At 36.7% G+C, this 144,179-nt stretch overlaps 2 protein-coding genes across 2 annotated transcripts in view; one reads left to right on the top strand and one right to left on the bottom strand.

Annotated features, from left to right (window-relative positions):
• The window catches only part of CCDC178 (coiled-coil domain containing 178), a 221,866-nt gene extending 202,896 nt beyond the window's left edge, over positions 1 to 18,970 (bottom strand). Inside the window, exon 1 of the mRNA XM_062568544.1 lies at positions 18,709 to 18,970. Coding sequence (XP_062424528.1) covers positions 18,709 to 18,970 — 262 coding nt within the window. The remainder of the gene's footprint in view (positions 1 to 18,708) is intronic.
• A 22,271-nt stretch (positions 18,971 to 41,241) lies between these two features.
• Positions 41,242 to 142,687, top strand: ASXL3 (ASXL transcriptional regulator 3). Its single transcript, XM_062570412.1, has 13 exons — positions 41,242 to 41,300; positions 43,261 to 43,343; positions 44,933 to 44,935; positions 71,567 to 71,675; positions 73,023 to 73,134; positions 82,666 to 82,787; positions 95,419 to 95,536; positions 96,443 to 96,562; positions 100,553 to 100,716; positions 127,574 to 127,670; positions 128,126 to 128,231; positions 133,182 to 135,132; positions 138,058 to 142,687. The coding sequence occupies exons 2-13, from the start codon at positions 43,288 to 43,290 to the stop codon at positions 141,721 to 141,723; spliced, it is 6,624 nt and encodes a 2,207-aa protein (XP_062426396.1). The 5' UTR covers positions 41,242 to 41,300; positions 43,261 to 43,287; the 3' UTR covers positions 141,724 to 142,687.
• The last annotated feature ends 1,492 nt before the right edge of the window (positions 142,688 to 144,179 follow it).

Genomic DNA, 144,179 nt, shown 5'->3' with positions numbered 1-144,179 from the left:
ATTTTAATAATACAGTATTGTCTTATGTGGGAAAACAGAAACTACATCCCAGATTCACTTCACAATTTCTGCTTTCAACAAATCAAGCAGTGCAAAATTAATTATATTTAGCACAATGAGATACTCATTCTGCAACTTTGAGAAACTCCTAGCATTATGGAGAAATGTTTAAGCTGTTCTTGTATCATGCTTACAGCCCATTAAGTAATAATTAGGATGGGGGAAGCCAAGTGTATTGCAGGATCTAGCACTGCTGCCCCATCCCCAGTTGTTGCAATTATGTTTTAAGGCAAAGTATGAATTAAACCCTAAAGCAGCTGTATTGTTGGGAGGAGCACTTAACAGCAAAAGTGTTTATGTAAGTTCATGGAAGGATGTAAAAGACAGATTTTTGGTGGTAATTTATGTTGGAATCTTATAAACTATTTCTTCAAAGGTATTTGCAGTTTTATAATATATTCTGTAATGGTTTGGATTACATTAACAAAACAAACAAAAAGACCAGTTAAATGCAATCAAAACAAGCCAGTTTAGATAATTACTCAACAACAATGAAGACCTTAGTATGAAGATGGGGGAGGAAGGGAGAAGATTCCCAGCAAATAATGGATTTGGTTTTTATTATGGTCTCAAAAATGCTCAAGTATTTGAGTCAGATTTGTTGAGGCTTAGTTTCTTAAAGGCATCCTCATGGGCTTGAAAATGTGAATCTGAGTCCCGCAAGGTAGAAGAAAATACTATATGTGGGTTTCTCAGGTCTGCTTTGGCTGCTTCATTGCTGGGTTACTAAATAGGAACAGTTTTGTGGATATGGATGTCTGTATGCTTTGCTTTTCTTTCAAGTGCCTGAAAATAAAAATGTCATTACAGAACAAATGGTATGTCTAATTTTGCATAAAACTTTTAGTGTGTATGTGAAAAACACGTTTGGTTCTTTATGATTCCTTCCCACTACACATATTTCTCACTTTGATTGTGAAGGCAAATATTCAATTATTCATGCAAATTTCAAAAAAAAAAAAAAAAAAAAAAAAAATTAGGACAGATTGCACTTATGACAATGCTAGTATTCCTTTATTCCAGAAATCAAAATACTGTGCTTAGAGATGGTGCCTTGGCTGCCTAAACCTATACCTGCATAAGAAAGGTATCACAACCTCTCACAAAATGCAACAGTTCATATGCTGAAATCGAGGTACTGTGACCAACAGAACTTTGTTCAAAGAGGCATTTCTGCACTTTACTCATATACCTCTTTCTACATAACCAATTTTTGTTGGTTTCTGAAAGTCTAAAAGCAATTGTCAGTAAAAGAGTAGAATTACTCACTTTAGCCTAGTTGGTTAGTAGTGAAAAACTGAAAAAGATCTTATCTGGGATCAAAATACATGGTATGGTGGGACAGACATTGTCTACCCACAAGCAGATGCAAATTGTAGTGATGGAGATGTGAATAGCTCCCAAGCTGCTGCCTTGAATTTAAAAAGAAAAGTTACTCACTTAGATCAGAGCAGAAAAACAAGAAGTGGCATGTGAAGGTAATGCCTACAAACACATGCTACAGGCATAATCTACAGAAAGTAATTTAAAATAGACAGTAGCAACCAAGGCATTAATAATAGATATGGAAATGCATCACTGTATGGCAGGGAAATAATACTGTTTATAAAGCTACGGTTGACTTTGTATTCATTTAAAGGTAAGTTATAGATTGGAAAATTCTATACCTAGGACTTAGAAATGACAGAAAAATCAATTTTAGGAAAATAAACAAAGACAAAACATTGATTTAAGCCAGCGGAGTACTTGGATCTTTGTTTCTTCTCAAGAAATACATCTTTGTAGAGGAAATATTAAGATAGGTGTCTGTATTTTTACATAATCCAGAAATGAATACATTAATATATGACTGTCAACACTCATAACCAGATATTGCCCATTAGCAAAATCACTACAAGTTGCCGTTCCATTGACTTAGTGTCATTTGCTTGCATTTTTAAAAGAATTCTTACTTCACAACAATGTAATATTATGAACCAGTATCCAGAATGGCATTCTGAAGAAAAAAAAAAAAAAAAGAAAAAGAAAAACTTTCAGTGGCTTTAGCTCATGGTAATATATGAATTTATATAGCTGCAGCCCCACATTCACATACACTCACATGCAGAAAAAAATACATATTCTTTAAATAAGTTTTTCACCTAAGAGACTTTATGAAAATTAATACAGAAAAGCATACATATTCTTTCCTATTTGCTTCACAATTGAAAAATAACACTTGATTGTGCATTTTGATCTTAAACCTATTTTACCATATACAGAGCGTTGCCAGACACATTTATGAAAGAGTTTCCCTGCTTGGTTGTTAAATGCTGGTGCTACCTAACTCAGCTGACTGAAGTTTTTCAGATGAGAGTTATTTGTGAGAAGAGTTTTGTTCACAGTTTTGGGAGGGTTTTTGTTCACAGGATTTTTTTCCTCAACAGAAAATATTATTCATATTTAACATAAGTCTACAAATATTTCCATCCTTGGAAATATCCAAAACTAAACCAGATATGACTGTAAGTAACCTGGTATAACTTTGAAGTTGGCCCTGCTTTGAGCAGTCAGGTTTCCTCCAGAGATCTTCTGTGACTGAAATTATTCTATGATTGTATGATTCATTCGATCTTTCATTCATTCATTTTTACACACTAGGGAAATAAACAAACACAAATAAAACAATAAACAATCCCTACTTCTCTTTTTCAGTTTGGAAGTGTCTTCTTTTATCTGTTCCATTGGCAGTTTCTTTAAAAATGCTTAAAATCCTATTTTGTCCTTTTTACTTTTGAAAAGGAAAACGTCTTAGAAATTTCATGAAAAATTCGAAAATTACAAAAATAGTGCTATCTTAAATTCTATTATATGAAAACAATTTTAAATGTTTAGACAAAAGACATAGCTTGGACCACTTTGATATTCATTATTTAATTTTCTGTCTCCCATAACAGCAACATTTTTCCCTGAGACCATTTCCGTGTATAAGCTCTCCTGTCAGGTGGTACTGAATCAGGACAGGCTTCAGAATATATCTTAGATGGCCACTACAGAATATAATAGTAATATCAGTATAAAACAGTAAAGTAACTTGAGACCCTGTTTCTTTTTTTATATATATACAACTTATAGTAAACAACACAATGAGAAAAACATTCAATGTAAATACCTTCCAAAGTGTACTCCTGGCAATAAAAACTATGTAATATTTTGGAATCTGTCTACAAGTTGAAATCTTGCCAAGAATTCTTTCATCTTACATCTCATGTATGACAATCAATAATATTTTTTCTTCTTTATCATTTAGCTGAAATTAAATTTCAGGAAAATATTTAGATAGAAAGAAAAGTGTCTTCATGAAATTCTTCAGTCATTTTAAAACTGCAATTGCTATATTCAAACATTCATCTTCCTTATTTGAACTGTCATTCAAAAAATCTGTCACAGAAGGTCTAAGGTCTTACAATTGCCTGATTTTGATCGGCTTTCAGACAGAAAGCAGATCAAGGATCCTACGCATTATTGCCTTGTGAGAAAGCAGTTGTCTTTTCTAACTATCAGCAGCTTTCCCAATGGTACAAAGACTTAAATCATATGAGTAGCAATGGTGACAGAGGTTCTCACAGCAGTAATGTTCTTATGCTCTTGATTATACCTTATAGATCAAACTCTTATTAAAATAGCCCTCACAGGAAAAGCACGGAGAAATTTAATAAATTTTTTTGACTATCAGAGATCTCTATTATGAATCTAATGAAATTTTAATCTAGTTAACATGTTATATAAGTCTAAAATACATGTAATTTGATAAAGTTTGTTTTAGCTGGAAAAAGTGGCATTCTTATTTCTCATCATTATTGCAATTGATTTTATTGAACAAGAAAATTACATTTTTCTATTGGCAGTATAGTTTCATAGAACAGTATCTGGTGAGAGCATAAAACTAAATAATGTGTATTTACCAGTTTTCATGAAATCATTCTAATGGTTTTCATTACAGAGAAATAGCAGCAGAGTTTTCTTCAATTTATTTTGTCTGTTATGCACATGAATGATTTTACCCACTATCTGATTTGCTTTGGAAAAGTATGTATAGTAAAAGAGCAAAAGAGAAAGGAAAAAATGGATTCCCTAATCATGTTGGTCTGTGTCAACACATAAACTATCATTGCTTTTAGTACTTGCTAAACTTTTTAAATACATTCAGAAGTCAGAGCAGATGTTTATTTTGAAGGTGAAAATGAAGCCATGTGGACTTGCCAAGAAATAACGTACTACATTTTAAAGAGATGTTTTATTTCTTTGGAGTGATTAAAAATGGACTTACTAGTTTACACTTATATTTGGATAAAGTACTAGTGTTGTTTTCAGTATCCACATATTTCAACCAGATTTCTGTATAAAAAGGTTTTGTTGCAAGATCCTGGTAGGACCTCTGAGTTAAGAAAACACTATAGCAAAAGCAGGTTAAATAAAAGCAGTTGTAAGGAAGTTGAATAAACTAGAACTAACTGGTATAATATTTGGAATTTTCAGAGAGTGCTAACATTACTTGGACTTTGACAGTGGAAATATTTTCTAGAAGCTCTTCAGTGGTCTGCCTAGAATTTTAACCAAATTAAGATTTAATAGTTTATCATTTGGATTTTTACCTACAGCTGTTGAGGCTGAGGAAGCTGGAGGGATTCTAAAGAATCAACCTGCAGGAGGCACAGCAGAGTCTTGGGAAGAGATTCTTGACTGATGAATGAGTTATGTGAAATAAAATCTAAAAATACATGCAGCTAGAGTCTGAAATGTCTATTTTAAACAAAATGTAAATATTTAGGGGGGAAATGTAATTCTGGATCAGAATATGCAAACACAATGTTGATATTTCCAGTGAAATAAGTATTTAGAATATATATTCTATCCAACTGCGAGATGTTCCTTTAATAAAGTCAATTATTTCTTGTTGATGATGTGGACCTCTTTTGCTTCAACAACACAATGATGTGATATTTTCAGAAAACAAAAATATTCCATTTCAAGTTTATCTTTTCATTTCTGTGAACTGCTCTTCTATAATGACTTCATAACATACAAAAACTAAATCTAAACAGAATGATGTTTGTTGTTACGGGAGTATTCAGTGAAGAAATATATCCACATCTTCATTTGTAGGGCTCACAATTTATTAGCAACATTTGTTCTGCAGTCTGTTTCTTAAAAAAGCAAGTGTTCCCATAATAACACAGTCTCTGGTAATTTTTAGAGCTGTTATATATATGCAAATAATCTAAACATTTACTGGTACAGGAACTTATATATCTTTATAATATCAAGAATTATATATTTGATGCATTGTGTACAGACATGTTTCTGTACTTGGTATTTCTCTATATATTTCTGTTACATTTAAATAATGAACATGCTCCTAGATATGAGAGCTTCTTTTATGACTTTCTACAAGGAAATTTCTGACCAGAGATAAGAAATATATATAATTCCTACCAGGTAAAAATTATGTTAAATAATTACACTAAAATTATTCAAAACTCTCTACTCTGCCACTCTGGATTTAATACCCATTCTCTTATCAAGTGGTATCTAATTATGACAATAGTCTGCCTCTGATTTTTTTTATAATTTTCCTCTGGGCTGAGACAGTCATATTATTTTGATAAAAATCAAAATATTTTTTCTCTTTTGCTCTTAATTCTGGGAATTACTATGACAGATACATTTTAGCAATACTCAAGATTTTAAAATGCTCTAATGTTATTGAAATATTTTTGTTAATCACAGAAAGTGATCCAGCTTTCATTTGTGATGAAAGAAAAATGTGTACTACACAAAAATAATTAAAGGTGTCAGTGCTTATCTGCATCTGATCTGCATATTTCAACGGTATCATCACTAAGTAGTAATTTCATAATTAATACTTAATTTGAATGAGAAATTAGTTTAAATAAATTACCAATGGTCCCTTAAAGAAAAATTGTCAATTTAAACAAAAGAAAATTTGTCAATTAACTTACTGCTTTCAATAAACCTAAAAGTGATATTTTATTTCTATTTTCAGCTACTCAGTTCAGAGCACCTGATAAATCTTTTGATTTTTAATGAATTTTTTTAAAAGAGCTGTTTTCACAAATAACCATGTCACTCCTGATGGAATACTGTTTTTGGATGATGATGAATGAAAACATGCATCTAAATTTATAACAAAATCTTACATGTGTTGACATGCCTTTGTTGTACTTTTACTTGTTAATAATGCTGCTCCTAGCAAATTCTAAGGTTCATGGAATAGTAGCCATGTGCTATGGAAACATGAATTTCAAAAGGTTGTGTAAGATTAATGTTCAAAGGTTATATAGTGGGTGCTAGAAAAAATCCTCACCCCATGAAGTCAACAGCAAAATTTCCATTCATTTTCTTCCCTTGAATCTAATTCTCCATTCTTTAATTTCTGTTAACATCAGTTGAAAGTTCTGTGTTGTTCTTTGAAGTATTTTGTCTCTCTTTCCAATATAAATGACACTTTCTCCTTTAGATTAAATCACTTTAAAAATACAAGAATAATTATTAAAAACACTGAGGAAATAAATATGTACCTTTGTGCAGTTCTCTTAACTGAGTTATTTTTAAATCTGAGAATATTTTGTTAAGTAAGATTAGATGTTTGTATAAAGTCTGAGTAAGAAATTGAGGAATTATTTCCACATATGTATAACGCTAACTACCATCCACTTCCTGAAATAAAGCATTTCATGTATGTATCAACTGAATTCTTCAGTGGTTTAAGCAGAGTTAGATAATGATTCAGTACAAATTATCATTCACAGTCTCATGGATGAGGGTGAAACAGAGGGTGAAATTGCAGAATTCCTTTGTTACTAACAATATTTCTATTCTTATGATCTCATGGAGAGAACATATTCTCTCTCTGCAAAACATATGAATTGCAACAACACTGTCAATATGTATAGGATGAGCACAAATCACAAACTTAAGGAAGAGCCATATCCCAGATATGGTCATAATTATTCCATAAATTGCTACAAGACACTATAAATAGTAATGACTTTCATTCCTTAGTTACAAAAATGTAACACATTATCTGAATTATTTATTTGGAAGAAGAACGTATCACTTTCCCAATAAAATGCCAGAGAACTGTTTGAAGTATAAATATCATCGGCACATGAAATACAAACTGTTCCAAATCTCAACATTTTTACATTTTCAATCAATCAGTTATGGAGCATGGAAGAAATATACTCTGTGGATTATAGAACTCTGGAAAGCTACTGAAATTTGGCCTTTAGGAAAAAGGTCAAAACTTACAAGTTTCAGATGGAATAATATTCTGAAAGCTGAAATTCCCTAATGTGGAAGATGGAACACTACTGCCAGTGTTCAAAGAATACTTACAATTTGAATTTTAAAATAACATGCCACAAAAAAATGGAAAGATAGCTGAAATAGTCAATGCATCATATTTTGTGGTATATTTTTATGACCCTCCTCTTAGTTTCTGATCACAAAGATTATTTAATTTGGCAAGTGTCTTCTTACCTTTTCTCTTTCACTGTTGATACAAAAAAAAAAAATTCTCTCTGTGTAGCTGAAGTGCTTATATTTAGTTGGGGACAAAATGAACAGTGTGAATAACACACCAGTGTTTTCTACCTCTCCCTGAAATCACATAAAAATAATGTAGACTCATTCACTACCTCTATGCTTTGAAATCAGCTTGTGTGGTCTTAATATTATAAAGCCAAATATAGTATTTATATAAGTAGGGCAAACCATGTTGGCTCCACAGCTTCTGGTAATGAAAGTATGACTAAATTTATGGCTGAATTGCTCTTCAGTATCCACATTTTGACCAGTAATACCTTCTTGAAGTGTAATTTTCTTTAAGTTAAAACTGCTCAACTTGGTTTGAATTTAAATCTTTTGACTATATTTAACAATGTTTGGTTTGGTGGTTTTCAGTCACAACATCGTAACAGTTGAGAAGATGGGAGTTTGAGGGGGCCTATGAAACTAAATGGTGCTGTGACAATTTACTGTTCTTATATTCTCAAATCCCTCAGAAAACAGCATTATTTTAAAAAATGAAATCCAGCCATACAGTTAATATTTCTTTTTTAAAAATGAAGAGAAAGATCATTGTCATGTACTGTCACTAGTATTTACTGTTATGTTTGCATCTGTGCTGAAGATTCCTTTGTACAAAAATGCTGAATTCAGTCAGTTTTGCATTGTAATAAAATTATTGCTGGTGATATCTTTGTGATACTCCAGTTGTGTAAAACATCTGGATAACCACTCTCGCTGGCCAGCTGACAGCTTTCTCCCACTCAGTCACTGACACAGTGGACTATCTCATGCCACATTTTAACATTCAGCTTTCTCTAGGTATCTATATGGAAGAAAGGTGAGGTTTACGCTGGAAAAAATGTATTTTTCAAATATCATAGAACTCCCATTTATCTTAACACATATACAAATATATGCAAGTTCTTTTGTATGATGGCCTCAAAGATGAAGACCAGGATCCCATTTTATCTGATGAGGTACACATACCGAGAGATTCTCAGTGCCTGTTCTGACAAACTTTCCATTTGAATAAACAAGGAAGACAAATGGACGAAGAGATGAAATATTAATATCTGTAGTCAGAGGTGGGGAACTGTGCTAAAGGAAAAAAAAAAAAAGACTTCAAGGGATTCAAACAGGGAGCAGAGCTAGGATTAAAGTCTAGGGTTTCTGTGATAGCGCACTGTCTCAGTTAGAAAATTATACTTCTTCTATGGCTCATGAGATTCCACATATAATTTTTTACAACCAAATCTGGTTTGCAATCCTGACTGCAGCAACCACAGTTTTTCTTGTTTAACCATCCTCCATTTATTTTGGAACTTGAAACTCTTGTTCCAATCTCTTCCCCACAGAGGAAATGCCAAACGAGAAAGTCCTTTAATAATGTATGGATAACCACAAGAGTAAAGCTAGAGTAATTTTAACTGAAATTTGATCTTGTCAAAGAAAATAAATCCATTTAGCTATCTTGCTCACTGTTTTAAAAGTATAACTACATTACATTAAGTAAATAAGAAAATTCTTTCCAATTTTTTCAAGAGCAGGGATGGAGTACAATGTATACACTAAGCACCTTGTTAAATTCTCTGATTACAGCTAGACTGTTTTCTTTCTGTGTATTTATATATGTTACAACACACCTAACCAGAAGTCTAGTGCTTATTATCTTGAAGGTAGTTTTAGGTACTTTGCCTGGCCACTCATAGAAGGCATGCACGGAAACAGTGCAGGAAGAAGCATGCAGAGAATATTCATTAAAATAGGCAGACTCCAGGCACATTTCCAGACAAGAAAAGTCTTGAACAGAGCTTTGGGGTTTGTGATTTTGGATTAAGGTATTTCTGCCTGAGTCTAATTCAGGCATTGTAGTCTTTTTTGGCCTTTAAGCAGGAGAAATTTTTCTCATGATTACCGCATGGATGCATAAAATGAATCCTGCATGTAAATGTTTACAGAACTGGTCTTCAAAACAGTTACTTAATTAAAGAGACAGCATTGCATAAGTTTCAATGACTGTAGTCTGCTGATTTGGAAAACTTATAATGAACATTTTTTCTTTGAAATTACAAGGATACATTTAATTATAGGCCATACATACCTAGGACTGGATGCAGTTGCAATATATACAGTTGGCCTGCTTAGTGAGTACTGAATCATCTGAACAAAAACAGGAATCTCTATCAGGTAGTAGATTAAAAACATATCTTCTTATTTGTGCTATAGGATTCTGTTGCACAATAGCTAACCTAGACTGCTGTGCAGCACGCCATGTAAATGACGTATAGGCTGTGAGCTGGTCCCTTGCTCAATGGCAAATTTCCATCTAAGAATGTAGGCAGCATCTGTACTGTTTTGTTAAAAAAGTTTTATGCTGTGCCTTTTGCTGCTGGGCTGTAACAATCATATTCATCTACCTGAAATATCTTTATATCTGGATTGGAATAAGTGATGTCTTCTCTTCCACAATATCTATTAATATGGAATATTGTCTTATGCTGTGAAAAACTGACTATTATGCACTCCTCATACTGGTTACCTTGTTTTTCATAAATTAACAATTTAGACATTTTAAATCAAATCAAGAAAGGCATTTTCTGCACTTTGTACAAAACGGATTATTTTTGCTTTCTTCTCCCACATGTACATAAATGGCTGGCCTTGATGCAGGATAGATGCTGCGTGTGCAGCATATTATTCTTTTGCAAGCATTTCCAGTAATTACGTACAACTTTTTTCTTTCCTTTTTCATAAATTCTAGCATGACGAATGCTGAAAATAATGAGATTATTTTAATTGTCTTTTAAATGCAAATTGAGTGGACCAATCTAATCAGCTATAAAAGCATTTGATCAGAAGTGATATTCTCTTGTTAATAATGTATTAGATTCTTTCACTTCCCAAAATAACTTCCTTATAAGCCTTTCCCTCTCCTCATTGTTGAGTATAACCTAAAAGCCAGCTAGGTAAAGTGATTGATCTAAAAAGCTCATAGTCCACAAACCTTTATTGCATATTGCACACTTACAATCTGCCTAGTAACCTTTTCTTCCTGTCCCTGCACTAGTGTCAGGCTCTAAAAGCGGAAGTCATCTGCTACGCAAATCCTTAAATTTTCCAAATTAGCCTCTTTGTAAATTGTCATAATTTAGTGAAAGTGTTTTCAATCCATAAACATCACAACAGCCATATAAAGCCCAATGTAGTTATGTAGCTCCCTTGTAGTTCTGACAATGAACCTTAGTGGGTTATAATTTTCTGGAAGAATGCATAAAATCATCTGATTATGTGTTTAATTCATTTTTTGAAATATTTTTTTAAAACATAACTTTCTTTGTCCAGAATTTGAGAATTTATAAGCTCACATTTTTAAGAGAATATTGTAAAAGAGTAGAGAGAGATTAGGAGATTCAAAAATAAATTTCCATTAATTATCTCTATACTTTTCTACAAGGTCTGTTAGGAATACAGGATAACTGCTACACTCTGGGTTTTTTTTAGTAATAATTTGTAAAAAAATAGATCCAGACACAACAGATATGCATCTCCTCCATGGGCTCTTTGCAGTCCAGCCAAATATTTTCCAGCATAAGTACTATCTGCTGCCATGCTGGAAATCTGCTTCTGCTAATGTTTTAGCATTTTCTTAACAAAACTATTCTCCTGAACTTAAGAGGAATACTCATACATTTTAAATTGAAAAAGTTTAGATCTGAGAATAGTAAGGGCTTCAGACTTCAGCTTGCTTTAAATTTCAAACTGTTATGGGGCCAATACATCCCAATTAAACTGTGATGTGCCATATGGTTTTGCAGCCTATAACAAGCACAGAGAGCTGTATATACACAACAGAAATTAAAGTTTTAAGTCTTCACTATAGTGGGAAATTGTTCCTTATTAAAAAGTGGTAAAAAAAATATTTTCTTTATCTCTAAAGGGTCTAAGAATAAGTGATCTATGATCTGTGGTTGAATAGCTGGACCACAAATTGATGGCTCAAAGGAATGGGATAATGGGCATAATGGGAGTAATGGGAACTTATGGGCATAAGTTTATCTGAGAGATATAGCAGAGGGTAGCTGAGGACAAAAAGGCAGGAAGACAACTAAGGAAAGTAAGCATTAAAGCTCTGACTAAAATTTTTAGCCTCGTTGTTCTGATTAGTATGTTTTTAGTGAAGACTCTCGGTTTTTGCATGATACTCTTAGAGTATTTAAATATATGATTTTACAGTTTTAAAAGGTATATAACCATCACATGTGCATAATTTTATCTCAAATATATAAATTCTTTTTGTTATGATGCCTATAGAACAATGCTGAATGTGGTAACCACACCACAAATACTCTACCAAAGGGACTCTATCAGTCTCTGCCTCAAGTTTATAATCCACATTTTATACTCATAAAAAGAAAATATTGTCATTCCAATAACTACTTTATTTGGCCTTTGTTTGGCTTTTATAATGCTTAAATTCAATTAGCTAATATATTATAAATTAAACTATTCTGATAAGCAATTATGTAAAATGGCACTGAATTTGCATGCATTTCCTTGAGTGCAGTCTCTTGCAGGGTGTCAAGCATAAGTAGATTAATCTGCTAAGTTTAGGAGAAAAATCTTTACTGTTTCTGCAGAATCAGCACAACTCAAATAGAGAAAACTAATATAATACATCTAAAACAGAATCATTTATTGATTTCTAATAATGCCCAAGTTTTATATATTCTGTGGTATCACTGAGGTTTGATTCCATGGCCGTAAGGGAGCAGCAAAGGAAAAAAACCCCACCAACATGTCTGCAGCAAGCCTCGACTAAACACACAAAGAGAGATCCCCAGACTGAATTTTCTCTTCTTTTTGCATCAGCGCATCTGAGAAATGCCCTCTGCTGTTTTTCACCAATACTGCATTTTGTGAGTCTGTGTTGTAATGTGGTATCATTAATAAACTAACATTTTGTTATCAATGTGCTATTTTTTTATTTTTGCCTAACAGTTTCTAAGGCATGCAGATAGTTATCTGGAGCTAGTAGGACGCTGACCAGACTGTCTTGTGCCATTGTCTTGTAATGTGGAGAAGGGGAGGTAATCTTTTACGAGGAAATAATTGAAAATATTTTTACATTGCTCTTGGCAAGCAAGTGCAAGCAGGTAAGAAGCATTCTGTACTTATCCAAAAGATAAGTCCTTCTCCCCAACAATCTTGAGAGACAACATATATTCTGACTCCCCTTTTCATAGGATTCCAGAGTTTTGCACTTACAAAGCCAGATTTGAACTGCAGATCCTTAGTAAAAAATGATCTGTATTATTTTTCTTTCTGTTGAACTGCTTGCTTTATATCTGATTGTGCTACTACTTCAGGTTTACATCTCTTCAACCTAGCAACATTTAACTTAGTGTAGTTTTGATTACATGGTACATTACTCCTTAAATTTGTAATCAGTCCATAGACAAGGTTTTCCAAGTTTATCCTTCCAGGTTAGCTGCAAAGTCTTTTTCAAAACTCTATTGAACATTGTTCATTGGCTTGATGGTAACTCAATAATGACCTTTTATATGCATTTCCCTTTGTCAGAAAAACTTCACAGAACCTAATTCTTCCAGCTCTCACTCTTGGTTGAAAACAGACAAGAAAATGATCATAGTAGCAGATGTCACACAATGTAAATGCTGTGTTTGGTCATTTTGTGATATCATCTATCAAGAAAGGTATGGGACAGGCTGTAATGGTAGTGTGTGAGTCACTTGTCTTAATTCTGATGAGTGACATGAGATTTTATGGACGCTTCAGACATTCATATCCAGTTCTGGCCACCAATACTTGTTCTGTAATTGTTGGTTTGTACTGACCATCTCCTTATCATAACCTACCATGAGCAAGATGTATAATTTTTGCTTGTAATTAACTCCTCTGGAGTTGTATCTTGGCAACTCCTAAAAAACTCCATACACCTTGATGTGACATTTTATCACATACTTATCTTGTAGGTGACATTTATTTTGTTGACTAAAATGTGGTTTTAGAATAGCGTCAGTGTATTTGGAATTTCTGGATCACCTTCTAGAGAAGATATATAATTGCTGTTAAATTGGATACTACAAGCAAACAGCTTCAATTTTTTTCTCTTGTAATTGCAGCAACCATATTTCTAATATGTGCAGCAAATTCCTTCTAATCAACTAGATAAGCATCCGAAAAAGAGCAGATGAGATAAACTATCAGCTGCTATGCTTTCGATTTAACTAAACTGTGTCATACAAAAAAGATAGTAATCTTGCTAGCCATCTAGTTCCTGCTCCTGAGTCTTTCTGTTGTTAAAAGAACCACCAAAGAGGTGTAATTTGTATGCAGTTCAAACGTAATGCCTCAGCAGTAGGTTCTCTACTTTTCTGTAGCATTCACTTTCTAACATTTTTCTGGTATCTTATGAACTGTTCTTGGTAGGAATTGCCCTCACAGATTGGTGTAGGAGTGGCTCCACACTCATACTATGAACAAGTGATAGCCAACAAGACTTAGGTGAAGTACTGCCTGGAAGATGGTTTGACTGAAATTACGACTGATTGATAGACTAGTTAAACTGGGGATATTGCTGTGCATATACTGAAAGGTATAGCAGGCTAGCTATAACTGGATTTATTAGATCAGCTGCAATGCCAGGAAATATCTGAGTGTTTATCTGTCTTCCAGAGGGCTAGAGGGGAATAAAATACTTGCCCTAGGCTTATAGTAGTTGGCCATCCCTGTGCTGAGACAAAAAAATAATGACAATTGTAAACACTGAAGCCAACAGTTTAAAATACTGGCTATATAAAGTCAAATATTTAATTGTTCAAGAATTAGCTGCAGTAACTTATGTCCAGGATAAATTTTAAGTTTAACAAAATAGTAGAACAGTTCTACAACTAATGCATAGCTAGGAATAGACAATGTATGCCTTGATTTGAGACCTAAAAAAGAAAATCATTACTATAATTCCTGATATCTACTACACGTACTACAAGTTTTTTTTCAGCCTCAACTGAGAGATGACATCCCTAAGAAAAACTAGTCTGTGCATCTGATTTGGTATTCTGCAAAATTCAGCTTCAGCCCTCCTGTACAGACATGTAGAAGTACACCCTGTAGTATTTCTTTGTGAGGTTCAGGAGTCTTTCCAAATACAACAACATATCCAGATAATATTAGATTCTAGGCTCATTATTAAGAATTATTGTCATATTTGAAAAGCTCTGGATGTTGATTCAAGTCCATATGGCACATGATTAAAAGAGAAAAGTCCATTAAGGGTAATAAATACTGTGAAACTCATACTGTCTGAAAAATTAGTAATATGCATTATTTAAATCAAGAGTAGAAAACATACTGCAAATACTATGTTTACATACAAATATACATTTCTGTAAATGGATGGCTGTCTGTCACAATGTCATTAAGTTCACAAAAAAACAAACATTTCAGCTTTCTTTTTGTCAGTACTGTGGTAAAACTAATTCAGAAAATGCAGTGTTTTCATTAATAGCATTCTGAGCTAGGTTTATTTTTGTTGTTTTTTAAATCTTATGTCTCAGTCTCCCTCACTGAATTGTGATATATGAAATATAACTTCCATTGTAATGGTGGCACATTAGATTAAACTTTAATTTCTGTAAATACTCTTTTGTGAAACTGGAATTTGCATTGTACCACTGTTTGGTTGTATTGAAGCAATGCATCCAATATATGTTTGCACATTCAGTGCAGTTTAGAGATTTCTGCTTAACAGGAATATTACTATGCACAATAAAGAATTTGGCAGTAGGCATCTAGAAATTGTATTTATAGGCAGGAATCAACATGAACAAAGTTGTTTTTCAGGTGGTTCATTAAATACATCAAGTGTCAAACTTCTAAGGGTACATATATTCACTGGGTATGAAACTCAGAAGTTGTTGTCCAGCATTATTTTAGAAGCCTATGGCCATTCTTCTGATTTGACAAAAGATAACATGACACAAATGCATCTATATCTGTTTCTATTTATGGTCAAACAGTAATATCTGGCACTATACCTTCACATTAATATTGTTCAAGTAGAATATTATCATATATTTTAATATAACATCTTTATGCAGTTTTTCATAAATTTGCATTTGCTGGTTATCCAATGTGAATTACGAAGTGGTGTGAAGGTAGTAGTAGCATATATATATGTATATATATATACACACACACACACACACACATTTATATATATATATACACACACACAGAGGTATATATACTATATATATTTTTTACATATATATATGTGTATGCACACACACACATGCAGTTCCCTGAAATCATGACTCTGAGATGCAAACATTGTAATGTTGTATGCTGAGCTTTTAGCCATGCTTCCAGATGCAATTTGAATAGAGTGTGCAAGCTTTTCATTCTCAGTTTTGCTATTGTCAATTTGGTTAGAGTAACAATGGTCCTGCAATGTCAAGTCCTAATCATGCAACGAATACTAATCAATAGGAAATGTTTTCTTCTGTAAGCCAAATTTGACCGCCTTCTGCTGTGCTTCTAGACTTACACATGATCATCAACTTCCTTAAAGCAGCAACATACTGGTCTGTTGATTTACCTGGTTTCTGTGTATGCTGTCATTGTTTATAGGATTCAGCTACAACATTTATTGAAGAAAATTATTTCATTTCAAGAGCACAGCTTCATTTTTTTATCTTGAGGAAAAGTGAGCAGAATGCACATTGGCTCTCTGCTCTGACATAGTAAAGAGCAGAGATGGTTTTGTTTCTTCAGCAAGGTCAGAGCCATTAACTGCAAGCATATAACTTCCAACCCTTTGCATCTGAACAAGGAACTTAGGAGCATATGCACTTTGTCAGAATGATGCAGATGAACTCAATGGTAGCACTTGTCTAGTTTCTGCAGTAGTTGAACAGAAAGGCTATAACACTGAAAAGATTATTCCATGTATCCATAGAAATATTAGATGAAAGCATGACTACAACAGGCAATAGTACTATGCAACAAACCAATCAAAAATAATTAGCCCAGACTTAGGGGGTCCCTGACTTTCCCTTTGTCTGAGCAATGTCCTCTTCTGTCCAACACCAACCCTGCAACACCAAAATTCTCCTGAAGTAATGGAAATTCAATTCATGTTATGCATATGGTGTAGTTTGTTCTGCCACAGGATTATCATCTAACTGTGAACAGACAGGGAACTAGTGCGGAACATTTCTTTAAGTCTGAAAACAACCTGAAACATTTACTTGTGACAGAGGTGACTGATAAACTTCTCTATGTATTTTTAGTTGTGTTGCAGTTTCAATACTGAAAACCATGATGTTGTTTCAAAGGCAGGCTTTAATTAACTACTTAATTACTAAAAATTTAGGTTGTTACCATGGGGGATGAGATGGGAATGAAATGTAAAACTAGGAAGTTACTGAGGGAGAGGAAATGCAAAAGAAAGAAAAAGGAAGTAGGAAAGAGGCATAAAAAGCAGAAAACAAAGAAAAAGAAACAAAACATAGACTTAAAAGTTATACTAACAGCAAGCATTTCCTTCCTGAAAGTGACAAAAAGGTATTAAGTAAGTTACAAATAAAGTCTAGGAACATGTACCTGTTCCTACAACTGAATGATTTAAGACATTTTTATACTGCCTAACTCTGTTGAATGCGAAATATTCCAGTTTCTACAGCCTTCTCCTTGGGAAGATTTTGAGGCATATTCAGAATTCTTTGGTTAATTCTGAGGAAAAAGTAAGCAAGCAAGCAACACAATCAGGAGTCCAAATTGAATTTCAAAGCAGCTGCTTCAATAGCAACTCTGTTTCATTAAAGATTTTATTTTCGTTTAAGTAGAAACGAATTATCAAGTCTGGAAAGGTGTCGTTATGAAGAACTATCTTCCCTGTATCATATCCAATTATAATATAAAGATCAGGAATAGGACATGTCTTCAGTTGGAACGCTGTATACCATGTGAGTGCTTTTCTGAATGTTTTGAGAGAGTGCTATCAGGTAGCCACTTCCACCTCATCTAATGCTACCTCATGTACTTTTCTAGATAAAACAGCCTTAGAATAGCAATAGTTGGGAGTGATTTTTCTTCTGGTGAATTGTATGCTTCTGGGTTTTAATACGCAGTTTTTACTGTTATCAAAATCAAGAAGGCAAGGCAGAACATTGGTGTTACTAGGAGAGGGAAGAAGGAGGTAGCAGGGACAGAAAAGATGGATACACACAACCTGAATAATTTCAAACTCATTTCAGTCTAAACAAAAAAGCCAAAAATATTTCAATAGTATTCCAAAAATACTTCAGTATTTGGGGAGTAAATAGGGGAGAAAACTCATATCAAAATATCCCATAAATCAAAAAGGTGTATTAAATCCATAGCTTTACATTTCATAGATATCTTAATCCTGAGTTATCAAATAAAACAAAATATCCTTCAGCAAGCTTATGAATCTAACATATCAGCTGCTTTGACTTTGTTTACACTGGAACAAAGGGAGTTTTCTCCTACTCTGACAAGAAAACAAGTTGCAGATACGGATCTTTCTGAACTGACAGCAATTTGGTTGGGGCTCGGTTTGTCAAATTTTGGGTTGTCACTTGGGAGTGAAAATTCAGATGCTTCCCTGCGTTCAGTGTGGAATTGTTGAGACATAAGTAAATCCTGTGGTGACAGAAGGACAAGTCGTCTCAGAGCCGTCTCCACACACATGCACTAGTGCAGCTAACCGGCTGCCGGCACCGCTCACGGATTAGCGATCCTGTTTTGTTTCAGAGGTGACTGGACTGCTTGTTTCCCTCCAAGGCCTGGGGTAATTTGAACTGAACTGCTAGTAAACGCCAACATGGAGACTACAAACACCGCTCAAGTGGAGTCACTCGAGGGCCAAGCCCTATTTTAAGCTAGGTTTAACACTTTCAGAGCGACCAGCCGAAAGGGGAAAGAAATGCGCTGTAGCTGAGGAGGGGGGAAGGGGCTGCAGTTCAAACAGCGGCGCCGGGTGAGGCGCAGCGCTATGAATAACGATTCAAACCGCCGGCGCCGCACCGACCCTGCCCGCCACAGCCCCGCCGCCCGCGCAGACGCCCCTCGCGCCACGCCGCGCTGCACCACGGGAGCCGTAGTCGGGCCCCGGCCGGCGGCCCCCTCCCCACTTCCCCCAGCGCGGGTGAAGCGCGGCGCCGCGGCTGCTCTCGCGAGGTTTGGCGGAGGGCGCGCGCCCGGGCGGCTTCCTCGCGAGGGCGGACGCCGCCGCCGCCGCCGCCGCGGGGATGTTTGGTGCGGTCGCCATTCCCCCGCGTGACGTCATCGTGCATTGTTGTGAGCGTAGCGGAGCATCCCTCAAGCTGTCAGCTGTGCCGCCGCCGCTGCGGGGAGCCGAGCCGGCCCGGCCCCCTCTTTCCTCCTCCTCCTCCTCCTCCTCTTGCCGCTCCTCCTTCTCCGCCTCCTCCTTCCCCCGCCCCTCCCGCCCCGGGGGCTCCAGCGCTCGGTGTCACCGTATCATTGTCCGTGCGGAACACCTCCGGGCCCCCCGGCCCCCCCGCGCGCGCCCCGGTCCGCCCTTCCCCCCGCCCCCCCCCAGAACCACCTCAATGAGATGCAAACATGAAAGACAAGAGGAAGAAGAAGGACCGCACCTGGGCCGAGGCTGCCCGCCTGGTAGGTGCTGCGGCAGCTTTGTATGTGTGTGCGTCGCGCGCGTCCCGCCGCCGCCGCCCCTGCCCGCCGCCAGCCCCGCGCGCAGCCCGCGGCTTTGTTGTTGGCAGTTGGGGCCGTTGGAGGGAGCGTTCGGGGCGTGTGTGTGTGGGGGGGGGGAGAGTGTGAGCGTGTGTGTGAGTGTGTATGGAGGGGGGCTCGCCCCCTCCCTGCAGTGCCGGGGCAGCCCGCTCCGGACGCGTGTGTGTGAGACGAGCGAGCGGTGCGATCGGCCCCTCTGCCCTCCTCCCGTCCCCGGCTGGAGAGGAGGAATAGCTGCATCCCTTCTTCGGTGTATGTGTGAGGAAATGCCTACTCTTTTATTCGTTTGCCTGTGTGTGTGTGTACGTGTGTGTGTGTGTGTGTGTGTGTAAATACTCAGGGATTGTTTCTATCTGAGTTCATGCATCACATATCCCAAGAAAGTCCATTCTTTTAATTACATAGAAAAGTGAGATATCTGAGGATATCCCTAACGTCCCTTTAGTGTGGACAGGAAGACTGGGGTGAGGGAGAAGGACATTAGCGAAAACTATCTTGGGATTCCCGTTCACCCTCTCTGCATACCCCACCGAGCAGGGAAATATCCAGGGTAATCGATCCTGTTTCTCAAAAGGCTCTCTCGCTCTAGGGACCTACTCTGTTCCCATTTCATTTGGAAACTGTCTCCCCTTTCCTACTGTATCTGTTTCCATGATTCCGTATTATCATCTGCTAAGTGTAATAGAACGTATTGTTTATGTTGCATTTCAGTTTCAGACTATCTATGGGTTCTCTCTTTTCTAGGAATTTTCCAATAAATTGTCTATATATACACAGTACAGCATGTATAGTTGTACAGTTTCGTATGTGTGTCTTCTGCAAAGTTGGGTCTGGTTTAGCTTCAGTTGATGCATTTATATAGAAAGAATACAAAGCTAGAAAGATACGCTATTGCGTATCTTTCTGTTGCTTTTCTTTTTTTTTTTATCCACATCAACTTTAATTTTGTCTGTTCTTTGATACAGACTTAATTGCTTAAGTAACATGTCTCTCATAATGACATCAATTTTTGATATACTGATGGTGTTATTACTTGTTAAGTTGTGAAGCACATTTCTTGTAAAAATGTTTTTTTACCCTGAGGTATGAATTCCTAGATAGGAAGTTCAGCCTTTCTTTAATGTGTAAGTAATTATAAAGTATTAGACGGATACTACCTATAGATGTCTCTGTCAGCTGTACCTAGATATTTTCATATGTTTGGTTAGTGCTAGATTCTGATAACGTTTGCTGTACATCCTACAAAATCTTACAGTAATTCAGCTTTGATGAGGATGTTCTGATATGGATATGTTGATATTTGTATAAAAAAGCCCTTTACTCAGAAAATGAAATGGTGCCACATTCTCACAGTGTCACTACTATCTTTTATTTTTCATAATTCTAACAAAAGTTACGTGCACTAAAACACTCACCTTTGCCAAAATAATGATGATAGTGAGTGTTATTACAGTGCTTGCTTCTTCATGCTTTAAACTGGCAAGATGTATTCGAAAGTCTATAAAATACACTAAGTGCTATTCTAACTTTACTCTTTCAAGTGATTGCTGCAGTTGCCACAATAATCTGTCTTTTGTTTGACAAATGCACATAAAAGAATTTTAATGTGTATCTATTAAAATCATTATTTCCATGTGGAAAAGTTTAAAAGCCTCTGGAGAACAAAGGCTGAACCACTGCTGAGGAGAAGGACTAAGACTTTCTTTTATTTTCATGATGTCATATCACCCCACACTCCCCCCACCACCACCGTGAATGGTCTTGATTTGCTAAAATCCAGTAAAATGATACATTGCTGTATATAAGGATCAGAGATGCACAGAGTCTACAGTGTGGTATTTTGTCTAGCCTGTCAGCATTGCCAAGTTACGGAGAACCTTGTCCCAAGTCTGTTTCTTAGGTTAATGATACATATTACAGCTTAGACCAGCTACAGTTTTGCACAGGGCTTTTGCTAGTGTAGTGATTCATGTTTGCAAAATGTGCTGAAGGATTGAAGCAAAAATTGCCAATCCTTATGGTGTTTTATATTAGGACCTTGATGGTTCATTATGACTTTGTTTTTCTGGGGATATATCAATAATGTATTACTGCAAGGTTTGATTAAATCAATTTCTTTCCAACGACAAGTAAACAATAAAGTGATTGATACATACTTACAAAAAAACGACTCATAAGTTACCTAGATCAATATGTTGTAAAACTGTATATTACTGAATTGTTTTTAGGAACAAGAGGTAGAATTAATATACACAGCAAATGTATGGATATTTATGTGTTAAATTTTCTACAAAAGACCTTACATTACAAGAGTGTTGGCCTTTCAAAAAGAAGTACTTAAAAGTTATAAAATGACAAAGTTAACATTGCTGGGCATTGCTTTTTCAAATGAACTCTGTTCTGTTGTGCATGTTCATGTATTACAATCCAGACTGTAAATGGCATTTTTGCATGCTAGTTGCCCTCATACTTCAAGCTCACTCACTAAAGCAGCTGATTTTTCATTTTCTTTGTTCAGTGTGAGGTGCCATACTTCTATTTTCTCTACACCTTTCAAACTCTGTGCTAAAACGTATTTTTCTTTTGTATTTCAGTGGCACATGCATAGCTATTGTTAGCAATACCCAGTAGCTTCCCAAACACAAATGTTTCTATACTTAAAACATGCCAATGAAGTTAAGTATTTTGACCTCTGCTTTACCCATGCGGAGTTGAGGCACAGAAAGATTAAGTACCTTACTCAAAGCTGTACAGGAAATCTGTGGGAGAGGCAGTTATAGTACCAACAGTGTCTCCACAGTAGTTCTGTTTTTTAGTCATAAAATCATCTTCTTTCGATACCTAGATTTTTTTCCTTATTCACTGTATAGTAATTATGAGTGAAATGGATACGGTCATGTCTGTGAAATCTCTCTATATTATCTGTATTGAAATTCATAATGTACCATGTAATAGTTATCATGGATAAAAAAGAAGTACAAAACTGGACTCAAGCCTGAAATCATTACACAGCTCTCGCCATTTCCTACATTCACAAAATAAGAAGCAGAAGTACTTTAGAAAAATATATTACATGATACTCTTAAAATATATTGTAACCTGCAAGTCTAAGTGGTTAGGCTCTAAACTAACAGAGAGGGTCACATACACTATTTCTTGGTGTTTGATTAAAAGATCTTTGAAACTTAGAAATTCCTGCAGTGCACTGGCTTTCAAGATACTGCCTTCATTTTTAAAATGTAAACAGAAAAGGACTTCCATTGTATTCAACTTTTGCTGTAAATAGCATGTGTGTGGTATAGCCAGTAAGACAGGAGCCTTTGGAATGTTCTATATTAGAACTTGCATTTTGTGGAAGAAGTCTCCTGCAGAGAGCAGAATCTTTCTGTGTGCAACACGCTGCCATTTTTTTTCCCCCGCATGTAAGTCTGCTTATCTTAGAGAAAGGCATAACCCAGCTTACAAGCATTCCTGAGAAATGAACGCATGTGCAGAATCAGTGGAATGGTGGCATATCACTGAGTTCATGTTACAGAACCCATTTTGTAGAACACGTATTTTTATGGATGAAATTGCACCCTGTTTTTACAACCTACAAAAGGGCATATCTTTGATGTAGACCCAATAGGAGAACTCACAAGCATTTTGCAGCAGACTACAGCAATGTTTATGTACAACCTGGACATTATCTCCATACTGGTTTTCTGCTGTTTATGTCTGGTGGACTAGAACACTTTTCAAAGAACAATAACAAAAAAAACTTCAAAGGGAAGAGAAAAAACACAATCTTTCCTCTGTCCTTCAGTTGAATCCCATTTGCTGAAACTGTTGTTGTTTTCCGCTCACACATAAAATTGAACAGAAAAGTTAAACACTTGAATAATTTAAGCAGCTTGTGAATTTTGATTCCACTCAGCTGAAAAAGCTTGTATCCCTTTACCTTCTACCTATTCTTAAGCTCGTAAGGACTCTCAGGCAGTTGTTGAAAGTCTTGGAGTACTGAATTCTGTCCTTTACTCATTTCATGCAGTAAGGTACATCAGAAAAGAGATTAAAATAAAATATACTGAGAACAAAGCATGCCCAACATGCCCAAGTATACGCCACCATGCAAGAACTGATAACCATTTGAAGTAGGTAGCAGTGATCCAGCTTGTTGTATCATTGTTTTTGACAGGGTCAAGCATGATCCTTTGATATTTGTCTAGAAAGGTAAAAGAAGCCTGAACAAAATGACTACAGGCTGCTCGCCTAGGGAATGCAGAACTCAGCTTACGTATGAAGCACAGAACATCTGAAAATGAAAGGTGATAGTTATGGTAACCTTTTAAAGGGATTTTTTATGAATAGTCTTCCCTCATTATTGCCCTCTTCACTTTCTTCTAAGTAGTGTTCTAAAATACATTTCAGTTAAGTTACTACCACTTGTTGACAATAAAGGAGAAGAAAATCCCAAGAATGAGAAGAGTAGTGCTTGTGGGATTATTCATTTGTTAGATGCTGCTTCACTTTTCCAATATTCTTGCTTTTTCTCTTCCAAATTTCCTTCTCCAAATTTCATTGTGAAAGGAAGGTTTTGCTTATGTTGCTGAAGACCGTATATGCTTTATGGCGCTATACAGAGCCCTTATGGTTCAGGTGGTGTGTGAACCTTGGGTGAGTAATACTCACACCTTAATTCTTGTATTTCTTACAATAGTCTCTTGTCAGGATCCAACTCTTAATTAAGAGTTGTTCTGCTGCTCTTGTAAACTTTAAGAAAATTATGCCAATTAATTAAGGAAACTAATGCTTAAAAAACATGAAAAAGCAACAAAAACCCATTGCAATTGTTAGCTGGCGTGTTCCTGTTTAATGTGGCTGGCTGTCCAAAAGCTGATTGTTGTTTCATCTGGTCTGCTAAGATAGTGTAGTTGAAATGGATCGTGCAGTGGCATGGAAATATTTTTGCATTACATCTTCATATTTGAAGACCACAAATTAAACCAAAAATTAGAAGAGTAACTTCTGTGTAGCTAGACCATTGATGATAATCCCTTTGACTTTTATCTTAAGTCTTTGCTCTTGTTACTATAAATACGTTTGAAAACATTGTGAAAGAAGCTTCATGTATCTCCAAAAATGGGGGATTTGACATGACTTTGTTTTATAGTATTAAAGATTTCTTTGTGCTGGATTAAGGATTTCTTTGTTGTTGGCTTAACGCAGACCTACTATTATTGCATATTTATTCTGAGTTAATTCTTTTACAGACATGCAGAAACATTGTGGCTTGGGAAATTCTGATGGCCCTTTCCTTTGATCCACAATCAGTGCTACTTTGAAGAGCTATATTTTATTTTGGTTTGCTCTAGGGTTTCCTCCGATTTGTCTTATTCAAAGTATTTTTGCACTTGTTAGACAAGGTCGAACCTGCATTTCTTTCTTTACCTTCTATGGTTTTAAGTGTCAGTATCACATTTTGTTGGTAAGAAGTATTACAGAAATTATTACGATTTTTTTTAAAGGTGACCTACAAACAAAATATAAATTTAATATATTTCAACTCATCCTTGACATTTTTCAAGGGCAGACCGAGAGGAACACAGATTCTAATTCTTACCTTGAGACAGGCCTTTCACCCTTGGCATCACAGACATGTAGGAAGGCAGGAACCCAACCCAAGAACAGGCCCTGTTCTCAGTAATGTCACATTACTTCTCTCAGAGCAGAGTAACATCAGGAGAAAACCTTTATAGGAATGTACATATGAGCATTCTTCAACAATAATACAGTGTTCTAAGTGCCTAAAGGTAGAGTTTAATGCTCACTGACCTAGTGAATGGTTCCAATGGCTCCTAGCTTACCCTTCTCTCTGTAGGAGAAGAACCAATATCTTCCTGCTTTACTTCATGTTTCTGTAGAAATAATCGACCTGTTTTTTAGTTTTTCAGTCAGTTTGCAAGTTCCTTGCACACCAGATATGTTGTTTCATTTGGAACCCATGGAATCAACTGAAATCATTTCCACAAACCACACCCTAGGCCCTATACCCTGCTCACAGCTAGGTTACTTTGCATCTGCTAGCCTTCTTCACCAATACCCTGGATCAAACTGTGTCATTGAAACATCCTAGTCTGGATAGGTAGCTTGCTGTTTTCAAGGGCAAAAGCCAAATTTGCTGTAATTCTGGCAGGAACCTTTGCTTTGTTCTTTATACTGCAGCCTGCAGATTATGGCCACTTTGAGGACCATTCACTGCACTTTTCCTCTTGGCTTTGGAATGGTGTTTTTGAGATGCAGTATGTCTCGAAATGATTTCCGGTTTCCAGGGTATCATGATAATCTTGGCATGCCCAGTAAATAGCTGTAATTAAGCAGTTACCTCCTTTTCCACCATGCATGGTATCAGGACCTGGCAGCAGGTGTGATTAGTGGAAATTATTTCAGCATGATTCCATAGCTTCCAATTGAAAATGGCCAAATCCTCCTTGTGAGGAACTTATGAATGGAAAGAATCAAACATCTTAGCCTTTATTATGGAGCAGTCAGCTTCTCATGGCAAGGCATGCAAGAAAAAAATGAACAGAGCCTGCGCTAAGCAATGCATGCTGGTATAACCCATTTGCTCTTCTTGGCAGTTCAAGTAGCAAATTCCTGTGCTGCTTAAGGACAATGGATTGGCCCTAGATGCCCCTTCTAGTCTCTATCAACTTTGAAATGACATCACTCGCCCTAAAGGAATGCTAATCATTGAAGTACAGGGCCTCTGAGCTGGCTCCTTGTTTGTGAAGTCGTAATAGCCAGTTTCCTGTTGCTGGAGTTATCTTCTTGGCAGGAGATATACCTGTTGGGAATGTAAAAAGGGTAGAGAGGTGCCTTCTTACCTGCAGCTAATCCTAGCTCTGAAGGGATGACCTGTATCTCTTTGCTTACTCTGCTTAAGCAGACCAGTCCTTAAATACAGTAGCTATAGTTACTATAGTACAGTAATTTACTATAGTGATTTAGCACAGACATAATGACATACTATGAGATACCTTAGTTGTCATCTGGCAGTGCATGCCTTCTTCCTAGGTCTTGTTCGGTGTCATTGCATTGGTTGGGGTAGGGGTTGCACTTGGTGTCTGAAGGATAGAAGGCAACATCATTCACTTTGTCCTAAGCAAGTTCTGGTGTTTCGGGCATCGGAACGGGAAGCAAGGGGGCTCTGATGTTATCTGCTCCCATCCATCAAAAGTTAAGCGTTTAACTCTCTTTAACAGCTTAAGCTCAGCATGACGAGATCTCTATAGATTAAGAGATGTCTTTCATGAGATGATGTTTTACATGAGCTTTCTGCAGTATCTGTGGCTCTTCAAAGGTTTTAATCTGTGGTATCTGGCTGTTACAGGATTAGGGTCTCATGCAAGGGACATCCTGTATCTCAGTTGTCTGAATGGAGAAAACCTGTAGTATAGCATTGGGAGTTTAGTTTCTGTCTGACAATGTTTGCCAGCATTGGCAACCACAGTTCATTCTGTGCTCTAGAAGCACCAGAAACATTCACAGCTCTCAGTAGAGGACTTTCCAGGTTATTTCCTAGAAGAGTGGTTATCACATCTGCTTTACATGCTGAAGGTCCTTGGTTCAAACCCCAGTGGAACCAGCACCAGGAAATCTTTGGGAGGTTGGACTAGATGATCTCCGGAGGTCTCTTCCAACCTTACTGATTCTGTGATAGCTTCTGTGATTCTGTTACTAGCCCCCATCTCTGTCTGCTGTGGCCAAACCCTGTGGAACGGTGCCCGTTGGTGAGGGCATGGCCTACAATGGGGCCAATCTTGGCTTTGGGTTAGTTTTAGCTCAGTTGGTTAGAGTGTGGTGCTAATAATGCCAAGGTTGCGGGTTCGATTCCTGTATGGGCCACTCATTTGAGGGTTGGACTAGATGATCTCCAGAGGTCACTTCCAACCTTACCAATTCTGTAATTCTATGATTTCCTGCCTTTACAAAAGGATTCTAGTAAGGCTATCCTTTGTGGAAAGTGGACCTCATTGAAGGCAGCTCAGACTTAGCAAACTATTGAGGAAAAAAATGTATCAAAATATTGCCTGAAAGCAGAAATTAATTTATTTAATAGGCAGACATTACATACTGTATTTTAAAATGGTCTTCCTACATGTCTAGCTTGGTCCAGCTGAGTCTCTGATAATGAGAATCTTCTCACTGCTTGTAAAGGCTCAGCTCTAGAGATCGTTTTCTGGTGGGTGACTGCCATCCTACAGAGGACAGCCTGGCCTACAGGTAGGAACATTCTCTAAAAGTCTGCAACTTCACAAATGTTACTCGACAGACAAGTGTCTTGAGGTAGTAGACGATTTGGAGAACTTAATGTGGAAAGTAATCTCTCTTTCTTCTTGTGATCTTAGTTAAGTACCAGGAATTTGGTGAAGCAGTCATTCTGATTCAGATCTATATTACTATATCCTGGTCAGCTTCTTGTACAAGATTTTATTCCAGTTCAGTTAACTCTTAGCAGCCTGGACTACCTGTCTAACAGTATGAGTAGTGAGTAGTTGAGATCCTTTGTGAAATGTCTATGGAGTATAGTAAACCATTGTCACATCTTCATATTGCATGTGATATTGTTCTTGCCTTCATGACTTGAACTTTCTTTTTATATGATGAGGTCCTACCACTATCACTGTATTGCCAAAGTACATAACTTCATCCTTCAGTAAGTGATAACTTTTTACTTTGATTTTTTTTTGGACCCATCAGTTTAAATAACTAATACTACATCCAGATATTCCAATATTTCTTGTCCATTTTTGGACAAATGTTGGTATTTTTTATGTCTTAAACTTCCCAAACAGTTATCCATGAGCTGCTAGGATGCCTCTTGGTGTTGCTATATCAGAGGCATGCATATTAATATATGACATTGTATGGATGTGATAAATGCTCTTTTTCCTGATGTCCTGCCACTATCACTATGTGCCAATACTTCCTAGCAAGTTTAAGGGTAGAAAATAATAGACGTTTATTAGCAGTTAGTTACTCCTCTGAAAAGTCCTTATACAAATGTGACCTCCTGTCTTCTGGACCAAGATTCTGGCAGCTATCTTAAAATCATGACATTCTGTGATCATGTCAGCTTCTTTTATCTCGTCTGGCAATTCTTTAATCAGGAAATTCTAAATAGATAAGATTAAACAGAAACTCTTTGGAATTTGATGCTTAGAGAAGGGAAAGTGTCTTGTTGATCACAGAAGTGATGACCATAGAAAATGAGGCTGGAAAGGGCTTCAAGAGGTCACTTGGTCTATTTAGAGTTGAAAGTAAATCACATGCCCTAAGTTAGCTTTAGTTTTGTGAAATCAGTAAAATAATTGTTAGCCTTCAGTACCCTTTTTTAGGTTAGGACTCTTTTGGCCTTTGCCAACATCTGGTCTTTTTGTGAAATTTCATGTCCTATTTGTGAAATGGGAGAACTAGGGGAATAAAATAACTATGAAATATTGCCTAGTGGCCATGATTTAGAGTTCAAATGCATCTTTACCTCTTTTTTCTTCTGACAGTGACTAGACAGAAAACCCTAGTTTTCATGTGCAAATATTCATTTAGTGGTGCTCAGTTACTTCTGTAGCCTTTTTGAAGGTTTTTAGGAATTCTAGGCTCCAAACATCTTCGACAGTTTGCTATAGCAATGCTACAGCAGGTTCATTCCTAGAACAATAGGGCTAACGCATTATAATTTCTTTAATAATTTATTTAATTCATACTGCAGATTTTGAAGACATCTTGGTGTCCGGCTGGATGTCTGCAAGCACTCATCTTTTGTTCAAAAAAAAAAAAACAAAGAAAAAAAAACAGAATTGAGGGCTCATCTATGGGACAACCTCAGTAGATCACTGTTGAAATTACTGCAGATAAGTTACTACTGGAGGTATTTTACTGTTTTTCCTTCGCTGGTTTCAAGCTGAACAGTGGCTCCACCAGTGTGTACCTTCCTGAGGATGTCGGGGACTGCTAGGCATTGTCCCTGTACTGAGCTCTCAGGAATCAGCTGACTCACTGCCAATTTTCCCTATCATTTTTGGAATGACAGCTACTCATCTGAGTGAAATGTGTCAATGAAACTGGCCACGTCTTTGTTGTGGAGTAATGTTCCTCTTTGCTGGTAAAAGTCTGTTGGTGAATGCTATGGTTTCTAGAGCATGGGAGCAGCCCCCAGAGAGCAGACCCTGAAAAAAACTGAAATTACTGCTTTAAGCTAGCTAGACCACTCTGCAGTTGTCCTAAGAAGAAGGATCTTTCCTGTCATTTGTGACACTGTTCCAATGACTCAGTCCTACTACGTGGCAGTGATGTTAACACATGCTCTTTTCTGGAGTAGTAGAAGCACTTGGGAACTAGAGTTCCCAAAGTGAGTGAGTTCACAAGATAAATTTGGAGATTTTTTTCAGTCCAGTCTGCAACTTAGAGAGTATACAGCCATGCTGATGATTGTTGAGTAGCCTAAGCACCTCCATAGGTACTTCTCAATACCTGTGCTCTGATCAGCTTTTTGCAGTAAGTGTTTTATGTTCATTGCAGCTATTGTAGGTTGTTAATTTAGCCTCCAGACACACTACAGAACTGTCACATGAGGAGGAGACTGTGGAATTCATACAGGGTTGTCTGGGAAGTGGTTCAACAAAAAAGAGTATAAATATGGGAGACGTGTGGCCAATAATTTGAGTTATTGTATTTTGTGGACTACAGTTTTTTCAACTGGTCTTTGAACTACAGGTTGAAAGCTACAACAGTAGACGGGAAACTAGAAAACATTTCAGATTTTGGAGTAACTGAGTCAAAGCAGTGAGTCAGGATTGTTTTAGTGCCTTTAGCTTATAGGGCCTGTTAAACTATTTTGTAGATTTTAAAATATTTTGTAGATTAACTTCTAATGAAAGAGTTAATGTGTTGCAGAAGAGAACACTTCTGGCTCTATCCATTTGTGGGGTTGCTTTGCAGATGCATTATTTGACATTCCAGCAAAAAATTCTCATTTTACTAATTTCTGAAATCTTTAACACTTCTATTAATTTTTTAAAAAGTAAATATGTGTGGCCAATTTTAACTTTGCTGAATTATGACAGACTTATTTTTGTAGTGAAATTTTAATTTGCTAACTCATTACATTAGTGTCTGAGCTGTATGTGAATGTTTCAAATCAGTTAAATAAAACAATGCTGCTGTCTTCATTCTCAGACAAATTTGCAGTAGTGACTGCCTAGATAAGTGAAGTTGGACTATATGTATAGTGGCTGTGAAATGCTTCCAAAAGAGTTGCAAAGACAGCAAAAGCAAAACAAAACACTATACCTCTTTGCTGTTCTCAACATTCTTAAAGCTGGCATGGCAAGATGCTTCATGTGTTGGTTAAATTTTGGAGTTAATTTTATAAGAAAAGATGGGTGTGGAAGGGAGGGAAGGGATCTGGCGAAAGCACTCAAGATTAATGTTCTGGAAAAATGGTTTTTAAATGATATATGCATATATAGTTATAGATATGATGCTTATTATTGTAAGTAGTTGCATACATTTTCTAGGATTTGTAGAAGAGAATGAAACTGAGTTTTGTTCTGTTGGCCTGCTATGTGCTGAAGAGAGACGTGTGCCTAAGTAATATTGATATAAATCTTGGGGAGAAAGATGTTGGTGCTGCACTGGGAAACAGTGGAGCAGAGACAGATACGCTCACACTGGACAGACTTCCAGGGTGAGGTAGAACAGAAAATATAGTGGAGGGAAATAAAATTTCATGATTGAAAGTGAAAGAAATGAAAAAAAATACTTCTAAATTTTAGGATGAAATTTTATTTTGTTTATTTACTTCTCATTTTGCTACCATTTCAATTAATCAGATAACCTGCTAAAATCCCCAAACTTCACCTTTAATGTTTGGATTCTTCTCAGACTTTGATACTGTAATGATGGCAATGAAACACCAAGATAAAACATTCTGGCTTCTTTCCTCTGTAAAAGATAGAGCCTTTGTCTTGGAAATGAACTACTCTGTTTTTACTATGTTGCAGTCTATCTCAGCCAAAAGGGTATTGTTGAAATTATAGGTAATTCCTTTGAAATAATTGAAAAGAACTATTTGTCTTCTGAACTACTTTCTCATCCATTTGGTAATAGGATCTCCTATTGGAATTTTTAGAGTTAGTTTCAAGTGATCTTGCCCAAGTTATTTTGAGAGCAGCAAATCACATTTATAAATACTTTTCATAGAATTTCCTATTTGCAAAATCTGTCTAACATGATGCTTGAAAATGAGACTGTGATAGTTTTCTTGCTATGAATCTGGACACCTTGGTGTATTTTTGTTTTAACATCAGAGAATGATGTCTGAATCTTCTGTGCATAATTTTGTGTCTTTGGATGAGATTGTTTGGCACAATTAAAAGAATTCAGGAAAATTATGTTCCTGAATTTAGCTGAAAGGCTAATCTCATAACAGACTCGTATTGGTTCAACAGCACAGTTATGGGTTCAGTAACTAAAGTGGAAGCCCAGCTGAGGCAGTGTAAACTTTGCATAAAGCAGTTTTCCTTTTTCTGTTCCTTTATCGCTTGCTATTTTGGGGGAGAGTGGGAGATATAGCTAAAATGTTTGTCATTATCATCTTTTAAAATACATATATAACATTGTGCCTAAAATCATAGACACTGAAGTTATTTGCCAATAATATTTCCTAGGAGCAGACAATTTTTACAGCCACATTTCCTGGGGAATTATGATGTTTGGGAAAGCTCAGATCCTCAGATGTATGCATGTTGGTACTAATAGAAGAGAATAAAACCATGACGGAATACATTATCTAACAGACATGTTTTGCCCTTTCTTGGTGTACTTTTCTTGGGTAGTTTCCTTTGCAATGGAACAGCTGAATATGCTCAATGTAAGTTGGGGGGGGTCTGAGGGTAAGAAATACACTGGCAAATTCAGGATTCTTAAAAATAAAAGTTTGTCTTTGACAGGAAGCCTAGCTTTATGAGAAGTCTCTGTGTTTATATTCCCTCAGAAAATCCTCTATGATTCCTCTCTTCTGATTAATTACTTTGTTGTGATTCAGGAGATAACAGTCGATGTGGTTGCATGGTGTATGGCTGATATTCATTTTCCACTGTCACTTGGTCAGTGCTTGTCTAGGTTGATTTTGGGAGTCAGCCAATCTTGTAACCAAGTCTGTAACTCAGAATAATGTCTTCAAGCAGACTTAGGAATTGGGTGCCTCCACAACAACCAGTGATTATCCAGAGCATCTTCAGATTTTTCTCTCATGGGCAAAGACATATTCTGCACATCTGCACATGGGCAGATGTGATTACAAACTGTGTAGCAATCAGCTTTTTATCTCCTTATCACCTTCAGTTTTGAAGTCACAGTTCATCTTTCCTCTTTATAGGCTGGAGGCACTGTTGAATTGGTCTACATATGCCAAGTAATTGTTCCTGTTGGTTCAGATCTCTAGGGAAGGACCTCAGTGAGGCCCCATTGATTTTTCTCTTGTCCACTTACCATCAGTAAGAAATCTCCTTAGCTATCATGATACTTCTTTCTTGCCGTAACATTACCATGTTCCCTGGCTGGCAAAACTGGTCTCAGTTGCTGATTACATTATATGTGGATTAACAGTCTGAAAAAAAAATAAGCCAATACTTGAGAAGCTTAGATAAAGAAATGCGTCATGGTCAGAACTCTTAATAATGTGTTCAATTTGACATATACCATTGGTAAAGAATTGCTGTTTTTAACAGAAAAAAATTTTGTATGGAAGATTGATTTTCCCACCTTGGCATGATAGTAGTTTCCAGAAAAGGAGAATTTAAGAAAATGAAGACAACTCATTTTCTATTTTAGGGGAAATATAATCCTTTCTCCTTCAACAGAACTTCTGCTTATCATGGTTTCCGTGTTCTCACCTCAGGATAATCTGAAGTGTTTTCTTTCATAAAAATAACATATTATATGTATATTTCCCTAAAAAGATAGAATGTTGAAAGATTATTAATTTACATTCAAGATGGTCAGATTATCTTAAAATACCCTGGGAAAGAAATGATCATGTAGCTTTCTCAAAACTTGAGGAAAACTGCTCCTTCTATCCCATTTTTTAAAATGTATTTATATACAAATGCAATCACAGATAAAAAATTCATTGTGTTTTCTTTCTAATTTTCTCATGTTGTGACAAATGTTTCTTGGAAATAGTTGTTAAATAGTGTATTGTTCAAACCTTTAAACAGATGCTACAAGTATCACTATGAACAACCAATATACACTTTAGTTCTGCAATACATGATGAATTCAGTGGAACAACAGTGGGTGGACTTAGGTGACGAGATGGGGGAAAGGACGGTGCAGAAAGACTGAAGAAGAAGAACTGAACAAATAAATGACATAAAATGCATATGAATTAGTGAACCATAAAATATTCTCCTATTTTTGAAAAGCTTAGATGAGTAATTGTCAACTGTGCCATCTGTAAGTAAGGTGGGCTTCCAAACTCGTGGCAATTAAAACTGCTTAGCATCCCACTCTTGCCCTATATTTTATTCTGTGTACAGTCGGTACTGAAGACTAATCTCTTATGACATTAATCGTCTCATGAGGAGAGACAGAATAAATCACAGTAGCCCTTCCTCTCTTCACTCATGAAGATAAATGCCATAACATGATGGCTGATCTTTGTTATGACACTAACCATTATATATTTAACAAAGATAGCAAAATCCCACTGACAGCTAACAAAAGAATTCTCTCTTTACATGTTCTATGAGGAGGCTGTATTTACTTTGTTCAAAAACATGACTTACTATATCTGCTCCCAAAGCGTTTTAAGCAGCAGATTTGGATTGTGCCAGTACACAGTGATGTCATGATTCAGTCTAATGAAAACTGATGTGAAATCATTTTGTAAGTTTTAGGGGCGGGGAAAAAATAAACTGTAATATGCAAAGACTCTGCTCTTTTGTAATGCCAGCTCTGGTAAGAAAGAATAACTTCTCCTATTTGGAAAAAACAAAAAAAAAAAAAACAAAAAACAAAGCTTTCATCACTTTTTCTTTGGTGGAGCTTTTCTGTTTGTCAAGTAGGTTCTGATACAGGTGAACTTAAGGAATTGCGAATGGCTCTTTATTGTGCCTGTGATTGCAAAGGACATTTGTTTCCATTTGTTTATCCATTTATCCTTTGTTCTACACCTCTTGGGAATTTCTTTGCAGTTTTGCCATGCATGAGACACATTCTGTTCTTTCTTTCTTAGTTCTTTCTTAGTAATTTTCTGCATCTCTCTGTACTTATTAATCTGAAGGGAGCAATGCTCTGTATCATCCTGTGGATGAAAAAGGGAACAAACAATGGAGTTTTGAAGTTTACGGATTATCCTTGTGAGGTTAAGAGAATCAATGCTACTTTAATTGGCTTTCTATCTAAGCATCAAAATGTCCCGTAAGTTTCATGAAGTAATTTTAACACTTAACATTTTATTTGTATATTTGTTATCATTAACAATGTATTAGTAACATGGATATAAATGCTTCTTTGTTGGTTAAATGCTGCATCATGCTGCATTAATAGAGTCAGTGGCAATGGCAGCATGAAACCTGTCTTATCATTTTAGTAAGTGACTACTATCTGGATGAAATACTTAAAGAAAATGGCCAAACCTGATATGTAAGAATGGAGTGCATATGGAGCTGGAGCATATATTTGAAATACTTTATTTGAGGTCTGTTATGCATTTAGATTTTGGGGATGGGTGCTTTTTCTTTTCATCTTGGAAATCTTAGGTCTATATCTTTAGGACACTGTCTAACAAGATAAGCTGTGGTAGTAGAGTAATGGCAAGAAAACCGGCATAACTGTCTCCTCTTGTTAAATCGACTATGTTCAGAGAGTAGCCAGTAGGAATTTTATTTCTCACATTAGAAGTAACCCTTACACATTACATTTGCCTGAAGAAATCAAGCGTCAAAGGCTTTTAAAACAAACACATACTCATTCTCTTTATTGATTTTATGGGAAGTCTTCTGCTTCATATTTTTTTTGATTTTACTATGCTGAAACATCAGTTATATAGCAACCCTTTACAGTTTCAGAAAAAAATCTATATCAGCTTGCATTAGAGAAAACAGCCTATATGAAGGTGAATATGTTTGGGGTTCTTCTTAGTGTTTTCTTTTCTTGTTCCTTGGGTAGTGATGAATGAATTCACATTGTTGGTAGTTCTTTCCTCTGCTATCTGTAGTATAAAGGCAGCTGACAGAGCACTCATATTCCATTCCACTCCATTAGTCCCAGTCACCTCCACCCAGTCACCCATGGCCTCTCATCATTTTGTACAGGGGTAAGTGTCAAAGAGGAATTTTTATCCCAGAAGGAATTAGAGGCATTTCAGGATCATGACCTGTTTGATCACTGAATCAGTGCAGATTTCAGTAATATTTTGGGTTGACGGAGCTCCATTTTGCAACTGGCCCCTTCTCTGTAATAATGACTCATAGCTGTAAACAGCTTTGACCCATAATTTTCAGCTCACTGCACTGATAGAGTGATTGAAACTTTTACCCTGATCTTCTAAACCAAATCAGTAGAGCTCACGGTCTACAAGCCTCAGGAGGCTCACAATACTATTTGTTTGTCCTATCAGTACCTAAGAGCCACGGTGTGCTGCTAGCTGGCCATTCAACATCCATAGAGCTCTTGACCACCTAGGCAATAGTTGGGTGCCTGTGTGTGGATTTTGGGAACCTGCAAAAATGAACTGCACCTGTATCATTGTGCTAATGTATCTGGAGGTAGAAGATTTAGAAATGTGCTCAGAGAGTGTATTGCGATGAGGAAGAAAGAAGATAGGTGCATCAGTATGGATGTAGAAATATGACAATTAAGGGTATTGCAGTAAAGATGTGGGTACTCAAGATGAGAGCATCACCATGAGAGTTGGGGAAGACTTGAGAATATGAGAGGTGATGGGGTATTGCAGTAGAAGGTAAGGAGAGATACAGCTTGCGTGGTTCAGCTGAAGTCTTTAGTGGCTGAGCTGCACTGTCAGAATTGTACAGTCATACTGAGAGCCTGGATGCGCCATCACTTGACCTGAAGTCACTGTTAGTTAATTCTGCTAACAATAGCGAAACCCATACCGGGGCAGAAAGATTGACATCCTACTCATTGGGATGTCCATCTTCGACCCTGATCTTACACAGAGATCTGATCAGATGAGCCTGATGAGTATGCAGAATCCTATTACAGTTGTTGAGGTGTTTGAGGATCTGTGCTGACAGATCCCTAAGTGGAAGTTCCTGGCTGCTCAGACTGATTAATTAGTAAGGATAAAAATATGAAGTTTTCCTTTTGTTTCAGTATAGTAGACCAGATCAATAGGCTGTTATTAGGAGTCAGTTGTTTAGGATTGAAAACTTTACTCTGTGTTTTCTAGCATGGCTGAATCTACTAGCAACAGCAAGATAGGTCTTTGCTGTCAGACTTTATGCTTTTTAAAGGAATAGCACAAGTGCAGGTTTAATTTTAGCTCAATGGTAATCCAATTTCTTTTGAATTCAAAATGTCAAGTGTGCAGTTTATTTGGAATTTTCAAAGCACCACTGCTGCCCTGCTATCAGGTTAAAGTACAACATTATAAAATATAACAATAACAATAATAATAATATAGGTCCAGACATCCCAGAACAAGCATCAAACTCGCTAGTCAAAGCAATGAAATGAACAAACATATCATTTGGCTTCTTTCTCATCTTTCCTTTCATCCAATATTTTAGAAAATGATTATGCCTTACATATTTGACAGGTTAGCAAAGCTAAGCAGTTTCAGACCAACTTGAAAACAAATTTTGGAGTAGAAATCTTCTTGCAGGAAACACTCTCCCAGATTCCTTCTAGTTCTTGCTAAAGGAACTGCAGTTAAAATGTTTTTGTGTTTTTGACTAGAAGAGGGTTGGGGGAAAAATTGGATCTTGGGTAAACATACTTTAAGCCATTTGAGCTTTATAGGTCAATGGCATTATCTCTGAACCTAATAATGCATGGATCAGTAAACATGCACATACTTGATGTTAAAACTTCCTTTAAAGTATTCTTGCAGTTTTACGTATTTTTATATGTTGTTTTCTTGTTTATGTCACATCTTTGTTCCTTTTCTTGCTTGATTTTGCTTTTCTTTCTCATCTAGAATGATGCATGAATTACAAAGGAGAATTCATATTATAGAGCATATCATGAAAACCATCTCTTACAGAATGCATCTCCTTTCACTCGAAATTTTATAACCTTCTTATTGTAATTGCAATTGCTTATGTAGAAAAGTCCAACCTGGAGAATTATTACTCCCATTTTAGTATCTTTCAATGTTTTTAGCATCTGGAACCAAGCTTTACCTTTCTTCCAATCACTATCAGCAAGAACTCCAGGAATCCCTATTTGAGAACTTCTGTTAAAATAGCTTTTAGTGTATCTTCGCTGTTATTTTCATCCCTCTTTTCTCTTTTTCATATAGTGTATACCCTCTCCTCTTTCTTCTTGTTTTTTTTCTCCTATTCATCCATCTCTATCTGCTTCCTTTCTTCTCCCACTCCATACTCTACCCTACCCTCTCCTCTGCTAACGCATTTACCCATCTTCCTTCACACAAAAGGCTTTGAACTTTTACCAGACAGCCGATAATTCTCCAAGGCCTAAAGCCGTTAATCAAAAATGAGTACAAAAGATTTGAGTGGGGTATTTTCCCACAATAGAAGTCAGTCCTCCTGTTAACCTCACACAAGCAGCTAGAAAAGACAATGCTGGATTTATTCCAGAATGCTGTTCTTGCACCCTGTTTGGGATTCCGTTTTTCAATTCATTAACTTACTAAAGGTTGACTAGAAAATATCATATATTTTCTGCTTAGGAAAAGAAAGAAAGTTGCTTTTCTGTTCTTTTATTCACCCTGCCCTCTTTGGGTAGTAAAGGATGCCTGTTGTGCAGTTCAGCTTGATCCTTGTGTTTTGGCTGTTGAGTGGGAGAGCTGGCAATAACTGTACTGTTCCTCTTCCTCCTCCTGAATTATTTAAATAACCTTCTAAACGAAAATTTCTCCAGTCTGAGAGTGGTGACTCATCTTACAGTTTGACCAAGCAAAAATGATAAAAACAGACCTGATATTTTGTCAGGTACCTGACCTTCAGATCCTTGCAAGCCACTTACAGAAATGGTAGAAAGGCTCAGACCAGTCGCAGCTTACTCTACTTTGGCAGGACAGTCAGCATTAACAAGGCCACGAGACTGATCTGCCCACTGATTTTGGATGACAGCACTGTATCAGTTCACACTTGGCTCTTGATGAAAGGACTCATTTTTGTCAACATAATAACTGATAGCTATAGGAATAGCGGCTGCTTCTCTGGCAAAGCTTCCCACTTTCTGCAGCACAATATTTACAAGTGGCAAGGCTGATTTTCTAGTTTGTGTTGCATCATGTTGTCCCTCTACTTTTGTTCCCTCTAGCGGCTGAAGTGCAAATGGTAGAGCAGGTCTGATCCAGTGATAAGCAATCCTATATATAAATGAAATTAATCATTTATCCATTACAGAATCACAGAATGGTTGAGGTTGGAAGGGACCTCTGCAGATGGTCTAGTCCAACTCCTCTGCCCAAGCAGGGTCACCTAGAGCATATTGTACATGATTGTACCAGGCAGGTTTTGAATATCTCCAGAGAAGGAGATTCCACAACCTCTCTGGGCAACCTGTTCCTATGCTCTGTCACTCTCACAGTAAAGTTTTTTCTTATATTGAGGTGGAAAATACTCCTTTGTTTCAGTTTGTGCCTATTGCCTCTTGTCCTGTTGCTGGGCACCATTGAAAAGAGTCCGGCCCCAACTTCTTGACACCCTCCCTTTAGGTATTTATAGACATTGGTAAGATCCCCTCAAAGTCTTCTCTTCTTTAGGCTAAACAGGCCCAGCTCTCGGATTACTTAGAGGTTCTCTTCTGATTTATAGGCCAGCTGGGCGTTCTAGGTTTCTCTTAGGCAGAGCTGCGAGTCCTGCCTGGACTCCAGAATTCTCCTGTTAGCTGTTCACTGGGAGATATTTTTTTTCCCAGTGTTGTATCTGTTCTGTTGAGCACTGTAGATGCACATAGTGACAGAGACACTGCTGAGAGAAGGAATTTTGATTGCTTCTTGTCACATAACTGACAGGACTTTCCCATTAAACCTAGGAATTCACATGTTTGTAGGATTTGTGCAGGTATTTAATCTCTTAAGTTGGGGGTTGATGTCTGCTGGTGATGTAACCATAACTGTTTCTCAGGCTACTACCATTTGCTAATAGGTTTGCTTTCCACTGCTTGTCCTTGCTAGGTTCAGAATTTTCTTGTCTTTGAGTTTTTAACCTAGGTTTGAATGAATGCCAAGAAAATGTTCAGTGCAGTGGCTACTTCAGTTATCTTCTGGATTTCCTGATGGATGTCAAATCATTTGTCCCAGTTAGTGGCTGTCCCTTTTTATGGCTGTGGCTAAATGGCATGAATAAATAGAGCATATTTGATCCTCAGTGACAGAGGTTCCAGTCAGTGCAACCAATTCTTCTGCCACTGTGCTCCTTAACAAAATGCATTGAAACAATCATACTCTTTATAACAGTTACTTTGGCTTGTTTTAATTTCAGCATTTTTAGTCACTGCCCGTACAAGATTGAGTGTTGGTAGATGGTGTGGGAGGAAGGGAAAGGACATTTAAAACAGATAAAGACTTCTTCCTTTAATCAGCATTACTTTTTATGACCAAGAAGTCTATGACTTCATTATGCTACTGCATTTTACTATTTTATTTGCTTTGTGGGACAGTTAGTAGTTCAGTTTGATTTTCTAATATTGTTTTTAAAAGACTTAGAAGGAGAAAAGTTATTGTGGCTTTTTAATGGTGTTAATGATAAGATGTCAAGGCAAGAGACACTAGCATAATTATCAGTTCATTATATCCTTTAGCTCACAGACTCTAAATATTACTGTTTTCCATAGTTCGGGGGAAAAAATGATGGATTTGTCAGTAGAATATTTTTCTGAGAAATTATTAGTTCAGTAAAGTCTTTTTGGGGGGTGAGAACGGGAAGGGGGTGGCCGGAGGGGCAGAAAAAAGTTCTGACTAAAGTTCCCTATTAAATTAATCTTCATTTTGATAAAGAAAATTAAATCAGAGATATGATAACATTGTTTTCAAATTAAGTAGTGTTTGAGTTGCAGAATTATGCTTTTCAGTTAGAGTATGAAACAGTTCTTCAAACAACAGGCCTCTGTTTAAGGGGTTAGATGGACAGAAGTACAGTTGTAGGGTATATGAACTGCAGCCCACGCTACATGTCTAGCAGTAAAACCAATCCACACAGCGGGCAATTGTTTACTCCAGCACTTTCAGCCCATTTAATGTACTCTGCCTTTCAGTTTGACATTATACCCTGACTATGTTTGCTTCATACTGTGGTATTTAAATTCTGCCTTGTGGGTTTGATTAAACTTTCTGTAGTGGTGTGATGCATCCTGCTCGTTGGTTTCGTTGTTGTTTTGTGAAGATGATCTTCTGTATCCATTCGTGTGGCCACTGTCCCCACAACCAGTTCAGTGCGGCTTCCTCAGCACAAACCACTCTCTCTTCTCCCGCTGTCCAGAGCAGGGTGACTTCTGATGTCTGCGCAGCTTTTCTGTTTCCTCCTCACTATCATCAAACTCACATGGTAATATCTGGCACTTTTACTGACTTTACAGAGTAGGATGTGATGTCGTAGAGAAGGGGACAGGGCTACCCAAATTTTCTCAATTGCAGGGAGGAGCTGCCCAGGTGTGCTGAGGGGCCTGTACTCAGGAAGAGAAACAGGGAATCCTCCACAGTGAGTAACCCCACTTTCAAGTGCACCCAGTTTCCTTCATAGCTGTGTCCAGTACAGTGTAGTTTCCCCTGCTGTCCTTTCCAGTTTTACCCAGTTTGCCCTCTGGAGTCTTCCCAGTTCAGTTCAGTTCCCTTTTCCTTCCATTTCGGTGGACACTCCTTTCATTTTATTTTGTCTATTTTCTTTGTCATCTTTTCAAAGATTAAGGCTTCCATTTTTGTCTCTTCACAGCATTAATCTTTTCTCATGCTAGTCTTAATCCAGTATCCATTGTCATTTTCCCAATGTGGTTCTATCACTGATACATCATCTCATTTTTCTTCCCTTGCTGTTCAAAGGCCCTTTTCCACTCTGTGCAGTTCCTTCTGTCCTTACTCATCGTCATACTCTTCCCTGCCCATGCTCCTTTCTCCTTTCAAACCACCTTTTGGTTTTCCTTTCCCAACAGGTCTCTTCTGAATCTTGCCTATTTGTGTACATGTGATAAATTCAGTTCAGTTTCCAAACCTTTCTAGTGCAGCCCTCACTTCTGCATTTTCCTTTTGTAGAACTGAAAGATAAAGGGTACAAAGCTCATCTGTAACAGAAGAACCAAAGGATTTGAGAAACTCTGTTTTGAATGAGAAAGGGGAGAAGAGGCAGTCAATCAGAACTGTCCAATGGCAGGAGAGGGCTGAGCTGGACAAGGAATTGGTAGTGAATAGGTAGGCTTTGGCTTTTGGTCAGCTGCTTGAATCACAGCCCTGGTTAGCACCTTTTACAGTTTGGTGATTTGCATGATATGATTTGGTGGTGTCTCTAGTTTCTTGTGGGCAGGTGACCACACAGTAGTACCTACTTTCCCAATTGCCATCAATTGGTAACCACTGGAGAGAAGCTCAGGATTGGATGAGTTTGGAGACCAAACTGATCTGTCATTTGCCCATGGTAGAAATGCAAGTTATTGCTGAAATATGTTGGCAAGACACTGTGGGGAATTTTGCACTGCTGTTGCCTGTGCTGCACTTCTTATTGCTGATTGAAAGGGCTGTCAGTCTGGCACCTTACATGGGCAAAAGAGTGGCTGATTGGGTGACTGCTTAAAACTGATTAGCATAAAAAGGAAGTGGAAAAAGCGGAGAATCCCATACAAGGTGCTTGTAACTGGGAAGAGGAGTTGGGTTAATTTGGGCTCAATTGGAAAAGGCAAAGGAGTGGAAAACTGAGCTGAACTGGAAAAATACACTGCACTTTGAGTCATGTAGCATCTTATGTGCTTCTGTGACTGTTTTGACTACTTAACTTTTCATCTTTTTTAGAAACAAAAAGCATTTAAGATTAAAAACTTCTCTGTGTCAAATCTCACAGTAGCTCCTCCTCTGTGAATGGAAGCTCTTAGACAATTCTGAGGTCATGACAGAACCTAAGTGTAGAATATTCAAATGACCTCAAATAGTTTTAAAGTAATAGAAGAAGAAAGAGAAGACTAGTTGTCTTTTTCTCTTTATCTCTTTTTCTTTTTCTTTTTCTTTTTCTTTTTCTTTTTCTTTTTCTTTTTCTTTTTCTTTTTCTTTTTCTTTTTCTTTTTCTTTTTCTTTTTCTTTTTCTTTTTCTTTTTCTTTTTCTTTTTCTTTTTCTTTTTCTTTTTCTTTTTCTTTTTCTTTTTCTTTTTCTTCCCTTCTGAAAAAAACTGCGTTGCTGTGTCCTAAAATTCATTTCATATTTTAACTCTTTAGTTTATTTGGAACCTGATAAGAATTGTTCCCAGGTATTTTAGCAGATGATGCACACAAGCAGCAAGTAAATCTCATTCTTGCTCCTGGATTGTGTCTGGCCTTCCAACAGACAGAGGACTCCAGTCTCAACACTACAGTTCCCTGCCCTTCACAGATGATTATATAAAAACTGCATGATCACATAACCTTTCAAATTCACAGGACAGCTGTGCCTTGTCTCTTACACATTTATTATTTCTTTTTAGGCATTGGAAAAATACCCCAACTCACCAATGACTGCAAAACAAATATTGGAAGTCATTCAAAAAGAAGGGTTAAAAGAAACAAGGTCAGTGTTTATATATTAATATTTTTCCTATCCCTTTGAAAAACTTCTAGGAATCATGTATAATCTTCAAAAATGTTAAAGTGCTAGTTAATGTCTGAATCCATATCACATTGCACAAGGTGGGAAGTATGGGATTTGTTTGTTTGCTATTGCAAGGTTTTTAAAATACTATATGACTGGCTTAACTTAGTACCTTCCAAAAAGAGCCTGTGGGCCAGCTCCAGTACAATGGCTTTTCTTTAAACAGAATGTGTGATCTGCTCAGACAGCCCAGTGCTGCTTCTCATTTTTGTGTATAGCCCCAAGCTTGCCATCTGGGTTGCTTTTGCCACCGCATACATGGGCAAAGTATGAGATGGAATGAGAAGTCCTGCCTCTCTCGCTTGGGTTTGTGGTCTGGCACTTGAAGTCACTGTTGTCAACCTGCTGATGTTGCCTGTGGTAATGGGGGTTGTGCTGATGAAGAACTGGGGGTAGAAGGAGAGGAGTGTCTGAACTTGGGGACTGTTTGGTGTGGCTGCAGAGGTTGGATCCTGACTTTACTAACTACAGTGTACTTTGGATGTAGCTTTCTACTATAATCATTAAGTCCTTAGAGGATAGGTAGGTTATCCAAAGCCTACTGAAATCAAGAATTGTCTTCCATTGACTCCAGTTGTGATTTTGATCTGATAATTATGGTCCGCTATAGATAGACATGCAGCACCTTGTTTGTCAAAGGTGACTACATGGCAGGTCTTCTAGTGAACTGCAGATGAAAACTTGGACAAGAAATAAAATAAAGTTAAGGAAAAACTAGTTGTTAGGTGGTGGTCTCCTGTAAGATGCAGTTTCTTCTTCTCCAAATGATACAGTAAACATTTTCTGTTCCAATAAATCATTTTAATAAGTGTTGCTGTCTCAAAGCAAACAGAGGGAGACATCTGTTTTTATTTTAGTTATGTTCTTTTAGTTTGGCACGTAAAATCTAGAACAAGGGAACTTTAAAGGCTATTTAGAAAGGTAATAACACATTACGTCTGTTACTTCTGAAATTACTCAAGAGACCCAGAAGTAACCATGGGATATCCTTTTCCTGAATTTACTGCTGTTCTTAAGAAACAGAAATGCTCTGCATGATTATTAGCAGTACACAGCTATGCACTGCTTTGTTGGTAGCCTCTTAACATGCTTGTAATATCTGTATTTTGGTAAAATTGAAAAACAGATGATGTGCAAGAAGAAGATGAATTTGCCACGTTTTACAGATAAAATGTTTTAGTTCCTGTCAAGAAACTGCTAGAAGTAAGTTAGGCAATGACAAAAAAGGGGATGAAAACTTTGAAAACAAATGTCCAAACATCTGGATTATGCTGCAAGGATTTGCATAAAACAAACAAAAAATTGTTTGAAAATCTGCTTTATTAAGATACACTTTCTCACAGCAGTGAATAGATTGCTATTTCTTCTTACGTCTTGTCATATGAGAACACTACATGTGAAAGACTCAGTTCTAATTATGTAGATAATAGCATTTCTTTGTAATATTGAAAATTCTTCTTTGCCTGAACAGTGTGTGAATAAAATTTGATGTGCAAAAGTTAGAAGAGGAAGTGAAGGCAGCTTTTTAATGTGATTTAAATATAGAAAATGGGGAAGCCCTTTCTAATTGCTGCAGAATAAATAATGGAAGAAAGACTTTAAAAGAGACTGAAAGCTAGATCTTCTTTCATTTCTTCAGTAATTCAGAAACTGAGAATGGCAGGCAAACAGGAAAGAAACTCAGATACACTCTAGGGTGGTTTTTATTCATAATGTGGTATGTGCAGGTGTGCATGAATGTGTAGTAGATTGCAGGATGCCGTATGCAGTGTTAAGTTTATAGACAGCTGAAAAGGCATAAAATTTAATGTCTTTCACTCCTTACTTGAAAAATTATATCAAGTTACAGGTTAGATCATCCTCAATTGATTAGCCTAAAAATTATGACTTCCGTAGTTCTAAAGACATAAAATGTTGATTCTTAATTATTTTTAAAAGTATCTGGATTCTCATTTAGCTTGTGATTCCATGTAAAAGTTGTGTTTTCACTGTATTTTAATAGTGATTAGGCACAGACACAAAGTTATCTTAGTACCTATCTTAAAGTAATGTGCTTAAGTAATGTTTTGTTTTCACAGTACTAGGCTAGAATCTTCTGTTTACTTCACTGTTCTCTGCAATTTCTTCCATTAGTCATGATACCTTTGCTGTTACTGAAGATAATTTTTCCTTGTCTCCATGCTACAGCCAGCTAAGATGAACAAGTGTTATAGATATTATGATGTATAGACACTTGGTCATAAGCTCTGGGATGGCACTAGCATATTTCATTCAGATTGAGTTGTGTATTCCCCAAGGCTGGACACGTACCAGCAATATACTGGTACATATGTATCCTTTACTAATTACTTTACACTGGTTACCGTTTTCAGCAGAACCTTGGCAATCCTAAGTGAAGTTCTTCAAAAATTATCCTCTTTACTATTGCATTTACAAATGTACGAGATTAATTGACTTAGTCATTTTTCAAATATATTGCAGCAGTAATTAATAGAAAGCTTTTTGCTGTGGTAATAAATCTGAATGAATAACGTTGTTTTCTTAGCATTCTTATTGTAGTCATCATGGGTAATCTTTAAAAAGATACTACCAGGCTCTTCAGTTTCTTCCCTTGTTTATTTTTGTAATAAAGATAAAAAAATCCCCCCCCTTTTTTTTACTGTTAAGATTGTTAAATGCAATAGGAGGAAAATTCAAAAGTTAAAAAGCAGATATCTGTTCGAAGTCAAAGTAAAAAGCCATTGATACGTCCTGTGAGAGTTTATACAGCTACCCAGATTTATATAATATTTGAGGGATGTACATCTCAGCTTTGTTTCTTAAATATATTTCCTCTGTGATGGTTGGTTGTAAAATGATCAGCATACAGGCAGTTCTTCTCTTGCTGCCTAGAAGGAATAAAAACTTCTAAGGCATTTACTTTTTAAGATGTAGAAAATAGAGAGTTTTATTTGCCCCCAGAATACATTTTATATTTATATTTGTTTTATATCCATGCCTCTGGTGATAGTAAACAGTGCCAGGCTAACAGTCTTGGCACCGAAATTCCCTTAACAAAGGTAAACAGCAGGCAACTGTAGTGCACAGTGCTCCCAATTTTCCTTCCTAGCATCTGTTGTCCTTGTTCTTTTGAAGACAACTCCGTATCCCATCATAAATTTCTACTGACTTTCAACCTGGTGTTTATCCATTTTAGCAAGAGATTTTGGCTATTTTGCAAGTGTGACATAAACTGCTGGTAAGGTTATGATCAACTCTAACCTCAATTTTCCTTTTCTCCTGTACTGCTACCGAGCTGGTCATTCTACATCTTATATTTTTGTGGCTACTTATTCCTGCTAAAGTCTAGAATTTCCCATGTATCTTTAATGAATTATATTCAGGTTTTCTGCAGGCCATTTCTCAAATTTACTAAGATTGTTTTAACCAGTAATCTTGTACTTTGACGTGCAGGTAGCCCATATGAGTTTAGTGTCATCTGCGTATTTGAAATTATTTCCTTTTGCAGTTTTTTATTTCTCTCACTTGCCTTATGAGAGTCCCATGAGAAGCAATGTCTAAAGCCTCACTGAAGCCAGGTTATATTGCTGCCTACTGCTGCTCCCTTATCTAGAGGTTTCAATACCATGTCAAGTATATTTTGGTGGATTTGAAGTAACTTATTTTTCACAGATCTGATAAATTCTAATTTGTTTGTTCCAAAATTTGGGAAAATTGAAATTAAGTTGCTGTGTCTCTATTTCCTTGGACCTGACTTCTTCCATTTTTTAAAGGTAATTTAATTTTCAAGTCTTAATTGCTGCAGTTCTCTATGAATTCTGAAAAAAAGTTGTTAATAATTCTGACACTGGTCTAGTCAGCTCTAAATACCTTAGGGAGAATTTCAATAAACTTAGCTGTTTTGAGAACATTTAACTTACTTAATTACCATCTAACCATTTTTTCCTTGTTTGTCCCCGATATTGGTTTTATTAGCTGTCTAATCAGGCAGTTGAAAATTATCAGAGAGATAAAAATAGGACAGAAGTTAGTAAGAATCTTATGTTTAGATCAGAGAAAATTTGAGTTTAGATATAGTAAGTTTTCAGATACATAAATAAATAAAGGGAATAAATTACCTTGCCTATCTGATAAATCAAGAAATAAGACCTTTAAACTGTAGCAAGGAAAGATCTGGATTAGATAATAAGATTTTTCTAAAGAGGATAATTGAGTACTGTCATAAGCTGTGGAATCTAGATCTCTAGATCACTCTAAGAACAATTTAGACAGACAGCTGTCGTGAACTGTGTAGATTTGGTTGATTCTAGCTTCTCTAGGAGAACGGACTAACAGATCCCTTGACCTTAATTTTCTGTGATATTTTTTAGATCAATTTGCAGTACCTGGGCCATCCATATTTTTTGAGTCTTGGGGGAAAATCTACAGCCAAACTCTGGTAAATGTTTGATGCTAATAACCCTAGATCATGTGTTGGCTTTTCTGTAGTGCCCTTTCTCCTTTGCTTGGTAAGGCTGGGAATTGACTTGTTTTCTGCCTTCATGTCTGGAAAAGATTAAAGCCAAAGATTCTTAGTACAAGTTAAAAGCCAATAAACTTTGAAAATGGGACAAGCAATGTTTATTATTTTGGAGTGCAACTTTAGCCCACAGCTATGCTAGCTATTTACTTTCTTCCTCCATTAGACTCAGGACTCTGAACCCTGAAATGGGATTATTTCACAGTATTTTTGCTGTTCAGCTAGAAGAACTGACCTCCATATCAGCAAGCAACATTGACTATTGTCCCCAGTTAATTTACAGAATTAAAAAAAAAAAATCCTCTTCTTGGCCCATTTTTAATTTTCCAATCAGAATCTTAAAACTCCTTTTTCTACATGTCTCTGTTGATCCTCATATCAACTGTGAGAAATAATGGCATCAGTCCTAGCTCCTCCTCTTTTTTCAGTTTTGTATTTTGCTGTGCAAGATTAAGCAATCTATTGATTTATTTTTGTGACAGTAGTCTTCCAGAAAACTAAGAAGAGATGCTTGCCACTGGCAATAGGGCTTTTTCTTCTTCTCTCCACATTGTTGATAATATTTATCATGAGTTCTATCATAAAATATTAAGTCTTCTGAGCCTAGAAAAGCAGTGAAGTATGACCCTAATTAATCTTAAGATGCTCTGTTATTAGATTTACACTCTTCATGCAGAAATATTAAACCAGTGGTTTGGCTGGAATTAAACCCACTTTGAACTGTGCAGCGGAGTCATTAATGGAATAAAACATCTGATCTATACAGGGTCTGTCTTTAGCTCTTGAGTGAGATGGTGCTCCTGGAAATATTATCCCTTACCTCTGAATCCTTTGATCTTTTTGACAAGATCTGTGAGCCTTTGAACACCTTATCCTGAGAACTATTGTCTTAAAAAAAAAAAAAAAAAATTCTGAATATGTTTTTTCTGTAAATAGGCTAAATAATCTAGCAGCTCTGTTCTATTGTTGAACTTTTTCAGGTTCCTAGTTTTATTATATGTATGTAGGTAGACAGATATTTTTACTTCCTTTCTCTAAAGTAATTTCAAGATGTCATTGTGATCAAGAATTACTAACATGTCACAATTATCTTTCCTTAAAAAAATCAACTGCCCTGTAATAATCCAAGAGTCTTAAAAATATCACTGAAAGCTTTGTTTTAAGAAGAACGCAGATAGTTAAAAGGCTTCTGCGGTTTCTTATGTCTGATAGGATTTATTTGGGAGGCCTATTCAGCTGAAGGAGTGCAGTGTTTTGTCTTGAAGGTAGTTACTCCCTACAACAGGCTGAAAGGAAGCCTTGATGGGAAGGGAGAGAAAGCTATTCTCATTCTTTTGCCCGACATTATTAGATAGATTCTTATGCCTCTACAGATGTTGCTTTTAGCTATAGCACTCTGGAAGAAATGATCTGTCAGTACTGCCTGTCTTTCTACATAAATTCACTTCAGACACCTCTTTGAAACACTATTCATGGTGTAACAACAGACTGCCTCATCTGTAGGCAGTTGTGACTGCTACAGCTCACTGGCTGAAAATTTCCGTCTTGCTCCTCCCAGCCCAGTTAGTCCCGACATGGTTTCTGCCACACTGCACTAGACTGATAAAGGCTTATGAGTTTCCTCTATACTGCACTCCAGATGTGGGACAGCAACTTGTATAATCATACCCAAGTCATCACTGTAGTAATTATTTCAGTTTTTGATGGTGATACGGCCCTAACACAACTTGGGTAGTAACCCAAGCCTTAATGCAGGGTCTTGAGAGTAGGTTTGGTAATTCTTCAGTCCATGTTGCCACATTATCATTACACCACCGTTAGTTTAAAGCTAGCTTGCATATGTCTCTACCACAGTAATCCTGTCTTTCTATTGGTTTGGAAAGCTGTTCCTAGGTGCTAATGAAATGAACGTTAAATAGTAAAGTCTCAAATATATTCTATCGGCTAATTGCAAAGACTACAAGTTTGTTTTGTTTTTTTTTTTTTTTAACAGTAGCGCCTCTTCTTCCATTGTGTATACCTATAAATGATATATTTCTGTATAAAACATTCAACTTTTTAATGTATTTTTTTTTGTCTGAACCACCATTAGCTTCATTTTTGCTCTACTTTCCAGGTTTTAGAAAATATGTATAAGTGATTTTTCTTTTAATGCTGCTTCTCTTCCTTTCACAGGACAATGAAGTATCTGTTTAGGGACCTCAATAAGCAGTCCAGTAAAATCAGTCTGCATGTCAGCATTTATGATTTAATTACCTGTTTTTCGGGCATTACACATGTAGAAACTGGTGACCCAAATGTTACAGGCAGGGTAAAAATCATGCTTGTGTCTGAGATGCAAATTCATTTTTTAGTTTTATTAGGGTGTGGATATAATTTTGGAAATACTTCAAGTGATAAATGGCGCTTTGCAAGTAATAAGAATCTTTTGAATATGGCTTCAAATACTTTGGAGGATTCTGTCCTTACTGTTAATCGAGATACTAATTGAGATACGTAAGAGAGGAGATAGAAGCAAAGTGATTTGCTCCAAGCTTAAATGTAGAGCTAAGATGGTATCCTGGTTCGGTGCTCCTCCACTTCAAAATATGCACATCCATTAAATTGATGTTCCTGGTGCAGTATTGCTACAAGCTCCTGCCTTTTGTCAGGCTACGTGCAATCCCTCATCCCAAGAGCTTCCACTACACTCATCCTCCTTTCTCAAACTAGGTCACCAATCCCACGCTCTCTGATTGCCCCACTCTCCTGTCATCTCTCTTCGCTTCGCACATACAAGATTTCAAACTCCAGTCACTTCACAGTTCTACATGCCTACTATTCTTAAAGGAATGTAATGTGGACGTGCTATATTTTAGTGTTTACTTTCTCCTTTGGTTTGATTCCAGGACTAATTATAAGGAAATAAGAACTCAAGAACAGTTTCATCATTCTGTCATGTCTAGGAGATTTAATACATTGTTTAACAGCAGTTAAAAAGTTTGTATGGCTTCCTTTTGTACTTCGTCCCTGATTCATCATAGTGTTCAAGTATGTGTATTGAACTGACATCACAGAACAGTTGATTCTTCTATTTAACATTATTATGCTATTGTCACTTTTCCATACACATTTTTATTCGTGAGTTCAGTGCTTCGGTTTTCCATTTAGTGAGCTCTGGTACAGTACTCTGTGTCTGAGTGCTAAAACGTATGTTAAAACCACGGTTCCAGCTTTCTTGGAAGTAATAAGAAAAAGTGCTGCTTGATTTCTTTACAAGAGGATCTGCAATGAAGTTATATGTTCTAATTCTATTAGCAACCCTGCAAAATGCTTTTGTAAACACTAGGGAAATAGGAATGCAGTCTGTGTGAGTGGTTTGCTTCCTTGGTACTATTAAAAATATTTTCGTTTTACTTGTATAGTTAATTAGTTTTCTGCTTCTCCCACCCAAGCCTAGCCTGTATTTTCTCAAAGAGCAGTATGTTAGTGGAGGGATTAAAGCTGTCTTTTTTGATGCATTATTGTTGAGGGAGAGTGGCCCGCATAATCATAAAATATTAAAGTTATAATAATCCAATGGAAGTGTAAACATATTACAGTTAATCTGTTTTTCTGTAATTGGAAACATGATCATTGTTAAATTTTGTGATGTGATAAACATGTTTCACCATTTTACGATCTGTATTGCAAAAATATTTTAACTTTGAATATATGCCAAATGCATGCTTGAGTGTTAAAGTCAGATCTGCTGAAATTAAGACCCATGTAATATGTTAATGCCATTTAGAGATATTCCTTCTTTAATACAAGAAGAAGTTAAACAATGTTACTGTAACGAATAATGGTTAGCAGTGCAAATGTTGATCATATTTATAAGACTTAGTAGTAATGTTGTGCAATAAAAAGCAACATTTTGTAGTAACGGACATTCTATATGGAAGTAGGAGATGAGTATCACCTGTGAAAACTAAACGGTGTTAGTTTATCAACAAATTCAACGCTGTTTTTTTGCATAGTGAAATAATTATTTTTTCAATGTATTTGGATATTTAATGTAACAATTTAACTTGTTATGTCTTCTGTTTCCTATGTCATGCTTTTCAATGTAGAGTATTGTTGAAAAAGAGTGAAAATTGATAATGTAGGGAAGGCTGATAAAGAGAAACCTTTTATATTATAAGTTGGAGTTACCAAATGCAGAGTATTATCTCAAAATGTATAAAGATTGTGTCAAGATTGGCTTCCCACATTTTCTTAGGAAGTGTAACTTTTCTTTTAGTAATGTTTAAATAAGTATTTATTCTATAGATCCTTTTTCTTTAACTTTTCTGTATTTCAAAGAATAATTCTTTAAATTTTGCTTCTCATTTTAAGAAAGAGTAATTCAGTAAGGATATCTGAGAGATGTAAACACGTTCAAATGAGATATTCAAAGCAGGAAGTTAGGAGAGATTCACCAGATCATTAATCTATCCTCCAGCAATGCAAGTTTCTTCTATTTAGTATGCTTCCCACAGTGTAGTGCTTTGTTAAACCTGATTTCTTTTTTAAATGACTGAAGAGATAAAAACTTCCAGAGTCTATAGATTGTTTTCCTGTTTCTTTACCCAAAGTGTGCCTGCCGTTGTATAAACTGAACCATTATTATGTGGAAGGATGATACATGCTTTTATTTTTTACTATCTTTATCAGCCAGCTTTGCCAACTACCTTTCTTTAAGAGGAGATAGGACATAGAACTTTCCAGTAGTGGATGGATGTCCAGAGCCAAAGCTTTCTGATAGCTCTCAGGGAAACTGAGATTTGGTGAAATGTGTTCCTTTTTCATCACTGTTCTCAGATGAAGATCTGTCATATATTAACAGAATAGTATGTAGGTCCTAAATTAGCCTTTTAAAATAAAGATCAGAGACAAGAATTGCAAGAGCGCTAAATGTTAGTGCTTTCTGGTTTGGGAAAAATGCAAGAACTGCTGCTGAGTAGCCAGCAACGTTTTTCAATTCTCTTGTGCTTAAAAAAGGCAAGAATAATCTACTATATTTCCTTTAGGATGTATTTGGGCAAATACGATTCAGCTCATAAGCCTGACAGTAGCAGGCATATCTATCAAACGTTCAGACATGGAATGATATGGAGGCTTTAGCAAGAAGGAGTTACCATTTGAATGAACACTCGAGTAAGATATTCTTAGGAAAAGAGTTTAATCTGTTAAAGACTTAAGACCTGCAGTGAAAATTGGAAGTCTGGCTGAGAACTCGAAGACATTACTGGTTTAATGGATTTATGAGCTTTTGTTGCAACATCTGAGTAACCTTAGAAGCTGCTTTTTCTTGCAGGTGCAAAATGAATTATTCTAGGTTTCAACTTGCTAGTTGCTGATTGAGATTTATTTCTTGGGATTGGATATATTTTTGGCATTTCTGTTTTGGTTTCTTGGTTTCTTTTGCTATGAAAAGTTAGTATTTAAAGCTATTGTATATTACTGATTTGAATTTCATTTTTTCCACAACAGGCTTTTTATTGTCTATATCTCTAAGCACTCTGGTCTTCTGGGAGATGTGTATAACATTCCACAAAATGTTATAATCTGTTTTTTTATGCTATTTCTAGTATTTCACAGCAGCTGGGGAAAAAAATAAAAAATAAAAAAAAGAGCCTAAAGTGAACACAGGCAATTCATTGCAGATTTTCCACTCAGTATTCAATAAATTGTCAAGTCCTTATTGTCATCATTACCATATTTTGCATACAGTAGAAGCATAGTCATTTCTGGCAGATTGAATTAAATGTATTATAATGGAATGTGAAGGGAGTAAACGTCAGGCTTGCTATAAATGCATCAAATTCTAATAATAATTTATTTTCTGGAACAGTTTGCTATGGATGTCTTTATGTTTCTGTAAAGATAAGTGTATGTGTTTTAGTCTACCTGTAATTAAGCCGCTTTTTAACTGAAGGGGCAAAAATCTGGGAATAACTCTCTTTTTTTTTTTTTTTTTTCTTCATATTGAATGAACTGTTTTAATAATGCACTGGCATATTTCATTTAAAATTTCAAAGGATGTTTTCATAGAGTGAAGACCAAAAAGGGCCTCAGAATTTCTCTGCCCTAAGGAATGTGACATTGATCAGGTGTAACTGCTCAGAAAATTTGTAATGGGCACGAATTTCTTTTCCATCTAAGACTAGTTGATAGCAAATCCATTTTATTTTGTTTTGAGTCTCATAGCTATTCTTCCTAATTACTGTGAAATTAAATTATTTGCACACTCTACATTTCAAAACAGAATTAAAATGAAAGGCCCTTAAACTTCTCTTCTTGTTTACTTACCTAATGTTATCTGAAAGAAAAATATGTTTTATGTAAGATCTGTTTTCCTTTTAGCCGTGTGGAAAGCTTGCATCTTCTGCTTGTAATTCAAATAAACTCGGCGTTTGTCAGTGAGGCTGTTTTATGATAGTTGTACACTAAAACCAGTGATTGTGTTGCTGGCAAATATTTATAGTGTTAATAGGGAACTGACAAACAAAACATACATGTCAAATAAAAGTACAAATAAAAGTGTAAATATATACAAAAGTGTATTTATGGGCTTGAGAGTTCAAATACACCTACAGACACAGACTCACATGTTTGTACACACAGACACATGCACGCACATGCATATAAAGCTGTAAATATAATCACAAAATTATATTCACATACGTCCTTTGCCAAGTTGTTCCAATAGCTAAAACTGGAAAAGAGCTCAAAAGAGTGTTAAGAACTGTTTTGCCTTACAACTTAAAAGAGAGGACAAAGAGATTCTTTTCCCATTTCTTCTAGTTTTCATTTTATTTCTAGTCTGAGAAAAGGTAAATGGGATCTAGAGGCTCTTTTGTTGGAAGATACTACTTGATAGAGGAAAATGAGTGAAAATAGCCAACCCTAGGCACCCTGTTCAATATCTTACAGCGTCCATATCTACTGCTGTATCTTTTATCTGTTTAAAATGGAATTGCTTAAAATATATTTATCTGCTATTAAGAATCTATCAAGATATACCATTCTGCACCATTTTTCCTATAAGAGCTTCAATTACCTACTTTTATATTTCATTCACAAATAAAGTAAAACATGAGAGGGACATTAACTACTTTAGATAGCTAAGTCAAAATGACATCTGTCCTGTACAGTCATCACAGGCGGGAAAAGAGCTATAACCAAAAAAAGACAAGTACAGCTTTTTGAGAAGAAATCTTGAAAAACCTATGACAAACTGTAAGCTTTCCTTTTTTATTTTTATTTTTTAAAGACGACGGCTTTCAATCAGGGAGTTTGTTGATGGCCAGTGAAAATTAGCCAAGTTTCAATCTGTGTACTTTAACCTTCTTTCCCTTCTCCCCAAACCAACACTACTGCACCAAACCCAACCTATAAACTTTCTTTGTTTCTAGTGTATTATAAAAATATTAATTTAAACAATTGCATCAAAATATTCACTTAAATGATGTGCTGAACTATACAAACTACAATAGTAATGATACAGTGTAGAGAGAATATTTTTGCCCAGTTTTATGATTACAAAAGTGTAAAAGAAACAATCTGAGCTAAAAACTGTAAAAAGTATCAGTTCAGATTCATGATGTGGTTTTTTTACTGTCACCTGATTTAATATTATGTTTATCATTTATTTTTTTCTTTAAAATACTAGGCACAGTGATCAGGATGGCTAACAGAAAACAATTTCTGGTTAAGACTGAATTTTGCTTGTGATGATACATTACATTTCTTTGATTCTTCTTTGTATATGTGTGTGCCTCAGCCCTTCATTCAAAGGGAATTTATTATTGACTTCAGCAGAATCAAGATTCCCTTCAGCTGGAATGATAACCCTATCAACTACGGCTAGTCTAAAACTTTTTTTTTGTTTATTCTAGCCATCAATGCTTTGAATTTATAAATTATTTGATGGCTAATATTATTGTAATGTAAAAGCTATTTCTGTGACATTTTCAAATTAGAATGATTTTTAGTTATATGTTAAATAGAAGCTGTCAGTTCCAGACTTAATGAACGGTTGTAGGTCAAAAAAAGAATAAAGAGATCCAAATAGCTTGAATTGAAACAACAGATGTATTAAGTTAAAACACAAGACTGAAAGTATCTGCTCAGTGCTTTGAGGGGAGGAAAGAACCTTTTGCTATGCTGTTTTGCCAAGTTAAACTCCCTTATGCACAAACAAGTATAACTTAAATGTTTTACATCCCCCCCCTAAATATTGTAATTTGAACCAATACGATAAAACATATGTTGCTATATTTTTTAAAAGTTACAAGATGTACTGTGATCACCCATTCTGTATTTATTTCCAGACTTTGCTTATAGGAAAGGGCACTTAACATGAATATTTTAAGGGCATACTTAACTCTTATTAGGCAGGAAAATTATAGTAGTTACCTTTATTTTAATGTAAAATACAATGTCTTCTTTCTTAAAAAAGTATTTTTGAAGGAATAAATATTACCAGAAAATAGTAGTTTTCTTTTTGGATGTGTTACTTATTGTGGTTGCTCCCAGCTACCTCATTCTTTATATCAATTTGATATTTGTATCGTTGGTTGAGTAAAACATACTTAAGTGTTGAATTAGTCTTTAAATATAAGCATATTGAGAAAGTCCTTTTGTAATGGAAGGAATGTTTTTTTTCTTTCCTTTTTGAGTATGAAATGAAGATGCAGAAACCAGTGGTTCTGCTCTATGTTCTAATTTAATCTTTTTCTTTGTGTGTTGAGTACTTTATTTTGGATGCTAAAAATAGATATGACATTTTTTCATAATTATCATAGAATTTGAGATTCAGTTTCAAAAATGTTAGGTTCTGTAACTCACTTAAAAGTCTTGCAGTGATCAAAAATCAGGAAGCCATTAATTGCTGAAAGAAAGAAACAAGGGAACAAAACCCTATGGTGATTTCCTAAATTTTTATTATTGAGAAGGAAAAAGAAGTGCTAGGTGTTCTCTTTTTACTGATTTGATTCTGCTACATTATGTTCACCATATTCTGTAGCAATCATTATTTTAAAATCTCAATTGTTTGAATTACTAGTTTTTTTTAATTTTGTTTTGTTTTTTCCAAAAATGATGAACCAGCATAACTTACCAGTTAGACATGTTGTGCATTTCAGAGCTAAATGTATCATTGTAATCCCAATTGAATGATTCACAAATTCTTCTTAAATAGCTTTGGAAAAATGGTCAGTGCAATTATTCTACAGATGTCATCTTCAGTTCTTCTTGGCTGCACTTTGCAACTCTTTCCTAGTTTTCTAATATCCAAGTTTTGTTTCTTATGGCCTTTCCATGCGAACATTCCTTTCTTCGTGTGCTCCTGCTGTGTGTGATGTAGGGTTTTTTTTTTTTTCCTCCTCTATGTCTGAAGTTAGTCTTCTGATTTCAACGTCATATTTACTGTGGGCATGCCTTTGATATCACAGATGCAGACTTTTGAGGAATAAAGTTCAGAAACAGGGACTTCTCATTTAAACTTAAATGTTCATTATAGGGAATGAGAGGTGACTCAGCTGAGGTGAATGAAAATATAACATGAGATCAGAATTATTTCCAAGCGGAGTGTTTTTCTAAAGCTTTTCTCTGGATTTTAGTTATTTTTAAAAGAAAGTAAGTCCAAAACAAATAATAAAAAGGAAAGAAATCCAAGCAAGTCCACTGTGGTCAAGGAATGTGTACTTGAATGCTATTAGCAGCAAGAACAAAATTTTTAAGTGGCTGAAAGAGTTCGTATGTGGTGCTGATAAGTGGTAACCAAGACCTTGGAAATCATTTCTGCCAGATAGAAACACTAAATTCCCTATATTAAAATAACTCAGCTTTGGTGGTATCAGCATTGCTATTCAATGAATAGATACATTCTTTTCAGGTAAAAATTTCCATAGGAACGCTACTAAGAATTAAAAACTTTCTTATTGATTCAGAAAAGTGATTACTTAGGCAGATGGATTGTATGGGTGAAATGACACAACATAACAAACTCCAAGAGCCTAGCGTGTTGGCACATGTCAATTTTTAAAGAATGGCCTAAGATAATAAAACCATTTCATTAAGATAACTGGAGCTTAATAAGATTCTTGGTGGTGAAAGTAGAGAAAGAAAAATGAATCACTTTTAAGTTCTGTACAGCAATTTGTTTTAATGCTGTCTTTGCAATCAGGGAGTAATATTTTTTTATAAAATCCCTGGTAACTCAACATTATTCAACTTATTCAAGATTTAAAGATTACTGAAGTGAAAGAAAAAAGTCTGTAATTCTCATCAAATATAAAGAGCGTTTAAGAATTGTATAGTGGTCAGTGAACTTTGCTTAATTCACTGTGAAACATAGTTCACAAGTGAACTTGTGGGTTATAATTTCTTTTAAGTGCTTAAATATTGTAATGATTTAGCCCTTTTTCTTTTCTCTGAGATACGTTTATCTTTCAAAATTTAATTCCAGCAGGGCTTAATGGTATGTTTTGTTTTGTTTCCTGTGTTTTCTTTCCGTTACTGGGGGAAAGCTAGAAGGGGAAGTCTGTATGCAAGCACCTATTGTAATCTGATAAATGTAGCTGCAGTCACTTTTAATGGCAGTAATTGGAAAACCGCAGCGAGCTCACGTACGGGAGCGGGGCTGCAACTCTAGTCTTGCCCGTAAGGATGTGCGGGGCTCCCTCAGGTGTGGGCCCACCTGGGATTAACCCTGCCTGCCCTCAGGGCTGGGCCCCTGCCGCTGCTCCCCTCTGCCTCTGCACCTGGCACGAGGCTCCGGCTTGGGCCAGCGAGCCGTGTCTGGCCTGTGGGTTTGGGAGCAGCCGATGGGAGCACAACAGGTGAAGTAGAGGAGTACAAAGCTCTGAGGAGTACAAAGTGGGAACCAGTTGCATCAGTTGGATGCCGTCCTTCTCCAATACTGCAAACCAATTTTGCAACCGAAAGAATAATCATGCTCTCTCTCAAGCTGCTTTTCCTGTCCTGTGCTATCCACTGCCCTGAGTTACAAAAAAGAAAGAAAAAGGGGAGGAGAAGAGAAAGGATGGCATAGAGGCAGGCAGGAGCAGTCAGGGTGCCTTAGAGGGAAATTTGGCAGCTGCTTTGAGTGGCAGAGCCGTCTGACAGTAACATGAGCCGGGCACTAAGCTTTGTGTACAGCTTGTTGGTGTAAGTGGCAGCCACCCCATTGCCTCACGTACAGGCACACACATGTATTACCGCTGGCATAAGTGTAAGGTTATGTCTTGTCATTGGCACAATGATGGTAACAAAATCCTCTGCTCTGGGTGCTAAGAGAGGCTGGAGATCCTTCTGATCGCTCAGTGGAGAACTGTGGCTTGAAGCTATGGCTGCATCATGATTGCTTTCCTCATATCACATGCTAAAGTAGGTATCCTACTCAGCCTTCTGAACGACACTTGCCCCATAGTGGATTTTTGGCAGCAATTTGTTCTGCCTTCTTCTTACTTTTTGACTGTGCAGCAGAGTTTATCAAGCCCCTTTCAGATGCTTCATGGGCTTCGTTTATGGGTGGCATAATACCTCAGAACTGTTACAGTTCTTTTGCACCATGTTTTGTCAGGCTGTTCCCAATCTGCAGCAGAGGCAGCTCATCAGAGACCTCGCAGTTGTCACAGCAGTTTCCAGGCTTCTTCAGGAAGCTTTAGGGAATGTATTCTGGGAGCTGCTGCTTCTAGGAATTTCAGGTGTCTTGCTGCTGCAGGTGAGGACTAGCTTCTGGAGGCTTTTACTTCTGTCAGCTCTTACAGACAACTTTTCTTGGCTACTTCCTGAGTAGGAGTTACCAATGTATTTTATCTTCTACTGACTGTTGATCAAACAATGATGTCAATTATCTATTTGATTAGTGCTTGAGGAACAGTTTTATAACTGATAGGCAAGAGTGCAGCCCCCAAAGCAGAGGAAACAGAGGGAGCTGACAGAGACCAAGCCATTGTCAGAACCATTAGTACAGCAGGAGCACAAAAGGTCCCAGAAGCTCAGCTCAGGACAGTATGAGACTGCCTAGCACTGTGCAGTGGTGTTACTGATGCACCACAGGGCATGGTCACCAGCAACTGTCTCTGGCATATCTGAAGAGAGGTGACAGCATGAGGGATACTGAGGAAATGTCTGTGTAACAGCATGTTTGGGAAAACTCTTATACTTCCTTGTACAAGCAGCATGACTGGGGTGTCCGTGTCAACTATCTGTTTACAACTGCACAGAGCACAGGAAACAATCAGGAGGAATTAATAGTGTGTATGCACTTGCAGAGCTCATTGGGTTTACAAAGATGTGGTGGGATAGTTCACAACTTGAGTGCAACATGGATGGATACAGGCTGGCAAAATGGGGCACTATATGCAAAGGAAAGGCTTGAAAGCAGGGCTTTGCACTGGAACCAGATGAGAACTTATAGGAGAGATCAGAAGACAGAACAACGTGGGTAAAATTGCAGTAGGCATCTGCTACAAACCACCTGACCAAGAAGAGGAAGTAGATGAGGCTTCTTTTAGATAAATGCTGGAGGTCTTGCAATTATAACCATAGTAGTCATAGGGGGACACAAGTAAGCCAGGAGATTTCTAGAAGGCAGAAGTGAGGTTATTGATGGTGCTGGAGGTGATTGATGAGCCAACTAGGAAACATATTCTGCTGGACTTGTTACATATGAACGTGGAAGAAGTGATTGAAGGTGTGAAGGTGGATGGCAGCCTGGGTCCCAGTGATCATGAGACTACAGACAAAGGGGCCCAGGAAAGCTACTGGTCACTCCAACTGTGACCAGTTGCTAGTGCTGTCACTCAGGCTTTGATGCTGAGATTGATATTGTTGGATGTTGCTATTAAAGGTCTGAACTATGGGAAAGAGTGAACTACCTAGAAGTTTGGAGATGATATTTAACTGAAGACAGTGGTAAGTGCACCAAAGAGCAGGACTGTTGTTCAGAGGGACAAAGACAGCAGAGAAATGCACTGAAAGGAACATCATGGAATTCAGCACAGGCAAGGTCAATATCCTACATCTGGACATAATAATCCATGTGCCAGTATATATTGGGTGCTGTCCGGATAGAAGGGGGCTTTTCAGAAATGATTTGGGAGTCTTGGTAGTCAGCAAGCTCGATGTCAGTAGAGTACCCTTGCAGCAAACAAAGCCAAGCCAATACTGGGCTGAGTTAGCAGAAGAGTAGCCAGCAGGTTAAGGAAATGGATCCTTCCCTTCTGTTCAGCACAGGTGAGACCACATCTGGAGTAGAGTGTCCAGTTTTGAACCTCCTAGTACAAGGAAGACATTGACATACTGGAATGAATGGAGGGCCACCAAGATGGTCAGTCATCTGGAGCATATGATAGGAGAGGTTGAGAGAGCTGGGCTTGTTCAGACTGAGGAAGAGAAGGCTCAGGGGGCATCTTGTGGTGGTCCACAGCTAGCTAGTGGGAGGCTGGAGAGAAGAGAGCCAGGCTCTTAGAGTGCACAGTGATAGCCCAAGAACCGATGGACACAAGCTGGAACATGGGAAGCCCTGATTTGATATTAAGAAAAATATGAGAGCATGGAAAGAGGTTGTCAAGAGAGGGTGTGCAATCCCCATGCTTAGAGATTGTACAAAATTTGCCTGGACAAGGTCCTGATCCGAGTGACCCTGCTTTAAGTAGTTGACTTCTGGAAGTCCCTTCAATCTACACGATTCTACATGATTATATTAGACTGTGAACTTTGGTGAAGCTGAATGTTCTTTAAAATGGCAATAACTTTTTTTTGAGGGGTGAGTTATATTTTACTTAGCATATGTTAATACAGTTAAACCTCAGTAACACACACAAGATATTCTCAAAGCAATACAGAGAAAGTTGTTGTGGAGACTGGTCAATTAAAAAGCCAAATTAAAAACAGAATTTGGGATAACTTCATAGATGTCCCTCGTGTAGGATAATTAAATTTTAGAGGCCAAAAGGCACTCAGTGATTACTGACCAAGTCATATTCATCACAGTCATTTTACTTTCCACCTTAATTTTTTGTTGAAGAGTAAGCAAACTTAACTCAAGTTGAAGCCAAGAATGTTTGGAAGGGTTGCATTTTTCATTTTATACATTGCACATTTTGTGGCAATGTTTTTCTTGGGTTTAGTACATCTCTGATTGTAGCACAGTCATTACTTCATTTTTCTAAACATATGAATTTAAAATCCGCAAGGGCTTGTGAAATTTGATACTAAAATAAGACATCATATATATCAAAACTGTGGTTTCTTTAGGAAAGCCATTTTTAACCTCTATTCCATAGTTCCTTCTGTGTGTCAGGAATTCATCTTTTTCCTTTCTTTATAATTTTGTCCTTCAAATTGGTTATTGATATTAGAGTAGAAAATGAAAAACATATTACTGTTTTTTTAATAAAATCAGTTGGAACTGCTAAAAGGAAATACTTTGTTAAAAGAGAAAAGAAAAATCACATATTCTTGCATAGGAAGTAGCTGTCAGAGAGAACTGTATTATTTGACGAGTATAAGAACTTGTTACACAAAGTAACACAGAGAATCACAGAGAATTCTGTTACACAGAGAATACCTTAGCTCATATCATAGCTCTCATCTGTTGTGACCATCTCTGATGCATGCTGATTTTTTGCTCTTTTGGTATAATTTTCTTTCTGAAGCATTTTTCTTTTAGAATGATTTCAGAAGGGACTCTGACATCTTTACCTGTGTCTCTCAAAAACGCATTTTAAATGTTTTTACTGTTAGCATTGTTTTATTCTTGTATTATTTGGATGACTTTTAACACAACAGGAAGGAGTATGGAGACAGATTGACTATGTATCCTTGCTTTGAAATTTTGCTTTTCTGGATCTCACCAAATGTTACAGAACACTGAAAAGTATAAAAGTTCTCTATAAAACTTGTATTCTTATTTCCTTTCTGGTTGAGAAATGCTTGTTGTCATATGTGGGTGTCATTTAAAGAGGTGTCATGGTGTTACAAGCATACTTTTTTAGACCATTAAAGATATTCAGCATGGCCTACTCAAAAGAATGGCTAACAAAGGCCAAGGATAATCAGCAAAAAGAATAGGAAGGGATATTTAAATTTTAGTAAAGCGGGTTTGTATCTTTCTGTCTGTAGTTTATAATGTGGCATTGGTGTGATAGGCTTTTCTGTTTTACTTTTCAAATTCACTTACCTTCTGCAGGCATCTTGTTTTCGAGTACATTCTAAACCTGAAGGACATTTGTATCTCTATATTATTGTTTTTAAAGAAGAATTGTTTTTAAGAAAAAAAATCTTAGGTGAAAAGTCCGTGGCAGTAATTCTTGCTTTTCACATGATCTGTGAAATTATAATCAGGAACACTTTTACATATTAAATAGGTTCTGCAGCTTTTATGTATAAGGGCTTTCTTGTGTTGTATGTTGAGAGAGAACATTGTAGGAAAAAAATCCATCCTGGTTGGAATAAGGAGTACAATTTTTCTGATGAACTTCAGTTCCTGGGGATGTTCATTTTATTGTTTTAGATAAGTGCTAAAAAACCCTATGTTTTTACCACAGATGGACTCCAAGCTTTTATTTTTTTTTTTAACATTAATATGCGTTAATATGCTTACTGTCTCCATTTTGACACTATCAGAAGTGCCAGAACCAGGAGCTACAATATGTTTTGCTTTAGATATCAAAAAGGTTCCTAATGCATTTTATAGAGTACTAGAACATTATATGTCTGGCCTCAGCCCCCAGAGTGTTTTAGAGGTAAGGGTAGAAATGTTGAACTTGATTACACTGTGTATAAAAGGCCATTGTACAGAGAGGAGGGCAGATCTGATGTGTTATCAGTAGTGCTTATCTCTGAGGAGGAAAACAAAAGATGAGATACTCCATACTGTTGCAGTACAGCTAAGAGGTGCTAAAAAAACCTAAGGCTAGGTCATCAGTTACAAGAGTGGGCCAAACTTTTTGCTGCTGAGAGATAATTAACATATATATTCATGACTAGTCATGTATGAGAGTTTTGCTTTACTGAGAAACCTAAATTTTTTTAGATTACATGGTCAGTTGGCCACTTGTGACTGCATGTGAGCTAAGGCAACCAAACTGGCAAATTCCAAAGGAAACAGGCAAACCCATCCTCTTCTTATCAGCATCCCCTGTGTTTTGTTCACATTTGCCTTCAGCTGCTACTTTGTTCACTTGTCCGCCTTGGTTACACATGCTGACACATGGCTAAAGCTTTACTAGCTTTGTGCTGTGCCAAGTGAATTCATGGCGTCTAAGTAGCGCACATGGTACCTTGAAGAAGATTAATAAAAGCACTTGAAGGAGAACTGATTTGTGTAGGAGGGTGCTAAAGGTGGTAGGGATAAGTCTTAAGGGTAGAGGCATATTTATTTATTATTCACAGAAGACTTAAATAATCTTTATATGTTTTTCTGGGTGGTTGCTTGTCACTGAGGAGAGAACGAGATGTTTAATGCCTCAAAGACAGTCTAGTAATAGACAGAGAACACTTGTTAGTTCTGCAGAAGCAGCTTCAGCTCTGGTTCCTTGCCTGAGTCCAAATTTAGTTTTTATTTTGGATTCAGAACAGACAGGGTGAGCTTATAAATGAGATTTTGAGTAGCTTTTCATATTATCCTGCTAAAGAATGAGAAAATTATTCTTGTGTTGTACTTGGCTTGAATTTAGAATGCATGCTAGATTTCTCTCCAGTGTTCCTCCGGATTATTTCATTTTCAGAGGACAATAAAAAAGTAAATTTCTTTTGTGATATATCAGATACGTTTATCAGCTGTGATTCCAGTCCTTGTAACTCTTGCATAAGCTACAAAGGGCAATGTTTGAGATCACTGGTAGATTCTCTTTAGATATTTGGGATTTACTGGCTTGGTTAACTTCAGTGAAAGCTGATAGGTAAGTTCTATTAGCTTGTGAGACAGACTCAGAATAGTTTATGAGGAATATATTATGTTTTATCATGTCTGTACTGGTGTTTGGTTTTTCCATTATACTAATATATTTACCTCTCTTTATCTGGTTTAGGAAAACAAAATATCTGAAGGTTTAGTATGAAGTGATGTCAGTAGTGTATATATAATGAAAGGGGTCTTCTTACCATGTTTTAGGCTTTGTTTGCAGTTGTACTAGTCTGTCAGGTTGCCCGATAGCTATAACGTTTCTGGCTACTTGGTCCACTCAAGAATAGTAGTTGATGTGTATTATGCTAAGACTGAAGCTCAGGTCCTGAGTGTGAAGCATGCGTAGGACTAGAGATGTAAACATTTTGTTTAAGGCTCTTTCTAAATGAGAACAAAACCAATGTTAAATTTGGTTAACATGAACAAAATTGATTTTAAAATAAAATTAATATAAATTCATCTTTCTTTTAAAATACATTAAAATATGTAATTTGTAGAGTATATTAAGATTAAAGCTTAATTATAATTTATTCAAACTGCATAAATAATTTTCTGTCAGTATGCATTTCCAATAAAACCTTAGCAAGCTGCTATATAAGGGAATTGTGTGATTAAGACTTTAGAACTTGACTAGTTTTGTCAGTCACACCTACTGTAGATATCAAAAGTATTTTCTGTAGTGCAAATTAGCAGTTCCTTTAAAATTCAGAAGCTGAGTGGAAGTTCAAAAAGCAAAAATGCTTTTCTTGTTCCAACTTATGAATAACAACTTTGTGTTAGAGGCTGAGATCCACCAGCCTTACAGTTTCACTAGTCTACATAAAAAATAATAGTTCCCTAACTACAGATAGTGCTTTCGTTGTTTTATAGATTATTAGATGTCTAATTTTTTGAAAAGTCCCACTTTTTACTTCTTGTATCAAACACATTTAATACATTTTCACTCAGTGTTTAAAAGACAATTTTTTAATCAAATAACAGTTTCTTTTCAAAGGTAGCTTGACACAAATACTTGTGCTTGTATAAGTATTTGTAATTATCTAGTAAATAATATGTCATTGCTATTTTAACCTCAATTGAGATTAATTTTTGTAAGTTAAGTTAGAAAATTGTTGCAAGTATATTTTGTCTAATCTCTTAATTAGCAAAAAATAATATTGCGTGTTGTATAAAGCTCTATTTAATTGCTGATTGCGGTATTTTAATCATCTCAAGCAATGAAAGAATTAACCTTTCAACAGAAAAATAAGTTGAAAAAATAGGAAAGCAAGATTTAAATTGATATTTTAAATCAAATTACCTATTTGATGATTTAAATTGTTTTAGTTTGGATTAAACTATTTAGTCTGTGACTTTGTGGTCTATTGAAAGAAGGATGAATCTGAATGAAATTTTACCTGGCACACCTGCTCTGTATTTTATACTGGTTTAGAAAGTGAATATACTATTTACAGTCTTCCTATTCAATGATCTACAAAATATCCAGGAAAGACAGTGAAATGAGGGCAAGATTTCAGCATCATCTGATTCAATTTATTTAGACTAACCTTGAAGCTTTTATTGCTGAAGGGTTTGTAGATAGTTGACCGGAATCCTGCACTGATCAGTATCATTCCCAGTCCTTTATTTTGTGCTCTCTACTTCCAGCTATGCCAAGGGAATGATCCTATGCCTGTATACTATTTAACTGCAGCACAACATGCTTAAATACGGTGGTGGAAAGATTCAGTTTTCTGTTCATTGGGCCTGGTTTCCCCTGGAGCCCACGTTGGAAGTGCTTGCCTTGGCCTTAGTGGCCACAGCAGCTGCAGCAGTACCAGCTTAGTCAAGCATGGCTGTGGTGGGAGAGGGACTCTGGGATGGTCACTGCCCTTACTCTTGGCATATTGGCAGTTATCTTGGCATTGCTGCTTAGGTTCCTGGGCGGGGGTCCCAAGCTACGTCATGGCTACAGTTTTTAAGGGAAGTTTGGGCATGTTGCTGGAACATGATAGCAAGCCCACAGGCACACAGCTCCTTGAATATGGTAGGAATGTTTCTTCATTGGGTCCATCACCCTGGGCATCAAGCATTGTGTGTATTGCTTTATAAAATACTTGAGCAAGCAGTGCACATCTAGCTATCTACTCAATTCTCCAGCATTTCAGACTGGTGAATATGTCGGAAAAAATACACTTAGAGTATATGGTTAATCTCCTGCCTAAACAAAATTTTGATTTAATGGAGAGTCCTAGGTTAGAGTGCTGGACACATTCTCAAGAGATCATTCAATACAAACTTGTAACACTGAGGTAGGTTTCAGTGTATGTAGCAGTCAGGACAGGTATTTATCTGATCTTCTGATGAAGGTCATTCTACTTGCTTCCTTATCCTGTTTTGATGACAATTAAAACATCAGCAGCTACTTTATCACTCATACAGTTCTTCTCTAGGCTCTCTAATTTTTGTCTACATCTCTTAAATAGGATTCAGAATTTGATAGCTAACCGCTAGCAGTAAATGTAATAAAGTATTTATCTCTTGAATCTCGCAGATGAGAGCATGTGTCCAATTGGCACATCCTGTTAATACAATTTGTGGCACAGTTACCTTCTGATCCATTTCATTGTGCTTTTGTCTAGCCCTGCAGCTTCCCATGGAAAAAATGCATTTTCAGCATTTGATATCACATTCCATAATACAGTAATTTGTATTTCTTTTGACTGAATTTCATCATGTTGATTTTAAATTCTTGCTCCAATTCACAGAGATATTTCTGACTTTACATCCCATCTTCGAGAGGGCTTGCAATCCCTCCCAGACTGGTGTAACCTACGTGCATTATAAGCAGATTTACATATGTGACTTCATATCAGGTCTAGAAATCAGTTATGAAGCTTTTTGGTTTTACTTTTTTTTCCATCAGTGAGTTCTTTTGCTGCGGCTGTTTATGAATCTTTAGAAAATGAGTAGATGATTTCAAACAAGAAAATAATAATTACATTTATGATAGTTAAGTGCTCCTATTACAGAAGTTATTGTTCTGTGCAGAACTAATGGGAACCCTTGTGATTTCTGGAAGGGGGCTACGCCATGCGCGGGGAGGCTGAGTTACTGACATTGTCATGGCTAACTCCAGGCATTCCTGGAGGTGATTTGTCTGGGTAGCGTTAGGAAACTTTCGCCATTGGCTACAATGTATTGTCTGGACAGGTTGGCTTTAGTCAATATATTTTCCATATTTAAAACATTTGTGTTTGCCAAAATAATCATTCTGTCTTGGCAAGCAGTCTAGCAAAGACCATTAGAATTAAAGTGTAACCATAGAAGTTTTCAGGGTTTTTCTTTAAAACACCCTGTGTGTTTGAGAAGATTTAAATATAAAAATAAATAGTATTTTTACTGATTTTTTTAGGGCTTTTTGGCAGGCATGGAGGGAGGGCAAAGCAGAGAGTAACAGAAATCTGCACTTCCCTTGCATATTTTCCAGGGCTTTGTATGTAGAGATAGTGTAGCCTAGTGTTTTGATTTAGGTAACTCCAGCTGCGTGACCAGTAGAGGGAGCCCAGAATCGCAAAATATTGGAGCTATTTTTGACCGGGGGAATTGGGGTGAGAAGCTTGCTCTTATAATACAGAAAAAAATTGTGATTATACTTGGCAGGAGGTGTTGATTAGTACCAATTTACAGTAATTCTGGGGAAGAGAATATGAGAAACCCTGAAATGCCTAGTATCTTTTAAACGATGAAACTGTATTGACAATTTTTATGTTAGAAGGCTAATCAGAAATTATTTCTCTTTCCCATGTTGCTGGTTGTTGTGACTCCATATCATCAACATAGAAAGTAAGTAACTTTTCATTTTTTTAAATCTTGTTGAAAGTATGCAGATGTGGGTCAAGTGCTTTTGTGTATATATATATCTATGCGTAACATGCTACCAGAAAATGATTGATCTTAAAAATGTACTGCTACAGACAATGATTCCCATGTATGACTTTTAAAATACTATGATAGGTTAAAGCAACATCACCTGACAGATGATAAATAGTATGAAAGTTCAGCATCTGAAGGCTATTTGACATGGGTGATAAAGAGCACCATGGAATTTCAGTTCGAGCTGAATGAAATAAATAAACAGAATAAAATAAATAAGTTGAACTAAATCTCACACCACAGTGTCCAGATTATAATTTCATTTGCAACTGAAGTTAAGAAGGTGTGTTTTATTTTGCACTCATTATACCCAAGTCTAGTTTTCAAGAAGGGAGGATATGACACTTTGGTTAACAGCCCAAATTATTTAGGAATTGCTGATATCTGTATGAAACAAGCATAACAGTAGTTAAAGTGCTTCTTGGCTCGGTAGCTGATATGGATTTCTTTGTAAGTCAGAGAGTAGTTTCTATTGTCTACTTGCCAGTTGGCTAGAGTTTGAAGATTAAGATATCTGCTGTGAGCACAGCAGTGGTCATGGGATATTGCCAGATCCTCTATTTTGAGTTCATTCATCTTGTATCATTTTAATTGCTTAATGACATCTAAAAATAAGTTTGGAGTCCAGAATTTCTAGACGCAAATAAGAGAAGGATGCAAATCATTACATAGATGCACAAACAGTTCTGTTTCTTGTTATTTCATGCACTGAGTTAGTCTTCGATTGCAGAGTCAGCAAGTTCCTTCTATCTTGCAGAAAAAGTCTTAATCTCTGATAGTGTTTCACTAAAAACCCCAGTAGTGTGAGATTTGAAATTGCTTCACATTATGTATATTACCATATGGAAGAAACTACGCAGCTAGAATTGCTCTATTAAATGCTTTGTGTCTTTCCTTGTCAAACATTAATACAATAAGGAAAATATATAAGGAAAAGTATACTCCTTCTTCTAAGCAGTTTTAAGTAATTGTTAAATTCAACTTAAAAGAAATTTCTTAATGTCTTCTGTGCTACTGCTAGCAGAATCCTTGTATGCCTACCATACTTTTGCATTCTGATATATTATATCAAAACCAGATGTGGGATTAGTTTTATTTTCATGGAAAAAGATTATCAACAAAAGCTCTTTAAAAATTTAATTTTGAATGATCGAATTTGGAATACTTATAAAATAGATTTCTATTTTATTTCTGATGTGGCCAACAAGCTGCACTTTTTCCTGTACTTTTTGATTTTGGATGAATAATGAGTTCATAAGATGAAAGTCAATATAGAAGTAGATCTTGTAGTAATGCGATACATTAGGTGACCAATAGTAAATAAATTATATTAGAGAGGATTTCCTGTTCTGAGGACATTGTATAGCTGTTTAATTTTTACTGGAAGAACAATTATCACATTATCCATCTTGTCATTAAATTAATATAGGTGCATTATGAACAAATTCTGTTATAACATAGCTATTGAACTCAGCAGAAAATGTCTTTATATGGAAGGTGACAATTTAGCTCCAGTTTTTTTTTTTTTTAAAAAAAAATCAGTCTTGCAGTTTTCAAGGATTGGATGTTGTATTATGATCAATGCTTGAAACATTACTCCTTTATATATTTTCATGTTGCATAATACAGAACCGTAGTAACTGATGGACTTCTAAAGCCCTGATCCTGGTTTATAGTTGAATATATAATTAAGCCTGAAATTCTCAGCTACACAGTTAATTTAATGCACAGACATTGTTCCACTTAGCCACATAAAGAAATTCCACTTGGTTAAAGATAAACGCATTTGCAGGCTAAAGACCCCAGGGAAGAAGCACAGTTTCAGGTTCAGTCTCTGAGCACACTGTGTACTTTAGTCAGAAAAGAGGGGAAAAAGATATGATAGTACATCTATGAATCTTGTAGTTAAAATGTAGTTAAATTTCATTTTTAAATTATTATGAAATATGACAATTTTGTGAATACCTCCTTTGCCACCATTTCTAAGATGAACTTTTCAGAAAGATATAGGTTTATCTGGAAGCAAAATATTTGCTTCTTTTTCTGATGTGTACATGCATATATTGGAGAAAGATCTGTGTATAAATACTATTTTGTCCTAGTGAGTTTCTTTTTAAGTAGTCTCTTAACATGCATTCCACAACAGTATTACGTTTAATTACTACCTGGAATAGCTCAACCTTTTAATCCTAAAATAATTCTAATTAGAAAGTATAGTGATTTGTAGAAGGTATAAATGTGCTTGTATGTATAGTAATGCATGCTGTCCATGTTAGGAGAAGGCTTAACTATATATCACTTTTAATTTTACATCTATTCTTCTTCCTGGGCTCTTTATTATTCTTTTGTTGCCTTTCATCCTATGGGATGCAGCTGCCCTTGAACTTGGTACTGTTTTGATCATTCATGTGCAGCAGCCACATTGTCTGTAACATTTTAAAAATGAGGCGTCATGGTATTATTTACGAAGTAATTTCACATAAATATTTGGACTTTGGTTCTCTTAGAATGTGGAGCTGGTTGCTGTACGAAGAAAAGCATAATTATAATTCACAGACGTTTTGCCTCGAGCCTAGGGGACAGATGCATATGATTAAGTTTGAAACTGGCCTGTTATTGTAATGTAGATGTTTTCAGGGTTGAGAGAATTAAAAAAAAAAAAAAAAAAAAAAAAAAAAAAAAAGCCAGGCAAGTATGACTTTTAAAAAAATAGACCAAGGGAATGGTTTTACAAGAGGCATTCAATCTTGGACTGCTTTATTTTTGCACAATTTTATTTTTCAGTGGAACCTCTCCATTAGCTTGCCTGAATGCAATGCTTCATACTAACACTCGTGTAGGTGATGGAACATTCTTCAAAATCCCTGGGAAGTCGGGTCTCTATGCTCTCAAAGTAAGTTGAAATTTTGTGTATAGAAAGTACATAGAGCTATTAATCCACTTTATGAATGTCTCAATAGATATAAAGGTAAACAGATTAGATTCTTTGGAGAGGAAATGACCTGATAGTCCTTTTAACTGCTTTCAGATGTCTTATAAAAGGATTTATAATGAAAGTAAACATTGAGTGTTTTATCTTAGAAAGCGTATACATGTTCTTGAATTTGGCATTTGGTATAAAAAGCATGTTGTAGCTTAGCTAAAATGCCACATTTTCAGAGTTGTTAACAGAAAGGCCTTTGTTTTATGAGCAGTGAGCTCAAGAGGATCGCTGACTTTCTCGTTAAGTAATTGTACTAATGTTTGATTTTTGAATGGTGGAAAACTATTTGCAAGTGTAATATAAATCAGCTTTTATTTTATAGATTGCATTATTATTTTTGACTGGGAATATAACTGTAGTATAAGGATCTTGCCTACATGCTATTACTTTTATTTTTCCTCTTTTTTTCTTTTTTGTGTATATATATTTTTTTCTAATGGATAGAAAGAATATTTTTCTTTATATATGTAATCAAACGTAGAGTGGCTTCATAATAGGAATGGGAGAATGTGAAGCAGAGGTGAGAAACAATAAAGTGAGATTATATGTTTGGCAGTCTAAATGTAATCAATTAAAATTTTTGGTGGGGGGTAAGGATCTTTCAAAATTCATGACAGACAAATTACATGTAAGGGTTTAGAAACAATAAAAGCCATATACGTTTGCCTTCTATTAACACTAAATTTTACATTTGTGATTGAACTAATGCATTACAGAAGCTCCATTTTCTAATTTACTAAAACAAATGCTGCTGTTTTGCTTTAAATCTGGAGATATTCTTGGCAGCTGTCCATGTATTCACAATCACTCCCATGCTTGTGAGCTCCAGGTTGCTTCAGCTATTTGAATTCAGGAAACAGGCAAAGGCAAAAAGAGAAACATTAAAGGATTTGTGTTTTGCTGCAGCACTCTGGACATTCAGCTGGAAGGCTAGAATTTTTAACAGCCAAACAAACCTGTTTCTGTTATGAAAATTCTTTCATCTTTTTTTCTTTAATTTTATTAGACAGTTTTTAAATAAAGAGTATGTTGGGACTTCACAAAACAGCTTTTTTGTTTTTTGTCTGCAGGTTGTCTCATAAAGATCTATTTTGACTTTTTCCTCTGAAGTAACTCATTTACAAGTGTATTTTATTCTGTTTTTTGAAATGTAAGCATGCAATACACTGCAGTAATCTATTTTTGGAGATGTACCAGGATCATGATTGACTTTTTTTCTTTTTGATTTTAGTTTTCTTCTTTTTTTTTTAATTATAGAAAGAAGAATCAACATGCCCCGCTGATGGAACATTGGATTTAGGATGTGAATCAGAGTTAGATGGCACTGAAATGGCTGAGACAAACAATAATAATGGAGATGAAAATGGTGGTAGGTGTTGTTATTTCAACATCAGAAGAAATATGGGGGAGAAAAAGTATTATTTATCTAACATTTTCATGGTGTGATTTCTAAATTGTATAAATAATGTTTTGCACTCAGTGGAAATATTTTTGAACTATTTTGTATCTGTTTTGGCCTTGTAAAGAAATCTGGACCTGCAAGTGTCCTTATTTGACTTAGTTTTGTAGAAGACAATGAAGTACTGATACTGGGACTGCTTTTAGTTCATATTGTTCCAGGCCCCACAGCTAAGAAGTTGCTCTGCTGGTCTTCCAACTTGCAGTGGTTGAACAGACATTGATATCTGCTCACTGATTTCAGTGGTAATCTATGTGGGCATGTGGGTCCCTCAGTACTGTTTTGGCCATAGGACAGAAATTTGTATTTCTTTTTTTCAGGCACAAATTCTCTTGGGTGCCATGCCAGTATGAAGATATGCTGTGATATCAAAGTCTGTGTTCTTTTTTTCTGAAACAATGACAAAATGAAATATTGCAAGCATTTACAAATGACAACCTTAGAAATCAGATAGTTTTATTTTTGAGAGGTAATTATTACACATAAAGAAAACATAGTACTTAAATCACCTAAAATGACTTGCAAGTAATAGTGATTATTGTTGTTATTATTATTATTATTGATATACTGCTATAATGCTTATAAAGCAACTGCTTTATACCACAGTCAAACTTTCCAGGGTTATATACCACTGAAATAAACCTTTTCTTGTACCACTCTTCTATTCTGCCTACCCTCTTGGAAGCTGTCCCACTACTGGACTGTAGTCTACTGTTTTGGATCACTTTGTGTATAGTGAGAGGATGTCCTATTTATAACTAGGACATGAAAAGACCCAGTTCAGATCTGTTCTGCAGTTCTGCTACAGACTTCCTTTTTGATCTTGGATGACTTACTTAGCTTCTGTGCTATAGCTCTACAAGACTGATACTGCTATTTCAGTATTGCTCTCTAGCAGTGTTGAAAAATTACAAAATACCAGTGATCTCAGTAACAGAATTACCTATGATAGGTTGTTGTGAATCTAGTAGTGAAGCATATGAAGCCCAATGGAAATACAAAAGTCATGAATTATTAAATGATTCTGCTTCTCCATTTTATTTGATATGTTTTTGAGTTAAACAGGCTGTACACGTGTAGTGTTTTTATGCTTATGTAGTAGATGCTGTATGTATGATTGAATATATATATTTGTAGTTCTTTGCAAGTCTTCTCTGATACTCAAACAACTTGTTTGTGCAAGCTTCCTAAGTCAGAGGAAGAATCCATCAGTGAAAAGGAGTACAAATGCAGTTATAGATAGGAAAGTAGAAGTTGAAGTTACTAAATAAACAAAAATCAGCAAAAAAATGGTAATTATTTATGAATGTTAGGATGTCAATAAGGATGCTGGGCCAGAAGTATAAAATTGGTGAGTTTTGTTTGGATGAGGTTGCATGCTATTTTTGAATTTTACAGCGATGAAAAAAATATTCCAGCATTTATAGGGATATAAAAGAGCAACTTTTAAAATTAAGCATTTTTATATTATTTGGGATAGAGCAATAATTTGCACTTAGATTCCCTTTAAAGCTGAGAGTATTCCCTAGCATTTCATCTTTAACAAATCTTGGAAAACTGTGATATTTTTACCTTTTTGAAAAGAAAAAAATAAGATTTTTTATACATATATCATGCAATTGGTGTATTTAAAAAGAGTAAATGAGATCACAGTAGTGAGTTTATGTAACATATAAAGGCTGATGCTGGGTGTGATCAATACAGAATTGAAGATGACGTAGCTTGCATCTACCAACTGAAACAGAATATGATTTTGTCAAACATGTTTGGTAGTAGCATTTCTTGACGGTGAAAGTTTGATTGATAAAGGTAACTGTTGACATATATTTAGAATTCTGTAAGGCATTTGATTTGCAGTGCGTTATGCTTAGCTTAAAAATAGCACCATGCTCAATCAATGCACCTGGTTTTAAATGGATTAAAAACTACAAACTATTAGATCTGCAAAGGAGTAGGAATCATCATCCAAAGTAGGCATGTCTGTTGTTCTCTTGAGGAATGTGATTTGCCCCCTTTTCATTCAATATGCTTTTGAAAAGTATAAAATCCTTCCTGTTTAAATGTATTGACGAAGTAGCAAATAATAACGTTGAGAATTCTCTTGATTACCCTGGTAAATGATCACATTTGAACAACAAAAATTTGATTACAATTTAAAGAAAACAGATCATATGTGCAGTGTATGTATATATATTCAGTAAACTGAATCTGAAAAGCACTTAAGGATCACAGTGGAAAGTGAATTGAACATGAATGAGATGCTTTCACTAATTAGTTCAGTGCAATTCTTGGACTATAACTCTGCTAATATTGATTTAAGAATATAGGCACCATTTTTCCTTCGGGTATAGCATTAATTAAATGATTACTAGTGTATTGCATTCATTATAGCTATAAGAAAGAATTAAGAAAAATAGTTAAGGATTTAGAAAAGAGATATAAAAACTTCTAAATTAACAAAGAGCTCCCTTGCTCTGAGAAATTTAAGAGATCCAGGCTAGTTGGTGTACCAAAGATAAGGAGGTGACTTGATCAGTTTGTAAATACTTGAGAAAAGGCATTTCTATAGGAAATACTTGGTCTAGCAGATCAAATCTAACAAGATCTCCTATCAGGTTCGCTTTTCAGATTAAAACTTATTTTTTCACCCTCAAGAAAGTATTCTCCATCATAAAAATAACATTTGATTCAGAACAAGAATCGCTTCTCTGATTTGTGCTTTAGAAAAGGTCAGTATTTGAGACTGCTTCCTCTCAGCTTTAAAATCTGTAATACATATAAAGATGGACGTTGTTTGCACACTGTGTGCTTAATTGCTTCATTGATTGAATTTTTATTTGCTCTTGTTTGTACTCTGGTAGACTCTCGAAGTTCCAGCTCTGATGGAGGGATTAGATGTCAAGAGGAATTGTTCAGCAATGATCTAAAAAAGTATTGCTTTTAAGTTAGCTGGAAGCAGAGGATGAGACTGTAACAGATGAACTTCAGCAACAGCCTCGCTGTCTGTGGGCTCTGAATGATAGTCTTCAGCTTTCTGAGTAAAAAGTCCCAGCTGACAGTCAAACAGAGAAGAATTACATTATTCACCAGCAGGCACAACTGAACATTTATTAGCAAAATAATATAAAAATTCCTCATAGTTATAAACACTTGACTTGTTGAAAGCTGTTAATGCACACTAGTATTACTAAACTGATAACTGGAATACCCGTACCTTAGGATTTGGCAGATGCGGTACAGAAATCTGTCTTTTTTCACCTTCTTCCCAAACCATATGTTAAAGAAACTCTTCATGTTACAGTTGATCCTGTTTAGAATACGGTTTCTACAGAAGCTCAGTAACAGTCTTTTTATAAATTTAATTTCACTCAAAAACAGAGGTAGTATGTAAAGATGCAGTCAGTAAGAAAGGTATTAAAATCCCAATTACTCTTGTCTGGGGAAATGATGGCTATAAATCCTTTTGCCCATCAATAGGATGTTCTGTTGTCAAAAACACTGGTCCCCGGGGTTTCTGAAACCAGGGGTAATTCATCAGCTACGGAAAGCAGTTGATTAAAAATTGTCTTCACGCTAGCCAGTGGAATGTACAATGATCTAATTGTGGAGGAGGCAGCAACTCCTATTGCAGTGTGCCTTCCCTTCCCATCCCAATCCAAACATAGGTCGTGAAGTTTGCCCAAATATGAGTAATATAATTTCCCCTTGAGAAACTGTGGTTTCCAGCACTTCCTAAAACTGGAAGTTCTTCAGTTGCGAAAATGAAGCGGCCAAATTCATTTCTTATGCAGTTTTCTTAGAGGTAATAGACATAATGCGAGATGATAGAGGATCAGATTCATGCTGAATCCTGAAATTTTGCCTTTGTAACTGCTGTGCTTTTGAATTCCTTGTGCTTTTTGGACTAATAAGCCACTAGAATAAGTCCTGTAATGAGGAATGAATATTCACTATTGCTTGAAAGCTGAATCCACATTTAGATATCCAGTTCCTGTCCAAGAATAGAATTTCTAGCAGTTTGGGGAAACCTGGCATTCTTAGCATATTTTCTCTTGGATGTGATAGTGGATGATTCTGCTGAATGTGTGTGGTGTACACGGCAACATCTGTATGCATGATAGGTTCTTCTTAAGCAGAAGCAGGTGGTAGAGTTGCCTGAACGTCTTGAGTCCTGGCTAACACATCAGAAGGAGAGACTTAGCTTTTGTTTTTTTCTTTTCTTTTTCCCATCACGCTGCAAATATCTATGAAATAAACATACTGTAGCCAAGATCAAGTTTAATTTCCATTTGTTTCATTGCTACTGAAGGGTAGTAATAAGCATGAGGAGATACTATAGAGCTTGAGGGAAGAGATCCTTCTCATCTGCTATTTTTGCTGTACAGTAATGGGGCCTAAGGAATTGGTGGCTTAGTGATGATAGATGATATTTTAGTGGAAAATGTTGACTTCTTTTGGCATAAGGAGTCACGGTTTTCCAGTTTGTTTGGGCTCAAAAGTACACTGAGGGTATGATGTGATTCAGTAGGAGCTACCATCCTGGTGATGTATTTGATGTCTTTTCCCCTAAATACAATTGAATGTTACTTGTCATTTCACAGTGCTAGTATTTACTTTCAAAAAGAATATCACAGTCACAATATTGCCCTTGATATGTGCGTCTGTTTTTGCGTTGCATTGGTGAACTTGTACAATTAACTAGCTCCCCAACTGGTTTTAGTTTTCAAAAGCTGATGGCAACAGTCAAGTTCTGAATTGTTTGGAATTTGCAAGTTGGGCCCTAGAGATCAAAGAGTGATTTAAGTGAATTACTTGGTACATCTGTGTTGGCAAACCATGACCATTTATGTCAATATAAGTATAGATCGGTGTCACCCAGAGAAAATACTGAATTTTATGGATATTTTAGAGAGAAATTTTGTATGTATGTTTTCCTAAGGCAGTTCTCTGTGTAGTTTCATACCTCGAGTGTGCATACATTTTATGCTTGAGATGCACTATAGTCTTTAGCATATGGTAACAATATTAATTTGTGTTTTGTAATGTGGCCATTAGTAAACAATGCTTCTATTCTGCTGTGGTTTCTGTAACAAAGAAGGAAGTGAACTGCTGTTGATTTTACTCGTTTGATTTTAAATCAATATGGTCTGGCTGAAATCAGAATTAATCGTGCTATTTATTTTGGGAAAATAATCTCCTTAAAGCACTCCAGGAGCTTTTCTGTCTGTCTAGTTACATATATCTGTTTATTCCTAATAACTTGCAGTGAGACAGAATAATTTTAAGTTATATTCCTATAAAAATTATTTCTTTGGATAAACGTGTTTTAATATATTCTGCATAACCTCTTTTTTGGGAGGTGAAGGTAAAAACTAATATAAAATTACTGAGATATGCTATACAATTCAAAACTAAAAGATACCTTTGCTGATTTTTTATAAATCATAGTTTTCTGCAAAAATTACCAATACTAGTCTTGGGAAAATCGGCAACAGAGAAGGTGCTTTTTTAAAAGAAGGTTGGCAAAGATGTTTTTATCGTGCTCATTTTGCCAAGTAATTTTAATTCTATGATTCATGTTAACACTTTCTAAAAACTCACTAAGGAGGTCTTATCTTCAGAAATCCAGCTGCTCTTCTAGCTCATAACCTAACACTTTATGGTTTAATAGTTCCTTTTTCTTTTATTCCTTCACTGAGTTCTGGCCCTTGGAGAAGTTGATTTAAAGAATGGTGCTAGTTGTTCTCCACTAAATGGAGTTGCTTCCTGTAAGTTTAATATAGCTCTCATTCTCTTTTTCTACCATGGCGATAATAGTAAGTCCTCTTATTTGTTACCCAAGTATTTTTCCTTAATCTGTTGCGTTCTTTCGGAGTTCTTTTCCTCCTTAGCATTCAGTTTATTTTTTTGCACTGGTTTCTGATTAACATCTTCAAGAGGACAAGAATCTGATAAAATTTGTGCATGTTCAGTGCTCATGCTTCCAGCTTTCCAAAGTTGTGCATGTGTACCAAGACCATTAATTCTTCTGGAATTTGTTTTCTTATTGCTATGTTCTTTGTTTTTTTGTAGTAGAACTGCCTATTCCACATGCCTTGGGTTTTTTTCACAAGGACCATCAATGTTCCCTTCAAACACTGACACATTTGTCTGTCATAATTTTCCTTATTTCATTTTTGTCTCGTTCAGAGGAAAGCAGTTGGACCCTATCCATATAAATGAACAAATAAATAAAATACAATTTTCTATGGTCATAGTCATTGTAGAATACTGAGATTTTGATTTAACAGGATAGATCAATTTAAATCACTAAGAAAAAAAAAGCTTGCTTTAAGACATAAATCTATTTGTTATTTTGAATTTATATTTAATTTCCTAAAGAAATATTGATTCATATTGTTTTGTAAACAATACATATTTTTATTTGCCACTAAATAAAGCCTGTATATCAATTTTGGTATTTCTTTTTGCTAACAAGAGAATGGCCTGTAACTAGCCTCTTAACCAATTATGTAAGTTAACATAATGTATTCACATTTTTAATGTTTGTATCTGGTATTGTTGAAAAATAGTGGTGTAGCATATTTACTAGATGGTTAGGTTTGTACCTGTGATTGAAATGGGAATTTAATTGAAACATAGAAATACCAGTATTTAAAATATCTTCTTACTATTTTAAGCTACAAGATATATGAAGGAATATATTTATTATGAACAAAATATTTTTTAAAGCAAATATAATTTTTCATTAATAAATGAAACTGATTTTCTCTAATCACGATGTCCTTTAGAATTTTTAAGCAGTAGATTTCAGCCTCATGTACCTATTTCTTTAATCACAAGCAACAGGAAGATGCAAGACATTTTGTCCTTCACTTGCTATTTTTTTTCAAAACTCTAAATGAACATTGGTTGCGCTAAACTGAACCAGTTTACAGTGTTACTCCTCCTGTACTTGCAGAAGCGATTACATTATGGATAGCTGCTTTATTATTTCAGCAGGTTTTAGTTCCAGTTGCTTCACCAATTAGATCGATCCCTTTTCCTTGGTTTAACTTCTTTGTCAAATTTTAATGAAACAGACGCAAAAGAAACCAAAACACTGATAATATTATTTCTATTTAATATCAAAGTAATGATCGAAAGAAACGGTATAGCCTGGAACATGTCATAATTTCACATTTAAATTTAAGGGTTTATTATTGAAAGAAAAATGAATGCAAGCACAAATTAATGTAAAACTATTTTTATTTTCATTCCTGTGTTATTTCTGAGTTTGACATTAACATTTACAGTGTTGAACATCATCAGTTAGTATTACCCTACCTCTCTCCATGACAAACCTTATCACAACAGTGAATAGGGGAGACTTTGGAGTAATGCCTTAAAACAGAGCCATGAAAATCAGAATTTCCCATTTGAAAAAGAAGGTTATAGGAGTCCCAGTCATCCTGGAGAGCAGAAATACATTCTTCTTGACAGCTCATGTTGTAACTTGTCTTAGGAAGGACAGTTAACCATGTAATAGTTTCCAATCTTTAGCCATTTTTAAATTTGTTCTCTTCTAGTCTCCTTGGCTTTGGGCTTTGTGTGCTCAAAATAGTTCTGCTTTTCTTTCGGTTCTTTGACTCTCAGACTATGCCAGAAAACAGTAAAAAAAAAAATCTCTTTAAAAGAAGAGATAAAATAGAAGCTGGGTAATTTAGAATGTTAAGTTTTTATTTTGGTGTAGGTGTTTTTGATCTCAGGAGCTTAGCTATTGCAGTGATTTAGAATATATAAACTAGATACTGTTTGTCTTCTGCTGACACTTTATTGGTCCTTTAAGATGTCTTTTTTGATAGTGAGTTTTACTTGTCATATGGAAAAGACTGTTCCAAACCAGGTGATAGTGCAAGCTCAGAACCTCTTTTATATTTCAGCCTCTATTTTGTCTATTTTGACAAAACCTTTGAATGTCAGGGAAAAAAGTGACGAATGTTTTTATAAATTGTGTGACAAAACTGGCTTTGTCTTATCTACTGATGAAAATTCTTAATCTAATCTGAGAATTATGTTGACACAATGCATTGTGAGGTAGAGATTGATGATTTATTCTTTCAACGTGGAAACAAAGATTTAATATGTTATCATGTGCATCTTTTGCTGGCCCTTAGTTATTGACAGTTAAATTGTCTCACAAATACAAAGAAAAAGCCATTAAAATATTTATTCTGTGAAGCACTTCTGAAAACAAAAGAATCTGAATGGTCTTTCAGTTGTCTGCTCATCTGATTGCAGGATGGGAGGAGAAAAAGAGGCAAACAGAAACATAGAGCTGAAATTATTTTTGGCACATGTCTGTGCAACTTGCTTTGAGATTCTTCAAACTGCTTTGAGATAGATGTGTTAACTATAGCAAATCCTCGAAAACCATATACAGTTACATAGCATTTTAAGGAAAGTGTGTCAACATGCAAAACAGCTTTGAGCAGTGTACTGGAAGACAGGTTTGGATTGAGTCAGCAGAAAAGAACGGGTGAAAACTGTGCAATATTTGGATCCATGTTAATGCTATTTTAGCTTGACTGTCTTAAAACTCTAGTAAGAATAATAATAATAAAAGGCTTTAGGGGTGGAAAGATTTTTACAGTCTTTTTACAGTCTTTTTAGTCAAGCTTGATGACTACTAAGATTAATAGGATCCTGCAGCTATTTTCATAGGTTTATATCTATTAAATAAAGCTGTGCTTTTAAAAGCAATTAATCACATTTCCTTTCATTTTTCATCAAGAGACTTTCTCGGATAACATGTATTCACGAGGGTGTTTAAAGCAAGTACTGTAGTATTTACTCATTAAAACATGTATTATTGAAAAGGCTGACAAATAGCAGTGTATAGTGCCTGAGACCAGGATTCCTCTTTGCAGGCTATTCCAGTCCACCGGTTAAACAGGAGAGTGTGTGTTCTTAGTTTTACCAAGAAGTGCTTATAAAATAGATTAGTCTGACTCCAAAGAAGCCATTACAATCTGCTACAATGTTACATATTTATAAATATTTGTGCAACACAGGTCATCAGTGTCTCTTATATAAATACACCTTTAGACACATAATAATCCATTTAAAATGTCATGAGGAGGAAGATAATTTTTGTCTAGCTTCTGTGTGAAAACCACAGATAATCTATTTCAGTTACCTTTCAGGACCTGAAAGGCAAAATCTGCAAGGCCCCCAGAACTGCACGGAAAGGGTCTGATGAGGTGCAATATTTGTGAAGCAATGCATTTATTTAGAACATGGCTAGTTTCTCAGCTCATTTGCACCTCAGGATTAGTTGAATTTCTTAGAGCTAGTTTTTTGTTTTCCAGGTGCTGAGCATTTTTCTTTGTTCAGGACTCTCCAAGATATATAGGAAAGATAATCCCATAACAGTATTCTTTTTTTTTTCTTTTTATAAAGTTTGCCCAAAGCAGCCATCTGAAGAAATGTCTTCCAATCGTGATTTGAGCCTTACTAATGCACCGGTGCAAAGCAAGCTAGTATCTTCCTTCCAGCAGCACACAAAGAAAGCACTTAAACAGGTAAGCTTGTGTTGACTGATAATGAGTTGGCTTTTCATTGCCATGTGTCCCATATTATATGAACAAGAATTCAGCAGGATTTCAAGGTGTTTCTGTTTTTTTTTTTTTTTTACTGATAGTACAGTCCTGCCATTTACTGTATTTTTGAGGGGTTTTTTTAAATGTTTTTCAAGTAAGCAGAATTGTTTCTGTTGCCACATCCTCAATTTTCTAATGTAAGCATTCGTGTTGGAAATTTTAAGTTAGGCTAAAAAAAGAATAAGAATTTTGGAAGAAATACAGTTAGGTAAGATTCTGGGTATGTTTGCTGTTCAGTTTTTCTGTGTGATCTGTTCAGTAAAATGTTTTTACGCACCATAGCTGACACTGCAGTGTATAAACCGGAGGCAGAGAGGAGGGGAAGTGGAGGAGGAAGGAGAGGGCGAGGTTGAGTGAGCTATGATTTTAAATGGTTTAGGTTACACAATAAATAGTAAAGCCTGGCAAAAATACCTTAAGAATTCCAACTCAGATACTACCTGAAAGCATAACAATGTGAAAACTATATTTCTAACAGTACCAGATTAGCTCAGTTTACAGCAGATGAAAAAAGCTAAAAAACAGTCATTCTAAAAAAAATCTGCCACCTCTCAATTTTCAATATGTAGAAATTATTTCAGACTTACAAAGACTGTGAAAAATGACATGCAACTTTTCTAAAATTTTTGTATAATGAGATGATGTTGCTTTAATTTTTCTCCTAACTGTTCTCTTGAGTATGTTTAACTGATGTATAGTATTACACAGGGTATGTTACTGCAGAGTTGTTGAATTAGGCTTCAGTTAAGCAGAGCCTGTCCACATCTCTTTGTCAAAACATTTAAGTATTTATGCTTAATTTTTCATGTAGTTTGAGTTTAAATGTACTAAAATTAATAGACCTCAATCATTCACATAACCTTATCTTATACTTAGAGGCTTTGAGGACTGGGGAGAACTGTTAAATTAGGGTTTCGGGTCTGTTTAGTCAGGAAACTGAGCAGTGAGCAAAAAGCAGCTCACTGTGTGGATGGTTGTGAAAAAGATGTGCAACTTTTTAGAAACTTTTTCTTCTATGTGCATCTTTTGTACTATGTGAGCTTTCTTGGGGGGGGAGGGAGCAGGGGAAGGGAGGAGGGAAAAAAACAAAACCACTTAAGTTTGAACTTGTATAAACTGTTTAAACTCTTAAGACTTATCATTTGTCACTTAGCAGCTGTATAGCACAGAGAATAATTAAAAAATGGCAAACTAATCAAAGTAGCTTAATTAATATACAAAGTCATAACAATGATGGGAATCTGAAAACATTCCCTAGGGCAGTAGGGTTAGATGAACATCAGAGAATTAAGTAATCAATATTAAGAAATCAGTTATAATTAAGTAGATGGTAATTAGATATTGTACTTCCGGTTATGACATTATTATTACAGCTCTCAGTAAAACGTTTTTTCTGTGAACAATATTTTGTAAATGGATATTTGTATCACAGAGTAGTATGAATGCATTTATTATTCATTTAATAATATTGCAATATAATAATATAGAGATAAATAACAATAGTGTTTGATAATAATATAATAACAATATAATGATGTTATTATGCACGTTGCAGATTTGAGTTGGTATTGTAAGTCTTGTAGCAAAGGTGAATAGATTTTAACAGTGATTTCATTTATAAAATTACTGTTGGAATTTTATTCTTCATTCCACTCTCCAGTCTTTCTATTGCTTTTATGGATACACAATACATGAGATTTGTATAAAGAAGAGCCTGTAGTACTTGAATACACAAAAAGGTTTAAACAGTTGTATGCAGTACTCCTCCAAGTGATACTAACTTACTGGTTCTGTTCTAAAGTAACAGAAGATGAGCCACAATCATGCTCTCGGCAACAAATGTTTACACTGTATAAATGTGTGTATATTGTATGTATGTCATAATGGGCTCCTCCTGTTATGCTATTGTTTTTTTTTTTCTATTACTAAACAACTCTCACAGATTGAAGACTTATAGTCTTTCAACCGTTCTTCTATTCAATTTATTTAAAAACAGTAACTTCATCTAATTAACTTGATCTTGTGTGTATTTGTCTTTTAATCCATTAAAATTAAAATGAGAGGCAAGTTGATAGTGTGAAGATCTGAGATTGAAGAGCTGAGCTAGAATGAGAAGATTTTCTCTGGTGTTTATGTGATTTGTTAACTCTAGTTATATGTCATTCTATTTAAAATATTACATGCTGGATTTATGTGTGGTTTGAGTTTTAAAAAATTCTAGAGGTATTTCTGAGTTTAGATCAAAAGGCAAAGGATAATCTCACATTTTCCTTTAATAATCCAGGTTTTTAGGTGTTCTCATGAAGCAAATTGGTCACAATGTTGCATTTCTTGAGCTGAGCTTAGACAAAAGGGTGTTTTCTGAGCCCTGGCTCTTGGTCTTGACTTTTCTCAGGTGGCACTGGGACTGGGGTACTCTGCAAGGCCTGGGGGGGAAGGGGCGGTTGCCATTCCAGGGGACTCTCAAAAGCTCTGTGTCACAGTTCAGACCACTTCTCCTCACCTTTCAAAGGCAGGCTGCTGTTTTAGTCTGGGAACTTTCTAGTCTCACCACCTTCCCTAGTGTCCCTGTTGAGCACAAAGGTTTTGAGCATTTCATCACTGAAGATATTTCATTTTTCATTTTTGAGGGAGTTTCAGTTTTACTCTTCAATAGTATCTGAGTGTAAAGTACAACAAGTATCTCCCATTTGTGAGTGTTTAGACAGAAAAGTCTATGCTGTACCTTTTATGCTTGGCTATCTAATGGTAGATTTGAAATATTTCTGTTTCCCTTTTGCTTTTGGGAGTGAGTGGATATGTGTCCCCAGCTATTTCTTATCCAGTACTTTGGGAAAGAGGTATATGGCATGCTGTCACTCCCATCAGTACTGATCAGTTCCATACTGGTTTGCCTCATTTTCACACTTGAAAGTTTTGACATGTAGACCCATGTAAGGACATCTTCCCAGGAAAGTACTGAACTACACCTGCGTCTGCTAGCAGTCGTACATGGTCACAGTCTTGTGTGAATTATTGTTGCTCTGGACAAGGCTAACTCAAGTATGGAAATCAAGTCATGGCATAGTATCTACCCTGCCCTTCTCTGGTCAATTTCTGTTCCATTGACTTGAGGTGATACTTTTTTTTGGAAGTCTTCTCTATGTACAGATTGGGCTGTATCTATCAAGATGTTCTTGGAAGACATTCTTGTTTCTCAGAAGAAATGATTATACCTGCAAACTGGCCTCATGTAGGTAACACTGAGCATGTGTGAAAATCCAGGACCTTGAGGTGGTATTAGTGCCTGGTGGACTCTGATAGCCGAGTATAGGAGCATCTTGTCCATCAGTGTACCAGTTGTTTCCTGGGGCAGTGCCAAGAAAGAAAAACAACTTGAAGATGCAATGTAACGATGTCTGGGATGATAGTAGACCTTCCAGACATGGAAGAAAAGCCTGCCTCACTTTTGGCACTTGGAATCAGCACCAAGATGGGTACCCATAAATATTCTTTTGAGAGAAGAGAAGGACACTTCCATTCAGACTCAGAATCTGAATACAGACCAGGACATGTCTGAGACTGTGCTGGGCATCCAGATCTCTTTGTAGAGACAGAAACTCCAGAGACAGCAGCCAAGTGGGTTTGGGAGGAGAGAAGCTCAGGAAATAAGGGAATCTACACAAGGTATGTTATTGCTGCTGTTTTGTTTTGTTTTTTTCCTATTTTGGGCTTTGTCTGCATGCTTGGTGGCTGGGTTCATATATGTGCCACTATTTTATTCATAAAGTGGGTAGATGCAGTCTTTCATGGACAAGGAGGGCACCCATGCATACGATTTGTTCATGTAGCAGAAGTGGCAACTTCATGCCCCTTTTTTTCAGTGGAAGCTGCAAAAACCCACACAGTAAGAGACCTATAGGCAAGTTATACTTTGACTGATGTGTTGATTTTGAATTACAGGACACTAGATCTGTACAGCTCCATAAGCATTTCAGGCTGACTTTATAGCACAACCATGATTATTAGAAACCAGCCTACAAGATGAAGGTGCAGAAGGTTAAATTTCAGAGCAGAGTGGCAAACAGTGTAATTTAGCACTAACATGCCCAAATTTGCAGGACTAGTTTGTCAAGGATTTGTTTGCTTGCTTTTTAAGGCCAAAGCTGTCGTGAGTGCCTGCGTCAGCACTGAAGGTAGAATCCTGAACTCCCTTGATGCTGGCGTGGATTTGCTTTCCTTTCTTCAGCTCACATGCACTGCTTCTCTTGCTATGAGAGAAGAACAAGAGCAAACCCACCAGTCTTTCTGTTCCCCCCCCCCCACACTCATTCTGTTAGGACTTCTTCCCATCACTACAATCAGATGCGAGTTATCTTGAAACACTTTGCTGTCCATAGTAATCCATTGCTTATTTGCAGTGTAGTTTCTGTCCTTTTGACTCCAGCAAGGAACTACTCACTCATATATTGTGATATAAGTATCCTGTGTGCCAGCCCTCCTTTCCCTTCTCTTCTGCCAAAGAAATAAAGGTGACAGATCGTGATGATTATGTCCTTATCACTTACAGCTTGAGCACAGGGTGTCTTCCTGAAAGACTTTGAAATTCCAGTATGAACTAAGAGGTATTTCTTGTACTGAGTTCCTTGGTGTAGAGAGTTTGATTATCTCAGTGTCTCTGTTAACCATTTTCTTATGTTTCATTTCAGATACTACAAGTTTACCAAGTCTATAGTCAGAGAATTGCGGCTCTCTAGCTGAAGACTTCAGTTGGACATCTGGCAACATAACTGATGATTTTTGACAATTTTTCCTGTCAGCAAATGGAAAACAAGAAAGGCATGTTGCTTTTTGATTTCTAGAGAGACATGGGAAGAGACAATGGAATTTACAAGATACATTCAGGAAAATGGAAGTTTGAAGATGATAAACTAAACTGATTTTCTGATTGCCAAGACAAGTCTAGGCTAAAGGACAGAGAAACCATGCCAAGGAGACTACATAATATTGAAAAGAAGCTGGAAGAGCAAGAGTTCCCGCAGGAGCTCTTCAGGGAGTACTTGAATAGTCCGAAGGCAGGCTGCACGGTATGTCCCTCTAAGGGTCCCTATGCATGGGCAGCACATACCAGCTGCTCAACACAGTGCTTTGGTAAGACTCAAGACAATATTTATGGGACTTTCTTCTGGGTCATCTCCATGGTCCTCAGAGAAGCCCTTGTTTGTGCTGGAAAGAAAAGGGGCAGGAATCCGCCTGATCCCTATATTCTTTCTTTGTGTATTGTTTTTTAATAATTAACTGTCAGTTACTGGGGGGGTCTGTTTGTTTGTTTTCCCTCTGGGGTTGTTTGCATAACATGCTTTTTTGCAGTTGTCCTGCATGTTTTCTGTTCTAATAAACATGGGTTTCAGAATTTCTTACTCTGAGAAATAACTAAGAAACTTTTTTTAACGACTTCAGAACACTGCTGTGTTGAAACATAGATGCCCCTTAGCTTCACTTTAGGGCGGTGTCCCTCACCTAAAATGTATCCTGGCATGAACGTTACTTTTGGTTGAATATGCCATCTTTAGATAGTGGAATCTTCTTCCCAAACAGGGATTGAAAGATCTTTCTCTTAGTTCTGTTATGTAGATGCTGTTGCTGGTTCAAAGTCTCAGACATTCAAGTTGATGGTAGTGGTCTACTTCTAAACATTACACTTGTCTGATAATATTTCTCTTGAAGTAACTACTTAAGATGGATTGGTTGTTACTGTTGTATTAATGACACATATCATCACTGTAGATGAGAACCCCATTTTGCTGGGCTCTTCATAGTGGTCAGTCTTTTTGCATTATGTTACAAAGTGATTTTTCCGTGTTCTAGCAGTGCGTCTCTAAGTGACTGTCTTCTTCTGGACCATGTGAAAGTCTAGGTTTTGATCTGAGTAGTCCATAGCCTGTAAAATTATACCCAGGTGAAAATGAATTTTACTTCAATTTTGAAGTGTTTCCTAGAAATGGCTGCCATTTTTAGAGAAAGGCAGGAGTTGAAATAGCTCATAGCGATTCAGGGCTCTATGAAGCCCCCTACAAAATGCTGACAAGCAGTTGCCTGAGAATGTGGTTCTGGGAACTGTTGGGTAGGTCTCCAGAGGGCCGTCTACAGGGTGTATAAGCATGTGGCAGAACTCCAGCTGAAACAGGATTTCTGGCATAGGAGCAGTACACTCTGACTACTTACACTGGTGCAATATTAATTCATGCCATGTTTTCTGAACGATGGGATTTTTTTTTGCTGGAGAATGGTAATCTAGTGTTGTAGCTCCCCTGTAGACTTTGCAACCTGTGCAGAGTGTGCTTGCAAATTTGACTTAAAGGAAAACATTGATTACTGTCTTAAGATTTTATATTGGCATTACTATCTTTATTTTTAGTTTGTTTTAAGTGTGTTTTAAACTGAGAAACAGATTTCCGCATAAAAGCACTTTTCAAATGATTGATATTATTAGTTTAATGCTGTGCAAACAATTTAAAAACAAAAAGCTCTTCTCTTTTTTGGAAAAAAAAAAGTATCACTGAGTCAATGCATATGCAATCTTCATTCCCATTCACGTGCAAGTCTGAGCAGGAGTTTTCTTGTCTTTCTCTCTTGTTTCTACTATTGAGAAAGCAACAAAAAGGTTTATAGCATTTATAGTAATCTGCAGCAGTTGTAGCTGTGAATGCACTGCTGTACGCCCTATAGAAGATGGTGCTGACTTGCAGGTGCACAGACACTCACATAAATTCACATGCTCTTTATGTCCATCTGTACCAAAAATATCAAGTACTTTATGTTGGTTAATACAAAGACAAATGTTCAGTTGTTCATATATACTGTAGTTACATTTAAACAGCCTGACCACTGATGAGGCTGCATTTTGTCACCCAGAGAACAAGTATGTGTCAAAAAAATATCTTTGTTCCAAAAATATAAATAGATGTGTCACAGGGTAAGGGAGTGACATGGACAAGAATAGGCATGTATTTTAAAAGTTATCTAACAAAGTTTAAAAATACAACCTAGATTTCCAAACTTCCATCTTGGTATTCTAGCACTAGATTATTCTTGATCTCCAAATTTTCAGTTTTATACATGTGGCACCAATACTGTGCGTTTGATCCACAAGTCTGACTGAAAGTAAATTAAGTGGTTCTATGCTTTGGAAATGGTACTTTGTGTTTTGCAGTTGTTCCCATGAGAGGTCTTTATTACTGTGTTAATCTTACATTTGCATGTTTACAACTGAGTATTTTTAATGTATGTTAAATATAAGAAGTGGTGGCATCCTGAGAATAATGTGTTTGTTCTTCATGATTTGTAGTGCTTACTCTTTTGTTTTAACTGCTCAATATACCCATGAAACAGGTTGCCACTGAGATTGTAATTTAATAGAGACGTGGGAATTAAAGCCTTCCTTAATTTTGCTAGCAAAATGAGGGTGAAAAAGAGGACAAAGACTGAATTTTATGATGGTGTTAAATGAATCAGTGATAAACTATAAATCTGTTTCATCTCTGCCAATTCAAGATCCATGACCATAATGTAGAGTTGTTATTTATTTTGTGCAATAGACTTTTCTCAGTGTATCATAGATCTTGTTTTTCACATGGCAGAACAGAAGAATTCCGTAGCTTTACATTTCTGATCCATAATGTGTGAAATTTCAAAGGTTATGTTTCATGATATGAGTTTCAGAATTTGACATTTATGGAACAAATAGAAATCTGGGACGATGTTGCCGAATGCAACCAAGTGTTACATATCTTTGTTGCTAATAACTTAATTTTTAACATTCAAGCATGTCATGCATTTAAACTCAAATGAAAGTGGTTTTCTACGTTAATGGTTTGTCTGTATGCTGCATTGTTTCATTATGAAATGAAAAGATGTGGGAAAAGAAAAATAATTAAAAAGAAATCCTGCACAGCAGTAAGATAAGAACATAGAGCTTGACATTTTGCTTTGGGGGCTTAGACAGAATCTAATGCATTATTTTGGGCATGTGTTTTTTCCCCTTTTCTCAGTTACCTTTTAGTTTATATTGCTTTTTTTATTCTACTTCAAGGCAGATCTTTTTTTTATTCTTAATGAAGAGAGTCTGCCATTTTACCACATCAGTGAAAAAAAAAATGTCTTTCCTATGTTGAAGTCAACTAAATATGAAAGGACTGTTCTGAAGAACAGACAATGGCACTCATGAAACCCCAGCAGACTGTTGCACAATGGGGACATAAACTCTCCCCAAAAGAGGAGAGACTTGCCCTTATGACCTCTTCTTAAAAATCAGCTTGGAATTAGAATATTACTGCTAATGCATCTTTTTTCTTTTGCCGTATATCCTCAGAGTTTGTCTCTTCTTAATACTCATATTTTTGTGTTAGTTTGAGTTCTTTGGATGCAAATGGGTTGGTGATAGGTTACTTACTGTTTTCAGCAATAAAAATAATTCCTTTAAACAAATTAATTATGCCAGACCCTGTATAATGACCATGGCAATGTTATTCAACAGATGGTCACAGATTCTGTTTTATGAATAGGAATGTTGGGAGTTTTTCATGTTCATTATGTACAAGAGATTCACAGATGTACTTTGAGAATTTGCTTGTGAAAAGCTGGACGTAAGTAATTTTAAGAAAATTTTAATGTTTAACTTGCATGCCACATGAACTTTCATTTTCTTTCACTCCCTTATTTATGTGCTGTGCAGACAGAACGGTAGTAATGTTTTACAGATTACTTTAACAGTGATCAGTTCTTCTAGGAATTTACAGCTTGCAGCTTTTTTTTAACTTAAGCATTTACCACAAAGTAATTGAATACATTTGAGAAATAATCATAGAAGTTCATCTTGTTTAAGAAAAAATACATTTTATGGAAGCTATTATACATGCTATATATATTTCTATCTTGCTTTACATAGCAAAAATGATTACGATATGGCAGAAACATTGGCTTTTTCTTGCAGATCCATAGGCAGCCCATATAGGAGGTTGTATATCTAAATATGCATGAGATGCAATAGATTGTGTCTGTAAAAGATGCAGATGTAGTTTTGTGTTAGTTACTGTCTCTGTATCCACAATGAGACCCAGAACTGTTTTTCTTTGGAATAAGTTATCAAATTTCTCATTTTCTTCAGTGCTTATTACAAGTTTGACTCATCTACTTTGTGTTTATTCCTTTCACCCAAAGAGCTAAACCTAGAGATTTATCTGATAATGGTGACTAGGAAAGTACTAAATTAGCTTGGTACACTAAAACCTCAGTACAGCAGAGCATTAAGTGTGTGTTTCACTTTGAGTAATCCCATTGACTTTCAAGCTAAGCAGAATTAATCTTGGGCTACAAGATTCTTGTCTCATCCTACAGTAGTCTTGTATCCTAAAATTAATACCCCTCAGGCTAAGTGCAGAGGAGTTATATATTCCTCCACAGCAGCAACTGCTCACAGTGCCCTTGGTTTATACTTAACTCCTTCTAGTGTTTGACTTTGCTAGAAACTGGACTTCAGTCTGCAATTTCTTGGTTGCTCCTAGTGTTTTCTTGCAGAGACTTGTCTATCCTAGATTGTAGACTTGCAACTTTGAATTAGAGTTATAAAAATGCAATGGTGATTAGCTGGAAACAGTATCTCCCATTGGAGAGGGTGAGTCAGCAAAATCGCAGCCTTCTCTACGCTACATATCAGGGGTTAGACTATTTAATTGATATTTCAATACCCTTCTCCCCGGCCTCATGTCTTTCCTTTGATAAAAAGATGGAGGGGCACAGGGAAGATTATTTGTCTATTTGCTGGACACAGCATGTTTTATTGGCACTTTGTGTTAAAACTTGGGCATAGTTTTCAATGCCACGTTGTTTTAAAAAGTGTTCGTCCTCAGCCTGTCTTTTTGCTCTCCACATGTATGCATCCTTCCTATCAGTCGGAGTCATGCTGTACAAGCTGAATTTTGCACCAAACACTGGGGCCCGCATGGTGATCTGCTCCTTGTGTTGTTGCAAAAATGGAGATGGGCAGAGGGACCAGCAGTGGAATAATGACTGTTAGGAAAAAAAAAAGAAAGAAAGAAACAGAAAGAAACCTTCAAAGCAAAAGTGTGTCCAAGGGGAATGTCCTCTTTAGGGTTGATTCTTGCATATTGAGGTGCTTACCCTATTGCTGAGCCTGTCTAGCTCAGGGGTGGACTGTGCCACCAAGTAAATCATTCTAGTAGCAGTGTTCTCCAGCTTCCGGCAATTTTCCCTGATTTGTGGCTCTGAGCATTTGTTGTGGCAGCAGTGGGATGAGCGTTCATGTCCAGGAGAGCCACACTACGTAGCGTTACTGCTCTGTGGGCATCGTGTGCCCTGGGCTTCCTGAAAGTGCCAGATCTGTTATGCCCGTGTGCTTCAGGTCCACCACATGTGGCCCTTCTGTAACTTGGAAAAAGGTAAGTGGTTCACCTGACAATGTACCTCTGCCCTCGCTCCAGCAGAGAGCGTGTGAGGAATGCATACCTAAGATGCAGAAACACTGACTACCTGTTGTTGAGGGTACACCAGTTCTGACCTGCATTCGTGGCAGTAGAGTCTGAAGCACTGATAATCAACTGTGAAGCTTTTCAAAGAGCTCACCTTTGTTGCAGTGGCTGTATAGATCACCAAAATGGTATTTCCATAAGATGCTGGCAACAAAGTTATGACCTCTCGTGGGGCTGGAGTGGTCTTGAGAAGCCGCTTTCTAGAAAGAGGCTAAATTTTAGACCGAGAGAACGTGGGGCATCATTTGGGCACCTACTCATTTGTCTGGGAGGGATAGCGCTCAGGATTTGTATTTCGGCTCTTTGCAGTTCATCATGCAGATCAGGCTGTGCAGCACAGCAGCACAATGTCTGGGTTGTGGTTGCATGGGCATACTGATACCACACAGCTTGCCTCTCTTTTCAGTTAATTTTTAATGGACTATTTGTTACTGTTGCCTTACTATTGAATAAAGGTAACCTGGTTTGACGCTTAACTTGGCAGGACTGTGCACTGAGCAACATTTTTGGTAATTTGGGGTACTATTTGAGAAATTTTAGTGTTTTGGAATTTTGTGCCCACAAGTTTGACTGTCATTTCCCAAAAGCAATATGAAATTTCCATCTCAAAAATGAATGAAATGCAGGTTGTTTTTCATTGCTTTGTGCTTGCTGCTTTGGTTACGTGCAGATCTGATCAGCCTCTTCTCTGGGTTTGATTTCAAATGTTGTAATTTGCTTTTTATTGCACAGTGTTTATGTGTCTTTTAAGAAGTGTACTGTAAAAGGGGTTAATTGATGAAATAGCTTTTGTGTGGCTTGCTGTATTTTATATTGTAAAGTGTGTTATTTAGAAAAATAGAGTGATATCGATTTATTTTTTCCAGAGGGTTTTTTTGACTTAGCTATGTGAACATTTTGGAAAGATATTACAGATTAATTGAAGTTACCAACTAAAACTTGTAAGTCACTGGCCATTCATACTCATAAAACTACAGGGATCTTTCATATCAAATACGTTCCTTATTGGTATAGTACCGCTTTAATAAATCCCCCTAAAGACCGTTACACAAATCATAGCTATAAAAAGAGAGTGTATAGTAAGATTAGAGAAAAATAGACAGGAGGATGTAAGAGATCAGTATTAAGCCCAACCCATTCTGATTTGTTCCAGAGTTTTAATGCTTGCAAATTTATTAATTGGCAAGTATTCATATTTGTATATCTTAAGATTTTTGAATCAGGTATCATTTTCCATATAAAACAGTCTACCAGGTATTTACTATTTCTAAGCTTTAAATATTTTGCATTACATTATCAGCCTGTATTCAATCTATTTATGAAACACAAAGCATTCCCATTTGTAGAGCTTTATTTTTGTATCATTTTTCCCCAGATTTGCCAGAACACCATCATGTTCGTGTTCTGAAGGTTAATGCCCAAAGTCAAGCAGACAGAAGCCAAGTGCTGCAAGGTTTCCAAGATTAGGACTGATTCCCTTCACAAAAATAAATGATTCCTGCCATGTTCAGTGATTTTGTGCAGCACTACTCACGACTGAGTGAGTGCATCAATACTGTAGTCCTTACATGCTGTACATACTGATGACACTCTGTGTTAACTTGATTGACTGAGCAGTATACTGGAGAGGATGCACCTGCAAGAGATATGCAGACATATATTTTTATTCTGGTTTTGAAACATTTATTTTACATTTCTTTTTACTTGGAAGTCTTAGTTGCAAATTCCATGGGTTGTCATGTTGTGCTGCTAAGGTAGAGCAAACAGTTATATGCTGCTTTGTTGTCAAAACTGTATTGGAAAATGATCTAAGGTGCATCTTCTTTCTCTTTATAACCAAAAGCCTGATTTTATATTTTAAAGGAAAATGACATAAAGGGGACGAGTGTGAAGTCTGGCAAATCAGTGGCTATGTAAATTATACTTATTTTAAGAGATTAAGTTTAATGGTAGAGAAATGTCTCATGCAGTTCATTTATAAGCAGTATTTTTTGTTACATTTTTATGTTTTGTTATCATTTTTGTAGGCTTTAAGACAACAGCAGAAAAGAAGAAATGGAGTCTCAATGATGGTAAACAAGACTGTTCCTCGTGTTGTTTTGACACCATTAAAGGTGTCTGATGAGCAGTCGGATTCACCTTCAGGTAAACAGCTAAAGGACCGTTTGAAAAATCAGTTCTAGTCACAGAGCCTTCCTGTGAATCAGATATGCAGCAGAGAGAATTTGGAACTGCTGAAAATAATAATTCCATGGTGGCTTTGTTTATCATCCTTATTTTCTTATCAAATCTGGTGACTCAAGGATGGAGATTTTTCTTTAATTTTAATGAAGAACTGAAGACATAATAAAGTGACAATTGATAGTAGCAGCAGCTTTAAAGGAATGCAAAGTAACATTTTGTTGGGCTCTGAAACTCTAATAGAGGACCACATGCTGGTATTCAGTGCCATAAAAAGAGCAGGAAAAAAGGCAAGCTTTTCTATGAGTGTGAATTTGTCTCAATTCTGTGTTGCAGTACTGGGATTCTTTTGTTAGCTTTTCTTGTTCTGGTACTATTCTTACCACCACAGCATAACCCTTTGAACCTTTAGTTCTGATTGTTAAGTTGCTGCATTTTAAGAGATTCCTACATCTGTATTTAACACAGATTGACAATTGGGTTTCCAGGCATCTCTCTCTTATGAAAGTTATTTCACAAAGAAATACTCTTTTTTTTCTCCTTTAGATTGCTTCAGTGCCCCCATAACTTAGTGTTTAAATTATTTTTAAAGATATCTCGTGGGCATTATAGGAAAACATTATTTTTATTAGATCAGTGAACATTTTTATTGACTGCAATGTTCAGTAAACTTTAGGTTTCACAGCTTAATTGATTTATTGAGCTTTTACTTCCATTTCCTCTGGCGATGAGGAATTAAATTGTAACCAGAAAATTGTGACTTTTCAGCCAGTAGATGTCAATTTTTTAATAATCCTCTTTGTTTTGTTTACAGTAGGGGGAGGATTGGAAGTACATCAGTTTCACATTTTGGATTTTTTTTTTCCTAAGGATCTGAATCTAAAAATGGTGAAGCAGACGGTTCTGATAAAGAGATGAAAAATGGGCAAAAATCTCCAACTGGAAAACAAACAAGCCAGCACTTAAAAAGGTTAAAAAAATCTGGTTTAGGTGAGTAAAATTAAAATAACAATCTTATTTTTTATTGCAATATTGATATTTTTATAAACTCTGTGTCTTTTCAGAAGTTTTATTTTGCTGGCTTATGTGTGGCCTTCTCAAACTCAGGAGCTGGCTCTTTCTTCAGAAAGCATCTTTCTTTCTGTCTTGCAAAATCCATAGGGTTTACTTTCCCAGGGTGCTTTTCTGTCATTGCTTTTTAAAGTTTGACAGACCTAAGTTCCTGTAGCCAGATTAGTCATTTAGCAGTTAGCTTCTGATTGCTTCATTATGCTATTGTTTTAAACTAGCAAATATTCTTTCTTCCTGTTATGTATATTTTTATTCCCAAAGAGGATAACATATTTTCTTACGTATGTGTTGTATCTCATCACCCTTTTTACTTTGTTTACATTACTCCATGTCATACTGAGTACTGACATTATCATTTTTGGTTCATTTTCTTTGTTTGGCTTGTTTCTTCAAATGTATCCTTAATTATTTTGAAGCTTTCTCTCTAGAGATGTAAAATAAAATTTATGGTTTTTTTATTTTCCACATTTTTCAGCAAGATTCATGGATGATAATCTGTAATTAATAACAAATTTTCTCTGAAGAGATGATAAGAGTAAATTCTTAATAGCTCCATGTGTTATGCCGATTTTCTTGCTCTGCATGGAATATAATTGGAAATCTTCCCTCAGGAATAGAAAATGTAGTGTTCACTCAGACTCTTGTCTCAGCTAAGCAAAGCAGAATAATTATATAACTATTTCTTTATCTTTACAAAGGAATTTTTGCATTCAGCAGACTGCTGAATCATTTAGAGAAATATTTCACAATGTGACCAAGCTGGAAAAATTAGCAAAAAATATTTTGTAGTGATTGGATATCCCTAAAAATTACTTAACATCTTTCTCTGTGGTGGTAAGATTTTTTTCTCTTTAGTAGTGGCCTGACCATGTCATATATTTTACATAACAATTCTGTAAAATAAATTGAAGACACTTTATTTGCTAAATACATAGCTTGTTTTAAAATCTGCTATAACCAGTTTCTGGTGAACTGTTCCATTCAAGCTTTATTATTTTCCAGCCTCTCATATGTAATCTTTCTACGGATTGTCCATCAGTCTCTGAGAGACAGCTACTATTCTGTGTTAATCAAATGACATTATCCAAACCGGAAAATATTCCTTCAGTGTTACAGCTTCTGTCATGCAAAGATGAGTCCAATTCTAGATGATTTCCTGTAACTTTTCTCTTGCTTTGATTGAGATACATATTTTGTTATATCCATTCTTCCCCATGCTTCGATATCTCATCAACTTTAGGCCTCTGATACCATATATAGAGCAGATGCATTAGATATTTTGTATATTTTTGAAGAAATGATACCCCAGCCTTTTGGGGCACCATCAGGACTTGGATGACTGGAGATTTGTTTAAGGTTTAAATGTCTCTGTTGTGTACCTGCTGAAATGCTTGCTTTAGGACATAGTACTCGTGGAGATACTAACAGAACAGTTGTTGAGCATCCTTGAGAATTGATCCGGGATCCGTAAGTCAGTTCCATTGTTTAATTATCTGAGACCTGCAGCAAAGGTCCTAAAACTGCAACTAATATGTGCCTTAGAAAGGGTACAGGGGACAGAATTTGCTGTTCTTCTGAAGAGATTTTGGGTTTTTTTTAAGTATAGCTATTATATGCAGCCTCAGTGAGCTACTGGCCTATTATCCTGGGAAGAGTATACATTATTTCTCAAGCAGTTTCCTCCACAGGAAATTCTTCTGTAGTAGCCTGTAGTACTGGTAGGAGGTCAAATAAATCAGCAAATGTGTAAGTTAGGCTCATAGAATTAGACATGAGTTTCTGATATTGTCTTGGGCTCTTCACATTATCAAGATACCTCCCACTAAAAGACGTTACTGACTGTAGTCTCACATTTTGTTTTATTTTTGAATATCTGGATGTTATGTGCAAAATGTTTTTATTTCCACAGAGTGTGATGTATTAGTTGGGTAAAAAATGTCACTTGAATTTGGAGTCACCTAGATGATGAGGGTTTGTATTCTGCATTGATTAAAGAAAGGAATATATATATGTATATGCATTAGAATTAGATACATCATACTACTTGTGTTACACTTGGGGATTGTGTTCTTTCTGCATTTATATTTAGTGGGTGGAACAGATGGTGAGGACAGTTTATTGTGATGTACTCATTAAAATGAGCACTTCTTCCACACAATTGTCCTTTATAGTAGTGCATTCATTTGTTTGTAGTGGAGTCTTTGCCATATTGAAATATAGTATGTTGGAAATATATGATGGAAAAGGTTATATTTTGCTGAATGCAACGTAATCCTTGTCTCATTCGGTTAGTACTGTCTGCTAAAAGTAGCAAGAAATTGCAGGAATGTTTCTAGAAAGCTGTGACTGAGAGGGAGCTTGCAAAATTGACAAATTTGATGCAGTTTCTTTCATTTGTATGTTTTGTGGGATGTCATAACCTTTCAGGGAAGACCACACTACAGCCTACTACGAAATCTAAAACATAGTTCCGTTATTTTTGTTCATGTTACTGTCAAGTATTTTGTAGTATTTGAGGAGTCCTTATTAGCAGTATACCCAAACTCCTCTATTTGCAAAATGTATCTGTTCTTCTTGAATCAGTTTGAAATTTGCTGAAAGATTCAGTGGGAATGCCAAGTATATCAATTCATAGAGGTAGAATATTTTATCCAATTGCTTTGTTAGAGATTCGGCAGGAGTTTGTACAGACCAAAACCTGGAGGGATTAGAACTTTTCAGGTTGTCTCTGAAACCTGTATCACTGACTTCTTCTGTTTTCAGACTGTGGATGCAGTATTATAATTTGTTAAGACTGGAAGGAACAAAGGATTGTAACAGCATGTATATACCCTGGAGCAGGGAGCAGAAGTTGATTGCTTTTTAAGGGGCTTTTAAAAGTATTTTTTAAATATTATCATAGAAATAATAAAAAAATGGAGCCAGAAGGGACCTCCAGTGGTCATCCAGACTGTTTGTCAGTCCTAAGGCAAGATCAATTATACATCTGTTATTCCTGACAGATATTTGTCTAACCTATTCTTAAAGATTTCCAGTGATGAAGACTAATGCCTCCCTAGGTGATCTAGTCCAGTATTCCCTTTTTCTAGGTAGTTGAAAGCTTTCTTTTTCCAGTATCTAACACAAGTATTTATTGCTGTTTAGGAGTTTTCCTATTCACTGTGGACAGTCAGATTACATTGCTATTTACCACTGTGCATCAACCTTCTGTGAATTTTTCCTTGCCCCTCCTGAGTCGTCTTTATTTTAAGCATATCCAGTTTTATAATTTTTCTCACAGACAATGTTTCCTAGAGCTCTAATAATTCTTGCTGCTGTCTTCCATGTGTTGATCATTTTAGATCATAGATTTTTATGCAAATTCAGAAAAATACATGTTTTCAAACAAATTTATACATTAAATATTCTCATCTCTGTGATCACTGTCTATTCAAACAGGTAGTTCTTAGCAGGTGCTATGTAACAAGCTAGGTAGGCTATAGTGCACTGCAGATGCAGAACACAAAAGAGTCTGTGTAATGATTCATTTCCACCAGCCTCATCAAGCAGCCTTTTGCTTAGAAATAGATGCTTACAATTATGTTGATGAAATGACAGGAAGATTTTCTTCTGCTGCTGAGTTGGGAAGCTGAGTTGAGAGAAACTTACTTCCAGCTCTTGAGCTGGAAGTAAGAATATGTCAGTTACGATGTTGAAGGAATGCGGATCCTGTAAAAGCTCCAAAGCTCAAATACAGGGAATATAAAATAATCTGTTAGAATCCTAGAAAAGGCTATATTCCCATTCTCAGAGTACTATTTCTCTGGAGCTTATTGTATTATACAAAAAATACAAAATATTAAAATAACTATTGCTCCTATTCTCTTCCTTTATTTATGTTTAAAGTCACCTTTTGTTTATTTTTTCCAGGACATTTGAAATGGACCAAAGCTGAGGATATTGACATAGAAACACCAGGATCTATTCTAGTGAACACTAACCTGAGGGCTTTAATAAATAAACATACCTTTGCTTCTTTACCTCAGCATTTTCAACAATACCTCCTGCTTTTGCTTCCAGAGGTAGACAGGCAGGTAAGTAGAAACTATATTTATTTCTGTACTTAATGAGACTTTTTAACAGTGTGTTTACATAGGCTGACTTCTTTGACTTGCAGTTTTTCTAAAAAAAATAGGAAGAAAACATCTGTGGTTTCTTAAGTAAAGCTCTCAGAGGTAGAATGACTGTAAAATTTGTCTTTGTCTTGACCAGCTCCTGCTTCCTTGTGGCCTTTGTCTCTTCTCCGTTCTTTCTGAAAAGTGTGCAGCTCCGTGATTTGTCATACTGGCAACTGGCCAGCAAACTGTCCTAACTTGCTGAATCTCTTAATCAGTTTCTCTACATACAGTGTTGAAGATAAACTTCAAAATTCTCATCTTCAAGCTTTACTTACATAGATTCTCCTTTCATCTGTTGTCTTCCTGGGCAGTCCACAAGTACTGTCCAAATCAATATTAGTTCTTTTGGCTTTTTCTCTTTCTCCCCTTTTATGTATGCCTGCCTATGTATTTACTGAGATCCAGTGCACTGAGTTCATTCACTCATAACTTTTGTAAGGAACTTCCTGTGCAAAGCTCGTAAATGTAGACTCATATTGCTAGTTAATCAGCTCAGTTGAGGAAAATGATTCTGAGAGTGGCAAGGTAGAAATAAAAGTATTAAATTCAATTTTATCCTGTTTCCAGCAATGTTTAGTCCTTTCTGCATTTATTGTTTCTATCCTCCTTAGAGCAAGAAAAGTCTCTCTGACATGTCTAGCAGTTAAAATAGCGAAGAAGGTCCAAAACACTTTCATTTACACCTCTGTCTGACTTCAGGATGTACATAATCTCATTATTTCAGTGGAGGCTACTCATGTACTTAATTCTAACACGTTCTTAAGCACCTTGCCCAATTAAGGCATTTCATTTTATGCAGATGGCCAGTATCTCTCTTTCTGTGTATTATCTCGAGGATGCAGGTCTCTTAAATGTCTATATCTTAGATCAGTCTATCGAATGCCATGGTTTTATCTTAAAAAATCCACAAAAAAGTCAGGAGAAAGCAGAGAAAAATGTCTGATAGGTAAAATCGTATTTTCTCTCCACTATTCATGGTTTATATTGTAAATGTAGTGGCCTTATTTAAAAGTTTATTATTTTAAAGGTAACAGAACATTAGCATCTCTGGAACTAACAAGCCATTTCTCCTTCCTATTAGAGGTCTTAAAGCAGAGTTCTTGGCAAGAAAATCAAGACATCTGTTGAATTTAATCGTAACTCACTAGTTAAAAGCAACACATTTCTTTCTAATTACTATATCAGAAAATGTTCACGTAATACATACATCTGAAGTGTTATTTCAACAGTGCAGCACTACATAATTGAACACTACTATTTCCCAAGAGAACTAGTCACAAAAAAGTGGTTGTCAGAAGGCATTTTCAGGCATCTTTATTCTTCTTATGGTTTTCTGTGGGTTTGTATAGCATACCATGTTTTTACTTGCACTTGTATGGCAGGAGTCTCCATACATCTCTGGAGGATTAATGGAAGTGTTAGTCTTCTATATGTGATAGTTTGGGGATTATTTTCTAGTGCTGAGTAAAATAGCAATAAACAGCCCCTAATTCTTACTTTGCAGAAGTCATAATAGTGAAAGAATTGCACTTGTTTTTTGACATTTGCGAATACGTCCCTTGTTGTGTCTAAAGAGCAGCACCTCAGATAACGAAGTGGTGAAAACAAATGACCTGCTGCGCTTTTTCTTCCTGCAGTAAGTGGAAGACACCATTGTAGTGTTCAAGAATCAAGTGAGGAAGAGAGAATTCCAGGCAGGAAGTTCATGTGAGAGTCCATGGTATTAGTCACTCTTCCTGGACTAGGAAAGGGTTTCTTTGTCTGTTTTTATTTGAACTAAGTAGAATATAAGGCAAGCAAACGTGGGGTGTTCTTTGACTTAGCTGCCCATCTCTGAGGGTTCTGTTTTGTTGTTTTATTTAATATTTTCCATGGTTTGTCTGAAAACTCCTACTCTTGCAGCTCTGAGGTGTTTCTTCTCTGTGTGCTGCTCTGCAGGTGGCTGCTGCCATCTTCCCCAGAGAAAGCTGCATTTCTGTATTGTCATATGAATATAGTATGTGAAGTACTGTAATGAATGGTGCTATAAAAATGTAATAGAGTTATGCTATTTGTGTGTATATATAGTGATCTGTGAAATAAATTACTAATGAAGTGCAGTCTCATTTAGGCTTTATTACTGCTGCACACAGAACAACCCTATGATGAATGATCTTTTGTCATTTCTGTCATAAACACCATTTTTCTGGGTGGTGTAACTCCTCCTCCTTAAATCGTACTGAGCTGAAGCTTGTCATGCATATGTCAGTTTGAATAAGCATTTTTAGAAACCATTAGTTAAGGGAGTTGAGGCTTTCCTTATATTTTGTTCATGTTAAATATAAATAATTAACGTCTCGCTTAACCTTGGTTACTAATATGCTCAGAAAATGTTCAGGAGCTTCACAGGAAGTGTTTTCTGTTTTTTCTTTTATTTTTAAGTTTTACAGTTGCTATCGGGGAGTCATGGGAGCCCCTTATGGGTACATGGAACAAAGGCTTAGGAAAGATGTCCCAAGATGCAAAAAGTTGGGATCACTTCTGCTGATGTTGATAATATCCTTTTTCCTACTCCAACTAGCTGAGTTCATTTTTTCCTTAGGAAAAGATTTATATCATCAGCTATTAATGGTTGAAATTGATTTCAACTTGCATAGTAGTTTAAATTTTATTTCAGTAGCAATATGTAATTCTGTGCATTCAAAATGCCTGTGAAACAAATAGGGCAAGCTGGCAGTTAAAGACAGTTGTTTCCTCAGGGATTTTATTTACTTTCATTAGTGTTCAGAATGAAATACTATGTGGACGTTGTTCAGCGAATAGAAACCATGACCCAGATTTGCCTATTCAGCAGGGTGCTCCAACATTTTGGATCAGTGGAAACTGGGAACCTCATGTCTAGAATCTGAACATCCATATTTTCAGCTCTTTTTCAACCTAATGGATTTAAAGACTCAAAAACCTTAATGCTCTGCTGCTGTGGGAGCCTGTTAGGAGATTCCCCAGGAGAGCTAGATGACCTAGCTGACAATAAAGAAAGCATGTAGGTATCGAAACTCTATGGAAAGCAAGGCACAAAAGATTTCAACTGTCACAAACCCAGCAAAGAATTTTTTTTTTCTGTCAACTCTAATCAGAATATCTGTAGCTGAAGAACAATGGATTTTGATCAGAGAAACCTACTTTTGATATTGATACATCAAGCTGATGATTATAACAGAAGCCTTACTAACAATGCAAATACTCATCTCCAAAGCAGGAAGTTTCTGTCTGTATCCTACTGTTATAGTGCATCTGCTATTGCTATAGTGCATCAGAATCTCTTTGAGCTGAGTTTTAATTAAACAATGAAAATTGTGCAAGGATAGGTTAACAAGGTCTATATGACTGGTTGCTGAAAAAGAGTGGTAGCTGGCAGTACCTTGTTTGCTCCGGCTTTCCTTGTTGCTGCTGTTGAGGCAGTTAAATTCCTGCTATTAAAACTAGGGAAAGCAGAAAAGGATGGGAAATATGCCTGTTTAGTAAAACTTCTCTAAGAACAGAAATACTGCTTCATCTGCTTTATAATAGAACAGTCCTTTATTCTCAGAGACCTAAAAAAATAGTCTTTCCTGATGGCTCTTAAAAAGTGCAGCTTTCCAGAATCTGCAAATGCTTAACTACTTTCTGATCTTTCAGAGTTTAACTTTCCTTCCTGTATATTCTCTTGCAGTGGTATTGAGTTCTTCTGAGCCTCTTACAGTTTACAGCTGCCCTGCCCTTTTTACCTAGGATGGGAGTTTCCTCCTGCAAATATAGTCACAAAGGATCCCAAGGCCTCCTGAGACCTGTGTGTCAATTTGCCATACTTGACAAATAAAAGCATTTAAAACAATAGATGATGTCCACCTAAAATTGTATCCTGTCTTAACTTTACTTATGTGATGGAATAAATTTTAGAAATCTTGTATTTTTCTTCCCTGAGTCAACCTACAATTTATAGATAATCAAGATAGTTATTTAAATATAGAATTCTAAATTTAAATATTCTTTAAAAAATACTTAGGCTGTATAATGTTCCAGAAGTGCCTGTGAATATTAGGGTTCATAACAAACTAATCTACTAGATGCAGAAACATAATTTGTAAATCAAAGGACTCTTAAAAGAATCAAAACCTACCCTAATCTCTTTGCTTCTAAGTCATTGAATCCCCAAATAATACCCATCTTTTGGATCGGTATTGTTATTGTAATATAACTTTACAACATCCCGTCATGTTAAGATCAGCTCTGCATTGTGGTATGTTTAGGTTCTGTGTTTCTGTCTTGGCCTACTCAGTTTTGGTTGATGATGACACTTCCATGTTGATTAAATCTCCATGCAAAGATATCTGCTGACCCTTTGTCAAAAGTGCACACATTGATGTCAGTTAGGTATTTCATTTATTATATTTAAAACAATTGGAAGTAATTTTTAGGAAGTGATCTACAGAATTCCATTTCAAAAACTCTTTGCTTTTGCTTGCAAAAGATACCCTTTGTTTTGATATGCCCAAATTACTCATACTCCTGGGTATATCAGTTTGAGGTCCTCAGTGGAGAGAAGGCAATGAATGAGACAAACTGTTATACTTGCACATAACAAGAAGGGTCAGTCATCTCCCACCCTGACATTTAGTATTTACTTTACTATTTGTGTACAAAAGAATAAAATAAATACTATTTAGTGTATATTTTCCTCTATGAAATTGATGTTGAAAGAGGGTAAGTGAAGCTTTCTTTTCACAGTTCTTTCCCTCTGGCAATATAACCACCTTCATGTTTGCTCTCTACTTCATCTGTACTTTAGGGTGATACTGCCATTGGACTTTTCCAGCATTTTCTTTGGAAGACATCAAACTGTGCAAAAATTATTCTGTGCATATTATTAGCTCCCAAGTTTGTTTTGCATTTCTCTCTATGGAATTACTGTGCTGTTAATAGCTAAATGGTATAGCTATTATAGCTAATGATAGCTATACCTTGTCTTACTTTAGTTGCCTTTCCTGCTAATACTCCAACCTTTTAATTGTGCTTTTCAAAGCAACTGACTGGGTTTTCTGTTATTTACTTTAATATTCATGTAAACTTTTGAGTTTTACTCTGAAATAATTTTAAGGTTATGACAAAAGCACTCAGAGGAGAACATTTAAAGTAGATTGAATGTAACATATGTCTTCTGCACCTAAGCACAACTAGGTATATTAAAAAAGCTGTTAAATTGGCACCCCTGTGTGTGTAGTAATTGAAGGTCATTATATGCCACATTTCTCCCTTTAGCTGACATGTTTTCTTTGGTTTTATTGGTTAGTGTGGGTTGTGTAACATTGTTATAATGTGCTTTGTTTGTACAGCTTTCTGGATTGTTTTAAAGTAAGTGTCTTTAGACTAGATGGATGAAGAAATACTTTCTTCTCAGTGAGACTTTGGGGCTCTACATCGTGAATTCTGCCAGTCAGAAGTGTTTGGAAAGGTTACTACCCTCAACTAGTAGTCTCCGAGTCTGGAAGGACTACTACACTCTGTCCTTGAGCTGCAAGTTACTACCTTTTTACCAGACTCAGCTCTATGGATGATATGGCTGCACATTTCACTGTTGTGTGTATTAATAAACACACATCAGTTTTGCTTCACATGAATTGAAGGCTAAAGGTTCTTAATTCGTAATTGTTGGTGGTGTTACCTAAAGGAATTCTAAAGTCTTTCAGCCTTCCTAATGCAGTCTGCTAGGGATCATTGCAAATACACTGCAATCTGGCTGCTGTGATTGATGGAATTCATGCTTCCTTCCATGTTTGCAGTAGTGCTTAGAGGTCCTCCTTGGTGTCAATACTACTATATGTGTAAAGAGAAAGTTTTACATTTTTGAAAAGCATCTTGTTTTGGCATTTCTGCAACCTTGGTCACTGTAGTTCAGAAGTGTGAACTGGTATTTTTCACCATACAGCATTCATGCTGTGCAAGCTCTTGTGTCATTTCTAAAGCCCTTGCTACAGTCTCTTGTCATATGTATAACGTCTCACCTTTACAAACAAGCATTGCAAAGGTGTTAACAAAGCTATTGCAGTTGCACTGGTGTGCAGCAAGGCTCAACTTAGTTGTAACCTCTAGTGGGACACAGCAATGACGCTGTGCCAGCTGAAAGCTGTGAATCCAGGAGCTGTGGCTGTCTCTCCAGCATCCTTTGTAAGTGTTTCTGGTGTGAGACAGGCCCTGTACTCATGGTTGTTCCCCTGATGTGAACTAGTGAAGCTTTTGTTCTTCTATCCTTCACTCCATACAAATTCTATAAAGTGTACTGCATGGCTTTTACTCCCCTCCCCCCCACCCCAAAGGGATATGTGTATTCAATACAAGTTCCATTTACATTGGATAGAATATGAGTGCTTTAAAAACAGAAAAGAATTCTTCACCACCAGTGGGAAAGTACTTGTACAAATGCACTTTTAAAAGACTCTGTGCTAAGAAGTGTGTTATGAGAGTATAACTAATATGTGGGTCGTAACAGTAACGTATATGGACACAAGGGATTGGCATTCTTCAAATTGTGTGTCTATTAAGGATGTGTGGCAGTACAGTAAGGTATAGTGTTTCAATTGTTCCTTGCTAGTAAAGTAATAATAATTAAGTGGTAAGACCTGGTCTGCAGTGCCTCCAGTGTCACCAGTGCAGGGCTGCACTGGAATTAAATAGAGGACAGAATATTCCTAGAATTCAGAATTAAAAGATAGCCCAGGACTTAAATATATGATGTTGGATGTAGGTGATGGGAAAAGTGAGCAAGCTGAAGTGATCTATCCATCACTTGTTCTCTGTCTCTCTCTCTTTTTCTCTCTGTTGTTATCACTCTACCTCCTTCTGTATCATAAATATGGAATGAAATAATAAGATTAGTAGAAAATTGTCAAACATGGCATTTGCATGGTATTTTTTAGTACTTCGGACTTGATTAAAGAAAAGGGGGGGAAATTAGTAGGTTTTTAACCCATTTATTTCAGAAGATGACTCTTCTTTGTCTTGGAATTTCCTGAGCTCAAAGTTTCTTTAGCATGTTTTTTCTTAAGGCATACCGTCATTTTTTGTTTAGGAAGGCAATGCTTTCAAATGGCTAGAGAAAAGGGATAGGACACAATATTTTCATTTCTGCCACTCATCACAAATAACTGACTAATTTTAGATGATTACCTGTAACATCCCCTCACCTCCTGTTTCTCACGGTCAAAGACATATACATTTTGTTTTATCAGAAGGTAAGTTAATAGACTCTGGCTTACATTTGTCTTTCTGTACCTTCCCCAACTTGTGAGCATTGCTGGACAATTTAATAATTTTTTACTGTCACAAAATCACCAACCTCTTTTTCTAACAAAGTTTCATACATGCTTGCCTTGATCACAACCTATAGATGTTTCTCTATTCAATTTTTTTCCTTTGGCTTTTATAGCTTTATTTGTAGTTTGTTACGTGTTCTGACATGCTTTGGTTTGGTACTTGTGTGATGAATGCAATAGAAAAACAAATTTTAGTTGCAATTTCTCTAACCTGAATGCAATTGGAAGATATTGTTTGCTGAACTTTCTGGTTTTTGTTATATTTTATTTGGTTTTTTGCTTTACATTTCCATTTTGACAGGTTTTTTTATTCTTTAAATTTTTCATTTAATTTTTTGCATCTCAGCTCACAAAGATTGGATTCTATTACTGTTGTTGACACTACAGTGTATTGGAATGAATATAGCCATCCCACTTGTCTTCTTGATTTAGACAAGGTCTAAGTTAACAAGTCACATTTCATTTTGAAAACATATGTTTGCAATTCTTCAGTCTTACTCGGCATATTTCCTGCTTTTGGGGAGAAGGAAAAAGTCTTTGTTTCTTTCTTTAAAGATTCTTCTTCCTTTTCTTCTCTTCCTCTCTGAAGCAAATATTCTGGCAGTAGTAGATTTTATTTGTATGGATCAATTAAATCAGGAGTAATTAAAGATAGCCATATTCTGGGTCAGGTTATACTGTATTGCTAGAAGATGAGAGCTACAGAATAGCGATTGTACTGAGTGAACAATAGCAGTAAGTTGTTTTACACCGAAATTGCTGAGAGACATAATTTAAATAGGTATTTTCCCTTGTTAGCTACCTTAAGTACAAAGTTGAGGTGGCTGAATTTGTGGGCAAAATAATTCTGAGAGCAGTCCGTAAATCAGATGCGTGTATTGCTGTATCCCTTTGTGTGGACATTTCTGTCTTATCATTCTTTTACTTCTGAGCTTTAGTACAGTCTGTTTTATATCGCAGGTCCTCATCAGCTGCATCTTCTCAGAAGCAATTTTCTTATACTCCTGTTTTCCTACTTTAAACTCAGAACCTCTTTCATTGTCATCATCTTTAAATACATGGAAACTGTTTTAGAAAGGAGAGATTTTTCTTCAAAGTTACAGTACTGTGTGTAAATGTGTACATGTATTTTTGTGTTTGAGATGAGTCTCTAAATGTTCTTTATCTTCAGGCAAAGAAGCAGTTGCTATCCTTTTGTCTCTGTGTTTTTGGCAAGTCCTAACTGGTTTTAAAAATGCACTGCAGCTCCAACTGCATTACTTCTCTCACATTCTTATCATCTGTGTCCTCAAGATCTGAAATATGTGTTTTGTACTAAACTTGGTGATTTTAAACTTCTTTACTATTCTTCCCCACCCTTTTTTTTCCTCATCTACTATACTCTGCTTTTCTTTCCACCTATTTCTCTTTGCTTTCTTCGTATTTATTAAACTATCATTGAAGGTTTACCTTTCTTCAGGAAAGATGGACAGGAAAGACAAACGGGGTGGGAGGGTTGCCTTTTATGGGAAGTAGCAGCTTATATGTATGGAGCTCTTCTGTGGGGTAGACAACAGTCTCATTGAGAGGTTGTGGGTCAGGATCAGAGGAGAGGCCTTTGACATTGGTGACATTGTGAGAATTTGTTACAGACCACCTGATCAGGATGAGGAAATGGACAGAGTCTCTTTTAAACAATTTGAGGAAGTCCTGGTTCTTATGGGGAACTTTAACCTCTGTTGTATCTGCTGGAAGGACAGCATGGTGGGATGCAAACAGGGAGATTTCTGGAGAGTGTCAGGAATAACTTCTGGAGACTGGTAATGGATGGACCAACTGGGGGTGATGCACAGCTGGATCTGCTATTTACTGAGATGGAAGAATTGATTGGACTTGTGATAACCAACAGTCTTGCTAACCTTGGCTATGAAATAGTGGAGTTCAAGATTCTGAGGGGAGTGAAGGGAATGAGGAAAGTGAGTACATACTCTGGTCTTAAGGTGAGCTGACTTTGGCTTATTAAGGGATCCAGTAGGTGGTATCCCATTGGAGGCAGCTCTGGAGGGCAAAAGAGCTCAGGAAAGCTGGCTGTTCTTTAAGAATATCATCCTCTAAGTACAAGAAGGGCCCATCCCGATACTTAGGAAAACAGGTATATGTTTCAGGAGACCACCTTGGCTAAACATGTGACACATGAACAGGGTCCAGTGCAAAAAAGTAGATGGAGGTGGAATTTGGAATGGGCTCCAAAGGAGGATTTTAGAAACATTACCCCAGCATATAGGGATAATAGGAAAGCCAAACATCCAATGAAGTTGAGAGTTAGTGGAGTCAAGGGGAGCATGAAAGCTACTGCTACGTTTGTGCTAATAGGCTAAACAAGGAAAATTTGGAGACGTTGCTGAATGCAGTGGCTGATTTAGAGACAGTGGGCACAGATAAGACCAGCATACTTTGTGCCTTTTTTGCTTCAGTCTTCACCAGAAAGGTCTCCCAGGTTTCCAAGCTTTGTGAAAGGATTCAAGGAGAACTACCAGAAGTAGGTGAGGACTGAGTAGGCATTATTTGTGAGATCTTGACACATAGAGGTCCAGCTCAATGGGCTATTTCCAAAGGTGCTGAGAGAATTTTCCAGTGCCTTTGGAAGGCTGTTCTATAACATCTTAAAAAGGTCATGGAGATCAGGGAAGGTCCCCAATGACTGTAGAAAGAAAACATTGCACCCACCTTCAAAAAAAAAAAAAAAAAGGCCAGAAGGACAGTCTGAGGAACTACAAGCTGGTCGGCCTCACTTTGGTCCCTGGAAAAATCATAGAGCAAGTCCTCTTGGAACACATTTCTAGATGTGTGAAGGAAAATAAGGTGATTGGGAATAGTCAGCATGGATTGACCAAGGGTAAATCGTGTCTTCTATGATAAAATGACTAGATTTATGGATGAGGTGAGAGCAACAGATATAACTTAACTCAACTTTAGCAAGGCTTTTGGTACAATATGTTTCCCATAGTATTCTCCTCTCTAAGTTAGGACATTACAGTCTGAATGGGTGGGCAACCAGATGGGTAAAAAGTGGTTGGATGACTGGGCTCAGAGTGTAGTGGTTTATAGGTCATATTCTGCCTGGATACTGTAGTAAGTGAAGTACTGCAGGAGTATCAGGAATACAGTGGAACCTGTCTTGTTTAATATCTTTATCAGTGACCTGGAGGATACAGTGTAGTATACTCTTTTCAGATTTGTATATGAAATCAAATTGGGGGACCAGTAAATAGGGTGGATAGCAGAGCTACTATTTAGCAGGCACTAAACAAGTTAGAGGAATGTGCCAGCAGGAACCCTTATGAAATGCAACGGCAAGTGCAGAGTTGTGCACGTGGGGAGCAGCTCTGCTGAAAAGGACTTGGAATTCTGGGTAGGCAGCAAGCTGAGCATGAGCCAGCGGTGTACCCTGGCAGCAAAGGTGGCTGGGCTGTGGGCTGTGTTAAAAAGAATGTAGCCAGCAGGTGAAGGAAAGTGATTATGTCCCTCTGTTCAGTACTTGTGAGACGCTGTCTGTCAAGAAGGACGCTGACATATTGAAGCAAGTCCAGTGGAGGCCTACAAGGATGTTTAGGAGGGTACAGCACAGGAGAGGTTGGGAGAGCTAAATTTGTTCACACTGAAGAGGAGAAGGCTCAGCGCAGATCTTATGGCAGTCCACAGCTAGCTAATGGGAAGTGTAGAGAAGACCAAGCTTCTGTAGAGAACGTAGAGTCGTAGACTGGAAAGGTTGGAAGGGACCTCTGGAGGTCATCTAGTCCAAGCCTCAGCATAGCCTGTACGAGGATTGAACCCACAACCTTGGCATTAGCAGCAGCACACTAACCAACTGAGCTAAACCTGCCCCCAAAATGCTCTTGAATATGGTCAGCATCTCAACACATCTGTGAGATGCATTCACAGAATCAGTAAGGTTAGAAGGGACCTCTGGAGATCATCTAGTCCAACCTCCCAAAGATTTCCTGCTGCTGGTTCCAGTGGGGCTTGAACCCAGGACCTTCAGCTTGCAAAGCAGATGCGATAACCACTACACTATCTCTCTACCCCTAGAACAACTTCCTCTTGGAGGCATGCAGTGATAGCATGAGAGGCTATGGACACAAGCTAAAACTTGGGAAATTCTAATTTGGTATCAGGATAATACTGTCACAGAGCCATTAAGTGCTGGAAAAGGCTGTGGAAGCTCCATTCTTTTCAGAACTCAAGTAGACAAGGCCCTGAGAAATCTACTGTAACTGGACTGGCTTTGAAGATTAGATGACCTCTGGTCGTGGTCTGGGATTAATGTCCTACAACTACATGCTTCTATTCATGATTCTGTATAGCTACAGCTTATTCTCTATCCTTAGTCTTGTCAGAGAAGAGGTGCTAATTTCTTTGTTATCTTCTGGATTTTTTGTTCCATTATTGCCCTTTTTTTCGGGATTTGAAATCTGAGCCCTGTGTGTTTGTGAATGGGTGGCTCCTTTTTTCTTTTCTTTTTTTTTCCCTTCCCCTAACATGCTGTGTTTGTCTTGCTCCAGATTTCCCAGTCTCTTATCAATTCTCCACAGGTTTTCACAGTTTTGGGACTGGTTCAAGTAATTCTCTAGGAGCTCTACAGTGAAGTTTGTGAGAGATTTTTGATGTTTTAAAATACCTGACTCATGCTCATGCTTTCTAGGTAGTTCATTCCTTATTTGAAGATGAAATCTTTCCCTTTTCCATTTGTATGAATTGCAATAGCTGCCTAATCACAAGTGACCCACTTAATGAAGATTAGTGCAAAAAAAAGTATTGCAAATGTCAAACTCCTCTGCATAATCCATCAGTCATTATTTTTTTCTGTTCAATAATGAACTAACCGTTTAACATTATTTAAGATGATTTCTTACCGCTTTTGTTTTTCTTTGTTTGTATATCTCATTTTGTGACTTGGCTTCTGATTTTTACCTCTAGATAAAGTGTACTGCCGAGTTCCTCCTTTGAATGTACTTCTTTCTTGTTTTGGAGATGACTGAAAAATTTGTACTTTAAGATAATAGGCTCCTATCTCTTTTTTTGTTTTTTCCTCCTTCACTAAAATAATTTGCAGATGTACTTTCTCTTTATCACAGAATCACAGGATGGTGGAGGCTGGAAGGGACCTCTGGAGATCATCTAGTCCAACCCCTTTGCTCAAGCAGGTCACCTAGAGCATGTTAGACAGGGTTGCATCCAGGCAGGCCTTGAAAATCTCCAGAGAAGGAGACTCCACAACCTCTTTGAGCAACCTGGTCCAGTGCTTTGTCACTCTCACAATAAAGTAGTTCTTCCTTATATCGAGGTGGAGAATATTCCTGTGTTTCACTTTGTGCCCTCAAAGGCAACCCTCTTGTCCTGTCACTTGGCACCGCTGAAAAGAGTCCAGCCCCATCCTTTTGTCACTCTCTCTTAAGATATTTGTAGACTTTGGTAAGATCCCCTCTCAGTCCTCTCTTCTCTAGGCTAAACAGGCCCAACTCTTGCAGCCTTTCCTCCAGTCCCCTAATCATCTTCATAGCCCTATGCTGGACTGTCTCCAGTAGATCATGTCTCTTGTCCTGGAGAGCCCAGAACTGGGTACAGTACTCCAGATGTGGCCTCACCAGGGCTGAATAGAGGGGCAGGATCACCTCCCTCCACCTCCTGGCAACACTCCTCTTAATGCATCCCAGGATACCATTGGCCTCTTGGCTACAAGGGCACATTGCTGGCTCATGGTTAACTTGTCCACCAGAACTCCCAGGTCCTTTTCTGCAGAGCTGCTTTCCCCAAAGCAGGTCAACCCCCAACCTGTACTGGTGCATGGGGTTATTTCTCCCTAGATGCAGGACCTTGCACTTCCCTTTGTTAAACTTCTTGAGGTTCTTCTCTACCTAAATTTATGTTTCTGTAAAGAATTCACAGAATTCTTAATTCCTTAAAAAAACCTTGTACAGATACTTATCCAAGAATTTATGGAGTCTAGTGTTTTATTTTGCTGTTCACTGCATGGCAGCTTCCATTTGAGATGTTTTCATTTTGCTGTCCTCAACTTTCCTATTGGCCTCCCTTACATAGTTTTTTGGGGGACCCAGTGGGGCCACTTACGAATCCCCATATATTTCCTTTTCCTGGATGTCCAAAGTGTTCTCCTTGCCACTTCTGAGTAAAACACAATTATTGAATTAACTATCAAATCTGCAGGTACTTCCCGTGGACTTCTGATTTCTGTCTTTCTGTACGTTTCTCTGACAGTATGTTTACCCACAAATTGAGAGGTAACTGAATCCTGAGTTCTGTGATGCGGCGTTCTAAACTAGACATTTAAGCTTAATGGTGATAGTGGGGATTTAGTGCAGGAACACATTTATTGTTTTATACTGAATATAATGATCTGGTTTATTCTACTGATAGTTTCTAAATTAGCTTTGAAAAGACAATACGGTCATGATTATGGACAGCACAATGGAAACACCTGTTCAATGAACAGTTAAGCAACAGCAACAAAGAGGCTGCATTAAAAAGAGAAAATACCTTTTCGTTAAATAAATAGTATTATGTCATCATCTTGAATACTGAGTATGGCCAGTATAGCTAGGGAAAGGATCCAGAGAAGGGCAGTAAAAATTTTATCAGCCATAAAGTTTTTTGTTTTTTTTTTTTTTAAGAAAATATATTGGATTTCGGTTTTTATTCTACCTGAACCAAATTAAATGTGAAGAACAACAGATTTAATTACAATCAAGTGCTGTATTTCATTCAATAGACAACTAACCTATGGAAATCTTTTGCATGCTAAAAGTAAGCATTGATTGTTGGCAGAGTTTATCAGCTATAAATAGAAAATGGTTGAAGCATATATATGAGTAGTAGCTGCAGTTGCATTAAATGGGCTAAAATATTTATGAGAAGTAAAAATCCCCCTTTTCAGTCGTATGCCAGCTAAGTTAAATAGAAATAGAAAACTTCTGCTTTGTCAGCTTTTCTTGTAATTGGCCATTATGCGATCTTTTGCAGCTTTCTTTACATCATCGCTTCCTTGCGATTTTTCAAGGGTCAGTTGAACCTTTCATTTTATCTAGTATCGTTGACACCATATGGTACCACTCCTATATTAGCGACTACTGAAAAATAGAGTTTCTTTGCTTAACATTGATTTGTGTAGCAGAAAAACTGTCATTTTATTACAAATACAGCCATTGTTTAACAGAACTTACAGATTTTCTGTGACAACTACAGCTGCTTTTCCTTTCCTTCCCCAGGCACATTCACACTCATTCTCTATTATAGACTTGCCAACTGTTACAACATCCTTTTAGTTTGGTTCCATTTATCACAATCTCTTTGAATTGGAGTTGTATACATGGAAAAATGACATTTAGAGAGGTAATGGCATGCTTGAACAGTGAGGCAATATCTTCTGGAAATAAAAAACTTTCTCAGTGATTTGCATACAAGAAATACATGCAAGATTTTTTTTAAGTATTTTTCAGATGGATACAGGTTAAGTTTTATCGCTATCAACTATTATTTGACAGGGAGATCTTTAGCTATGGAGAACTTGACACAGTTAATTCCCAGATCATTAGCAGGAGAATCACTGTTTTCCAGCTTAGAGAAGTGGAAGCAGATCTTGTTAGAGGTTTCTGAAGAGTGTGTAAGTCAGAAATTAAACAATCCAGAGACTGACAAGAGCAAACATAAACAATATTAAGTTCTGTTTCCTTTGTTAGCACCTCATACATTTTGTGATAGTAGCAAGTTTTTCTAGAAAACATTGGTATGGACAAAGCATATGGTCTTCTAATAGTACTTTTTACAGCCACGCTGGAGATATATAATGTATTTCCAAGTGGTAGTCTTTGACTGTTAGACTTCATGACAAGTCTGTTCTATAGGGATGCTTCACTCGGCCTCAAGAGTAGAAGTATCTTGCTTGACTTTTGATATACCTCTGCTATCAACTACTAGCAAAGGAGTTGTTGATGGAATATATGATTTCTTTCCAGCCATCATGAAGAATAAGTGTGATGGCTGTTACAAACGGTGTATGTTTGAGAAAGATGGGTCCAGAGAACAAAAGTGTGAAATAAGCAGAGCTGGGAGATGGTGCTGAGAAGGTGCAATACTCCATGCTATAACATCCACTTAAGATGTTTAGGAACTAAGTGCAATCCATGGTTTGAGTAGTGTACAGGCAAAGCAAAGTCATTATTTTACCAAATCACATTATTGCTGAAAATCATACTGTCCAGATGGCTGGTTGCTTCAGCAGTGAATCAGTACCTGTGGTCAGTCAGTTGGCCAGATAGATTAGATTGCATACAGTGACTTGGTTGGAAGCTTACTTAAAACCTAAGAGGATATGGAGGGCTTTAGGATAGAATACAAGTATTGTCTAAGTACTTTTCTTTAAAAAAAGAGGCTGACAATTGATCAGAAGAAAATTAAGTGTGAGAGCACTTTTGATTTTCTTTTTAATGCTGATGTAAACAATGGCAACTTGATATACTTATTTTCAGTTTGCGATCAGCCCCCATATTCATAACCCACAAATCCTTTTCTACAGAAGTGTTACCTAGCCAGTCAGTCCCATTTTGGAGATCCATTTTGTATTTATTTAATAAATTATTTCTTCCTACATCTGGAACTTTGCATCTGGCTCTATTGAGTTGTCCTACTTAACCCAATTGTTTCCAGTTGCTGCCACCTAATTAGAATTTTATCAAGTCTATATATCTCAGCTTGTTTAAGAAAATGTCATGTAGAATAGTATTGTTAAAACTTTTGTTGTTTCTCTTGTAGCACAAGGCCTTTTATGCTGTCAGAAAGAAGCTGACATGATTTGATGTGATTTGTTCTTGACAAATCTGTGTTGGCTGTTGCTCAGCTTCTTGTTATCTTCCAGGCAGTTGTGTATAGTGCAATTTTATGTTCTTTAATCATTGCATATATTCTCCAGAATAAAAAGCTAGGGGGAGCAAGCAAGACTTTAAACATAGGCGTCTAGTGCCAGTTGAGAATGGGCTATGATATGTAGTCTAGTACTTGACTGCTTCTTCGGAAGAGTACACTGTAGATTCTGGGATGCATCTGCCAGCTTGATATGAACATCTTAGGTTCTCAAAAAGATTGGATGCATATCTATAAACAACAGAGTTGTTCTGAGGCTGGCTTAGTCTTTAAGAAACAAGTGATAGATAGGTGAGACGTACATTTTTACATATATGTATATGTTTGTGTGTGTATATCCTATATTTTTACAGCTGTCCCACTCTCCTCAGTGCTCCATGCCTTCTGAAATGTGACTTTTATCAGTTCTGAAATAGAGTAATCATTGGGCATTTAACAGGCTTAGGTCCATCAAGGCTATCTGATTTGAATACACTTAAATAACGTTTACTCAACTCCTTGTTTATTCGAGGATGACAGCTTACCTTTTGCTGATGGTATTAATTGTATTAAGCACCTCAGTCCAACAGATTTTTAGTGAGGAAGGGTGCAAAAAAAGGCATTATGAATATCGGCTTTGTCTACATATCTCTCTGAAGTTTTTTCTCTTTGTCAACCAGTGGACTAACTTTTTCTTTCATCATCTTCTTATCACTAATGTACTTATAGAATTATTTCTTCCAGAGCTTCATGTCCCTTGCCAACTGCATCTAATTTTGGCCCTTTATGCCATGTTCTTCTGTGTGTTCCTGCTTAGTAAATTGACCTCATTTCCATTTCTTGCATGCCATGAGATCAACAGTGAGCTCATATTTAAGACGGTCTGATCTGATTGTACAATCCGCATTATTCCTTAGCAGGATACTTTGCAGTTAGTATGGTCAATATTTTGTAAGGAACTATAAGGTTTCTTTTAACTTCTTTTTCACTTGTACAGAATTTGTAGCGGATTTTCACAACTAATTCGGCATTTATGGAAGTATGCCTACTTTTTTTTTTTCTGTGGTTGTCATTCTTTTCTTTTTTCCCAAACAAACTTTAGTCTTTTATATTACTATCAGTCATATGAATTATCACATCTCCATTTTGCCAATTAAGCCAAAATGTTGATTGTCAACTAAATCTTCCAAGTCCTCCTACGTACCATTTGTAGTTCTTGCATTAATGTTCAGCCATCAAAGGCTGAGATAAATGTACCACTGTCATCATGTTGGCCCCTTCTTTAACCTCTCCTTTTATAAATAAACTTAGTTTTGGCAGTGATCCACAGAACTATATTCTATACCTAATAGTTCTGGGGTTTTTTTGGCAATAAACTCTATTGATTTGGTTTAGAGTGCACCTCACTACTGGGCTTCATTAGTCCTTTATGATTAGCCTGTACTATTAGGCCATGTATATAAATATGGCATAAAGATTTTGGAGGAATTTTCAAGTCTGTCTTTAGAGCATGTTTCTTTCCTATATGATGGCTTTTTTCCATCTTTCCTTACCTGTTGCTATATCTTAATATCTTCTTCTTGGGACATCATCCCATAATGAAGATGTCAAAGCTATTCTGCCATCTCACCTATTCAACCACAAGTTCATTACCAACCCATGTCTGACACTGCTGATAAAAACACCAGCAAGTCCCAGACTCCATGATAATTCCTACAGTCCCCTTGTCATTTCTGATCCACTCACTGTCATTTCTGGTTGTATCTGTAGAGCAAAGGAAGATGGATATACGAGTTTAATAATCAGTGGAGTGGATATATTTGCAGGCATCATACCTTCCAGGATATTAGTGGGGGTCCACAGATGGTCCTTCTGTTGTCCTCATTCCCCTTCATTTCCCCTTGGGAATTCCATTTGGAGGTGACTGGAGCCCTGACATTTCTTCCTCTATTCTTGAGATTAGTTCCTCTCTTTTGCCCCAACAGGTTCTGATTTTGACATTACTTTTCTCTATATATGAACATCATATTAAGAGAGAGACTACCAAGTAGAGAGTTTTATATTCTCTGACTATGTATTTGGGTGCATTGTGCTGTTATATCTGATTTTCAAACTCACAAAACATGCATCTGTACATGTAAACTCATTAATGGTGCCTGAGACTATCTATTTAAAATTTGCTTTAGCTTATTTTATACATACTATCTCAAAAGGAATAGGAATGTGGTCTTCATGTCCGGTGTAACAGACATAAGAATTTATCCCCTGCTACTTTAGGGCTCAGGAACATGTTTGTGACTGCTTATCCATGAAACGTTTTGCCCAAATGTATCTGCAGAGCAGTTGTCTTGTTCTGCTGTGTATCACACAGGGTGTCTTTTTAAGCTTCCAGTAGTTAATGGCAAGATAAATGGCCTTTAGAAATGCATTACATTGTCTTTTATGTTGTGTTTTAGAAGCACTAACACGACTAATTCAATCAGTGCTTTTGTTGTTACATTTTTCTGTTACTTTAATGGATTACATCTTTTTAGTTTTCGTAGAATGATAGAATCAGTAAGGTTGGAAGGGACCTCTGGAGATCATCTAGTCCAACCTCCCTGCTCAAGCAGGGTCACCTAGAGCATGCATGTTAGACAGGGTTGCATCCAGGTGGGCCTTGAAGATCTCCAGAGAAGGAGACTCCACAACCTCTTTGAGCAACCTGGTCCAGTGCTTTGTCACTCTCACAGGGAAGAAATTCCCTCTCATATTCAGGTAGAACTTCCTGTCGTTCAATTTCTGCCTGTTGCCTCTTGTCCTGTCACATGGGATAACTGAAAAGAGTTTGTCCCCGTCCCCTTGGCACCCTCCCTTCAGGTACTTGTACACATTGATAAGATCCCCCCTCAGTCTTCTCTTCTCTAGGCTGAAGAGGCCCAGCTCTTGCAGCCATTCCTCATAGTGCAGATGCTCCAGCCCTCTGATCATCTTCATAGCCCTCTGTCCAGTTTCTGATCTCTTTGAGACAGAGGAGGATGGGATTCATCTCCAGATTTAGGTACTTAAATTTTGATGTCTACAGGTGTGCTAAGTGTCTAAACTTCCATTATACACAATGCAGATCTAGTCAATACATGGACAACAGTGCGTGCAGAGCTTTTTGGCTCACTTTAAGTAGGTGCCTACTGACTGATTGGCTGAATAGTCCTCTTGACTCCGTTGACTGCATTGACTAGATCTCCACTGACAGTAGTGGGAGATTAGAAACCTAGGCCACATCTAGACATCTCTACATTAGTTCTTTTAATCTCAAAATGCATTACAATCAGAAACATTGCCACCCTCTGCACCTTTTTAAGTTAAATTTGTGCAGAGCAGTAGGGCCTAGGCTTGTATGCCTTTGGCACTATGTTGTAGAGATCATAAATAGAAATGTTAATGAGCTAATGAGATCTTTATTGCTGAATAATGGTTTGTAAAGTATAGCTTTTCATTATGATTGCTAGTAGGCACTCCTTCTATTCACCTTAAAAAGAATCCCCAAAGCACTTTCATTAGTGACCTGAAGCCACTGTTTGCATTTTAGAGTGGTCCAGTTTGGATGGTGTATACAGGTATTTGCCATTTTCACCTGGGTCCTGGAGTGTGAGTTGGGTCAAACTGAGGAGTTGTGCTTTGAGTTTTCCATTGCACATACTTCTTCAGCCAGCCTTGGAAAAATCTCAAGCCTAAAGCCAGTGTTTCTATTAAGATGGCTGATGGCTATAAACAGTGATTGTTTACATCTGTACTTGGGAGGCTAAAGTAATCTGAATAGGCAGCCTGTTATTTTAAACAGTAGAGACTTCAAAAGAGATGGCAGTTCACTGCTGTCACAACATAAACAACCAAGCATGGTCTTAATGAATTGTGAGATCTTTGAGGGTTTTCCCAGCAAAGGTATTGTGTCGTGAAGGAGCTGTTGATACATCAAACTTCACGATGACCTGCAGGAAGTGCTGGAAATGTATGGCAGCAACAAACATATGAATTTGGATGGACATGGTTAGCCTACCCAATGTAATGGCTGTGTTAGAAAGGCACAAAAATTAGTCATTAACGTATGTGTGTTCTTTGGTACTTACCAGGTTGACAGTATCTGTGTTCAGGGGATGTGTAACTGATGGAAGCTTGTTCATGTTGAGACGTGAGACGTTTTGCAACAGTCTTCTAACTTACTATCCCTTTTTACCAAATTCGGTAGCAATTGTTAATCCACTGTGGACTGTGTGGAGCAACAGAGAATCTGGTACATTACAAACATTTCTGTTGATGTTGGTTTTGGATTTAGGTTTTGTGGTGGTGGAGGTTCACCCTACTAGCATAGGTAGCTAATTTAGAGGAGCTAATTAGGAGTCTGATCTCCATTAGGCTTCCTTTGCTATTACTGGAGGCAGAGGAGCTCTTCCAGACTGGTGATGCAAAGCACCTAACTTAAGTGTTTATATCTGTGTGCTTGAACTCTCAGTTGTTTCTTGCAGAGCATTCTTTCTTGTATTAGAAGTTATTTTGGGAAAAAACAGATACTGTCTCCTATCACCTGTGAACTTCTGCTACATGATCATCAAGAGTAAAATAAGCCAGGCCTGGCATGTTGTCTAGAGGTCTCAAAAGTGCTTCCCGTGAAATGTTACATCCAGAATGTAGTTGGTTTAACTCTTTGTCCCATTTCAGTATAACACATGTGCTGACTGCTTCCTGCCCCGAACTGAGATTTTAGTGTGAGAGAAGCTACTGTGAATGCCTTGTATAGAGTTTTTTGCTGGAGAGCCAGTTCTGTACGGTTCTGTGTCTCTACTCTGTAACTGAAAGAAAGGAGATCATAACATGTTCAAAAAGTCAGCCACTGAGATTGCCGCAGCTTCGGTGTTTGATATTTGCATCGTACATTCATGGCAGGTCATTTAATGCAGGTGTCCAGTACTAGAGAGTAGTTCCATGTTACAAAATGACAATGATGTCTCTCTACAGATAAATAATATACAATTTTTTCATGTGTATGATACAAACACTGCTAATCTGTTCAATTTTAACATTTGCGAGTCTCCGTAATGCAAAGGATGAGAGCTGTTATAATGTATTTTCTCACAACTTCCATCTTTGGCACATAATTCCTTTTAAATATCTCGGGGAAATACTGTGAATTATAGAACTCTTTTTTTACCCCCAGGATAAATATAAAAGCACAGCAGCTTAACAGCAGTTTGTAAAGTGTGTATAATTACAAGACTGATACAGACTCTTAATTTAGGTGCATCTTCACTTGTATGTGTCTGTGTGTGTGTGTCTGTATTGTGAAATACTATGGTCAAATGGCGTGATGGTTACACACGTAAGATCTCAGATAAGAAATACGTGCAAGAACTATATATAGTGAATCACATGTAGTTTTATAAATACACAGGAATAATTTTGAATCACTTAGAAGAGGGAGAGAAGTAATAGATTTGCCAGTTCCTTGCCTTCCAACATAGCAGCCGTGTTCTGCTTTACCTACTAACATACACCTGTGTGGTATTTGCTGTATCCCTGCTGAAATACCAGTGTGCATCTTCAGGTAGAGCTACACAAATAATCCCTGCCTTTTTGTCACAAGAGGTTTTGCAGTGGAACTTGGAGTGAAAGAATTAAATAGTTGTTGGTAGAAAAAGTGCCTGTCAGCTTAGCAACAATATTTGACTTTTTAGTGTTCAGTTATGCAAACAGATGTTGCGTTTTGACAGATAAGTTTTATTTGGGTGTTTTTAGTTTGCTTTCAGTAAAAGGAACTTTTGACAGCCATTGTGAATTCTGCATAAAAGTATTAATTAAATGGTAGAACATAAATAATTCTACCATTGTAAAAAATCTGAAAAACAGAAAACAGAGCCTAACAGAATAAAACATAAACTTTTCAAGAAATGTTTTCTGTTTCAGCTCATTAACACACTGTCTCTGTTGGATAGCATTTTTTAAAGACCATAAAAATTAATGTTTATTTGAAGATCTGCTATATTGGCATGTTTATTCAAATTCTAATTTAGATCTAGTGGTTAATTGCACTATCTCCATGGTCAATGGACAGAGAAGTAAATAGAGAATTTGCCTTCAAAAATTTTAATTCCCACTTAAGCTTTTTGACTTAGGTAAAAATACATTCTCTGAGTGAAATAAGAAGATTTCAGCAGAGCATCTATTAGCTAATATTGTAAGAAAAAGATCTCTTGGTTCTTCCAAGTTCAACAGAACTGTAAAAATTTTGGTCTGATTTCACGTGACAGTGTACTGAGAAAAGTACAAAAATGTTTCTGTTAGTGTCATCGTTGTTTCTATTAGACTCTTATGAAGATCAGTAATATTTGTGGTGGAAGAAGGTATAAAAAGACTTGCTTTCTCCTTAATGATCTGATTCTTTTTGGTTTATTTTTCTGAAATAAAGTTTAGATTGTTCCTCTTCTTAATCCTGAGCTGAAGTAGTTTAATAGTAGTATTCCATGTTCACTGAGATGGATATGGAAAGTGACTGTTATTCATTCTTTTTCTGTCACTCAGTCCCATGTGTGCTAAAATTAACAAATGTTGTTTTATATTCAGATGGATTCAGTATCCAGTTTTGAAAACTATACTTATTTTTAGTTTGTTTATATCATTTTTGATCCCTTTATTATGGAAGATCCAAGAATAATGCTCCCAGGCTTTAATGGTCAAGATTCTTTTAAAATCTGTAGCTTCTTCCTGTCTGCTCCCCACCCCCCCATTACTTAAACAAGTTGTTCCAAAATTTAGGAACCCTCTTAAGGTTCAAGAAAATTAAAAATTATTCTAATATTCTATTTGTTTCATTAACAAATGTTATGCATTCGTTATATTGTGAGTTTTTCCACTGTTCCCATTATTTTAGCTTCTTTAAATAATTATATAAGAATTTGCTAGTTTTGTGACTGGTCACACTTGTCATTCCCCTTCCTCTCCCCTTTTCCCCCAGAAATCTTCAAAGGAATCAAAAATAGCTAAAAGATTGAATTTCTTGTTAGTTTCATTTGACCATTTTCTCATCTGGTAGTAGATCTGCTTTCTGCTTAGTATTTCTTTCTTCCTTATAACATTTTGAATTTTTTTCTCATTTACTTTACCTCTTCATCATGAGTTTCTTTTGCTTTTTTGCCATCCTCCTTTTCTCTCTGAGCTTTGACTGAATGAATACATTCTTCCTCTTCCATTCCCATTACAGATTTTCTCTGATCTCAAATTTCTGAGCAGATGTGGCAGAGTCATAGAGGCAGGCCAACTTCTATTTCTTGCATTTTTATTCCAGAAGTGGTGCTGCTTGGTGTGCATTAATTTAACAAGTTTTTTCTGCTTGAAGGATTCTAAGGATTTTTCCTATTTTGGTGGATTTTAAAGTTTAGTCCTATTGCATTTGACTAGAATTCTTTTGAATGTTTTGAGCTTATTTGGTATTTCTTACCTTGGATTATGTATACCAAGTCTAGTTAGTGGTGGTGTATCCATCCACACCTCCATACTGTTTTGTCAGCCTGAAATGATTTTTTTAGATCACGTTAAAATAGATCACTGATGGCTTCTCCTCTGATTAATTAGCATCTTTCCTCTTCTGAATTATTACATACTTTTCTATCTTACTTTTGGCTATATTTTCCAGCTATATTTTTACTTAAAGCTCCAGTGTGTTCTGTGCCCCATGAGCATAGCTCTCAGTAAAGCTTGTCTGCTGTCAGATCACCAAGGTAATGACAATCACAAAGTCAGCAGTCACTTCTCCAATAACCTTTTGCTTACGTCCCTGCTAACATCTGCTTTTTGTTCTGAAATTACTAGCTATCCTTTTCTCTCAAGTTAGGAAAAATTTGCTTAAGTAATAAAGAAATAAGAAAGAGGATACAGATTTTAAAAGAATCTTGACCATTAAAGCCTAGGAGCATAATTCTTGGATCTACTTAACATATGAATGTGGTTGAACCTCTTTCTAGCATTTGGTTTGGAGTTTGCAGTTTCTTTTTCACACCTTATAAAAATTATTTACCCAAAGGCTTGGAATTTCTTCCAGGTTTATCAACCAAAATAATAAAATATGCAGTAGCTCTCTTTACACCTTGCTTTTCTCATAACCTTACAACAACATGGCCACACCAAAGCTAATACTGTTCTTCCTATATTCACATGCTAATCTCACTTGGCAGTCTTCATAGTGGTTTTGATTTATGCAGCCTAGTGAAATAGCTCAATCACACTTTGACTGCAGTTTCATAAAACATTTAATGCAGTCTCAAAGTGGATTGCTGCCGAAAGGTGGTATTCTCTTTCCATGTCTTGCTGTGCATTCTGACTTTGCATGAGATCCAATGATTGTATCACCTTACAATCAGTTGGATCATCTTGCTGTTTTAACAGAAAATTAGTGTCTGCAAATGATTACTTTCCTATGAGAGTTGTTGATCTGACTAACAACGTGGCTGTCTTGTGTGTCACCAGTTGAGCAAAAGGATTGGAGAAGACAATGCCTTTTGCGGATAGCCTGGAGTTAAACATTAAATACAAAAATAATAACAATGTCATGTGTGTATTACTCCTCCTTGCAAGACCCTCTCAAGATCTGGAGTGAAATCTTAGCTTTACCAAAATCTGGAGTAAAACGTGTTGACATGAATGGGTGTTACTGTTTCTTCTCCTCTGATGTTGAAATTGAGGATGGCTCAGTATTTGTTTGGGGAACAAAGAATCATGTAGCTGTGACTATATTCTTTATAATCTTTCATCTTATCTTTCTGGTAAGATGTGCAAGTGCCATTTGCTAGCTACTAGTTTGTTCAGGTCTAAAAGGAACCAGCGTCTAAAAATCTCACTTTACTAATTCTGGAACTTAAGTTTTTCGACACAAAATTTGTTTATACAATGTGCTTTATACAATAAGTGCATATTCTTTACTTTCTCTCTCTGTCACGTCACTGATTCTCCATTTTTTTCTTGCTCCTGCAAGTTTCACTGTTTATTTCCAGTTTTCATCTCCAGTTTCAGCATTAGTCATAGCCTATCTGTAATTAATATGCATGTGTTGTACAGCCTATATCATGGAAGCGTAGAAGCGTTATTTATCCACCATACTCTTTATTAAAGTCTTGTGAGTTGTTGGCAAAGCAATGCCATATAGCAGGAAATCAAGGCGGTACTGTAGGTTCATATGCAGCTGAGGCACCCGGGTACTGTCCTGGCATGCACCTACTGTTTCCTTGCTGAAATCAAATGCCTTTAGCATTACCTGTCTTTCAGAGACCATGTTTATCACTGTGTTTCTCTTTTCAGTACTCTGTACCTTTTTGTTCTACTCACAGATGCACTTCTTTTGGAACAGGACATCAGCTAGGCAAAGAGAAAATTAGCTAAGACTGTTCTGAAAGTAGAGCCAATATTATCAGTGAAATCTAGAGCTTAGTGAGAATGCTGGGAATAAATATCATTAAATGTTTCTGACACATCTGCTTCTTTCTGCCTCTTGGTTTGAAACAGGTTCCAATAGGGAATATGACATAACTAAAATGTGTGCTAATATGCTAAAAAATGTGGTATTTTGTACCACCAGATTTACAAAATATGTTATTTAACATTTATTTCTTACTTAGCTCAAAAAGTATAAAATGAACCATAGTGAGAGTTAGTTTTTGTCCTGGTAACATTAACTCCTACTCTTGCTGTTTCCTGTCTTTGTCTCTTTATTCACCTGTTTTTATTCTTTCTTTATTTGTAACTATAGTGATGATACTCGCTGCTAATTTTTTTTATTCAGTTACTTTTGCCAGTTAGTAATACATTCCTTAAATAGTTGGATATACACGTATAAACTGAAAGTAAGTATCCTTAGATACTTAGATTGCTTTAAAAAGTAATTGTAGAAAATACTGTGAGACTTTTAGTAGTGTCATATTTTTGGCTGTTTGACAGATGCAGAAGGTAAAGATAATTATTGTTTGTAATATTTTTCACAGTTTTCATTGTTGATACCTATAAAATTATGTGTATAGTTGGACTCTGCTTTAGTGCTGAGGTTACACTAGATATTTTGTTAAGGTTACTTGTCATCAATTTTGCTGCTGGTACAGTATATTAGCTAATATGAGTGCGAGATTTATTTAGCATTGAGAAACACAGGAAAGTTACTATCTTCATTATATTTAATTAATTTGTTTTGTACTGCATTCGAGGCAGACACATAAGTACAGTAATGATCTTGATTTTAGATTGCGTACAACAGCTCTAGACATATTAGTCTCAAAATAGAGAGCTGTGATTAAAATGCATCAATCAAGTAATACTGATGACTGATTACTGTTGAAGAGTACATTGATGCTGGGTTAGGCCACTTGCATTTACAGTAACGACTATAATGAAAATGCTGTTTTAGTACTAGTAGTTGATTTCCTTTGTTATTCCCATTGCCTGTCCCTCCCTATTTCCCTTAACTGGAACTTTGTTCTTAAGTGATCATAGTTGAAGCTATTTCTGACAGTATCTTCTGCTACCATCGGTTTATTTTGTAGATGGGAAGTGACGGAGTTTTGCGCCTCAGTAGTTCCGCTCTAAATAATGAATTCTTTGCATATGCAGCACAAGGGTGGAAACAACGATTGGCAGAAGGTAACTCCACTTGTTCTCATATTTACTGGATATTAATTATTTTTATGAAGGATGCCTTTGCTTCTATGGTGGAGAAATACTTCTAGAATGGAAAATGTAATACAGCAGCAATTCAGCAATAAAAAATTGCTGATTCCATTTTGAATTTTGCAACCTGCTGTGGCAGCTTATTTTGACAGTTACAAAAAAATGCAAAAAGCATTTTCATCACTGTCAGACTTGGAAACATAAATGTGTGTGACTAAGTCCCTCCAATATACCTTGTAAATACTGAAGTTATATGCTAAATGAAATCTTTCTAGGTCAAGCTCACTTTTGCTTTTCATCATTTTAATTTTGGATTGTTGAGTGATTGCAAGAGCTGTGTCTCATATGTGTATCTGTAATTTATAATGATCCTATATTACACTAAACCTTGACAACTTTTATTCAATATGTTAGTATTTGTTTTTTAGGAGAATTTACTCCAGAAATGCAGCTACGCATCAGACAAGAGATTGAAAAAGAAAAGAAAACTGAACCTTGGAAAGAAAAATTCTTTGAAAGGTTTTATGGGGAAAAGTAAGTATTGAAGCAAATGAAAGCATTTTTTCATTTTCTTTTAGGAGGAAATGAAAATATAATTCTCTGCTTCACATAGCACAGGCATATGCTGTAAAACTTAATAAAGTGGTTATCAAAGGCAGTCATTCCCCACATAAGAAGCTGTGGGTAGAATTATAGTGGCATGTCTGCACTTGCATTGCAATTGCATTTTTAAAGGTTCATAACTCATCCATAAAAATTCATTATGAGGAAAGCAAGGTCTAAGCATATATTTTTTAATTTTTTTAAGATAGCATTAGGGTAATTCTCTCTTTCTGCAAAATATGTCTTCAGTCTCTACAGAATATAACACTAGTAGAAATATTTCTATAGTTTATTTTTATTTATTTTTTCCAAGTTAGTTGTGAGAGCTTTTAAAATCAAATATTGCTTTTGAGTGTTTAACCCAGATGGCCTTTCATTGGATTGGAAAGTAAAACATGGAAGAAACATTGGCTAAAGACTAATCCCCCTGAAAGTGATACTAACTAGTCTTACTTTGGAAGTGAGATACAAAGAATAAATACTTGCTAAAGTGAATTATTGGCTAAAGTGAATTAGAAAGTATCACTCCAGGTGCTCAACTGAGTTGAGTCAGCACAATTTCCTTGGTGCAATGCTCTGATGGCATTCTGCAGCAGCTAGAGATTTAGTCCTTAAAATCTTTCTGTTTTAAAATGTTTCTTCTTCTAACATTTTCTTAACGTTTGAGAATAATCCTTTTAAAAATTACTTCTAAAAATTAATCCATGAATATTCACAGTAATTACATCTCTGTTAAAAAAATCAGAAAGATATCACATTTTTATTTTAAATTGTGTTTTAATGTAATTTATTAAAAATAATTTTTAGTAGGTAGAAATGCCCCAAAGGATCCATTATGATGTGAGAGTTCTTACTTTTATTGTTAGATACTTTTCACTTAGGAAATCGGGAGCACTGAGAAGCCTGCATGTGAGTAATTAACTTAAAGACTAAGGCATTGACTAAAGCATCTGTGTCCCCAGCAGCTACTTCTCCGAATCCATTGGTCTTGGAACGCTAGGAAGTGTAGTCAAACCAAGGCAGCAAATAGATTGACTCTAATGTTTACCATTGCATTTCCTTGTGTAGGTGCTTTCTCCCAGTGTGAACACCATTTCTACCCCACTTTAAAATAATGCAAGTTCTAGGGTCTTAGCATGGCAGATATTTTATATTGCCAAGTGCTTAGTTTCGTATTTAAGAGCTTTGAGACCTCCATTTAGTCCAGCTGTTGATCCCTTGCATATAAAAAAGTATTAATTAGCTTGTTAGATAAGCAGCATAATGACTTTTGATTATGAATGTCAAGATAAGTCATTTACAGACTCTGCATGAAGGAGAAAGCTATGGAAGGTGCTGCCACAGAACCTCCCACAGAAAGCAGACGTTTAATAACAAAGCATGAGCTGTTCATTCTAGCTAAAGTGTATTCCGAAGTCACAAATGAATATCACATGCATAGAGAATGTTACTCATAATTTTACAGAGCCAGCAGTCCTGCTGTGCTAGCTGAATGCTGGATGCTATAACATTTGGCAGATAATAACTCAGTCTGCAGTGATACATGTCATTTGGAATGACAGATTCCTGACATCCACATTGTTATGCAAAATGTCATATCATACATAACATCTGTTTCTGACTACAGTATTGAATCTGGTTCCCTCTTTCTTCTCCCAGCTTATGTTGTTTCAGTTGCATTCTTTTTCCTGGCTAATATGCAGGCATCTCAGCTGCTTGGCTGGTCTTAAGTATTTTTCCCCATTATCTACTGGCTACTGGAAGCTTTTGCTACAGTTTCGAGCTGGTATAAGTTCCCTCACCTTTTTTACTTTGCTGGTTTTTAAACATGCTTTGAGTGTGTTTGCGCTTTGTCTAATTTCAATTATGTTGATACTACTGAAGTAGCAGATTCTAAAAGCTTTCTGAGCTCTTTCTCAGATGTGTTGTCTGCAAAATGGGTCTCCATTGCAGTCTTAACCCATTCAGTGCGCGGTATAGTATTTTTGCAATGACTTTGGCTAACTCGATCTTTAGATATTCCATAACTAAATTCAACTTTCACCTTGTACCTAAAGAAGGACAAGTAATAGAATCTTGTAATCATTTTTACATGTTCTGGAGTTTATGACTTTCAAAGGCTTCCACGTAGGCTCTATGCATTGTTTTTTATTATGTTTGTTCATATCTGTGCTCAGGCCATTCAGCATGAGACTGTCAGTTGTAGTTTACATCCATCCACTTTATGTTCTTTCCGCTTTTGCAGTTCTGTTTCTCATGGTCATTCCTTTTTTCCTCTCTCTGACTTTCTTGAAAAACAAAGACTTCATTCTGCAGTCATTTGTCCAGGGCCAGCTGATGCATGTTGCCAGAAATACACACTCTTCTGGCTTTGCCCTCAGGATTGCAGGGGTTATATTCTATTGTCTCAATATATTATTTCTTTTCCCAGTCTTGAGAGAGTTGCATGTCAGAATGGTGCTGCTAGCCCACTAAATCAAAAGTTTCATTTTGGCATACATCCTTTAAATTTTATTGCTGATTTAACCCTTCATTAATTTTTAAAATTTTCCCTAATACTACTTCTCACAGCACTAGAATATCAGCCACTATATGTCTTTGAGTAGCTGTTTGGGGGTTTTTTATTTGATGATTGACTGCCCTCACTTTATCAGCTGAATCCTGTCCCTATCGGCACTTTCATTAATGGCTGTTTATTACTATTCTCATATTTTTCTGTTTTATTGCAAACTTGGGGTGTCTGCATCTCTAAGGAAGAAGACAGATCAGCCATTTATCTTACAGCGTGGGGTTGTCTTAAACATACTGATCTCAAGTCTCCCTTTTGAAAGTCTTTTTCTTCACTGCAGTATCTTAAGATAGTAGTATTTCTAATATATTGCATAAAACTAATTAAGATTCAGCTCATGTTCTGCTGGCCTTAATCCTTCATTATCTTATTTTTCTTGTACTTCTTCCTCTTTGATATGTTACTAGGAGGTGTATCTTTGTGTAGTGTCTCTGTGACAGTTACATTCACCTTTATCTTGTCCTTCTTTTCCTTTGCTTATTTTCCTTCTGTAAAGACAGCCATCAGGCATTGTCTTTGTGGTGTAAAGCAGCTGGAGAAAATAGACCATGGGTTTGGTTTTCAGTAATGCAATGCTTTTTTTATTATTATTATTTCTCTCCTAATTTTCCTGAGATAACTTTTTGTCATTTACGTAAGGAATTTTAGAGGAAGGCATTTATTGACCTAAATTAGTTGTCTGTTTCCATATATATTGTATTGAGAGAGCGACATTTTCAGAAAGGTATTCAGTGTGGGGGAAGTAAATTAGCTGCTCTGAATTTCTCTCTGGAGGATCCTCCCTCAGCCTATTGATGGCACAGGGAGACTATGTACATATATTAAGTGACTAGTGGTAGGCAATATTAATAATTACCTTAAGAGTCCTTCTTGGATACCAGTTCCAGGCTGATTTTTTTTATATTTAAAACTACCACTAAATAATGTATATTTTCAGTATTTTTCAAATACGTTATCACAGATTTTGATTTTTCACATCTTTATTCTGTACTTTCAAGTGTATAGGCCTTTCTGATCTCTGTATCTTCTGGCCACATATTGACAAAGTTATCTTGCTTTCTTAATTTCTGAATATCTGTCGTGCTTGCTTAACGACCATATTATTCTTCAGTTACCTTGTTTAAAATTAGAAACAGAAATCAAGCATCTGTTAATAAAATCAGAGGATCGTTAGTCCTATAAAATTTTTTTTAGCCCTCCAACCAGGAATTGCTCAGGCAGAATGTGTGCTTGGAAGATCTTACTAAAGATGCTGAACACCTGAACTCCCACTCCTCTTAGTATAGAGTAAGGATGTCAGAGAGAATAAATTTTTTAAAAAACTTTTTTTCAGCCTTTGCTTTTTCTTTTGTTGTTGTTTTTTAATTCTGCCAACGTAATAAAACTATTTAGTATTTTCAGAATCAAAGATAAGAAAATCTTTGGAAGTATTGATAGGTTCACATGAAATATACAAATGCTTCATTTGCACTTCATCCTTGAAAATGCATAAATACAAATATGACCCTTATTTGCTCCTTAGGAATGTTCAGCTTGGATGAAATCAGGTGAACAGCATATGTATAGATCTGTTTATTTAGAAATAGTTTATTAATGTAAATAGTCTATAGGGTGCTGAAAGGGAGTGGAGCGAAAACATACGAGTTGTCAACTGATATCTTTATAAATGACTGGTAAAATGACACTGAAATCAAGTTATTTTAATTTCTATCATATATATGAAATGATTGTAGAATTATGAAACTGAAGTGAAAGGCATACTTTGCTTTAATAGTTTTAGATGCAGCATCTTCTTTCAAGTGTGGCATTTAAGCCATGTTGCTGGCTGTATTGACTCTAAATGCAGGTGTAGTAGGAAAAGGGATTTTCTCCAGAACTGTTACTGGTTGTAGAAGATACATTTGTGCATTTCTTCTGCAGTGTCTGCAATGTTAGTATTTCAGTATTGTGCTGATACAAAAAACCACAACCAATAGCAGCAATTTAAAGAGAGTTTGAGTACCAGTGAATCTGTGTAGCTTGCATTTGTGTTACATTGAAGTGCCAATTAGTTAAATAATGAGGAATAAATTACTTAGGTTTGTGTTATTTTACTTCTTAACGTGGATAAGACAAGTTGAGTAATTCATTTTCCAAAATATATAAAATCAAATTTTGAATCCTGTAAATTTGTCTGCTGCTATTTAACCAAACCATTATTTTAAACTGACAAAATGTCCTTTACATAAATAAAAGATGTGGGAGAAAAAGGTGAACCTGTTCCTTTATGTCTGTGATGAAACAACCTTTTTAATTCGTGTATGTTTATTTAGATTGGGAATGTCAAGAGGGGAATCGATGAAACTCACTGCAGTAGAGAACAATGATGAAGATGAAAGCAGTTCTGTGTGTGGATCTTCTGGCATACCTGGTCCTTCTAAGCAAGCAACCTTTGAGGACCATGAACAGAAAGACGCTAAAATTCCACCATTGCCAGAGAGGGATTATTGTCCTTCTGTTTGCAACATGGAACAGGTTCCAGTCAAGGATCTAATGGCAGAATCAGAAGATATACTGATACCTGAAGAATCAATCATTCAGGAGGAGATTGCTGAAGAGGTTGAAACAAGTATTTGTGAATGCCAAGAGGAGAATCATAAAACAGAACATGAGTTTTCTGAGGAGTCAATAAGTCCAGCTGGCACAAATGAAGAAACAGAGGTAGTGCAGCTTGCAGACAGTGCTGAGTCTTGTGTCATGATGAATGATGTAACTGATGTATCTCATGTTGAAATTAAAGTGGAGTTGAAGTCAGAGTGCCCTCAGGAGGAGATGTCAGTTTTGATAGATCAGCTGGAGGATTGTGTATCCCCAGCACAATCAGCTTCATCCACAAACTCTGTCAGTGATACAGCAGAGAAGGATTCTGAGCCTGCAAAAGAGCTAATTGCTCCAGAAATGCAAAATGTTGCTCTGGAAGGCTCCTTATTCACTGGTGGAGGCATTGCAGTGGATATGGACCTTCAAAGTGACCCTGATGAACAACTGTCTGAGAATGCCTGTATCTCTGAAACTTCCTTTTCCTCTGGAAGTCCAGAAGGACCATGTGTCTGTATTGCCTCTCCTGGGGGAGACACTCAGTCAACTTCAGAGGAACCCTGTACTCCAGCATCTCTTGAAACAGCTTGCTCATCTGAAGTGTCCAGTACTGAAAATGTTGAAGGCGATATTCAGCAAAAGGCCACCGATGAAAACTTGAACACACCCTTAATGTCAGAAATTTCTGCAATGTCCACCTCACCTGTAACCTCAGAAGCATCTCTTATGTCAAACTTACCTTTAACATCAGAGACATCACCAGCTTCTAATTTACCTTTAACATCAGAAACATCTCCTATGTCTGATTTACCTTTAACATCTGAAACATCTTCAGTATCTTCTGTTCTTCTGACTTCAGAAACATCTGTGGCAAATAGTTTACCTCTTCCATCAGAAACATCTTCAATTTCTAATTCCTCCAACAACGAAAGACTTATTTTGCAACAGAGGAAGTCACCATCTTTGTTGGAAGACTCTCTCCCCACTTTGAAAGAAGAAAGCTCTACCATTCCTAAAGTTGTTCAAGAGGAGAAGCTTGTTCTTCAGCCAAAGCAGCTTCAGAGTGCACCTGAAAATATGAAAGTTGGCCCACTAGCAATTATACCAGATACTTCAATATTGGAAGAGACCCAAAGCAAAAACCTTGGTCATCAGCCATGTAAGTCACATTCTGAAATTGAGAAAGCCTACATTGCTTCCATCCCAGAACACTCTCCTCCAGAAGTAATCAAAATTAAAAATCACAGTGTTCAACAAAGAGGTGACAAGAAAGGTACTGTCCTGCCAACAGAGGTAACTGTCTTATCAGAAGGATCAGCAGGCAAAAATATTGAACTGCTTCCATCAAAACCACATGATAAAGTATATACCTCATCTCTGGAGAAAGCTTCATTCTCTGAAGTGTGCAGAAGTAAATCTCACAAACTGCCTGGCAGCATCCAAAGCAGACTGGAGAGTTCACATTCATCCAAGTCACTAGAACCCACAAAATCAGCTGAAGTGAGGAATGAAAGTAGAGACCCAGAGATCCCAAAGAGGAAAACAGCAGAGCAGCACAGTTTCGGAATCTGTAAAGAGAAGAGAGCTAGAATAGATGATGATCAGCCTAACCGTAATGTTTCATCTACAAGTCCACCTGATAAAGATCAGCCACCCAGAGAAGAACCCCGAGTTCCACCCCTTAAGGTAAAGTAGTGAAAAACAGGCTGACTTGGAAACTAAGGGTTTATTCTCTCCCTTCTGCTGACTGCCTGTATACATAATGCGTGGTGGGTTTTTTGTGGAGATGTGAGGGGCCTTACTGCTGACCTTTTTGCTTCACTATTCCATTCCTACTGTGCCAAATCACTTCCTATAGGTAAACCTGTAGGATTACCTATTGTTTTGTGCAGGATAAAGTTTTTCAGGCTGTATGGCTTGATCTAATTCATGAGCTTCTCCTCGTTTACACAGTGCTACTTACTTCTCTTTTAATTGCCCAGCTGTATTGCCCCCCTATTCTCCCACAAATGACTTCTCCAACAAGCATGAATAAAAAATGTTACCAAACTGTTACTGAGAAAACCAACTAGTGCCTAATCCGGCAAGAGAACCTGGAGTCTGAACCAACCAGCATTTGCAGATCCTTTTGCAAACCCACACCTTGGGGAAGGGTGAAATGTAAGACTTCCCTGTAGAATTAATTGAAAGCAGATAACATGATTATCAAGGAGAAGTGTCTAATCAATATCTGTATCTAATGGAAAATCTTTATTAATGGCAAAGTAAAACAGTACCCTGGTTAAGTGAACTCCTTTTTACCTGTCATTTCGCTATGTAAGAAAGTGAATTCCAGTTGAAAAGCTTCACCACCACCACCACCAAGAGAACTAAAGATCTAATTATATTTAGTCTGAGCATTTTGCCTCTCTTAATTTTTTACATGGTGACGTCAGTCAAAATTTAGATCTAATTTTATGAACTTAAGCCATTGGCTTTGCAATCCTAGTTCCTAATTATTCAGAGATGCCCTTTTCTGCATTTATTTTTAACTACTGCAATCACTGAACATTGTTAATATGGCCAGGGGGGCAAATACAGTAACTGTTTTAATCACTAGCGTGGCAGCATATTTCAACTAATTTATTTTTATGAGCAGTGATGCAATTGGAAGTTAGCCCATTCTGAGTTTAGCCATATTCTTTCGTATTTGGAAAGTGTCTATCTAGCCTAATAAATTGTAATCATTCTCTGAGCACAAAGAAAAGTAGATCACTAGGGAAGGAGAAAGGTCATGACTATAATAATAAAAATAATCAAGCATTTAGAGCTTTAGCAGTTCTGATGATGCAAAGTGGAAACTGAAAAGAAAATTGCTGTTGAAATAAGAAGCAAAATGTTTTGAGGTAATTGTAAGATTGTAATATACTTAAAATACGTTAATGTAAATGTCAATTCAATTGTTAAACAATAGATGGAGAAATCTGATGATGCAAGGCATCAGTTACAAATAATGGATTTTTTCTTATGTATCTTACCAGACAAACCCAACTGAAAATGTGTAGTAACCAAATTCAGAATTGGTCTTCTGACAGGCGTTTGTTGACATACGTAAAATGGAGCAAATCTGATTCCTGTTCTCATAAGAGGTTTTCACAAAGCTTCACAATATTAGGCAGTACCAGTAAGCAGTGTTTATTGATAGGCCAAGAACTGAACTGTTTAGATAAGTGAAATATTCCAACCCTCCAGGCCAGCATAGAGGTTGCCTAACAGTAGGGGTGTCTGAAGAGACTTATCTTGTCATTGTCTATCCCATAAAAGTGGTTGTATGTTGAAGTACCATCTTCATTTTGATTTCCACTCGTCTCTAACAGAAAATCAGATGCTGTCAGCCTTGCCCAGTCTTATCAAATTCATCTTCCTGAAGCCTCCAGTCAGTGAATGAGGATGCTGAAACATTAGCAGGTGTTTCTAAAAATAACTTTGGACAGTCATTTCTAGAATGGCTTTATATGAAATACGTCTTTCGCTGTTAGCTAATACTACCAAAGAAAAACCCTATCTTTTGTTATTAAAGAGGGGGAAAGGATTCTGATTCTCCTAAGTCACTGTCTTATATAGCTCCTATTTCCCATCATACCTTATGACTACTTTTTCTACAAATACTACCTAGTTCTGAGTTCCTTTCAAAAGAGAAAACACAGCATTATTCAGTAAGTCCTATTATTGTGGACAGCTAGTAAAGATATATCCCTTTTATGAAATTGAAGTCTTCTTTTGCCAAGCTCTGCTGTTCTAAGGGAATGTAGGAACTATAAAGTGCTTCCAGGACTCTTATTCTCTAAATTTGAAAACATACTAACAACTCCAATGATTTTACAGGTTATTCTTTTGCTTAAAGTTTTAGATATTTAATTAATATATACATTTTTAGTATTTGTAAGCTTGAAGGTTTAGTTTTGAAATGCAGTAGCGCACAAGGTATGCCAGGGATGCACTAAAAAGGGTCTCTTAAAATTATGAGTGAGGAAGGGAAAGATGCCTCCTTTGGTGATTCACTTTTATACCACTAATTAAAATGCTCGGTGGTGTAGCATGAATAACAGGCTCAGTGGGGATTCTGCTATATCCTACATAGAGGCAAAATTTGTTGTTTAGTGTATGAAGGGAAGGATAGGCAGTTCCTAATGTCTCAGTCTTTGGAGACCAAGGAGCAAAGGCACTACATGATTGTTATTTTTTCCACATATTTGCAGCAAGTGCTTAGTAGTAGGGTCTCTTTTCCACTCCTGTTGCACTGGACCTGTTGGTGTTTTCAGTTGGATACACTGCAAATCAAACAGGTTTGACATAGTGTTATTAGATAAGCATTATCTTGTTATCCAGCTCAGTCTTCTTTCTTCCTGTCAAAAGGGCCAGCATGTGCAGGCTAATACAGGTGTCAGTTATTCCTGCTGGAGGATGATAAAATACAGCAGTGTAAATATAATTAATTTTTATCATTTTTCTTTCCATCTGCACTTAGCTGTATTTCCCTTCATTATCCTTCTCTGACCCTTTAAAGAGACAGCAGGTGATTCTAGCAAATTTACAATCTCATAAAAAATACCATTTTTTTTCTTCCTATAGATTCAACTTTCAAAAATTGGACCACCTTTTATCATCAAGAGCCAACCTGTTTCTAAACCAGAACCTCGCGTTTCCCCAAGTGCATCAGTCAGCAGTGGGAGAAACACTGGGGCTAGAACTCTTGCAGATATCAAAGCAAGAGCTCAGCAAGCAAGAGCCCAAAGAGAAGCTGCAGCTGCAGCAGCCGTGGCAGCAGCTGCAAGTATTGTCTCTGGAGCAATGGGGACCCCATGCGAAGGTGGGAAAACAAGAACACTGGCACACATCAAGGAGCAAACAAAGGCCAAGCTATTTGCAAAGCACCAAGCCCGAGCTCACTTACTCCAGACTAATAAAGAAACAAAATCACAGTTCAGCTTAAAAGAAAGTACCTCATCTCTAGAGATATCAACTTCTACTGATACAAAGATTGAAGGTTCTACTGGTGTCATTATAGTTAATCCTAACTGCAGGTCCCCTAGCAACAAGTCTGCTCATCTTCGTGAGACTACCACTTTATTGCAGCAGTCACTTAGCACAGCTACATTGCCAGAAACTGCTACTGACATATCTGTGCACAGTTCTGATGAAAATATACCTATGCCGCAATTGTGTGAGAAAATTATTTCGTCTACCTCTACTGAAAATAACAGTGTGCCAGTGCTTTATAATAAAAGTTCAGTCTCTGTGTCTGTTTGCAGCACTGCTATGTCTGGAGCAATTAAAGAACTTTCTTTTGCAAGTTCTGTTGATAAATCTTCTGTTTTAATGTCTGTTGACAGTACAAACACAGCAGTTTCAGCTTGTAATATAAGTATGCTGAAATCCATCCAAGGGGCTGATACTCCATGCATAGCCGTTGCACCAAAATGTATCGATAACAGTAATGTGCCGGTCTCCATAGACAGTACGGTCTTATCAAATGCCATCGATGACAAAAGGTTGCCGATACCAAGTAGCAACGCGAATAATGCAGTCTCCAGTCATTATGCCACTGTGCCAGCTTCATCTATTGCAAGTAATTTGCCAAATCATCTCTCTGGTAGTTCTGTACTGATTCCCCCAGTGGGGACTACCAACAGATTTTCTTCTGATAAGATAGCCATAACTGGGTGCAATGAGCAAAGTACTGTCTCCATTCACACTACTGTTAGGTCAGCTTTAAGTTGCAGTGAGGCTGTTGCAGTAGCAGACTCTGTTGCAAGGCCACCCATTTCAATGTTTACTGGTAACATGGTGACAATAAGCTCTTACGATAATGCTACTAAATTAAATGCTGATCTCTTAGAAAAAAGCTCTGGAGCACGAAACCGAATAGATCTCTTGGGTAAATCTCAGCCCGTGAGCTTTACGCAAACTGCCATGAATAGATCTATACCTTGCAAAGTCATTGTCGACCACACGACAAATCTGAATTCCAATCTCTCACTGTCGTCTTCTATTGAAAATGCAGAGAACAGCATAGACGTGCAAAGCAGACCTGTGAGGGCAGAAGCTGCCTTACAAAGTATAGCATGTCCTCAGGTGTCTGTAATAAGCAGGCCCGAAGTAATCTCTAATGAAAGCCTTGAGCACAGTTCCAGCTTTATGGCCATTACAGCAAAGCAAGACAGCAAGAACTTGCAGGCGGCTTGCTCAAGTCTTCGAGAAGTGCCTCTTGCTCCTCAAGATAAGCTAATTGAGGTGGTTGCTCCCAGCCAAGGTTTTGTTGAGCAGTTAAGAGGTCCTTCAGCCTTTAAAAGTGAAGCAGATGCTGCCTGTGCCAGTCTGTATAACACTAACAATCGAATTTGTTGGCATGACGAAGAGGAAATGAATACAGATCAGCCAGTGGTCAGCCATCTTAACTCCAATAAGCATAAAGAATATGCAGAGCAAAACTGTTTAAAAAATGTCAAAACTGAACCTTCCAGTTGCACACAAACGTCAGAATTGCAATCCAGGAGTCTTTTGACAAGCATAGTTGTTCCCGTTAAATCAGAAACTAATGAGTCTGACAAGTGCTTCAGGATGGACACTGAGGATTTCACAGGACCCGAAATGCCTACTCAGGCTGCAGAAATAGCCACAAATGTACAGCCAACACAGACCTCCAAGACATCCATTACTGATGCCATGGAAGACTCTCTGTCGCTGACAACAGAAACCCTGAAGAGAGTTACAAGCGCCGGGGGCTCTAGCTGTCGCTTGTCGTCAGTGGAGGCCAACAATCCCCTAGTGACGCAATTATTGCAAGGCAATCTGCCTTTAGAGAAAGTGCTGCCGCAGCCCAGATCAGGAGCCAAACTAGAAATTAACAGGCTTCCCTTGCCTTTGCAAACTACCTCAGTATGTAAAACAGCAGTGTCCGAGAGAAATATTGTTGAGCATTCTTCCAACTCTCCAAATCCAGATGGTAAAGGATTTACAGCAGGCAGCATGGCCCCACTACAAATCAGGAAGCGTGAAAACCATCCGAAAAAGAGGATGGCCAGGACTGTAGGGGAACATGCTCAAATTAAATGTGAGCCTGGGAAGGTGTCAATGGACACAGATGTTAAAGCGGCTCCTTGTGTAATTAGTTCCAGCATGAATCAGCTAGGGCACAGTCAGCCGTTTAAACAAGAATGGCTGAACAAGCACGCAATTCAGAGCCGAATTGCTCACAGCCCGGAGATCAAGCAGCAGAAGAGGCCACTGCCTTCGTGCAGTTTCCAGCAGAGTTTATTTCATATTGATAAAAATGGCAGCTTTCATGCAGAAGCTAGTACCTCACATAGACAGCATTTTTACCAAATGTCCATGGCTGCAAGGGGCCCCATTCCTACAGCAGCTTTGTTGCAAACTACTTCAAAAGGCCCACCTGGCTGCAATGCCTTTGCTTTTAGCAGACACCTGGAACAGAAGGGCTTGGGAGACGTGAATATTTCTACAGCAGCTCACCAGCTGAGGCTAGGAAGTGTGTTTTCCCCTAATATTCAAATTAAGGAAGGTGATGACATTGCCAGTGCCTCTCAAACTCTACAGAATAAAACCTTAGTGCATCCTCCCCCTCCCCCACCACCCCTGCCACCTCCTCCCCCTCCTCACCCAACTGCCGAAGTCCCCTCAGATCAAAAACAACCGACAGTTACTATGGAAACCACTAAAAGACTTAGTTGGCCTCAGCCAGCAAGCATCTGTAGCAATATAAAATCTGAACCTATTTCTTTTGAGGAAGGTTTAAGCAGCAGCTGCGAACTGGGCATGAAACAAGCTTCCTATGATCAGAACGAAGTGAAAGAACAGTTAAAAGCATTTGCGTTAAAAAATGCAGATTTCTCTTCCTATTTACTGTCTGAGCCACAGAAGCCTTTTACCCAACTCGCTGCTCAGAAAATACAGACGCAGCACCCACAGCAGCAGCAGCTCTGTGGAAATTACCCGACAATACACTTTGGTAGCACAAGCTTCAAAAGGGCAGCATCTGCAATTGAGAAGTCGATCGGGATTTTAGGAAGTGGCTCGAGCACTGCCACAGGCCTCCCTAACCAGACCACTCAGATCCCTGTTCAGAAATTCGCTGACAGCAGCAATGCAGATGAACTGGAATTGAAATGCTCTTGCAGGCTGAAAGCCATGATTGTGTGCAAAGGCTGTGGAGCCTTCTGTCATGATGACTGCATAGGGCCTTCCAAACTGTGTGTAGCTTGCTTGGTTGTACGGTAGAAACCGAATCAAAGATGCAGTATCCCTTGTCAGCATGGGAGAGCAGGACAAAGAAATGGAAAAATTGTAACAGGTTAGGTCTTTCATAGTTTGCCATTGGTTGACTGATTTTTTTTTTCTTTTTTCCTTGTGGTGCTTTCAGAATTTAGTTATTCCTGCCTGAGTGACATTCCCTGGAAAGAAGAGGAAACGTGTAGAACTAGTTAAAAAGAAATGACAGGATTGTTCCTAAAGCTTCTGTAAGCTCCCTTGTTATGTTTAAAAAAAAAAAGGCTATAATGCATGTCATTCCTAGCTTCTATTTATTTGCACAAAGTGCAGCACATTTTTCCCCACTTTTTAGGTAGTTAATACAAGCTGCAGGTTAAGGATCAATGGAAGACTAACTCTACAAAAAGTAGAATAACTATGCAGAATGAATAACACGCTGAATACTGACGACTTCTTTTGAGTGGGGTGGAAAGGTATGGTTATCAGCCATGATAGCATCTAAGTTGATTTGCATTTTTTCTACTGATAATGTTTTCTTCAATTGACTTTTACTATCTATGGCTAACATATAGTCAGTTCACCTAGCAAAAAAGGAGTAAGTTAGATTGTTAGAGGAGTTCGCTCATGTGCCTGCCAGGGATTATGGAACTGAAATTTTAATCATCATCTCTTCTTGTTGACTCTTTGAGAAAGATTTATAAATGTGATGGGTTAGTGGGACCAGCACTGGAATCTGACTGGCTTCAGTAGAGACTGGAGAAAGCAACTTCTCTACTCGAGAATCCTGTTTTCTCTTCCTTTTCCCTACTCAAATATTTTATAACTGTTTTTGCCTCTCTAATCTACCCCCTTTGTTTGTCAGTCCTAAATATAGGGTCAGCCTTATGTAACAGGTTCTGGATGTTTTACCCTTTCCATGGCCTAAAATTGATGCATTGTTATGATGAAAGGTTAAGGAAAGATTCTAATTGTGTATTGAGTTGAACATTAGATTATGAGTTATTTTTGCTCTTATGTGAATTACTCTCTATTTAAATTATATTTCAGAGTTTTGTCATTTAAAGTAATTCTTAAAATTACTTATAACTACCTTTTTTTCTTAAAGGAATTCAGACCACTTACTTTACAGAAATTGGACACAAAAAGGCATTTTTAAAAAGGGATACTGCATCTTTAAAGTAATCTTCAGTATTTATCCAGTACTATATTTACATTTAGGACTATAACTGCATTCCAGATGTATTAACCACTGTAACATCAGAGAAGAACAACAATAATTTTGGGGCCCTCTTCACTTAAAAGGAAAATATAATAAAGGGATAAAGCACATGTAGTTGCTGGGGAGGTGAAAATACCTTAGGTTTTTTTACTCCCAAATCAAGAACATTAAATGTGGAGTGCAAGTCATCCATCTGCCAGTATGTGGTTGGGTCTGCCCATATATGAGCATCAGAGAGAAATGTTATTTTTACCATTACAGTAGAACCTCACTAATCCAAATACCTTACAGTCTGCTCAAAAAAACTTCCACAGTTCTCAGAGAAAGATGTAATAAGAATGTGTGAGGTGTAATACTGCTTAGATTTCAGTGTTTTAATAACTATGTAAAGCTGCATTTACTGTCTCATTCTCAAGTATTAATGTAAATGATAGGACTACATTTAGGAAATAAAAAAGTAAACTGCATTTTACACTATACTTTTTTTATATTGGTCTCTCAGACATTGGTGCGTATTAGCGAGGTTCTACTAAATGGAGGAACCACTTTTTTTTTTCCTAGTGGGACCATTTTTGCAAACATGGTAAGTGCCATTTATTGTCTTGGAAGTGAGCTAGAGTGTCTAATGACATACATTCCTGCCATAGGAAGCTTGATGGTGCACCCTTATATTCTATTTTGTTGTAATTAGCACATATCAATATTATTTTTGACACTGTGTGATACAAAGGCCATTTATAATTACACTGACAAATTTGTTGCTGATACAATAATATATTTTTTCTATACAAAAGTGCTCCTTAATGTGAAACAGCTTCTCAGCACTTTAAGGTCTTCTGACAGGAAAACAATAAACCAGCCAAGCAAAAACCGTAAAGTAGCCATCGGAAAATTAACATCCAGTGCTATGCCAGCTGCTGGCAAAACAGTGACTGGAATATACTCATGATTAGCATGGATATAATCAGTTAATGCATATCAAATTAATATTCAAGGAGCCTTTGTATTGGAATTGTATTGTATTGTATTGATGCTTGGTATAGGTAGGTTACTTTTATTTCTTTAAAGAGAGTAACCAGTCTTAGAATTCTAATAACCTGTGTTTATAAAAGCCAGCTGGGAATCCTTATGTCTAGCTCTGGTTTTCCTGTCCACAGCACATAAGTCAATATTTGTTTGTACTTGCATCTTTAAATGCTTCTTGTATTGACTGATGTAATACAGAAATAAACTCCAGCCGCAGAAA

Source organism: Rhea pennata, chromosome 2 (genome assembly GCF_028389875.1).
Source record: "Rhea pennata isolate bPtePen1 chromosome 2, bPtePen1.pri, whole genome shotgun sequence".
In the NCBI taxonomy this organism is placed as follows: domain Eukaryota; kingdom Metazoa; phylum Chordata; class Aves; order Rheiformes; family Rheidae; genus Rhea; species Rhea pennata.
The sequence above is the reverse complement of the archived record's forward strand: the minus strand, read 5'-3'. Positions and strand labels throughout refer to the sequence as shown.

What these genes read in the sequence shown, in the direction of transcription:
- ASXL3 (XM_062570412.1), top strand. Translation starts at nt 43,288, where the DNA reads ATGACTGCAAAACAAATATTGGAAGTCATTCAAAAAGAAGGGTTAAAA. An exon ending in TAATGGAGATGAAAATGGTG is followed by an intron (nt 73,135 to 82,665) that starts GTAGGTGTTGTT and finishes CTTTTTATAAAG; the next exon opens with TTTGCCCAAAGCAGCCATCT. An exon ending in GAAACAACGATTGGCAGAAG is followed by an intron (nt 127,671 to 128,125) that starts GTAACTCCACTT and finishes TTTGTTTTTTAG; the next exon opens with GAGAATTTACTCCAGAAATG.